Here is a 102,188-nt window from a genome sequence, read left to right as displayed (position 1 = left end):
TTTGGTCTCTGGGAGGGCCTTAAAGGCTGAAATTCATGCATTCTTTGATGGCCTTTTCTGCTTGATTTGTTCATCATATCATATGCATCTGCAGAGCTCATAACATTGATAAGATTAGCGAAAAAGAACGTAGGGATCGGTTATATTTCTCAATCTGGCGAGAGAATTTGTGAGCTCACCCTCAAGCTTAAGGTGATCATGCTGCTTCTTCCGAGGTGTGTAATCTCCGCTTTTAGGGTTGGAAGTGGTTTCACATGCAGAAGGAACAACTAGACAGAGAATAAAAAAGGACCATATTAGTAATTCTCTTCTCATCTTCTCTCATATATTAGGTTTTCTAATAACCTAATAATATTAGTAACTGATTTTTCAAAGGTGGTTGATTAGGAAGAGTGACACTTAAATAGAACTTTGTTGCTATCTGTTTAAGCGTAAAGATAATGAGAAATGCGAAGGAAAAAAAATTAGGGTTTTCATGGCTGGTGGATAAAGTAAAGATTCTTGTTAATCGTAGTAAAGATTATTGTCAAGTGTGTGTAATTAGACACCAATTGGGCGGGAGGATTTGTGATTCGATGGTGGCTGTGATCGATCAAGTTGTGTTTTTGACGTAACTAGCTCTTAATATAGTATAGCGGTACAAATCTCTCTTAATGTTGGAAGATGTTTAGTTCGAATCTACATCTTTGCTAATCAGAAAAGTTCGTGCTTCGAAAGTTTTAGAGGTTTGAGAATAAATTAGCTAGAGACCTTTTCTTAAAGGTCGAGCAAATCACGTTGACAAGGATAGAAGAGAATGTGATGCCTCTATTATGTTTTTCTTGGGGAGCCCTTGAAGACAAAGGAATTGATGGCTTGCTTCTGTTTCTATGTCAATGGGTGCTTATTCATCATGTTTCTAGCCAGTAAAAGTCAAGGTGATTCGATTTTTTTTCTTTCTTAAAAAGGGAGACAACTGGTGGTAAGCCACGGTTATCCAACCCTTTTGGGAGCCGGGAAGACTCCTAGAGTCATTTCAGCCTTCCCCTGATCACAAGTCTAGCTTCCACATCAGCAGCGGGTTATCAAGGTAGTATCTTAAGGGGAAAAATAACTACGTTTGGAAAATCATCTTTTGTTTCCTTTCTGCAAATCCTTTATGAATCTCAATAAATATACATGCCTCTTGCTTTTCTCATCCAAAATTTGGATCTTTTGAAATAATTTTTCATCCATTAATTCCAATCCAATATATCCGAAAATCAAATCCTCAACATAAATATACAATAATATTTCATATGTACGTACATCGTAAATGATCATCAAAATCAAGAACGTGAAGTTTCTATATTGGAGCACGTGTGGCCAATTGATTTTATGTGAAACTTAATTTTATTCATAGTATTATAACATGTTGTCCTATGTGTGAAACCGTTGGGTCACACGAGCTTTACGTCATCTTATTTGTGTTATCCAGGCATGTGCTAGGCTTAAAAATTAGTCACACATGAGGAGGTATGTTGAGAGTATCAATACCACATCGAAAAAATAAGAACCCTTACATATGCTTGTAAGTAGTTAAGCTACTACTTGCTAATTACTTTTAAGGTTCATTAGATATTGGTCCTGAAAAATCATGATTTCTAAATATAAACCCACATATAATTAAAAATCCAACAAAAACCCAAAAGTCAAATAAACTGCCACATAAGAATATAAGTAACCTACTAATACAAATTATTTACAATTTTTGCCACAACCCACACTTGAAAATTAGCTTCAATCAAGGGCCTTTAAATCTAATTAATCATCCTGACGTTTTTTCTATTTATTTATTTTTAATTTCTACAACAATCTAGTGCATTACTTTAAATAATGACTACATTATTATTCGGTGCAATTATTCTCCTTATATATAATAGTTAAACGTCCCTACTTTACCTATATAAATAATATCGCCCTATAGTCTGTCATTTACCTACAGTATATAAACAAAATATTCTCATATTTCTTTTGGCAATTTACCTATGATATATGCAAATAATATTCTCATGTTTTGTTGGCATTTTTCCTAAATTATGCAAGTAGGTAAATTAATATAATAGTAGGTAAATTATGCAAGTAGGTAAATTTCAATAATAGTAGGTAAATTATGCACACGTGATTTACCTACATTTTTTATGTGAATCAAATATCTAGACTGTATATGTAAATAATTTACCTATAGTTGGTTCTTTTCTTTTTCTTTGTCCTAAAATTACTTTACCTGCAATTTTTATCTCCTTTAACTTATATATTTTTACTTAAACAACAATTTTTTTTTATATATTTAAAGTACAATAATTTACCTATATATAATATGGACACGTTGTAATGGTAAATTGGAATTCGAGAGCCAAACTAACCAACAAATCCCTACATTTATATGCAAAATATTATTTTTGTAAAATCATTAATTCTCCTTTACAATTTACATAGAATTAATTGTGTACATTAAACATGCAATAAGGGTGTTTTAGGCATCGGAAAAATTTTAAATGGGTAAAGTCAAACATAATTAATGAATTTGCTTATGTGGAGTCTAGTCAATAGGTTTTATTTGAGCAAAAAATTTACCTCGGATTTTATGTGGAGAAAATTGAGTTTCAGGAGCTAAAGTCATATTTTCAGTTACTTTTTACCATGTAACCCCAACTTCCTTCAGAAACAAGATACAAACAAAAGTTCATATAATTTATGTGGGTGTGATGATATCAATAGCATATACATACATCACAATGGAAAGAACGAACAAAAATGAATAGTAACACAGCCGGTAGGACGGCGGTGCAGACATGGTGAGAAATTGAAGTTGCAGCAGCAGCAGCTGCTGACATCTTTGCGTGAGACGAATTAGAAATTCCCGGCATCATTTTTTCCGGATGGATGAAGAAACCACCCCCACCACCTCCGATTAACGTACGTCCATGCAACGGAAAGCTAGGGTCCTGATCGAGCAACTAGTAGTCCTATCTATCCACCTCTCCAGACACAATATCTTGAGTACCTATGATGGTGACCACATCTGCTGGCATATGATGTTTGGACATAGAATCGAGTCCTTGTAAATGGGCAGAGCCAGGTGCTCTTATTTTACGACGGTAGGGACGATTGCTTCTGGTCAGCGAAGCTCTATGCATATGATCATCACAAGTGGCAACGAAGAGGATCACAAACAAGAAAAAATTATGTCGAAACGACGTCATAGTTGTCAATGATAATTTGTATACCCTAATTCCATCCGGAGAAAATTAGGGTTTACACACCTGATCACAAGGTCAAGATAATAATTTGTATTTTAGAGACGACTTGGTATGAGGCGTAGGTCTTGTGTCGGATTTCTTCCTCGTCGCCGCTAGTTACGTATCATGTGCATACAAATGGTGGTGGTGGGAAATAGGAAAAGGGAGACTAACGAAATTAATTATCCAAACAAAATAGGTATTAGGCTCCTGAAATGTTTAAACTTTCTTAATTTGTCAATATATCGTTGCGCTTATGCGCCGTGAGTATGTATTAAATATATATTTGAAGAGATAAAATCCTTATTAATTCTGCATGACTTTGGGGCAGTGGTGGAGCCAGAAATTTACATCGATGGGGTCAGGAGTATACTGTCGTAGCTGACGTCAGAGCAAGCGGCGTCGCACAGTTCACAACCCGGAGTACTCTCCGTGCTTCCTGAACTCAAGTACGAGCTCCACACGACTGGGACCCCAGAGTTCCTCAGACTCGGCCAGACCACCGAGACAATACCCACCTCCTGGAATGGCATGTACAAATCTGGAACCAACTTCAACTCCTCCAATTGTAACCGCAAACTAATCGGCGCCAGGTACTTCGCCAAAGGCTACGAGGCCACGCTGGGACCCATCGAGGAGTCCAAAGAATCCAAATTCCTGCGCGCTGACGACGGAGTGCCGGCCGATTCGACGCCCTAGACAGGGCAGGCCGAAAACTCGGGTCTGACGATCTGGCGGTAGATTCACGGTGGTGGGTAAAGCAATAGGATTTGTGATATTAGAGGAAAGAATCAGCAAATAAACATGCACAAAGAATGAAGCCGCCAGCTTTAATGCAAAATGGAAAGAATTATATATCTAACAAACAGATGGCATGGGAAAATGGGATACAGATTTTTTATTTCTAAAGCCTTATAACCCTTATTTATACACAATCAGAACTTGAACTTTCAGCTAGCACATGCACTGACAGCTTGCACACACATTCATAAGCTTAACGGCTAGCACATGGAGGAAGCAAGCATGGAGTCAGCGACAAGGTTATTGGGGTCAAGAAATCCCATTGCCCCCACCTTGGCTCCGCTACTGCTTTGGGGTCGGAAATTTAATCACCTTTTCTTCGTCTTTTAAGGAATTAAAGGAGGACTTATTGGAAATGAAACATGAAATGGCCAATTGATTCTTTGCAATGCAAAGAATAATGATAAATTTGTACATTTGCCCATTTGCCCATTTGCCCATTTGCCAAACGAACATATATAAACCCCTTTTCCTTACAAGAGAAGGCATCCGAGTTGAAATTGAGGATGATGATGATTTGGCATGTGGCACTAAGGATGATGATGATTTGCAGCTGCTTCTGGTTCTTGCTGCTGCATCCGGATTTGCTGGCCGCCAAGAACCCTGGTAGGATTATTCAGGTGGGCAGTTGCACGGCGGAGCTTGAAAGAGATTGAGAGGATACTACTAGTACTAAAAGGAGAACGACGACGAGCTGTGAGAGAGAGACTGCAGATTTCATCTCACTTATCATCTCTGCGGGCCTGGTAAAGTTAATGCAATCTACACAGACAATTAAATATATATGGGGGACACGAAAGTTCAACGGACTGCATCGACTGTAGGTCCTTTGGTGAGTCATAGAGCAAAAGACGAATAGGTTAACCACACTCTTCATCTGAGTAATTAACATACTGTATTACTAAATATGGATAATCATACATAATATATGATTAATTAAAGGAGCAGGAGGACACCAAAGTTGAAGTATTTTGAAATATTGAAGCTTGCTTCTTTTATATATTGAAGATAATACGATACGTGATACTACTTTTGTGATATATTATTAAAAGGCAGTGGTCGCTCGGGGTGATGGCTTTGAATTTGACAAGACCAAATAAACCATGTATTAATGCTTTTCTCTTTGTATTTAGTATAATACTTTCATGGCATATACAAATCATGTTTCTGCTTTCGTTTAAACATCACCATGCTTATATTGTTTACACCTCGTCGACCATGGTGTTTTGCGTGGCATGACAGTAACCAGACAGCATATGCTTTGGCTAAGAACAGGGGTAGATGGGAAGAAATGTCAAATAATGCAACAAGTAGATATTCTAATTTACAATTACATAAGAAGGAGGTTTGAGAAACGGGTTTAACAGCGAAAGTTTGATCGCAAAACTTCCACATCCATCGAGTCCTAAATAACGTGTGCAAAATTACCTCAAGCGATTAATACAGAGCAAAGATGATCAATCCAACAGCAACATGCCTGAACACTCCGAAGAGGAAGAAATTGGGGGGTTTAGCTAGGACAGAGCTTGCTGCACCCTTGCTGGGACGGGTGCGACTAAGGTCGGAGGCACCACCGGGGGTTGGCTTTGCTTTCAGTTTCTGGGAAATCCTTAAATGCTGAACTTCATGCATTCTTTGATGGCCTTTTGTGCTTGATTTGTTCCTCGTATCATATACATCTGCGGAGCTTATAACATTGATAAAATTAGCGAAAAAGAACGTAGGGATCAGTAATATTTCTCGATCTGTCGAGAGAATTTGTGAGCTTACCCTTAAGCTTAAGGTAATCATGCTGCTTCTTCAGGGGTGTATAATCTCCGGTTTTAGGGTTGGAAGTGGTTTCACGTGCAGAATGAACAACCACAGAGAGAATAAAAAAGGACCACATTAGTAATTCTCTTCTCATCTTCTTTCAAATATTAGGTTTTCTAATAACCTAAGACTAGTAACTAATTTTTCAAAAGTGGTTGATGAAGAAGAGGGACACACTTAAATAGACTTATGTTGCTAAGTGTAATTAGCACTAATTAAGCATAAAGATAACGAGAAAAGTGAAAGCATTAAAAAAGTTGATTAGGGTTTTCATGGCTAGTGGATAAAGTAAAGATTCTTGTTAATCGTAGTAAAACGAACCTGCTGCAGGCACATGCATATGTGTATGCGTGTGGTTTTGCAGGGCAGTACTTGGTCAATTTGATGTAGGGTAGCGCGATTCACACCTTTCTTTTGACTTTTCACCCTATTGTTAAATTTTGGTCACTGATATATTCAATTTATTTTATTCGATGACTAGAAATTGAGAGAGAGGTATGTCAGAGATAAAAATGCATGTGTGTAGATAATACTATTGGGCAAAGGGATTTGCGGTTTGTCGGTGACTGTGATCAATCAAGTTGTGTTTTTTACGTAACTACCACTTAGTTAGCAGCACAAACCTCAATGTTAAAAGATATTTAAGATCGAATCTTCCTTCATGCTATGATTAGATGAAAAAGAATAAATTAGCTAGAGACCTTTGTCGACCAAATCTCTTTGAGAGGAAACAAAGAATAGAAGAGAATGTGATACCTCTGTTATCTTTTCCTTGGAGAGCTTATTCATAATGTTTTTGGCTACAACTTAGTAAATAGGAAGATGTTAGGGAGACTACTTTTTAGACCATATTTATAATCATACATAATATGGTAACGCATGATGCGGTGATTGATGGTTGAATTCCTTCTTTAGAAGGATTTATTCAATCACATAGTTTGAGCTCCTAGAACATGGTGCCCTTGGGAATTTCTATTGATTGTATCGAAACACTCAATGAAAAGAGGATTTCTCACTTCTTTCTGTCATTCAAAACTGTGCATGAGAATTTCATCTCGCACGGGTCTAAAATGATAAAAGAAAGAACTCATCTTCTTTCTTTTTTTGTTACCTTGTTCGCATATGTATAAGACGGAATCTATTCGATTTTTAAAAAAGAATTACTAATCATATAGTCTATAAAATTTGATCTCTTTAGCATCACCTGTGATAAAAGTTAAGGTGATTCGATGAAAAGAATAAAGCAAGTAACAAAAAGAGTTACTTTAGTATATTGTGGATTAATAGTATCTTAAGGGAAAAAAATAACTAGGTATTTATGGAAATTCATCTCTTGTTTCATGTCTGCAAATTATATATACTAAAATTCAGTTGAGTTTTAGCACTGTTCAACAATAGTAAAAGGACGGAAATGCCCCTGATTTTTTTGGTCCATTACCGTTTTGTTGCCTACTTCACACAATAAAATACCTGTATTGCTCATGATTGCCACGTGTTGATCATCCTTTGTCCTCCCAGGTTGCGTGTCTATGATCGTCGAGTTATGGCACAAAGAAAGATAAAATAATTAATTAAAAAACTGACAAAAAATTATTTAAAAAATATGACTTAAATCAAGCTACATGGTTTGTGGCGCACAATACAATAAAAAATTATAAAAACATTGAATGCATGAACAAAATAATTATTAAAAATTGTGAGAAACCCACCTATCCCCATTGCTTTGCCTTTTTATTCTTTTATTTTTTTATTTTGCTCGGCTTTTTGTCTTCCACGCCGAGTCTCCTGCAGTAGGTGGCATGGAACACAATAAAATATTATAAAAACATTTGAATGCAAAGTGTGGGCACAAAGAAAGATAAAATGATAATAAAAAAACTGGCAACAATTATTTTAAAAAATGAGTTAATCTAGGTTTGTGGCACATAACACAATAAAAAATTATAAAAAATTTTGACTGCATGGAGACCAAATATTAAAAATTGTGAGAAGCCCCGCTGTCTTCCACCTTGCCTTTGGTTATTTTATTTTTTGGTTTTGCTCTGCTTGTTGTCTTCGACGTGTTGATAATCAGGGGATTTTCTGCTGAGAGGGCTTCTCCCTTTATCTTTCATTTTTATCTCTTTCTTTCCTCAATTTTTCCTTTGCTTTTTATGCTTCTTTCTTTTGCGTTTTAGCAAACGGTGCTTCGTCTTTTTTTCGTTTGTGTGTCGTTATTGTTATTATGGGTGCATGATTTGGTTCTGTTTTGTATTTTCAGGAAACAGTGTTGTTCATTTTTCCCAAGTGTTGTGTTGCCATTTTCACGCTGGTTCTACTTCAGGTATGTCGTTCTTCTTTTCTTTTTCTTTTTTCTTTTTTCTTTTTTTTCCACTTACTTTTGCTTACTTTATGTTCTTGGGTAAATTTGGTGTTTAATTTAGAGCACAGAAAATAGGAAATAATTATTAAAAAATTCTGTTTTGGATGAATTTGATGTTTAAATTATAGTAGAGAAAATAGGAAATAATAAATAAAGAACGAAAAAGAAATTAAAAAATTTATGCTTTGTTTGACCAGGGTAAATGAAAAATATAGCTCCAACTCCTATCGATAAAATACAGCCGTATATAAAGCTAGCGAAGTTAAGAGTCCAAATTTGCAGGATATGAAAACCATCGATTCCCGGAGCTGCTCAAACATAAGCAAAGCAGGTGATTTATAATAAGTGACTTTTTCTTTGTTCTTTATTGTGCTACTGAACTGAATTTTAGTATATGTATAATTTATCATTGTACATTTTTTTTTAATTTTTCTGTGATAACAAACAATAAAAATTGTATATCTTCTTAACTTTTTAAACCCATGTTTATCTGATGGGAAGACAAAAAAATATTTAAAAAATGTGATTAAAACCGGGCCACATGATTTGTGGCACAACAAACAATAAAAATTGATACTCGCCCACGTGTCAATCATCGCCACAAGGTAGTATCTCTACTTTTGTTCTTCTTTCTTCTGTTTTCTTTTCAATTTTTCTTTGCTTCTCCCGCTTTTGGCAGTAGTTTGCTTTCTTCGTTGTTTTTGTTTGCTTCTCCTGCTCTTGTCAATCTTTTTCTTTTGTTTTTGAATGGTTCTTAACACCTGAACCAAGTGATCAATCTTATAAACGAAAAAGAGAATATGTGAGAAGAGCGCTTTTCATTCCAGGTGAACAAAGATTTGATATCTAATTTCATACTATTCTCAAATATGATGTTTATATTTTTACATCATGTTGTAAGAAATTTCCATGTGTTTACTTCAACTTTCTTAAAATTTACATATCAAACATTTTCAATACTATGAATTATAACTAGGAACCATCTTTTATTCTTTTTGTGAAAAACTATATTAATGTTGCATAATCATTCAACTTAGTGAAGCTGAAGAAATTTCAGAAATCCAAGAGAATGTGATGAGGTTCCGATCAAGTTATTAAAAAAAAAAAATCACCTCCTACTCAGGCAAAGCCACACAGCAGCACAGGAAACAATGATTTGGTTAGTATGCTTTCAAGTTGTTTTATGTTTTCCTCCATTACCATTTAAATGTGATACTAAATACTATCTAAATATGTTCTGTTCTATTCCTCTTTGTTCAGGTTGTTTTATCAATGACAACAAGGGGGCTGAATACACATTTCACTACTCTGATCAAGAATGTTTACCATGTTTTGTTTATCTATATTAAATCATGTTTAACATGTTTAAAAACCTCTACATATCTTTTTTGGCCCAAAACTGAACAATGTTTTTTGCATCCCCATGCAACAGCATCTCCTCATTTTATGTATGCAAAAGCTGGAACACAATATATTATATGAGGTTATTAGAAGAAATTCAGTTATTATATTTCTATTTTTTGTAACTGAATGTCATCCTCCTGGTCCAGAAATACATATAACTGCTACAATATAATGAATAATTATAATTTATATCTTTATATTATCTAAATTTAACCTTTTCCAATTAACGTTTTTCCAAATTCATTGTTGTTATCGTTGTTCCTATTTTGTAACCGAAAATTTTTCATTTTTAACATCTTATCTTAACTTTAAACCCGCGGTAACGCGCGGGTATTAAGCACTAGTCTATTCTGAATCTCAATAAATATACATGCCTTTTGCTTTTCTCATTCAATATTTATAATGTCTCTTGAGATTTTAAAATTTTTGAACATTTTTCATCCATTAATTCCGATCCAATATATCTGAAAACCAAATTATCCCTCAATATAAATATATCAACGACAGAAATGCTTGGGTACCATACAATGATTTTTCCTGGTACATACGTCGTACATGATAGTCAAAATCAGGAACATGAAGTTGTGTGATATCAAGAGCATATGCATAATATACATCACAATGGAAAGAATGAACAAAGAATGAAGATTAACACAGCCGGTAGGATGGCGGGGCAGACATGAAGAGAAATTGAGAATGCAGCAGCAGCAGCTGACATAGACGAAATAGAAATTCCCGGCACCGTATTTTCCTGATGGATGAAGCACCGCCACCAATTAACGTACGGCCATCAAACGAAACCGCCTCATTTGTTTGCCTTTTATGATGCTGCTCGCATACAATCTTCATTAATTTCTTTTCAATACGAGTGTATACATGTTTTACATAGCTAGGTAATGACAACACAATAATATTAGTAAATTCTATTTATTGGTTTGATGAGACGTAGGCAAATACAGACACAATATATATATATATATATATGTAACTATATCCATTACCTAGAACAGTAGAAAGAAGAAGAGGCAAAGGGATAAACCCAAAGCAAGAGAAGGCATCTGAGTTGAAATTGGGGATGATGATGATGATTTGACACGTGGAACTTTGGGAGTCGGCCTACGTATTATCTTCATGTGAATCCCAAGCTTCCGACTAGTCAAATCGTAATTATTTGAAGCTGCTTCTGGTTCCTGCTGCTGCATCCGGATTTGTTGGCCGCCAAGAACCCTGCTAGGATTATTCAGGTGGGCAGTTGCATGGGCGGAGCTTGGAAGAGGTTGAGAGGATATTAGCAGAAGGAGAACGACGACGAGCTGTGAGAGAGAGACTGCAGATTTCATCTCACTTATCATCTCTGCAGGCCTGCTAAAACTTAATGTGATCCACACACACAGTTACATTACATATATATATTTATATATAAATATAAACATTATATATATGGCTGTATGGGGCACGAAATTAAGTTCACCGACTGCATCGTTCATTTGCAGGTCCTTTGGTGAGTCATAGAGCAAAGACGAATTAGTGGACCACACTTTTCATCGAGTCAACAAAGCATCTGATAACACGACTAATATATGATTAATTAAAGGACACCAAATTTGAAATATTTTGAAATGTTGAAGCTTTCTTCTTTTATTGAATAGTAGAAGATGACCGCACATTTGCGTGTGAATAATTTTTTTTTATTTTTTATTTTTGATTAAGAAGTGTGATTAGTTTTTAAATTTTTTAAAAAAGTATGAGATAATGATGATGAAATCTCTTAATAAAGACATATTTTTTCTAATATTACATAATTATTATTTTACCCTTTTTATGTAAATATTGTACATAAAAAATGAGAATAAAATTAAAAAAATAAGAATATGACTATTATTTTATCAAAAGATACAAAATTATTATTTGATCCTTCTCATGTCAATATAATGGATTTAAAAATGAAACAAAATTAAAAAAAAAAAAAAAAAAAGAACAAAAAGCTGACAAGCCATCTTTTCTTCCCTTAATAGAATGGATAACAGATGATCCTAATTTCAGGGTATTAATTATTATAGGACGGTGGTGTCTTGCGGTGATGGTTTTGAAATTGACAAGACCAAGTAAAAGAACATAGGCCACAAAGAAACCAGTGATAGTTAAGGACTACACGTAGCACGGACTATTTCCATCCCTTATCCAATGCTAGTTTTATATTGTTAGTTACTTATACTCAAGAGATCTGCTATCCATATTTTTATTAATTTTTATCAGTTGATATTTTTCAATTCATTCAATTCGACAGTTAAAAACTAAAAAGATAAGAAAGAAGTAAAAAAATAATGTGTGAATATCACACCCCATACCCAACCGTATTATCAAAATCAAAACTCTCACACCACCACCAACCCATCAAGAGATTTTTCAGTATAACTGTCATATGAAGTGGTACACCACGTATCACTATATAAATAATGAGATATATGTGTTAAAAAGTTAATAATTTAAAAAATAAAATTTCCTATCACTTATATAAAAGCACGTAATGTACCATCTGTGTTCCTGTCACAACTAAAAATTCTCCAACCCATCAAGGCTATCAACTAAAAAGACTTCCGCTCACCACACCCTACGAAGTAGGAAGTCTCAAATTCGACTTACATGGACTCACATAAAAATTACATCATATGGTACTTTAAGGCAATTTGTCTTTGATTATATCCGAACCTTATTGGTTATTATCCTATTTGAGAGCCGGGCTAGTAAGACAGCCTTACCGACGTAAAACGATATTAAACGGAAGAAGAAATTCGGACAAGGCTGTACAAAAGGTCAGCCATAATCATATATCAAACTCGCAATATTTTTAAATCGGATATTGCCGACTTACAGATGTAAAGAAATACTACCAATTATGGTGTCAGCGACGTTATTCTCAACTTTGACAAAATCAAAAAAGATATTTTAGCACACGGTAATTTAAGCATGCCAAGTAGGTCGTGGCAAGAAAGAATGAGCACCTCGCTCTTATACTCTTCCTTGAATTTCTAAGCTCCAAAAGAAGAAAGGGTAATTGGGCTCAGTAGTCTTTTACAAACCCACCAATTAAAAATAGTCCTACTCGCAAAATGCAATCTTTTTTAATCTTCTTTGACAAAAATACGCTATTACCGTCCCAATTTTGATAAATAATTGACACAATATTGAGCGTACTTCGGTCAAAAAAGGCTGGTACTGATTGCAGTTTGAGAGCAGAGCTAATTTGGTTGGTGTATCTGTAAACCGAATTTCCCAAAGAAAAAGGGTTCTTAAAACATAATATGCAGAAATGAGTTAATTCATTAGGATAGACTATCAAGATGTTTGCGTTTGAGCCTCTGCAGGGAGATATGTTGGCCGACGAGTATTGCCAATTCGCCTATGACTCGATCCATGTACAAGACATATAGCCCGTTTCTGCTTTCCAAAACTTATAATCCTTTACGTAAAGGCTTGAAGAACCGACGCCACCCACTCTACAAACAGCACTGCAAATAACACACCATCGTTCGATTATTTCCCAGTTCAAGATATCAGCATTTGCTGCATTGTACACGCAGAGGAAAAACGTTAGCATTTCGAAAGCTTGTGAAATGAGTAGCAATTGCAACACGTACGGGTGTTGAAACCTTCGTCCTTCGACCATTTTGATGAATAATCGGATACCAAAAACTAAGTAAGCTGGATCCTCACATCCACATTTCAAGAAATCATATCAAAATCTCGCTTCATTGGAAACCAATGAAGAATGTAAAAAGTGACTACTCTGAAACGTAAGATGCTTACTACGGTGGATAAATTTGGGGAAGTGCTTTTGAAATTGTTGAATGCTCTTTTCGTGAAAATATTTTAGAACTCATCCTTGGTAAAAATGCAAGTAAATCTTCAGAAGTCCTTTAAATTTTTTCTTGCAAGAAATATACACGTGCTTTTGAAACTGAAAAACATTCTCCAAAAGCGTTTTAGTTATTTTAAAGCTCTTCCATACGAGTCATTCAGCTATTCTTGCTTTCAAATTTTTATTTCATGAATTCCCCAGTTTCTCCATTATTCATTTATCGTGGTTGTCTTGGTTTGAATAATCGCGTTCTGGTTCAGTACAGGTTGCCACTGGCTTGAGATCCGTTTATGGGTTGCCACTGGTTTGAGATCCGTTGTTCCTCTCCGGGGCTGGGAGGAAGGGATGAAGAACACCAATCCGCCATCCCCAGGACTCCGGGCAGAGGATGAAGAAAACCAATCGGCAATCCCCGGGACTCGGAGCAGAGGAGCAGTACAAAAATGTAACTTCGATTTTGTGAGAAGTGAAACACGTGAAAATTTGCACTCAAATTCAAGGAATAAGCTCAAAACCATATCGATTTCCTTTCACAGTGGGAGTACAAAGACAAGGCATTTTATGAGCTAGCCAGGTTCGACATTGAACTAAAATTAATCAGTCAAGAAGATAAATAAAATGACAAAAACAACTCATCGAGTACAAAAACAACGGGATCCTTCGAGGGGCCACTCTCGAGCAAATTTAGCACGCGATTAGCCATCCCACGTCTCGAGAGCAAAGTCCTTCGCGTTATGAATTCCTTCCTCCTTAAACCCACACTAACTATGACCTCGGAAAATATACAACTCAAATAAATAGTACCTGTCTTGTCCTTTGGCATCCCTACCTTATCACATCATGTAGTGTGTAATACAAATCACTCACCCGAAAAAGAGGGCGAACGTAGTACCACATGGTTACAGAAACTCGAGCGTGCTCGTGCGTGCAAAGATGTCCTAGGCCGCTTTGTAGAATAGGCTCCGGCAAGCGTCAACATCAGATGCTTGTGAATCCAACAGGCCTTGTCCTGACGGACTAGAGCTAACGATCTTCAGTGCAGCATCCGATATAGCTTTCTGGAAGTAGTCGTCGTCCACCACCTTCAGGACCTCCTTCACCACCTTGAAATCCAAACCTCCAACCAAGACTAATTTCCCTATAATTTGACCAAAGTTACTTGGTGCTTTTGGCAGGTCAATGCCAACATCGTTCAGAATAGATGCATAGAGTAAACATCCACTCCTTACGTCACTAGTCGTAAGCACCTTCTTAGAAAACAAATACTCAAGAAGCTTCACAAGTGGTTCAACACATGGTCGACTCTTCTCTAGTGCAAGGGCGATACCTTCCTTGACAACCTCGGCATGGTAAGCTGGAGATTGTAGCTCCTCCACGCACAGTAATGCTTCATCTAAGAGTCCGATATTGAAATATTCCTCAAAAAGGGAGATTGTTTTTCTCCGAAGTTCATCTAGTTTCAACTTTGGAGCCGCAGTTGGAGCTGGAGCTTGTGGCTTTCCAACAACTGGTGCCACGTAAGGAGCAGCAACAGGTCTAGCAGGCACTGGCACTTGAGCTACAGGCTCTGCACCGTAAGCATAGTTGGATGGACGAGCAGGAGGGGCACCACTACCCTGCAACAAGGCACTAGGCCTGCCACTGCCAAGGACACCACTACCCTGAGGTAACAGCCTTGTGTTCACTGATGTTGATTTTCCAACCAACAGCACCTGGCTATGCCCACCACCCGGCTGCACACCAAACCCATCAGCCCTTGGCATTGACCGTGTCCTCTGAACCTCCCAATTGTCATTATCCATTCCAGGCATCCCAGGCATCTTCCTTGTTCCTGGCATTCCGGGCATCATACCCCCTGAACCAGGTCGGTTGTTGGGATATCCTACAGGGCTGGTACTCCCTTGAGCACCAGAAACGTTGTTACGACCACTTCGGATGCTTGCAGTAGCACCCGGACGCAATCCAAGATTTTTTTCTGCCTCCGTATGTATTTCAGTGATGGTTTTGGCTTTTATCTGTAATCAAATTTCAAAATAAAATGACAATTAGTTTTAAAAAAAAAATATTAGCAATTTAATATACAAGTCAAGCACATATTACAATAGCCTACCTCTTCACGCCTGGGAACCCAGTTCTTGGAACGCAAATCAATTACATCACGAACCATGAACCTCAACCTTGGAGCCAATTGAGGGTTTGTTGTCAGTTCCTTCATTCGGCTGAAGTACATGTCGTTTATACTGCGTGATTTTGGCTTCTCATCAAGCTGCTTTCCAATAGTGCTAAAAAAATGACATATTGCTTCCACGTTTTCCTCAGCAGGACAAACTTTGTTATCAGATCCTAAGAGCTCCTGTTTCACGTAAAAAACAACCATGAACAACATATTGAAGAGTAATTGCTGAGCAAGTAAAGGGGTGAAGGAGGAAATCCACGACGTACCTTAACAATGTGATGTACAATCCTTTCAGGTACCATCTTCTGCTTCAGAAGCTCTCCAATTAAACGAATGTTTCCCAGCGTACGAATCTTTGCCGATCTTTCTTTATCCCTACGCTCCATCTCTTGTTCAGGGGCAGTCAACTGTCTCACTTCTTCCCTCAATTTGTCAGCGCCATCAAAAGCCTCCTGGCAGTTATTCAAGAGGACCCGCTTGAAAGTGATTTCTTTACCATCTGGTTCATCTGAGGGGAACTGGGGAAGCTTTTCACTAAGATCAAAACAGAGACGAGCATACATGGGGCAAAATGTAGGTTCTAGCACGGCCTTATCAAATATCAGTGAAATAACACCCTGGAATGCAAGGAAAAATGTGAGTACAGTTGCCAGAAGTAATAAAACAAAACCGAAAAGAACATTATAAATAAGGATTAAGGGTATATCAATACAAAAAACAAATTAAAAAAAAAAAAACCTTTAAGATATCAGCCGACGTAATGCCAGAGTCTATAAGTTGTCCTTTGAGGAGATCAAACTTCTCCGGAGTCAGCTTGTTTAGAATCCTGCATAGAAAACATAAAGCGAAAGCCATTAAGCACAATGTTCTCACAGAAAACTATATGGTAGACCAAAAGACTACCAAACAATGACAACTTGGGACAGAAAGGTAATCCCATGATTATACGTGTTGGGATATAGTGAGCAAATAATCAAGACGTAATAGAATATATTACCCCTTCACAGTCTTCAACACGCGATCCTTATCAGATAGAGTACCCCTTCTAACTGACCATGGCACCTCAGCTTTTATTAAAGTGGGAGCAGGCCCTCCCTGAAATGACGAGAAACCAATGATATCAGAAAAGAATCTGAGTCGATATTGTCCTCATGTACAAGCACAGAAGTTAAAAAGAACAGTAAAATACACCAGAACCAAACAAAGGTGCACATAACTGCATGAGAATAAACTCTAACCTATTCCCTCAGGCAAAACTCAATACAAAAGATAATCGGGAGACAAATACAAACCAAAACTACAGAGAGGAAAAACTATATAGGTCAAATTACACTGTTCTTAAAATATATTACCCCTTGGTTCTGTGTCCTTGAAAATTGAGACTGATTTGCTTCTTGCTGTCTGTAATCAAACCGATTACCAGACTCTTTATTCTCCCGAAGAGTATCCCAAGACCGTTCCTCTCCAGCGGTAGGAACTGGTGCAGAACGGCCACGCCAATCCCGGCTGTCCGGCTCAGAATAACGATTTTGAGCTGGAGCTGGAGTTGGAGATTGAGCTGGCAGCTGAAGAGGTAAATAAAAAAAACATAAGTCTTTTATAAAGCACACTTAATATCATAAATATGGAGATCAATAACTTCAAGGTTACATAACTAATCACACCAATAAAAAGAATATGAGCATTATAGAGTCGAATACAACCAAAAGATATTTGAAAATGATGATATCGAATAGACAGCTCCATCAACTTCAACACTTAAACATTGAAAATACATGTAATATTAGACGGACGAAAACTCACATTGGTTTCTGCACGACCCCAGCTCTGATCTTCACCGCCAAATAATTCAGCGTCAACTTCTTGTTTCACTTTTAGAATTTCATCAGGGACCTCAACAGCCTACAAAGAAGCGGTATAATATTATGCAGATCAGTAAAGTTTTTATGAGAATGTCTTATCATTTTTGTTCACAACTAATAATACTGTTCTGTTTAACATGAAATGTATTCCAAGATTGAATACCTCTCTAAGCTGTAAGATCTGGTCTCTGGTGTACTTCACTCGCTCACAACCCTCAAACCGTGCGTCTCCAGCCTGTCAAGAAAAAAGAGTTCAGAAAGTCTGGCCGCATTACAGTGCAAACACAAGCTTCAAAATGCAAAGTAGCCAACTCCCAATTATGCAGCATTGGATGAATCAGATGTTTGGTCCTTTATGGGCAGCCTACAACTCAATGCCTGCCCACCTAAAGCCTACATATAGCTGTTTGTCCATATTTACAGCAGTCACACAAACTAAGCGCCCCGCCAAGAATTAGGACATTGGCTTCTTAAAATTACTTGCAACAAAACCTGCTACGATATAAACAAAGATTTTCATCTACTCAAACGAGTCTCAAGGGTCGGTAGGGGGAGTTAAAATCATTAAAGGGTTGCTCAAATTACATTCAAAATCGATACAATATAGTCTAAACAACGCATTAAAACACCAATTATCTCAGAGAACCCATCTTTGTTTGGACACAATTCAATCCAAAGACGCAAACTTTACAGGCTTGTTATTACTAAATCAACAAATTCAAATCAAATCATACATCTAGATGCAAACCCAGATCCAGACAAAGTGGAGAGATTTGATAAGTAAACCTTGATAGAGAAATTGGGGTGAGCGCCGCCATGGGGACGGAGTAGAGGGACATCAGAAGAAAAGGAACCGAAAGCCAAAGAAGACGACGATGAAGACGACGGGCCGGAAGCGGCGGATGAGGAGTCGAAGCGAGGACCAAGGAGTCTACCGCGACCGCCACCAGGTCTCAAGTTCAACACCGGTTGATCACCCTGCTGCATACCTCGATCTTAATCTCCTGAAGAATCTCAGCCTTCCGATCAAAGAACAACAACAACAACAACAACGAAAGACTCAGCGAAAACAGACGCTGAATCCTGTTGAATTGGATTTAAATCCCTGAACGAAAAAACGGATCCAAATATTCGGATTCGGATTTCCTGGTCTGGTTTGGTTTTCTCTCTTCGGAGGGTAAGAGAGAGAAACTCAGAACAGAGAGAGAGAGAGAGAGATAAAAGTGTCCCGGGGGGCGGTGGACAGGCTAAAAACCCTTCCTTTCGTTGGTGAAGTGAGAGAGTGTGGGCGTCGGAGTTGGATTTCCCTTTTTTTTTTTTCTTTTTTTTTTCCTTTTTTGCAACCTCAGATTTTTTGTTCGAGTTTTTTTTTGGTTTGGTAATGTCGGGCGAGCGTGATTACGTTGTTGTCCACTTGTCGTGTCGTCGCTAGGATGTAGAGTTGCCTACACATTTCTTGAAATGACGGATGTGTCCTTTTGCCTAACTGCTTGCGTCGAATACTTTCTCGTGTACTTTTTCGGCTTTTGGGGTGCTTTGCTTCTTTTTGTATAACCACAAAATTACTAATCATGATTTATATAAAGGAAACTAATGAAAAAAAGTTTGAAAACTTTGAGTTTTAATGATAAGGGTAAAGTAAATAGTACTAAGATTGACTCTTTAGTGTAAAAATATGATTTTTCATTAAAGTGAACAATACTGTGAGATTTTAGATAAAACTCTCTTTATATAAAAGTCAAATCAAATTTATTTAACATACCTAAAACTAAAGGATATCCGACCAGATCCTTCGTGAATCGCGAGTGATTCTTATTTTGTGTAAAAATTGCGCTAGCCGAAGTGCCCAACTGAATATATTTTTTTTCACCAAATTACACATCATTTCATATGGTAGTTTAGAAGTGTTTTAAATTTGACTGAAAGCATTTTCGGTTAAATTGTTTTTGAATTTCAAAAACACTTGAAGTGTTTTTTTTTTTTTTTTTTTCAAGAGTCACTTGCATTAGGGATTGATTTTAAAAACACTTTCATAAAAAATGTTTCAATAATTTTAAAACCACTGAAAAACGAGCCCTATAACATTTACTACGATTGATTTATAAAATAAAATTTAAGAACAAAAAATATAATTAAACTCTTATTATTTTCTAACCTAATTCATCATCAATTGCATCTTTCTAATTGGAGTATTGATTTTATATTTATGCTTAAGCATAGAAGTTTGAGAATTTTTTAAAAATAAATCAGAAAATCCAAGAAATTGAGTAAATAAATTCACCCCCCAATACACCTTCTATCTAACAATAGGTTTTCTCCTAATTTTCAGGTCATTTGGAAAGTGATTTTAAATTATTGGAATCACTTTTAGATAAAAAAAAAATTTGGGATTTCAAAAGCATTTAAAGTGTTTTATGTAAAAAAACATATAACTGGTGGTTCTTGTAAAAATCACTTTAAGTACTTTTCGAGAATTAACTTAAATTTCTACTAAGAACTAGTTTTAAAATATTTTCTAAAAACATTTTCACTTTTTAAAAGTATTTTCTAAACGAGTCATTTACCAATTTATTTTCAAATTATTTTGAGCTAATAATAAACATTAGCCCATACTCACAAGGTCGGACCCGCACAAAATAACAAAACACAATCGACACAAATCTGGCCCAAGCAATACGCACAAAAAATCACCAACGCGACGTACACAGACACGGCAGCCAACCTGCCACCGCATCACCAGTTTGCCCCACTGTTTCGACCAAAACATCCTCAAATTCCCAAAATACCACCCACTCACCCGCCAATTTGACTCAACAAAAACGATGGCACCCAGGGAGAGATTTTTTTAGTACGATCGGCATATGTTATATTATTATTCAAATTATAAGATATTTATATTAAAAAATTAATAATTTTAAAATAAAATTTCTTATTATTTACATAAAAACACGTAATATATCATTTATGTTTCCGTCACAATTAAAATGAGATTCTACACAATTCAAGCCCACCTTCCCGAGCCAAACCTTCCCTCCTAAAATTCCAGAACACTCCCGAACCACCTGTAAGCTTTCCACCGCCTTCCCCTTACATTCTTCTCCATTTCTCTCGAATAATCTTTCAGTTCACTATAAATTGACAAACCTCTGCCTCTTTTCATAATCCAATCTCAGATTTGATCAGAAAAAATCTTAAAAAGCGTTCAAATTCTCAGAAATCTTTTACTTTTGTTCAACTTCTCAGAAATCTTATACTTTTGTCCAAATTTTGTCTGTAAATTTGGAGCTCTGTTTTATAGGCGGTCTTTGTTTAAGCAGTTTCAATGGCGGCCAAGACGGAAGGAAAAGCCATCGGCATCGACCTCGGCACAACTTACAGCTGCGTTGGGGTTTGGCAGAACGACCGTGTCGAGATCATCGCCAATGATCAGGGCAACCGGACAACCCCGTCCTATGTGGCGTTCACCGACACCGAGCGGCTTATCGGTGACGCTGCGAAGAACCAAGTGGCGATGAACCCGCATAACACCGTATTTGACGCGAAACGGCTCATCGGGAGGAAGTTCTCGGACCCGTCGGTGCAGAGCGACATGAAGCTCTGGCCTTTTAAGGTTATTCCGGGCCCTGGAGACAAGCCCTTGATCGTCGTGAACTATAAGGGAGAGGAGAAGAAGTTCTCGGCGGAGGAGATTTCGTCGATGGTGCTGACGAAGATGAGGGAGATCGCGGAGGCGTATCTGGGTCAGACGGTGAAGAACGCTGTCGTGACTGTCCCTGCCTACTTCAACGACTCTCAGCGGCAGGCCACCAAGGACGCTGGTGTGATTTCCGGGCTCAACGTCATGCGGATCATCAACGAGCCGACAGCCGCCGCCATCGCCTACGGGCTTGATAAGAAGGCGTCGAGAAAGGGGGAGCAGAACGTCCTGATTTTCGACCTTGGCGGAGGGACTTTCGATGTCTCGCTTCTGACGATCGAGGAGGGGATTTTCGAGGTGAAGGCCACCGCTGGAGACACCCATCTGGGTGGAGAGGACTTCGACAATAGGATGGTGAATCACTTCGTGTCGGAGTTCCGGCGGAAGCATAAGAAGGATATTAGCGGAAACGCCAGGGCGTTGCGGCGGCTGAGGACGGCGTGCGAGCGGGCGAAGAGGACTCTGTCTTCCACCTCCCAGACGACTATCGAAATTGATTCTCTGTACGAAGGGATCGACTTCTACGCGACGATTACCCGGGCGAGGTTCGAGGAACTGAACATGGATTTGTTCAGGAAGTGTATGGAGCCGGTAGAGAAATGTTTGAGGGACGCGAAGATCGATAAGTCGCTGGTTCATGAAGTTGTTCTCGTCGGCGGGTCGACGAGGATCCCGAAAGTCCAGCAGCTTTTGCAGGATTTTTTTAACGGGAAGGAGCTTTGTAAGAGTATAAACCCCGATGAGGCTGTCGCTTACGGTGCGGCGGTACAAGCTGCGATTTTAACCGGCGAAGGGGATGCGAAAGTGCAGGACTTGCTGCTGCTCGATGTCACACCGCTCAGTCTCGGGCTGGAGACTGCCGGTGGTGTTATGACGGTGCTGATTCCGAGGAACACGACTATTCCGACGAAGAAAGAGCAGATCTTCTCGACTTATTCGGATAATCAGCCGGGAGTTTTGATTCAGGTTTATGAAGGAGAGCGGGCGAGGACAAAGGATAATAATTTGTTGGGGAAATTCGAGCTCACCGGAATCCCTCCTGCTCCCAGAGGCGTGCCTCAGATCAATGTGTGTTTCGACATTGATGCGAACGGGATCTTGAACGTGTCGGCCGAGGATAAGACGGCCGGGGTGAAGAATAAGATCACGATTACGAATGACAAGGGGCGGCTGAGCAAGGAGGAGATAGACAAGATGGTACAGGATGCGGAGAAGTACAGGGCGGAGGACGAGGAGGTGAAGAAGAAAGTGGAAGCAAAGAATGCGTTGGAGAATTATGCGTACAACATGAGGAACACCGTGAGGGATGATAAATTTGCTGGGAAATTGGACCCGGCGGACAAGCAGAAGATCGAGAAGGCGGTGGACGATGCGATAAATTGGCTGGAGGGGAACCAGTTGGCGGAAGTTGATGAGTTGGAGGACAAGTTGAAGGAGCTGGAGGGGCTGTGCAATCCTATTATTGCAAAGATGTACCAGGGTGCCGGAGGCGCTGGAGGTGGCATGCCGATGGGTGATGACATGCCTGGTGGCGCTTCCACTGGCTCCGCCAATGGACCCGGTCCCAAGATTGAGGAGGTTGATTGAGTTGTTTGAGGATGGAGTAGGGTTGAGGTGCTCTGTTTTTGTTTGTGTGTTTAATGTTCTGTTTTTCGGAGTCCATCTTGTAAACATGTTTTTAGTTTTAGTTGTTTTAGACTAAAACCTCCGTGTAGTAGTATGTTTTTGTAAATTCAATAAGAAGTCAGCAATTTACTTTTGTTAGACCGTGTGCTGCAATAATTTTTTTTTAATTTTTTTATTTTTTGAAATGTGGTATTTACATACCTTATTTTATTTTTTTTATATATATATATTTTTTTAATTTCTGGCCGTCGGATCGGATGAATAAAAAAAGATCAACGGTCAAAGGGTGTAAGAAGTAAAATAGGATGTGTGGGTAACATATTCTATTTTTTTTTTTTTTTTTTTTTTTTTTTTTTTTTTTTTTTTTTTTGTTAATCCCATGGCAAGCAAGGGTAAGTCCGTAGAAGTCCTAACTCGGCTTGCACTTATAGGTGGTTGCCATGTTCGTGTTGTTAACATACTTAAAATTTTAATGAATCATTTCAAATAAGATAAGACCTTATGTTCACTAAAGTGATCATTTTGCAACACATGTCCACAGAACTCCCATTTCACTCGATCATTTAATTGTGTGTGCTAAACCTGTCATATAAGATTATGCCGGTCTGATCTTAGGTTCCGACTCACTTTCGTACCTTATGCGGATGAATCTTGTGGATGAATATTTAGGTTTTCAGGATATTAGATTTTCACCAATGTTTGCATTATTCAAGTCGACGTTCTCGCTTTTACTTCGTCCATCGCCGCTTGAGCGAGTGCTTTCCTATCTGTGGAACTTTCTTATCGTTGCGTCATTTTTACTTCTCACAACTTCGGCAAATTGGTTAGGCCCGTTCATCTTTAGCGCAAGAATGCTCGATCAGTGAGCTATTACGCACTTTTTTAAGGGTGGTTGCTTCTAAGCAAACCTTCAAAGAGAGATAGGACGTTCTGTCCGCTTACGTGACCATTTATCAACACACACAGTTTGATGACACAACAGAGGACGCTTAAGTTCATTTAGATATATATAATTATGGTTTTATATTCTCATAACATGTCAATACTTGATGATTAATTAATAGATTTATCGATCATTTTTTTCAAAGTCTAAGATATTTTACATAGAAAAAACAGGACTAATCGCACACGTTTATCAAAGCTTTCAATAAGGAAATCACTCGTATTTTTATTAGCGTCATGCTACAAATTCAAGACAAAAAAACAAATCAGACTCTATCACATTTGTGATTGATGTTGCAATTTGATTTATGTAATAGTGGCTTTTTTATTTATATAACCTTAGATTTATCAACTGTAGAGGAGTATGGTTTCGTATTTTGATTCCGATTATGGGTAGCAAACGCACTATCATGGTAGAAACTCGAAGTCTTGAACACACTCTGGGTCTTATTGTAGGAGTAATAGGCCCAAACAATTGTGGCCCAATAAGGTCCAAGGACTACGGAGTCCACTCTGATTCACTCGTCTTCAACCAAACATAGGATTATGGATAAGGAGAAGAAAAATCTCAGCAGCACACACGAGCTGTAGTTGCTTTTTGACTGTGTTGGATTAGCCATGGCTGGGATCACCACCAGCTTCGCATCGCAGCCCATGCTGTCATGCCGACCCACCACTTCCATAACGACGCCGTCTCCGCTCTCACTCTCCTCCGCCGACTCCAAACACTTCGGCGGCCTCCTCCGTTTCAACAGCTCCTGTTTCATAAATTCCAGCTCTTTCAGCTCCCTCTCATCCACCAGCAGCCGAATCACCGCCCGTTTCGGCGGCGGGCCCCGATACAACAACTCCAGCAATGACTCCCGGCGCTCACGGAAAGGCGACTCCTCTGACGAGGACGAGGCCCTCGATATCTCCAGTGTCAAGTTAATCGATTTATTAAGTGCTTAATGTGCGTTTTTATGTTTGTGATCACGTTAATCAAAATCGAATTTTGAGGTAGTTCCTTGTTGGATGTTTTTGAAACAGGTCGAATACTGTGCGGCTAATCGACGCCAAGCAGAACATGGTTTGTGTTTTTGTTCTGTTAAATTTTGCTAATATTATGTTCAAAATGTGCTCTTTTTGGTTTCTGATGAGTTGTGGGATTGTTTTTTGTTCTGCGTAGGTTGGAGTGGTGAGTAAAAGTGAGGCTATTCGACTGGCTGATGAAGCTGAACTCGATTTGGTATGCATTTTGCCACTAATTTTGGTTTTGTTTTACATACAATTTAAGATTATATGTATATGTACATACATACTAGCAGAACTTCATAAGAGGGACTCTGCTCCTCTGTTCATGGAGCGGAATAGGTTAGTGCCCTCGCATTAACTGCTTCGTGACCATGTTTTGGCCACATTGTGGGGCAGAAACACTGAACTTGAAAACACTGTCAAGAAACAGTTTATACGAGGACACTATCCCATCCCGCACTCTCTTAAGAAAGGGCTCCTCTATATATACTTATCTTAAATTTGCGTGCGTATACGTACTGCACATAATATTACATGGCATGTGTAGGGAGATTAGTATAGGAGGAAATCAGTTCCGGAAATCTCATCTGCCAACGGTGAATCCAACCTTCACCTATACAGTGCATGCATTGGATCATGTTGGCTGCCGTTGGTGGTGCCAATGAACTTGGTTCCATTCAGTTTATTGTTTTGAAACGATGTGTTTTGTATTAGTGGCAGTGAAGCACCTGCATTTAGTGTATCATGCTGTATGAAATCTCGTTTCTTTGAGAATCAAACATTATTTTTTAGTTTCTGATTTGAGTTAGGAAAATGCTTTTATAACATGGTTTGAAGACTAATATCTTCTGCATTGTTGCAGGTAATATTATCTGCAGAGGCCGATCCTCCAGTTCTCAGGATAATGGATTACAAGTATGTATCTTATATGATATTAGAAGAGTTCACAATTCTCTTCGTTTTTCTGGTTCCTGTTTCTTATTTGCGATAAATGCTCAAACTTTACAAATACATCCCCTCATAGTTTTATGTTAGTTTATTGAAGTAATTAATCATAGATAGCAAGAGCCTTAATTGCATATTCGGTGGCTTAGGATGACATTGTTAAATGCTTTGTGCATTAATGACAAACTGTGGTAGCACATTGACCGGTATGTTGAGTTTTAATGAAAAATTGGGATCTCAGTGTTTTTACCTATATATCCTGTTTTATACATATGTATGTACAGAAACCTTTCGCCCTAAATATTAAGTACTTTTTTTTTCTTGAATCCTATAACAAGTAGATCTAATTATCTGTACCTTTTCTCGTTGTCAGTAAATATAGGTACGAACAGCAAAAGAAGAAAAGAGACCAGCAGAAGAAAAGTGCAGGTGAGTTTTTTCTCTGTCTTGACTCTGCTGGCTTTTCCTCATGCATAATTCTCTGAGGAAAGACACTGAACTGATCATAGTCTTTTCTTGAATGCTAGCGAGCCGCATGGATTTGAAGGAGCTCAAAATGGGGTAAAACACTAATCTTCCCTTGTTTATTTGCATTTAGTCTTATTTCAAATCCCTATTATTAACGTGTTTGTTTGACATGTAAGTTAATTAATTGCTGAATTGCATAGATTAGATGCTTATGAAAAAAATGTTCGAAATACTCAAATAGATAGCTGCCAAATTTTTTTATATGCATAATTTTTTTTACCATTGTCATTGTGTGTACAGTTACAACATTGACCAACATGATTATGCTGTGCGTTTGAGAGCTGCCCAGAAGTTTTTGAAAGATGGTGATAAGGTTTGCTTACATTTCTCATTGCTGTCAGAGTTTGCCTTCCTATATTGTTCTTATGTTTTTCTGTATTGAGAGCTGCTACCAATTTGTGCAGGTCAAGGTTATAGTCAACTTGAAAGGCCGTGAAAAATGGTTCCGTAATATTGCTGTTGAGCTTATCCAAAAATTCCAGAGTGATGTCGGGGAGGTACTAATGTGTATTTGCACTTAGAATCATAAACAGAGTTACACGAATAATCCACCAGAAATTGTTGCCTGAGTTTAAGTCTATCTTCTTTATGTCTTGATTCACAAATGAATCCAAAGTTCTTGTTTTCCAAATTTCCAACGTTCTTCAGATTGGTCTGTAATTTTTTCTGGATGTAGAAAATAAACTGTTTGCAGTCTGCACCTCGTTTAAGTTCTGGTTATTTTCATTAGGGTTATTCGGCTGCTCTGGTTTTTGTTCTTCAATTATATGATTGTTCATGTGGGTTGCAGCTTGCAACAGAAGAATCTAGACACTTCAGCGAAAAGATGATGACTATGGTTTTAGTTCCCAACAAGGCTGTTCTGCAGAAACCTCAAGAACCACCAAAGAAAAAAGAAAGCCCGGCCGCGAATGAAATATCAGCTAGTGTCTGAGTGGACTCCAAGTTTCAACCGCAGGTTTTATATATAGGTAAATCATTTGTATTTTCATTTTGTTTTTTTTCAACTACGTTGGGAATCTCTGAGGTTGTGTACAGCACTAGTGTAATATGATTGTACGAGAAGAACACATGTAGATTAGATTTTTAATATCAATCAAGAAACTAGCAGAATTTCTTACAATTTCTTACAACGTACTCTTAATGTCAATTAAGAAACATTTCTGGTCCACAGATGAACATTTTATTTTTGTCAGGACCCAAACAGTCCCACAAAACAACTCATCTTGTGTGGACGTCTGATCAAACAATGTTGTAACTGTGTTTGATATAAATTTTCGTATTTCTAGCTGTTTTCTCGGTAGGAGGAAACGAATATGGCCAAAGGAAAGTGTAGGCGATTGCAATGCATCATCAAATAGTCTTAATCGATTATTTGGCCTGGTGCTGGGTGGTTGCTGTTGAAGCAGACGGAGTGGTCAAACCTGGTTACGCCTGCGTTATTCAACGAAGAAAAGCGTCCAGAGCATGTGCTCGGAATTTGGAATCTGGGTCATGTTCTGGTAAGATGGGGTATTTTGCTGGTCGATTTGTAGGGAGATTTTGCTGTAGTATATTTTGCTGGTCGATTTTATGTAGAAAATTCGGGTATTTTGTTGATTTCTGTGTGTGTGAGATGGGGAGGCTTCAACTCACCTACCTAACTGATTCAAAAGTTGGCTTAGAACCCAAGTATTCTCTTTGTCTCCCATATTTTTGTTTTCTTATATATTTCCTTGGTAAGTTGGGCAACTGCTGCAGTATTTTAAGTATTTTCTGTTGGCGGCTGTTTGCGTATTAGTGTTTCTTATCGAGAAAATTCTCAGTGTGTCGAAAACACAGGTCAGTTATTAAGTGTGATAATACAATTGGTTCGAATTTGTTTTTCAAGTTTTCAACCGATTGTATCATTACACATAATGCAGCGGGCTATGTTTTGGCACAATAAAAAATCTCTCTTATTGGATACGGGGCCCACTGTTTCTCAAGTATACGTAACACAAACCAACATTTTGTCAAAATGGAAGTGTGCCCTTGTCAAAGCTCAAAGAATCTATCTTGAATTCGTGATCAAAGTTGATAACAAGTTAACAACGTAACCAAAGAACATCTTTACCTAGAGAGAATTTTTGGTTGCGTGGCATATGTTCGTCCATTAAATATCGACCAGCATATTAATACGTCATTGATGATCATATATATATGATTATATATGTTTGTCAATGGATATTTAGGATATTCAAATGGCAATGATTTCTTCAACACATTATCAACCATCACACTTATCCTTACCAAAAATACGTCAAATTAAAAAAAAAAAAAAAAAAAAAATCGTGACTACATTTCGGATTTTCTAATTGCAACAAAAAGAGGAACTTTGGATTTCCACCACGTATCTCAAACAACACTCTTTGCCAAATGGAAGTGGAATTTCACTTTGTCGATAATTATCAACATCGCGTATCAATTATACAATAATACGTAAAGAAAAAATTGTATGTGGGGTTGTATGATTGACATATATTATAACTACATACTTTTTCGTGTATTGAGCACTAAAATTTGTAGCTAGAGACACCAACAATTTAATAGTTACAACGTACAACAACAACAAAAATATGAAGAGGCGACAGCGCAAAAACGAGAAGGAAGGTTGTGTAGTATATTTGAAGAATGGAAGGAAAGCTTAGCTTCAAGGCAACGGAGACCCTGCAACTAACAACCACCATCCGCCACCTCGATGATTACGTGGACTCTCTCTCTCTCTCTCTCTCTCTCTCTCTCTCTCTCTCTCTCTCTCTCTCATTAGGTAAGAGAAAGACCTCTCCCAAGCTACCCTCCCCACCTAGCTACGAACTACTTCTTCCGTCCTTCATCATAAAATAGAACCCTCACCGTATTTGACCTTCAGCATTATTGATCGCTATTGAACCTCGAATCGACACAGGCTGTGGCCATGGAAGCCAGCGCCGGACTTGTTGCCGGGTCTCACAACCGCAATGAACTCGTCGTCATTCATGGCCATGAAGAGGTAGCTAATACATTCATCACTATGTTTGTTTTGATGGTGTTGGATTTTCTTTGGTTGGTTCTCTTTCTCTGCGAGGTTTGGTTTAATACAAATAGGGGATGGTCGATGTTGATAAAGGCACCTTGTGCCTTTGACCAGTACCAAAGAGCTTACCTCGATTAATTTGAAAAAAAAAAACGACTAGTATGTTCTATGACTTTGCATGTTGGTATGTGTGACCATATGTACAATAGGTCAAAAACTTACTTCTAATCACGCCGATTTTATATTTTTTCCTCACACTTGCATCTTTATCTGCACAATATATCATGTATGAAGTAATTTTGTCACAAAATTCTCGTGTAATTATACAAGTGGATTCATTCAATATACGTTGTATTTACTATTGTCAAATTTTTTGACATGGGATTCTTGTATGCTTGAGCAACTACGCTTTGCTTTCAGTTTGCTATGTGAATTGGTTTGAAGTTTGTTTTTGATGGGTGCAGCACAAGCCATTAAGGAACTTGGACGGACAGGTCTGCGAGATATGTGGCGACGACGTGGGGTTGACGGTGGACGGAGACTTGTTCGTGGCGTGCAACGAGTGTGGCTTCCCAGTGTGCAGGCCATGCTACGAGTACGAGCGCCGGGAAGGCTCCCAGAACTGCCCTCAGTGCAAAACCCGATTCAAGCGTCTCAAAGGCAGCCCCCGTGTCGAAGGAGACGACGACGAAGAGGACATTGATGACATTGAACACGAATTCAACATGAATCACGTTCATCCGGAAGATGACCATGATCAAACTAACGGCAACGCCGCTGCCAGATCGCCGTATTACAAGCCTAATAATGAGCAGATGGCTGAAGCCATGCTCCATGGAAAGATGAGCTACGGAAGAGGCCCCGATGATCCTGATCAAGAATCACATTTCCCACCTGTAATCGCCGGAGGCAGATCCCGCCCTGTAAGACTGAGTGCAAAATGATTTTTTTGGAGTACCAATAGTAGCTCTCTCGATAAATTGTGATCCATGCATAAGGATCACTTTAGTACTATTTTTCATTCATGCACATATGTGCGCATTCTTAATTTCGTGCAGGTAAGCGGTGAGCTCACATACTCATCGCACGCTCACGGAGATCCGCAGATGTTATCATCTTCGTTGCATAAACGAGTGCATCCATATCCGGCTTCTGAGCCTGGTATACTTCGTTCATTCACTTGTTCTTCTATCTATCTATCCAAACTTTCTTTTACATATACACGCTCCTTGCATTCATACAGGAAGTGAAAGGTGGGACGGTGAGAAGAGAGAGGGAGGTGGATGGAAAGAAAGAATGGACGACTGGAAAATGCAGCAAGGCAACCTCGGTGGCAATGATCAACCCGATGATTTGAATGATGCCGACATGGCCATGTACGTATATGCCCTTTAAGCTAATTAACTCAATTTAACCCAATAATTAAGTCCTTAATTTCATTTACCAACATATATAATGTTGTGTATTTGTACTGCATAATGCAGGATAGATGAAGCTAGGCAGCCACTCTCAAGGAAAGTACCAATTGCTTCAAGCAAGATCAACCCTTATCGGATGATCATTGTGGCTCGGCTTTTCATTTTGGCCTTCTTCCTTCGATACAGGCTTTTGAATCCGGTCAATGACGCATTTGGTCTCTGGTTAGTGTCTGTCACATGTGAAATATGGTTTGCAATTTCATGGATCCTTGATCAGTTCCCAAAGTGGTACCCCATTGATCGGGAGACCTACCTCGATCGCCTTTCCCTCAGGTCTATATATACACACACACATTTGTGAAATATGAGTGCAGTAGCACCCGAGCGTTAACTAGTTAGTAAGTTAATATGATGCTATCAACTGATGCAGGTATGAGAGGGAGGGTGAACCGAACATGCTTTGTCCGGTAGATGTGTTTGTGAGTACTGTGGATCCCATGAAGGAACCTCCACTTAATACAGCCAACACAGTTCTTTCAATTTTGTCCATGGATTACCCTGTCGATAAGATCTCATGCTACATCTCTGATGATGGAGCTTCCATGCTGACCTTCGAAGCCTTGTCAGAAACTGCAGAGTTTGCGCGCAAATGGGTACCTTTCTGCAAGAAGTTTGCGATTGAGCCTCGAGCGCCCGAGTTTTACTTCTGCGAGAAGATTGATTATCTCAAGGACAAAGTGCAGCCAACATTTGTCAAGGAACGCCGAGCTATGAAGGTATGTCTGCGTATATAATCACATTCATATCCGTACTAGAACCTGCTTGATTAAGATGAAGGCTGACTGACTGTAATTTTTGTGTATGGATGACGAAATGCAGAGAGAGTATGAGGAATTCAAGGTTAGGATTAATGCGCTTGTTGCAAAAGCCACAAAGGTTCCGCCAGAAGGGTGGATTATGCAAGATGGGACACCGTGGCCCGGAAACAACACCAAGGATCACCCCGGCATGATTCAAGTCTTTCTTGGTCACAGTGGAGGTCTTGATACTGAAGGAAATGAGCTTCCCCGTCTTGTCTACGTGTCTCGTGAGAAGAGACCGGGATTTCAACATCACAAGAAGGCCGGTGCCATGAATGCCCTGGTACTAAACAAAACTTTCAATTCAAGCATATTCCTTTTCTTCTTTTTCTTGATTACCAAGTAACAAATTCTACTCATACATGTATATGATCAGGTTCGTGTCTCCGGAGTACTTACAAATGCTCCTTTCATGCTCAACTTGGATTGTGACCATTACGTAAACAACAGCAAGGCTGCAAGAGAGGCAATGTGTTTCTTGATGGACCCCCAAATTGGAAGGAAGGTTTGCTATGTCCAGTTCCCTCAAAGATTCGATGGCATTGACAGAAATGATCGTTATGCGAACAGAAATACAGTCTTCTTCGATGTAAGTGATCATCACAGGAAACACGGAGATCAGTTGTCTCTTAAGATGTGCTAATAAAATGAACTGAAATGACAATTTTTTTTCTCTTTGATTTTCAGATTAACATGAAAGGTCTGGATGGAATTCAAGGTCCTGTGTACGTGGGAACAGGATGTGTGTTCAGAAGGCAAGCTTTATATGGCTACGATCCTCCGAAGGCTCCTAAGCGCCCGAAGATGATAAGCTGTGACTGCTGCCCGTGTTTTGGACGCCGCAAGAAGCTTCCAAAGTACTCCAAGCATGATGCAAATGGAGATGGTACAAACCTACAAGGTAATTTATCAAAAGCGATTTCAATGATACTTTTTTTATTCTGGCTTAAGTATAACTTAAAGTTACATAATATTGAGCAGGAAGGGATGATGACAAAGAGCTACTGATGTCCCAAATGAATTTTGAAAAGAAATTCGGACAGTCTGCAATTTTCGTGACTTCAACTTTGATGGAACAAGGCGGTGTCCCTCCTTCCTCAAGCCCAGCAGCGATGCTTAAAGAAGCCATTCATGTGATCAGTTGCGGTTATGAAGACAAAACCGAATGGGGTTTAGAGGTAAAATTTTCAACAATTTTCTTCTATTATCCGCTGTTAAATTTGGGTACCTTACGAGTCAAGTTAGTGCAGATTTTGTTGATTCATTGTGGCATATGTTGCTACTTTTGGATATATGCAGCTAGGTTGGATTTACGGATCTATCACAGAGGATATCCTAACGGGATTCAAGATGCATTGCCGTGGTTGGAGATCAATTTACTGCATGCCGGATAGACCTGCATTCAAGGGTACAGCTCCAATCAACTTGTCAGATCGGCTCAACCAGGTTCTTCGTTGGGCACTTGGTTCGATTGAGATCTTTTTCAGTCGCCACAGTCCACTCTGGTATGGCTACAAGGGAGGGAAACTCAAGTGGCTCGAGCGTTTTGCTTATGTCAACACTACTGTCTACCCTTTCACCTCCCTCCCTCTTCTTGCCTATTGTATCCTCCCTGCCGTCTGCTTGCTCACCGATAAATTCATCATGCCACAGGTTTTCATTACATTGGATCATAGGAGTTGATAAATAACAAATGAAAGCGTCCATTTTTATCAAAGTTGTACTTTTTTGTGTTTTCTTTTTTAAATTGCAGATAAGCACTTTTGCAAGTCTCTTCTTCATTGCGCTGTTTCTCTCAATCTTTGGAACCGGCATTCTTGAGCTGAGGTGGAGTGGAGTGAGCATCGAAGAATGGTGGAGAAACGAGCAGTTCTGGGTGATTGGTGGTGTCTCATCTCACCTCTTCGCCGTTGTGCAAGGTCTTCTCAAGGTTTTAGCCGGCATTGACACCAACTTCACAGTCACAGCCAAGTCATCAGATGATGAGGATTTCGGGGAATTATATGCGTTTAAATGGACAACCCTCCTCATCCCTCCAACCACAATCTTAGTCATCAACCTTGTTGGAGTCGTTGCTGGGGTTTCGGATGCCATAAACAACGGGTACCAATCATGGGGGCCTCTGTTTGGGAAGCTCTTCTTTGCATTTTGGGTGATTGTCCATCTCTATCCCTTCCTTAAAGGTCTCATGGGGAGGCAGAACCGGACGCCGACCATTGTTGTCATTTGGTCGATTCTCCTGGCTTCCATCTTCTCTTTACTCTGGGTCCGAATCGACCCATTTGTGATGAAAACCAAGGGACCCAACACGAAGCAATGCGGAATCAACTGCTGAAAATACTTGCATTCTTTTCATCCTTTTCTGAAATGTGCATGCTGAAGATATATATGCAGCACAAGAACGAATAAAGGTAGAGTAAGAATTTTTGTGTAGCTATGAAGTGCAATCAATGTACCAAGTTTTGTAAGTGAATTGGAAAAGTGTGGTTTGTAATGCCTTTGGCACTAACTCACAAGGGAGCTGAATGGACTCTCAGTTTATTATTCTGTTCTTATGCTGTGCCATCGCGTCTACCTTATGTCTGATTTACGAGAAAAACTTACATGCAACATCTATCTCACGCTTATGGTTATGTGCTGCTCACATGATGTTGCAAATGTGAGGGATGTCGGATGCACCGGGTGCACCACTAGTTTTTCTCCTGATTTAGGGTTTTGGCATAGAGGAAAGAAAAAATTTCTCAAAATAATTATTGAAGAAGGGTGTATGAAACATAAGCATCGAAGAATCGAAGCAGTTTGACGTGCTTATTTGAACAATTTCTTCTATTTTGAGGTTAAAAATGTTATAACCAAATAAATTACAAAGATAATTTCCTACTGGAAAAAATTGTACTAGATTAGTAATGTAATATCTCGAAAATCATCGAGGCTTGTATTTGAATAGCCAGATGAATCAGAATACAATGCAAACAGGAAATATGCTACAAGTGCTTGCCGGGCGTACACCAGAAAGAGAGCGTTGAAACAATTGTCATTCCATGCCAGAGTACTGGACGGGGTTTAGCTTCATCTATTTCCGGTGAAATATGCTCAGTATTCTTGTTAAGATGTGAAAGTTACTGATGAAGTGACCGTCCACTTTTTACCATGGAAGCAATGTGAAACTGCAGAACTAGATACTGGTGCAGAAAACTTTTTGTCACCAATAGTCTCCACAAGAACAAATGCCGTCTTTGAAATGATGGAATCTATTAGCATCCCTAACTACGATAACTCTTTCTGTGATCTTGGATATAAATTTTGTTGCATTATGGCAATCCAAACAAACGCGGAGATTCTTAAAGATTCTAATTTCTGTCCCTGGTGCAGTTTCAATCAGGGCAAAAGCAATGGCCAGCTTCTCACTATGAACCTTCATCATTAACTCCTTCTCTTCCTCCTCAACGTCATGCAAAGCAGTCACAGTTTCAGTCTGAAATCCAGCCTCAGCCATTTTTCCCATTAACTTATCCAGCATCCTATAGATTGCCTTTGCTTGAGGATGAGATCGATCACCACATGTAAAAACATGTGGGGTCTCACCAATCTCAACGAGAGTGCATCCCGGAGTCTTTGCCAAATTTCTATTCTTAACTACCTGTCGCACTGAAGCAGCCTTCGGAAAGTTCCTGTCAGCTGAGTATACATTGGAGAGCAAGACATAATATCCTGTATTATCTGGGTCCAATTCAAATAGCCTTTCGGAAGCCACACGTGCCAGTTCGGTGTTCTTGTGAATCATGCAAGCACCAAGCAATGCGCCCCAAACGGGAGGACCTGGCTCAACTGGCAGTTCCTTTATAAAGTCCAACGCCTTCTCTAACCTTCCAGCTCTGCCAAGGATGTCAACCATGCAGGCATAATGCTCGGGCAAGGGCTCAAAACCATGGTTGTGAACCATATGATCGAAGATTTCTTCACCTTCTCTCACCAAGCCAGCATGGCTACATGCATACAAGACAGATAGAAAAGTAACCGCGCTTGGGGAAATCCCAGAATGCAACATCTCAGTAAAGAGTTTTAGTGCTTCGTGCCCATCACCATGAAGGCCATAAGCAGATATCATGGCATTCCAAGTGACCACATTTTTCTCTGTCATCGAGTTGAATAACTTCCGAGCTTCCACAATGCTCCCACACTTTGCATACATGTCAACTAGAGAAGTCAATACATAGATGTTAGACTCAAGATTTTTGCTCTTAATCAAACCATGGACCCATTTCCCAAGACTTATTGCTCCAAGCTGAGCACAGGCCGAAAGAATACTTGTAACTGTAACAGGGTTTGGACTGAATTCAGACATCATTTCACGGAAAAGAGATATTGCAGTCTCCGTCATCCCATTTTGGGTATACCCTGAGATCATGGCATTCCAAGATGCCAAGGTTTTCTCCTTAGACTGATCAAAAAGCTGTCTTGCCGATTCAATCTCATTCAGTCTACAATAAACAGTAACAAATGCAGTCGAAACTGAAGGATGAGAAACAATACCAGATTTCACACAGAAAGTTTGAAGAGAACCAGTGAGATGCAGGTGACCGAAAGGAGAAGACACAGGAATCAACCCAACAATTGTACTCGAATTGACTTTCTCCCCAGAAGCAAGCAAATCCTTGAAATGACTAACCGATGATTCAGTTTCATTGTTGCAAGTGTATCCGGCAATCATTGCATTATAACATATCAAATCGGGTCGACTAATGTGCCCAAATAACAACCTTGCCGTCTCTAGCTCCTTACATTTCGAATACAATGAAACCAATCCGGTAAGCACATGAACATCTGAATGATATCCAGCCTTCAGAGCCAAACAATGAACTCCCATCCCTGCTTTCAACTCCTGCAACTCTGCCACTGCAGGAAGCACGGCCGCTAACGTCGTCGAATCAAAACCCATCCCACCCACAACCATATCTCCAAAAATCCGTATCGAATCAGCGTAATAACAATTCCTCACCAACCCAGATATCATCGTATTCCACAAAACCGTGTCCTTCTCGGGCAATCCATCAAACACCTTCTGTGCTAACTCAACCCGGGAAAGCTTGAAGTAAAAGTCAACAACAATCGACCCAACATACAAATTCAATCCTAACCCATCAACAATCGAGTGCGCGTGCAGCAAAATCCCATATTTCTCGTCCTTAAAACCCGAAGCGGCCGACACGGCGAAGGCGTAAGTGAACTTGTCGGGTTTAAGATTAGTGTTCTTCCGCAAATGGGTGTAGAGAGAAATCGCAGACAAAGGTGCGGCGTTAGCGGCGAAGCCTCGGATGACGACGTTGAAGAGGAAAAGGTCGGGTCTTGGGATGGAGAGGAAGAGGTCACGTGCGTGGCGCATGGCCTTGAGGTCGGAGAACTTGTGGGTGAGCTTGGTGACGGTGGCGAGGTCGTTTTGGTAGCCATTGAGGATGATCTGCGCGTGGGTCTGGGTCAGGTGAGAGAGACAGGTCGCCTTGTTGAGGAGTCCGAGGAAGAAGTTCCTATCAAGTTGTGGCGCGCGGCAGCTGCTTATGTTCCTGCTAATCATGTGTTTGTGTTTTGTTTTGTGTCTCTTCGGAGCGTTTGATGATGTTTTTTTATTTTGGCGGGAATTCCTCTTTCTCTCTTGATAAACAAAATCAATTAGTATAAATTGGAAAAAACCTAATATTTTGTTACGTGTTGAAAATCTTCATAATGTCCCAAGTTAAATTTAACAAACATGCCTTGCGACGAAAATGGATTGAATTTTGACTTATATGTGTGTTGTAAAAATTTTCAAAATCGATATGAAAATGTGGGTTATAACTCATAGTTTTTGTGAAAAATTGAAATTTTTAGTTTTACGAAATATTTTGAGCAGGAGTTAAGGGAAATATTGCAAGATCTTTCGATGTGATCCAACCATTTATTAGCTCCCGAAACTATTATTTATTGATTTTTATATAAACTAATAGTGGTACGACGAGAATCTTTAGAATGTCTTAAATTAATTTTAAAAAACATGTGGTACGACGAAAATGACTCAAAATTTTGCTTATATTGTACATTGTAAAAATTCCTAAAATCCATTTGAAACGTGGGTTGTAGGAAATATCTTGCGTGGGTGCTAAGAAAATGTTGCAAGACTTTTGAATGTGATCATACTAGTTATTAGGTCCCAAATTTAAAGTTGAAAATATATATATATATATATAAACTAATAGTAGGCCCTCAAATAATTTTTTTTTTTTTTTGTTTTCCAAAAATATTCGAAATTTCCTAAATTAATTTTAAGAAGCATATGGTGCGACGAGAATGACTCGAATTTTGACTTATAATTAATCTTGTAAAAATTGCCGAAATCGATTGAAAACGGTGGTTATTACTCCCAGTTTTTGTGAATTTAATTTTTTTAGTTTTAGAAAATATTTTGCTTGAGAGCTAAGATAAACGTTACAAGACCCTTGAATATGACCCTACCATTTATTAGGTCTTATACTTATCAGCAATTCACACCTACTCTGAATGTGGTGTGTCGAATGGGTGACGAAGTCAAACAGTCAGCCTAACAGTCTTTCGGACTTGAGGTGAAACTCGACGGATCAATGGGCAGGTTGGGTCAGATTAACAGGTCCGGTATACACAGACCGGCTAGTTGAGGTCTAACGGTTGTTAGACCAATAACATACACTTGTTCAGCAGTAAAGACATAAAAAAATGGTGAAAGAGTCTAAAAACGCTTTCAGTCATTTTAAAAGCAGTTCCAAACGAGCCCTAAAACAAGTAAAACTCAAATCCAAGGCAGCATAAATAGAACATTGGTAATTACGACGATTTCCTATTTCATTTCCTTTGAAACTTTTGCTTCTACACTGAATTCCAATCCTTTGATTCCTTTGCATTTCCTTTTCATGGAGCCGACGGCCCTCTGCTCAGAAAGAAAAGGAAAAATTTTGGAAAAGAGCAAGATGACATTCCAAGGAAAACAGAAGAATCAATTTACATTCACGGAGAACCGACGGAGACATTTATCTCTGCCCCGGTATGTATTTATCCCTTCGGAATTGACAAAGCGAACTTATATTGTTGGCTTTGAAGCTAGTCAGGATCAAGAACAAGTCTTGGTTGCCAAAATTGGGCGCTCGCTTTTCCCATTTCTTGTTTCGTTTGCAAGAGATGGGTCCTCAGGCTGTATTCCTCTACCTGTTTTGAGCAGCCAGTAATCAAAAGTTAAGTACAGTATTTATAAGCAGATAATGTTGCAAAATGATTTATCAAACTGAAGACGCTTGGATGAACAGAAATCAGTGTTCATCAAACTGAAGAATATTCAATACTACGACAGAACAAATGCGACAGAAAGCCCCTGAGCTCCCCAAACATACATGAGGATTTGCTTTTCCTAATTACATTCTGTTCATTAAAAATAAATGGTCTCATTGTTTTACCTGCATAGCTGCTGCTGAAGCCAACAGCGCCTCGCACTCGTCAAGCATGGCTTTCTCCTGTGCTGCTACAACAGCAAGTTCAGAAACCAAACTGTGCACGCCCTCCACCTATATCACATGAATGTAAAGTTCTGTGTTATTAGGTCTGTCTTTTCTGAAAGATAAATCCTCCAAACACAAACTTTATGTGCACAATATAAGCAACCTCTACATCATTGATCGTTAGTGCTACCCGGTGTATGTCATAAAGAATGTAGTAAAAGGATGGAGGTTGAAAAGCTATCACAACATGGTCAACGTAAAACTATGGATACATGAATCTCACCCGTGAGAGCAAATAGCATATGGAGGATGCCATTGCCTGCATCACATCAACCGCTGAGCAGATAGCTACCTTCAAAGAATCCAAATCTGCCTGTAAAAGTGTAAGTTTATAGTGATGAGAAAAAGTCTCTTTCCATAAATCAAATTAATGATCTTTTACAACATACCCTTGCCCCTCCAGTCACTGGAAGACGTAGGGTGCTTGCCTCCAAATCTTCCATAGCCCCCGAGAATGCAGCAATATGCTCGGTTTCAAGTAAACCCCAGTCGTCAAGGTAGGCCATCTGACCAATCATTAGAAAGGGTACGAGTAAGATACTATATGGGACCAAAATTTAACAGGAAAGCCTCTGAGCTAAGACATGCCTAACATGATTTATTATTTCCAACAAATGTCACTCTTGGCACTAATTTGCTCGGCTTTTCAAACTGAATTTAATTACAAACAGAACATGATGAACGTTTGCCTTCATCATCAACTCTCTTCTATTATATAGTTCCTATTCCCTGATAACAAAGCTGGTTATAAGCTATTCCAAACATTTCCAAAGGTTCACACGGATGAAATCTTAGAATACATCCTAACTGCTCGGTGCAGAATAATCTGACGACCACACTAAAGTTTTATGTACTTTCTGCATCATAACCTAGTCTTTGACTTACAGGAATACTTAAAGGATTAATGCAATCACTGAAAACATTGCAGATAACATGACATCACTGTTGTGGAAAAGATGCATTACTTGATCATTCAATACTGACTTCAGCTTAAGTTCAAGCTTCAACTGCTGGAGATCGATTCGTTTCTTGATTACTGAATCCCACAAGCTTATTGTACTGTTCCAGACATTCAATAAAGTTCTCTGCAACATCAATTAGATTCCAATGTAAGTTGACATAATATTCGTCACTTACAATAAGTTTGCACAACCCTGACCATGCAACAAATCAATATCATTGATAAAACTATTCAGCACTGGGAAGTTAGTAAGACGGGACATGATAAATAATAGTAGGAAATAAATAAGAAACTAGTAGAGCAAAGAAATATGCCTAAAAGTTTTCTAGTTCAAAGAGAACAAACACCCACCTCTGCATTTACTTTCTGAACATAAAGTACGACCTCTGCCCTTGCATTAGCAAATCGCCATTGCAAACATCTATTGTAAAGTAAACGCAACTGATGAGCATCTTCAATGTAACTTGCACCCTTTTTCCCCTTAAAATCTGCAATGAAACTAAGCACAGATGTTGAACTGCTTGATTGACTGGACGTACTGGACGGCCTTGCCTTAGATGGACTAACTCCTCTAGAAGGAGGAGTAGATGGTCTTGATTGAGACGGGCTTAAACCTCTTGTAACAGAAGATGAAAACATTGAGCTCTTACTAGGTGAGGACGGTCGTGATTGTGATGGAGTACTAGGCAAAGATTGAGATTTCAGTGAATGAGATGTTAATGACAACCTGTCCGATAAACTTGTGGAGGCAAGCTTGTGAGGTCTGGATACCTGCAGGGAATTACCATCAACTGAATTTGCTCCTAGTCCTTCTTTACAGCTTTGATGAAGCGGTAATAATGCAGCAGTATCACTGGCGGATTTTTGTAAAGATTTGCCCGAAGGATCAGATGGTGGCGTTCTCCTAAGCGTAGACAACCCAACTCCGGGAGTTGGCGCAACAAGCCTGACAATTTTAGCACCAAGATCCACACTTCTATTTAATGAATTCGAAGATACTTTCCCACTTATTCTACTTGGCCATCGATGCTGATCTATCAATCGGGAATGCAAGCCATCAACCGGCTTAGAATTCTCTGATTGATCAGGAGCATTTTTGCCTTTAAGAGGGCTCCTTTTTCTCTCCGGTGTAAGCTTTCTTGGAGCAGCAGGTGTTTCGGCCTGCCTATGAGCCACATTCGAAGATGACCTCAAAGTGCGGTCAGACAGAGCACTCGACACTGGTTTTTCCTTCTTACTAACAGGAATTGAAATGCTATCAGACTGAAAGGAAACACTCAAACTTCTCATAGTGGAAGGCCATAAACCCTCTGGCATTCGACCGTTTAATGGTCTTCTGGACGAAAATTGCACACCTGCATCGCGGACCGGTGTTGATGGACTTGGCGGGGAAGTGGGCGTCGAAGGTCGCTTCCTGTCAACAGATTGGGATCTTTTGGACACCAATGGCGATGATGGACGTGAGGTGCTTGTAAGGGTTGGAGATGGGCAACGCCGAGCTCCAGAAGGTGATGAGGGAGTTGTTGAGGATGGAGAGGGAGACTTGTACCTAGAACTAACTTCCCTCGTTCGAGGGCGGCGGGTGGTGGCTGCATTGTTGTTCCTCTCCGCCGGAACCAACGGCGGTCTTGGGGTCTCCACGGTTGTTTTCTTCTTCAGCGCTGCTAGAGCTGATTCACGCACATCCATCCACACTATCCAAATCCAATTCAGACCACATTGATGGAATTTGATTGTTTCATTTCATCAAACCAAATTTACATACTTGACAGCCTTTGCATTTCACATAATCCCACCACATTCACATACCAACACTCAATGGAATAACACAACCTGTTGCTTGAAAAGAAGATACTTTTCTCTGCAATAAATCTGCCACAAAACGCACAAATCAAAAGTAAGAGACAGCAGCAGAGGGAGGGGCTAAGTAAAGCAAAGAATAAACAACCCATTAAAAAAAAAAAGAAAAAAAAAAAAAAGGAACATTGAAAACCCAAAAAAGCATACATCTTTAAAGAGACTCAGATCCAATTGAGAATCAATCTGAGAATTGCAGCAAATAATCTCAAAAGGGTAATTTGTTTTCAAAGAAACAACCGCAAATCCAATCAGATCAGGCCACGGCAGTGAAATTATGAAGGGGGTAAACAACATCTGGTGCCAAAGACGGTTATGGTTAGAGGTTGGTTTTGATAACCCACAAAACTGAATGCAAGGGCAGCCTGGTAGGGTACCCTAGGAACATTGGGGAGACTGGGAAGAGGGAGTGGACAGTGATGAGGGTGCGGGATAAGAGAAACTGAAGGGTTGTATTGTGTGTGCTGGATAAGCGCCCTGCCTTTAATTTTGCTCTGGTCCCTCTCACGGGAGTGCCATGGTCGGTTGGGCTGGACAATGGGTCAACTCTCACACAGAAAAACCACCCACTCTCTCTGTCTCTCTCTCTCTGTGCCCAGCTTTCCCTTCTCTCACAACTCTTTGTCTGAAAGGGAATTCAATGAAAGCGAACACAAAACTTGCAAAAATAATCCAAAGCTTTTAGCTTTCTCTCTCTACCCCCTCTCTCTAACTTTTTTCCAACTAAAATACAGACTAAACCTGGGATCAACTGCCAGAAATTTACTTAGTTTACTAAAACGATGCTTAAGGGTTTTCTCCTCTCTTCTTTTACTCCCACCGTCTCACACATAAACTTGCAAAAAACAATAAAAATCCGCTTTGCTTCTGCGGTGTTTTGTCTGTATCCACAATATTAAAATCTCCAATTATTCCAAGGTTGAAACTCGCAGGTGCTAATGTTCTTTAGGAAATGAGAAAAAGACATGGAGGTCCACGTGGACGAAGGATCATTGTCCATCGCCATGAATTTTTGGGACAGCAGTTAGAAGCATACACACATAAAATTAAGCAATGCAAACACATCGTTAACTGGAAAGTCGATAAAAATAAGGTGGTTCTTTTTGTGACCATCGTTGTTCATTTGTTTTTGTTTCACAGATTTGGGAACTGAAGTCGATAAAAACGCAGAAACATTTGTAAAAAATTCGGAAGAGAAAAATGAAGGATTCCAACGAGGGATCCATGACATATGTCTGCAGCCGACAGGGCCGTGTCCCTCAAATCCAAGACACGTTTACTGCTTCACTGCTCATGCAATTTCTCTCTCTAAACACCAAAGCTTCAGTCTTTCTAGAGAGAGAGAGAGTTCATTGAATCTCAATAGAACTCTCGAGAATTCCCCAAAAAAAAAAAAAAAAAAAAAATATGATAAATCAATTAATTTCCTGCAACTTAAAAGGAAAAATTTAAACGTTGGTAACTACGGTTTATCTCGAAAGTTAACAACAAATAATATAAAATTAGAAAAAAAAAAAAAAAAAAACGTTGCAAGAATTCCTCAAATCATCAAAACCCTAAACTTACATACCAAGAGATATTTGAGACTCACCGAAAACGGAAGGAAGTTGCTTTAATCTCTTTGAGAATTCGAATCAGGAGGTCACACGGCGGTGGCAGGGAGGCGTCGCCGGAAACGGAGGGGATTCGCCTCGCGGTGATCGGAGAGTCAAATATTCCCGGCGGGAAGTCAAAGATTTACGGCGGGAGGCGGAGTTTGAAGGAGAGATGCCGAGATGGAAGTGGAGAAAGGAAAAGGTGTATATTTGAGGAAATAATTTAATATTATTTTATGGGTATTTTAATTTTGAAAAATGGCTTTTCGAAATTTTTTAAAAATATATAAATTGCGAAGAAACGGTTACAATTTGGAGGGAGGGACTCCGAGATGACGTTGATTTCGCGCCACCTACTCTGATAAGCCTTTTGACAAAGTTAAATGTGGGCCCCTATCTCCTGCGTCCAGTTCCACGTAAGCACGCAGTAGAACCTCATGATCCAAATCAATGTATTAAATTGCATTACTAGGAAAAAATGTCAAACTTGTTTTTCATTGAAGCTTTTATAGTTTTATATATATACTAAGAAAAATGTCAAACTAGTTTACATTTTTTTCAAGACCAATATTTTAATTTAACCTAAATTACGAGAGTGTACTTCAGAGTATATTGCATTAATCAACTTCGTTTTCGCTCAAATATGCATACTAATTTGTTACGAAAAATAATATCCGTATATTACTTGTTTTTTGAGTCTATTGATTCTAACTTGATAGATACAATTCAAGTGTCAAATAAACAATAGTGTACGAGGATGAAAATTGATGCAATACCAACTTTGAGGTTTATCCTTTTTCTCTTGAAAAGGAAAGAATGTTAAACCAACAAAATAAGTGAAATATAAGATTAGTTGTAATTAGTTGAGATTAAGATGTTTCATCTATAAATTAAGCATTGATGCATGGTTGATTGCTCTCAAAGAAACATATATGCTTGAAACTGTAATTATTTAGGATTAATTTGGATCTTGACAATGTTCAAATCCACAGCCACTAAATTTTGTTGAATTTTTTATACTTCAAACCTAGATGCTAAATTTAACAATTAATGTACTCTAAAATTTTCGTCGAGCAATAAGACTTGACACGGGATAGCCGTTTGTAATACGTATTTCATACTATCACAATATATACATATATTCTGATCGTCACTCTTAAGAAGCAATTATGTTTGGTATGTTTCCTTGTTGTCCAAATAAATTTACATGGAAGTTTTTGGGAAGAAATATTTGGTTTATTGTAATCTGGACGAGTAGATGGTTAGTTTAATGGTAAAAATCACCATCATTCAGAAAGAGTTGTACTCTTTCATCACTTTAAAAATAGAATCGACAAGCCAAAATAGGCTTGTAGATAATCCAGACTGAAAGGGTCTTACAATTACTTTTATTCTATGAGTTTGTTTGCAAATGTTTTTAAAATAATTGAATATCCTTTTGATGAAAGTATTTTTGCTTTAAAAAACACTCAAAATGCTTTATGCAAAAAACACATACTTCATGCAGAAAGCACTTCAAGTATTTTTCCAAAATGCACTTGCATTTTTTATTAAATATTGATTCTAAAAATTCTTTCAATTATTTTAAAAGTACTTCTAAATGAAATATATATATATATATATATATTTGTTATTTTATTAATATGCATACAAAGAAAAATATTGTGTGTCTATGCGTGTGTGTGTATCACATGTAAGCAGACCAAAAGTAACATTTTTACCAAATTGCTAGCAATATAATCATCAGCAATGCATGTGTGAGTTCTAAGTTTTATTATACTATTAAAAAATGCATGAAGAAAAGAAAAAGGAAAGAAAAAAAAGAGATATGATTACAAGAACGACCCTCATCTTTATTTTCCCTCTCCCTCCACTTCAAAATTTTATATTAAATCTGCATAATTAATTAATGTTAAAGTTTATGGCTCAATTCATTACAAGCATTTATATCTGCACCTGAAGTTTTGAGTTTGAATCATCCTTCCCCGATATCACTTGTATAAAAACAATAACAAACTTGCATGGTAATCATCCCAAAGCGACTTCTCCTTGCTCTTCCTTTTTCCATATTTTTTACTTTATTGTTAATTAATCCTTTCTTTATTGCTAATTCTTCCCTAATTCCTCATGTTTGCCACCAATATTGTTCCGTCTTTGTTAGGCAACTACCAGTCTACAAGGGCCATGACAGCAGCAAGATCATTAATAATATAAACTGTCCTTATGATATTGTTTTAACCATAAGCTAAACACTAATTAACCACTTAAACAGCTTGCTAGTGTATTATATATATGGCATTGGCAGCATAAGCTGCTTTTAGCCGAAAGCTGGAAGGTCCATTTACAGCTCGGAAGAACCCAGGAAAAGTGAAAGTTGGTCACACATTAATCATTTCAAGCGTTAAAGAGGGACTTACCCATAACCGGGTACACCACAGTGACATTCTAGACTAAATAACGCGGTGCCATTTGTTTTTAGAGCAAAATGCCGAGGTGGCGTGGGTATAAGGTTAAGTCTCTCTCCAAAGCAGTGGGAGCCAGATTACCCTGAATGTAATCACCAGATCTTGAAAAAGACTAATCATTTAATCTGCAATTAGGTGCAATAATCCGAAAAAGAGAATTAAGATTCTTTTTGGATTTTTGTATCTGGAGTAGACGGACCCGAACATCTGGTCTACTTATTTTTAATTTTACAATCTTATTAGTCCATTTCACTGATCTACTTCACATAAACCATAAGTCTGAATCTCTCTCTCACTCTTCAATGGCATGGATCTCCGGCCTCCGAGTCCTTAAGTTTCGAACACAGAGATCCATATAAGTTCGTGATTCTTTAAAAAAAAAAAAAAAAAAAAAAAAAAAAACTTGGAAAATTATGAGGTTTGATGCAATCTTTTGCTTTTTCTTTGAAGAGTTTTCTTCTAATAGCTGCGACGTGAGAAGATGTGGACAGATAATATGATCTGAAATAACATGTCTGTTAAAAAGTTTGAAAACAACTAAACCTTTGTCCCATATCTTTCAGGGCCTACAATTTTCTTCCCTTGTTGTCTGTCTCGGTTCATATTGCTTTGGGTTTTCTGACTTTAATTAATATTATTCTCTTTTTTTTTTTCACCTCCAAATTGGAACAGTTGGTGAGAAACAATGCCTAGAGGATGCATACAAGACAATAATTTCTTATCATGCAGCTGCGGAGAATATGCAATCTTATTATTGTTTGTCATGAATTCAGAAGCAAAAATTAATTATCCTTTTGTTTTCATTGATGAAATTGATTTATTTTTTCAATTTAGTGATCATTATTTGTTAATCTGTATGCTTACACAACTAGTTATCAATGATTGATATTAATTCATGTGAGATCTTACAAAAATCAAGTTGGTTAAAGCAGTGTACTCGTTCTATCCACCTAAGTTAGATTATCCTTCCATAATTGGCTAGTAATAATGTGGTTTAAATTCGCCTTTGGCGAGATCGAACCTAAGACCTCTCATTTACAAATGAAAAAGAATATCACTAAATCGTAGTACTAAATGTCATACACAAATTTTATTCATGAATTAAAGCAGACAAAAGATCCAATGATGGGTGCTCATGTGATGGAATTATAAATTTATAATAGCAAAGTATAAAATCACGGAGAATCATCAAACCCATGATGCATATGCCAATGGCATGCTACTTTTTCCATGTCCTGGCTAGGAGTGCAATTCCAACACATCTTTTTTTATGTCCTCGCCACTTTCTTCTAACTAGATACTCCAGTTGAAAGGTAAGATAATGTGATAGATGCTCAACGCAAAAATGGTAGAGAGTTTAAAAAGAGATTCTAAAAAAAAAAATATGTAATACTTGAAACTAATATAAAATTTTACATAAAACCGTACACAATCGTGTTTTAAGATTCGTACCGTCAAGGCCACTTATTGGAAAAAGAAAAATCTTCTAAGTAGATAAACTTAATTGTCACTTATGTGTGCTCCCACGTGGGTAGTAGCATTTATTTTATTGGTTAGTTCAATAATTAATTAATACGAGAAACAAAGGTTTATTACTTTGTGAATATAAATAATTAAAATTTATGTTTGTGTAGTTTTCATATTATAATTTGATATGATATTCATCGAAATGCTCTCGAGTCTGAGTACATGGCATTTGTATTTTCGGCTCGTATTAATTAATATATTCATATGTTTTCCCTCCAGCATGTTCATGCCATAATTTCCTCTTTTGTAAATATATATATATGTATATATATATATATATATATATATGAGTCTGAGTACATGGTATTTGTATTTTCGGCTCGTATTAATTAATATATTCATATGTTTTCTATCCAGCATGTTCATGCAATAATTTTTTCTTTTGTAAATATATATATATATATATATATATATATATATCTATTCTATTAAGAGAAGAGGGTTTGTCAACCTTTTGCCCTCATTTCTTTCAATTTTGCCCTCACTTCTGAATACACAATGTTGACATGAGGAGGGCAATTTTGTATCTTTCGAACTTTTTCCTTTTTTCCTATTTTGCCCTCATTTTTGATATACAATATTTACATAAGAAGGGCAAAATAGTAATTTTATATTGAAATATTTACATAAGATAAAAAATATGCACTTCTTAAGAGAAATTGTCTCACCATCATTTTTTCATACACGTAAGTGAAATCATGATGTTTTTTGGATAGTTTGAATGAACTTAAGCGGTTGCGCTTGAGGAGAACGTGGAGGCGGTTGTTCACACACAGAGTGTGTGCTCATCTGCTGATATATATATATAATGGGGTCAAATTCTTACTGGCTAGCTTGTTTCATTTTAGGGTTTAGACTGACTTGTTCTATCCGTTTAGTTTTATTTAGTTTAGAACTCATTTAAAAGTATTTTTAAAATGATTAAAATCGTTTTTAGATAAAATATTTATGGGTTTCAAAAGCACTTTATGATTCACTTGCATTTTGATTAAAGATTAGTTTCAAAAACATTTTTACAAAAAGTGTTTTTAGTCATTTTAAAAACATTTGTAAACAAACCATTAATTAGGGATCGCAAATAATCTTTTAATCCGCAACCCTTAATTTCGACGGTCAACTGTAGTCCCTAACTCCCAGCGTCTTTGTAAATGGTCTTTGACCTCCCATTGCCGCAAGCTTGAGTCAACGCCCCCACCTCCGAAGATGGAGTCCATGTTTGGCCGCAAGCCTTTTGACTCTGCCGCCGCCACGGCCGCACCAGCCACCACCATAACCGTACGTCACCATGCAAACGAGCAGCTTAAGGAGCTGTAGCTGTATATATATACTAGCACGTACGTACTATACTTTGATGAGTGCGTAGATTATGCGAAGCTAGGTATGTATTTTATGTACATATATGTGTGCGTGCGTGCGTGCGTGTGTGTATATATAACGCTGTTTATATAGAATAAAGAGACCCCCCGCCCGCATGCTTATATATGTAAGTAATTAAGATGATTGGTTGAGCTTGTCCAATGTTTTAATTAATCCACTTAAGCAATTGTAGTATACTGCGCATGCCCATGCTTTAATTAATCCACTTGAAAAATGAGGATCCAAGGTTCGCTAGTAACGAAACTGGGTGAAAATTTGGCTGAATTCAGTGAATGTCGTTGAAGTTGGATTGAAGGGAGTCATTGCAAGCGCTGATGGAGGCGATCGGTGGTTCGTCAGAAACAGTTGGCCTCAGCGGCACCTGGATCCTTTTTGCTCGTAGGGTCGAGAGGCTTATGATACCAATTTGATAGGGCATGAATCGTACGTAAAAAGGAAATAACAGAAATATACAAATAAAAGTTACTTCATTCATGCTAATGCCTTTCTCACATTACAAGTTTAATACATGATCTCGAGCCTCTGCATTTAGTAGAACGAACTCTCGTAAGGTTCCGCTAGGAATCCTTCTAGAAACATTACAGTAGGTAAACGGAAAGATGCAAATATGACACGTAAGAGCCAAATCTACATTTTATTTTAGATTTTCAGGAGATGTATATTTTAGTTCTACCCAATAGGAGAGAAGCAAATTTGAGATTCCGTTTTTTCTCTCTTTTACCTAGCGGGTCCATCCTTAAAAGATGTAAAAGATGTAAAAGAATATGTAAATTTACATTTTTATTTACATCTCCCGGCCAAGATGTGTGTTTTACATCTCTCCCATTGGAGAGCTGTCCGCCCAACAAAATATGTAAAATGCCCCATTTCAAGGCATTTTGCATCTTCCATTGGAGATGCTCTTAAAGGTCAGTTCATACTGAAAGTTAAAAAACAAGAAAACAAACTCCACAGTCCACACTAAAACTTTGCTGGGGGTGTACAAACAATGTATAGCATGATAAACAACAAATAGTTAGCTTTCTGATCAAGTAATCTGATATACTCAGATCTACAAAATCTTACAGGAATCTTCCCGAGTTCATGTTGCTTAATTGAAATGTGCCTCGTGGCTAGAGATCGAGCTATGTTAATGTCATGTTAGCAATATATCCAAATTAAATCATATATAAACCAGTCTCTGATGGGATGCAAATGTCAAAACTGCGTTCTTCCAACAATCTTCATCCAAACCCATCAATTGGATTACTCTACTGAGGAGTTTGAATCATCGACGGAACAGGAAATCTTTTCGAGCTGCATAAGCATAAGAACAGGAGCAAATCTTAAAACTGATCGTCAATAACGTACTAATTATTTCATGGAAGTTTGAGTTGGTGGATGTGAAACCAATTGGTTATTATCTAACCTCAGCTCTCCAATGTAGATGATTGAGCTTGTGTTGTTGGGCACTCCGAACCAACTTTAAGAAACACCAACTATGCTTCTAGTACTCCAAAAATCCAGCACTCCGAGCCTTGCCCAAAATTGACTCGATGCCTTCATTACACAAACCAAAATTCTTTGCGACTGCAAAACCAGCGTACATGCCATCCACAGCTGCACTCACAATCCCTCCAGCATAACCTGCTCCTTCACCAACAGGGTAGAGACCTTTCAACGATGTGCTCTCATAAGTATCATTGTGGCGGGGAATCTGGATGGGCGAGCTAGTCCTAGTCTGGAAGCAATTTTACAACAATTGATAAGATACTGACATCAATAACATAAAGAACTTTGGTGGTTGTACGGATATATGATCAACCTATACCGAATTGAGATACAACCAGATTATTTGTTATGTAACACAATCAATACCAGTTAATATAAAAAGAAACTAAAAGTTAAAACAAATATTAAATACTGGGATTACCTCCACTCCATGAAGAAGGGCCTCCTTGGATATAAAACCTGGTAACTGAAAGCTCCAAAATCCAATATAAGTAATTGTGATCAGTAATTGTTTGTCATTAATCATAAATATAAAGGTAAGTTGCAACAAGAGAAGAAAAGTAACACCTCCTTGTCAAACACAGAGAGTGAGTGCTGCAACGTCTCTGTTATATGAATGGGGAAAATCTCATGGAGATTTGCTGCCTTCACTCCTAATCGATAACTTGATGGTGGCACAGAAGTCACTAGGGAAGAAACAATCAAAACCTTAGCTTGCCGAACATATGGTCGCAAAACTAATCCAGAAATGGCATAACAATCCTACCTGACAACTTATTGTCCATAAAATCCGTAACTGTCTGCACTGGCACCACAAAATTTCCCCCGCCCATTCTAGCTGCTCTTTGCTCAAATTCCCTCTAAAATATTATAACATCATAAGCTGAATTTTGGATTTTTTTGGTCCAACAATGCTTTAGTATTTTAGCTGAAAGAATCCTATTGCTGATCTTAAAGTTGTATTCAGTGGGTAGGTAAATAAAGAAATATGATACTGCAGAAAAAGGAACACTAGATATAATCAAAAGAATTTACCTGAAACTCAACCCCAGCAAGGGGTCCACGGAGATTCAATACATCAAAATCTTTCGCTGAGACTGTTACAACAAGTGCAGCATTTGCCCACTTCGACGCACGTTTAGAAAATGACATGCCATTGATACAGATTTCAGATGGATTTGTACTAGTGAGAACAACCTGAAAAATACCATTTTAGTGATTCCAAGTCTAATATAGACAATCATTTTTCACTAGGTGTTTAAAATTCAAACATGGTTCTGAAGTTTATATAATTCCCCACCTGGGAAGAAGCTAATTATTGGTTGGTAATAAACATACGAAACTTTGCACCGAAACTTTGCACCCTTGGTGCACTAAGAAGCTAAAACTTTCAGTCAGGTGAAATAAAAATCAAGAAATTTGAAAACAGAATACGTACCTGACCACCAGGACACATACAAAAGGAATAGCAACTACGACTTGTTGCCCCTGAAGGTTCTTCCCCATCCTTTCCACTAACATATTTGGCAACCTTGTAATCTGCCACTGGCACTTTACCACGTCCTCTGCGAACCTCAGTTGCCAATCCAGAATACTAAATTTTTGTAATAAGGAAAATAAAATAAAATAAATAGATATAAAGAGTGATAAAAAAATTTACTTCACCTAATAACAACACGTCCAATTTTTTTTTAAATGAAGCTAAGAAGTAACTAACCTGTAAGCTGTTTACTACTTCTTGAGGATGCTCAATACGCAAGCCAACCTGTTAGCCAAGTTAAGTTTTTATCAAGCTACCAAAGAACTGATTCTAGCACTACAACTAATACCAAGGAATGTGGCTTCACAGTAATTCATGCCATTTTATTCACCCAAAAAGACGACATACATAATTTTGAAAACAAATATGGAAAGATGTATATCATTCTTCTGGCAACAAGGAACGTAACTCCTCCAACTACACAATATTTAATGATATAAACTGTTTCTGTGCACATGCTTATCTCCTGTGATCTTTACATACAGTAATAGTGCCAGAAATCTGGAAGGTAAAGTATTGGAAATGATGTGGGTCAGAAAGCTACAGTGGCCTGTTGATGCGGAGGATTTATGCCTCCATAAATACGTACAGAGCTGGACAACAAAGTTCCATTGATCCATATGAAAGAGGAGGAAAGTAACTCACAGCAAAATCTTTCGGGATCAAGTCTATGTTATGAGATAGAAGTTTTTGATAAAAATCGCGTGCAGAATGCCCAACAGCTAGAACAACAGCATCATATTCCCATTTCTGACTATTAGACTGTCTGTCAGCTGAATCAGAAACTTTGACACCTACAACTTGTGCATTATCTACAAGGAGATCGTCTACCCTAGTCCCAAACTTTATGGTAACCTGAACATGCCAAAAAAAGAATTACTAAGAACATAGGAAATGGAAGTGGTAAGCAACATAAATGTAATAATATGCATTTGATTTAGCTAGAAAATAGATGTGTGACTCACACCCAGCTGTTGCAGATGTTGCCGAAAATTGCGAAGTAATGGAACCAATCTATCTGTTCCCAGATGAGGCTTTCCGTCAACCAAGATTCCTTCGGGAGCCCCAAAGTGAACTAACGTTTCCATAACCTGAAGAGTAAATAAATCTGAATCAACTCACATAAGGTCAGGTAATAGCTTAAATGATACTAATCACCTAGAAGAAAAGAAAAGAGAAATGCTACATAGTCTATCATTTATGCCTTGACAGCTCAGTATTTCATTGTCCAAATTACACAAAGAGAAGACAAACAAAAGGATAGAGAATGGTTCTGACCGCCAAAACACTGCCACTGTTTCTTCCAATCCTTGTCACCAGCTTTCCATCACTCCAGGTACCTGCACCACCCTGCCATGAATAAGTCCTCGATAAATGGTTCAATGGTAAAACACAGACGTATATATACAGAGGGAGGTGTGTGTGTGTGTACAACATAATGGCACATGCAGTTACCGAGCAGGAAAACAATGTGAATCAAGTTATAAGTATAACCTCCCCAAAGCAAAAATTGCTTTCTGTTTGTAACATCCGGCGGACAATCAGAGCGCCAATGTCGTGGCCCCTCTGTTCAACGGGCTGACCTCTTTCTAGTAACGTAACATCTGCACCAAATTCCGCAAGAACAAGGGCGGCAAACAGCCCTGATGGTCCACTACCCACCACCGCAATTTTCGGTTTTGTAGCTGTGGGATGCGCGTGTGATCCTTCAGACCCATTGCTCCTGTTATTGCCACTTCCTCTTGAAACTATACCTTGATGGACTTTCTTAAAGTCCTGTATTATATTGATCAAATCTCCAGATTTTCTAGCTTCAGGCATGTGTTCTACTAGCCCAACTTTCGGCTCCAACTCAGATATGAAGTCCCAAGCACGAGGCTCGAGACTCAGAAGTTTGTCGACATCCATTTCCACAATATATACGAATTTCGGTTCTTTCAGCCTCTGCACAAGAATTAATAAGGGGGAACATAAACAAAAAAAATCAGATTACTTGCTGGGCAACAAAATCGAAATCATCCCAACTCTTCCATAACCATTTGAAACAATTTCACAGATAGAACATACGTGATGCGAATTGCCATTTTTCCAAGACTCTAACCTTCAACAATAAACCAAAATTCAAAACAACATAACATACCTTCCTTGCATCAAAAGATTTCCGAACCACCGTGAACGCCTCCGTCGGCAGCATCGAAGGAACCTGAAACGAAAAACAAGAGACGAACATAAAAAAAATGTGAAAACGTGAACAAAAATGCTTGACATAAAGTGCCGCCGGATAGAATTACCGGAAATTCGAGCACTTTGGCAATCTGTTCGAGCAAGCCATCGGAGACGCCGAGAAAGTCCTTTCCCGGGTCCTTGTCGACGGAGACGCCGAGCTTGGACAGCCTCCAGATGCCCTCGTACTTGTTCTTGACGTCCCCTGCGATTTCCTTATGCTTCAGTTTCAGCTCCTTCTTCTCCGACGGGTACCTCCGCTTGCCGGCCCTCTTGGCGCCGAGGATTCGGAGTGTTTGGGGACGAGGATAAGAGAGTACGCGGGTAGGGATGGAGTTTGGTGGGTGGAAAGAGCAAAGCTTGGAGGTGTAGGGAAGGAGGGACATGGCTTTTCGACTCAGCAGTGGAGGCCGGAGTGTTTCGCGCTTCCTGACCAGTGAGCAAGCTTCTGGTTCGGGATAAGGAGGCAAATTTCCAGTGATGCGTCATGCCGTTTGGGTCGGAAATCTTTGTCTCGGGGCCCAATGGGGAAAAGGGCCAAGCCCAAAAAGGTCGTTGATGAACATTATCTGTTATTTGTAGAACAATCTTTTACTTAATTTTGAAATAAATATAAGGATTTATATAAATGTATGAAGATTAAATTTTTTTGACCTATTTTCATGGATGACAGCCAGATTAATTTGATTTATTTTCGTATATTCTACCTCCATCACAGGTTAGAATGTATTTATTCAACCTATGGTGTAAGTATCACATATGAAAGACGTAAAGACTTTCTTTAATTATTTTTTATAAAGCGGTTAAATCTTTTATATTTAAATATTCAAATTAAAAATGCGAATAGAGATGGATAAATCAAGATGTTTAATTAAAGTAGAAAAATAGAACACTGGACTAAATCCAATAACAAATCGAATTTTTGGACCTAGATCAAAGTACCCCTAAATATTATTGTCCTAAAGATCCGAGCACGAGCAGGAAACGATCGAAGCAGATGGACTTCGGCCTCCATTGATGTCGATAGCTAGACCTACACTCGAAATGTTGTTGGATTGCAGCTAGTTAGCTTTTCTGGAGCAATACTTCCGGCTTCACCAACTGCCTGCATCTGCATCACGAGACGGATAGAAGTCATCTGGCCGAACAATGTTGACCTCTTCAAACTCATTGTCATCTGGAGAAAATCGAAGAATTTTTTTTATCAGGCTGGCCCAAAGCGTAAGATAAATCCATATCAACCACTAACAACCCCGGGAACAAAATATACATGCCAAACATAAGCTTAAACGTAAGGTGAGAACCAAAAAAACAACAGGATCAGAGACTCGCCTTTTCTGAAAGCCAGTGCAACAACGGCGTCATCTTCAACCTGAACAGACATCAAAACATAATTGAAGATATCAACATAAGTGGAGCTCAACGGATCAGTATCTATCTGATGAAATTAGTTGTAGTAATCTCTATGTTCAAGTAAGAGGGAGAGAACTGCAATAATTTTTGTTTCATACCTTCTGATCTGCCAACGCCTTTGAATCCTCCAATACTTCCCCAGTACTGACTAAGATCAAGCGCTGGTCATTTACCGGTCGATCAATAAGATCATGCAATTTCTGCTTAACATCTAAACTTGTTTCAGTTGGTTCACACTGGATAAAGTAAGTTGTCTTACTACGCTTAACACGAATGTACATGGCCTGAAAGTGAAACACATAAACAAACAAACAGCGCATTTCTTAGTCTTGTATTCCATACAAATTTCTTAATACCAAACCTATGTAACGGCTAAAATGAACACCGTATACAGGCCACACACAATTTCAACAATCCCTTTTTTTCAAGTTCTAGATGCATGATCAAAGAAATCACAATTGATAGGTTGAATCTCCGTGCACAAATATGACCAAAATGCAACTTAGCATCAAACCCATATCTCAAAGGCTTCAAGGTTTCAGATATGCACACTTACAATTGTGGTAGTCATAATCCGATTTGTGATCTAAAACCTCAGATTATGTTCTCAATTTGGTCATTTATGAAACGGAAGTTTCAATATGCACCCAAGGCAGTTTCAAGAAGTTCATATGTGCAACGAGCACCTGAAATGGCTTTACACAAGAAACTACTTAAAGGAGGACACACTATATCCAACCTATATTGATATGATGATAACTAAATGAATTTCAACTAGATGATCAAAACGAACCCCTGAGTTTCCTTTAACCACGATCTCCTTACAATATAGCGATAATGTTTGCAGGATTCGTTCATTCCTTCGTTAACTTAATGTTCTCATCCATATATGCCAACAATTACAATCTAATGATAAAAAGAGACATAGTGGATCATGTATGTACACACCATTCTTCAACTCCGAACCGAATACACGCAGTAATCAGTATTTCTCTCGTTACCAATCTGCCCAAAAAATCCAGTTAAATATATGACATGTCCAAGTTATGCATCGGGAAAATTCTACTATGCTCCGGTGTACATGCTAGAAAATCCATAGCCTCAATCACAAAATTGAACAATTCAACAACAAAGGTAGCTACTTTATTTCATAATTCTTCGATTGCAATTGAATCCTACTTGTTTTCCACAAAATTCGAAACTGGGCAGCATTTAATTTTACCCAAGAGGCTACACAAACACCAAAGTTTTCTTTTTTATTTATCGAAAAATTAATCTGGGCATCTGCATTTACTATGAACATGAGAGTTAATCTATGAATTGTTTGCAGTTCAGATATAAGCAACCTGGGAGCGGTGAGTTGATTTGCCGGCCAAAATCTGCGCGCGGAAATTAACCTGAGCCTCTTTCTTCCGCCGTCCCTGCGCGCGAATCAGGTTCTGCTACGACGTCTGGCGACTGTTTTGTGTGTTCGGATGCTGGCTCAGACCTATCCGCCGGTCAGGGCAATTCTCGGGTTGAGAGCGGCTGCGTTATGAGGGAGTGGTAGCGGCAGGTGTTAGCTCACGCGCTGGAGAAAACAAAGTATTTCTTAACCGAAAAGGTTTCACCGTTCACCTACAATTTTTGTTAGATACTATTTATATTTAATTTTAAAATTAAAAATAATTTTTAATTATACGTATCATGAATGATTATGAACACGAAATTCTTAGAATCGTCGATGCCTTTCCATTCTTGACCACCGCACAAAAAATATTCCGCGATTTGCCGCCGAACTTGTAACCAATTGGCGATTTGGCCCCTAAAAACTTTATTTTAATCAATTTTTCCCTTAACTTTGATAACTTTTTAGTTTCTCCCGTGTCGTCAGATTTAACAACATCTTATTCAAACACGCTGCGTGCGAGCGAAGAGTTTACTCCAACAACCTTTGGAGCCTGTCCCTCCCTGCAAAGGCTGCGGCTTTACAGGCGCCTTGTTATCTCCGCTGCTCGTTAGGGCTTTCTTTCCTCAGCTTCCCCGTAGACTTCACCCCACCTGATCTCGCCTCGTCCTCGCCACCGCCGACATGGGCAACACATCCTCGATGCTCACGCAGTACGACATCGAAGAAGTCCAGGAGCACTGTAACAACACATGTAAACGTTTCTAAACTCTTTTATGTTTCTGAGCTGTTTGGTTTGATTTGATTCGTTTTGATTCGATTCGATTCGATTTGTGCGTCTGGTGTTTCAAGTTTCCCAGCAGGAGATAGTTTCTCTGTACCAGCGGTTCTGTCAGCTCGATCGCAGCGGCGGAGGTTTTATCTCCGCCGATGAGTTCTTGTCCGTTCCCGAATTCGCCGTCAATCCTCTCTCTCAGGTAATCTCTCTCTCTCTCAAAGATTGAAGCTTTCTTTTCACATTATTTAATATAAATTTATTAAAATTCATATTTCAGAGATTGCTGAAGATATTGGATGGATTGAACTTTAAGGAGTTCGTATTGTTCTTATCAGCATTCAGTTCTCGTGCAAGCTTGCAGCAAAAAATCGAGTGTAATAATTTCTTCACTAGTAATTTCGGTATTAGGAGTATGTTGGCTGCTATGAGCTTGCTTGATTTGTTGTCTTATTTCTGATTTGCAATTTGGCGTGTATATCTGTTTTGCAGTTATTTTTAAGGTATATGATTCAGACGGTCATGGGAAAGTCGCATTCAGCGACATGTTGGATGTTTTGCGGGATTTGACGGGGCAGTTCATATCTGAGCAACAGAGGGAGGTTGGTTCTCTCACAATCCATGTCAAAGTTAGAACCTTTGAATGGAAAATTACTAACTTTTCACTATTCATGTTAACTTTGAGTTCTCGGTAATTGCACGGGTGCCTAAGCACATTTCTCAAAAGTGCATTATGCAACATTATAAACCTTTCTTTGTAAACTCTGGAATGCTTTCCTTCGGGCTTTGGAATGAGGCTTGGGCCACTTTAGTTCATGTTCAAAAAATTATCTTTGTGAAGCGTCTCGAACAAGATTTTCCCATCGCAGATATGTTTATCTCGACTATGTTCAGTTAACTGGTATAGAGCTATTCACCATCTGTTTTAAAGTTACCAATTAAAATATAATCAGGGTTTTAATCTAGGATTTTTCATTTCAAACGGACGTGACACTTGGTTTGTAGGCAAAAAAAGGGGGAAAATGCTTATAATCATAAATCGGAATGTGCTCTTTGTATTACTTTCAAGAAAGTATGTTCTTTGAGACCTAGTTTTTCAAATGACTATGTATTGGTTTTCTTATTAAAAAAGAGGACTTTTGATTGAAAACTCGACTTTAGCTTTTCTTTATACAAGATTAATGGAATTATCTGTTCTGGAACTGTGAGTATTTGTGTGTTTGATGTTGTGCTTATTCGGTTTATTTTTCCACAGCAAGTATTGACACATGTCCTTGAGGAATCAGGCTATACAAAGGATTCATTGTTAAGCATATCGGACTTTGTGAAGGTACCACAACATAATGAGTTCTCTGTTGTAGTTGGTGCACATTATTATAGATATAAAACTGGTCTGGTTAGTATAATTTTGTTTGCCTTTTGGAAACAATACTACGATTTTCATGTAACCATAGCTTCATTTTCCTTATGGAGATGGATGCCCTCAGAATTTTTCCCAAGTTCTTAAGTTATCTTCGCTGAAAATCACACTTTTGTTGGGTCCGGCATACATGTGATAAAGGTAAGAGCTGTGATAGAATGGCTTGAAGGTTTAATATCTCAAGAAGTTGAGATGTTTTGTTTTCCTTCTGGTTTGCTTTTCTTTGAACATGTTGTATTCTTCTTGATACTCCTATACTCTGGGACATACTGAAGAGTGTTAAGTAAATTAATTGTCTATTCGTTCCTGGTTCTTCTCTAATCAGAATAGTTAATACTTTTGCAAACATTACGTGCATTGAAATTCAGTTTAAGCAATAAAATTTGTAGAAAGCATAATATGAATGCCGAAAATAAGAAAATGATGTCAAACTTTGTTCCTCATTGTGTACAGACTCTTGGCAACTCTGAATTGAAGATGGAGGTCGAGGTTCCTGTGGATTGAAATGACATTGATGAATCTCAGAGCTAGGTTTCTCGGGGCCAAAAGCGGAGGAACAACACGCTCTCAATTTCCTTGTAAGTAGTGTCTAAGCACTTATTGTGGGAGTGGCATTGCTAATTCTGCCAACTGGTTTATAGAACAGCAGCACAATGTATTTCTGACAAGTTTACATGGCTTTGAGCCTTCAAGCCATAAGAATTATGTAGTAGATCAGATGGAAACGATTTGTCGCCAGTTCTGCTTGTTGAATAACGTAATTTATAGACAGCTTCGCTTCATATACGAATGTTATCAGCTTCGTCATTGGAGTATTTGGTTCTTGTGAGTGTCCGAGAATACCAGTGCTAATGATCGTATATGTGTGTTATCTTTTTTCCAGATGCATCTTGCATGGCACCGGTATTCAAATCCATCATCCATGTCCACCATTCATTTTAACCAGCTAACCATGCTTATATTCTTCGTCTTCATTCATCAATTTTCATTGGCTTTTTATCCAAAAATGGTCATTAAGATCGGCATAACTCCTCACTTTGATCCTGACAATGACAATTGATGGAAGTTGGGCCATGAGTTTGACCACTTAAAATCACTTTGGTCATTTCGTGAAAAATATGTCAATGTCCTCGTTAAATGTCATGTGAACGATGAGTGACCACATTTTAAGGGTATTGTTGTCAAACAAATCCTTCCACTTAACGAGGATGTTGACAAATTTTTCATGAAATGACCAAAATAATTTTCAACGGACAACCACTTATATCGATTTTCATTGTCAGGGATCAAAGTGAGAAGTTATGCCAATCTCATGGACTATTTCGGCTAAAAAGCTATTTTCATTTGTGTTTGACATTAGTTCAAGTGTCCCTTCAGATGTTATTGTTCTTAATGATTTCCGTTCGTGCATCCCTTTCTCTCTTTATGATCCCATCCTGCCATCTTTAATAAGGAGATGATGTATCATGTGGATAACCAACAAATTCAAAATCACAAGCAAATAAACGGACCACCTGCTAGCTTTTTCTTATATCATTAATTTCCCCTTCAATGATTTAAAACCAAATGCAAGCCGGAAAAGAGACTTACATGCACTCAGCAGAAATTTTTGCACAATTTCATGCTATAAAGTTATTTTATTATATTTCGGATGTCATTGTGATCGATTGCATGTAAGCCATTTCTCTAAAATAAGACTGAAGATTTATTAAATGTAATGCGTACTAAAATTCCGGGATGTGTTCTAGGCTGGGTTTACTATCATCATGCCGATTGGATTCTTCATATATCATGATTTGCCAAAATAGTATATTAGTATGGTTGACCATATCCACAAGGATAAGGAATTAGCCAAAAGGGTAAAAGGTAAAAAATAGAGTTGACAAGCCAGCTTGGCTTGGATACCACTACCTGGACGTCCCAATTTCTCCAACAGGATTCTCTAGGGATCCTTTTGATGAGGATCCTAGGAATCCGTGAATTGTGTTCGTTTATTGTATATCGTGTGGTCATTTTTTGTCAAGTACTATTTGTGTTTAATTTTAAATAAAAATATTTAATATGATTTTTGATCGCACAATATACGATAAATGGACACGATTCATTGATTCTAGAATCCTCACAAAAAGGATCCGGATTCCCAATTCTCGAGTAGCTATATAAATATGTCAGGCGGTCGGTGTGTCTGGCAATATCTAGGACCCTGCTGCCATCTTGTATAATTTATAGCCGTTGAACCAGTGACTAACGACTTTTTGAAATATTAAAGGACCCTTTAATAACGGTAGCGGGAGAAAAGGAAGAGAAGCGGCCCCACTTCGTAATGATTAAGAAGAAATCAATTTGGATTAAGATTTTAGATTATTAGTCTTTTGAGACAGTGATCGAAATTGGTGGGAAGCTCTAATCGCCGGGAGAGAAGGTAAGACGACATCGTTTCTGTTTTGATGTATTTGGTTGGTAGGAAAGGATAGATTTTGTGTGTGCCGATGTTGTCGTACGTTTCACCCTTCGTGGAAACAAAGGTAACGACAGTTTTGTTTAACCTTAATCAATGCTTTCTGTTTCAGAACACGTCCAAATGAATGCTTCTGCTGCTGATGCTCCTGCTTTATAAGGAAGCAAAATACCAAAGATTCAATTTTTGGTAGGTTTTTTTTACGTTGGCCTCTTGTTGTACTTGCATTGAATCCTAAACGCGTACATGCTTCTAATCTGGACGAATGAAGAACCTAATAGAACTTGGGAAGCTTCGAATTAAGCACTCGCGGCGTTTTGTTGATGTTCCGCGTTTTCTCCTTGATTGCAGATTAAAAGGTGGATTTGTTTCTGCGCTTGTTCCTTAATGAAAGGCGCGGATAGGCTTCATGTCATTTTGTCAAACCATAGAGAATTCTTCGTTTCTGGCTTCGTTTTAATTCGTTGTTCTGCAGAAACAGGTTTCTTGTAATTTGATTTATTTATTTATTTTCCTTGTCTTCGCGTTTGTGTTTTTTTTATTTTCCTTTTTTCTTTTTCGATGTTGTAAAAGAACAAATTTTGACATGGTTGAATCTTTCCGCAGTGATTTTTCTCAACTGGGTTTTGTGAAGATCAAGTTTTCGCCTTTTACGCAGCATCAGGTAATCTTTCTTTGCTTCTCGGTTCCCTTGTGTATCAAGTGGAGTTTAAGTTTGTTATTGCCTATGTGAATTTGGAGTAAGTACTGATAATTTTGAATAGCTCTGTTCTTTTCTAGAAGTCCGATTTTTGCCATATAACCGAGATGGCGGAGGGTGGTGTGCCTTGTGGAATGCCTGAAACTGATATGACAACGCTAACTGAAGCGCTTAGAGCGCAACAACAACTACTGCAAAAGCTTTACTCTGATCTGGATCAGGAAAGAGAAGCATCATCTACTGCAGCTGATGAAGCTCTATCCATGATACTGCGTTTGCAAGGAGAAAAGTCCGCCATGAAGATGGAAGCAAATCAATACAAGAGATTGGCGGAGGAAAAGATCTGCCATGCCGAGGAAGCTCTTGCCATTTTCGAAGATCTCATTTATCAGAAGGAAATGGAAATTGCTTCGCTTGAGTTCCAACTTCAGGCTTATAGGTACAAGCTTTTAAGCATGGGCTGCAGCACGGAGCTAGGCGCTGGTGAAAATGTATATCCGGAGAATTTGTTGTTTCAAAGAAATGATTTCGGAAGTGCGGAAGAGGGTGTTAGTGGGACGATTAGAAGAATCAACTCTCGAGGTGATTTTGGCAATGGGGAAACGGGTGTTAGCGGGGCTATTAGAAGAATCAATTCTCTACCTCCACTTGAGCTCAAGGAATTGCTCAAAAGCACTGTGGAAAGAGAAAGAGATAAAGAAAGAGATAAAGAAAGAGAACGAGAAAGAGACAGACCAATGATCCCCAAACCCGAACCCGCAACAAAAAAACAGGAGAAGAAGGTGGATCAGGAAGTCAATGTCCAGGGCATAGATGTTGAGAAGAAATCACCAAATTATGCGTGCGGGAACATGAACACCATCTGGGAGCAGATTAAGAAGTTAGACGCACGAGTGAAGGAGATATCCGATTGTAAGGATTATGGCAAATCTGCACTCTGGAAGGGTCCTCCATCCAGGACTTGTTCATTGCCTCCAATTCCGAAGATAAGCATAAGCCCAAAAAATGAGCCAGCCAGTGAAGAAATTATTGCTAGTCTACAGGGAAGGGAAGCAATTGATAGCCCTTCATGCTACTCAAGTGTCCATGATGTTTTCGAAGTCCCACAAAGTTATGAGAATCATAAAGCCGGTGAAGGAGAGAAGAAAGAACTTAATACATTGACAGTGGAAGTCGAGAACAGGCTTGGTAAGCCGGATCTGGTGATGGATGAGAAGAGTGAAGCATATGTTAGAGATGAAACGGATAGGGTAAAGAAAATGTTGCATATCAAGAAGCAGGAGAACAAAATACCTAAACCAAGAGATGGGATAAGTAGTGTTGACTCGAATCTGAGAGAGAGAGGGGTGAGTGGTGGCGTTACTGAATCTCAGCAAGCAAAATTTCAACAGTTGTGGAGGAGGATAGAGCGGCTTGAGGGAGAGAGGAATAATATAAGGCAAGAAATTAGTCATGCGGGAGAACAGGAGTTGAAGCTGTTCCGGGAGATACACGAGCATCTTAATTTAATACAGTCTGACATGCGTAGTTGGAAGCCTAAGAAACCCTCTCCACAGGATGATGAGCCCTTGCACAATGTTATGGAGGTATGATTTTCTTGCATTGTCCTTTCGGCATGAATCTTGTTTCACCTTGATCGCAGAGATTGATGACTTGTTTCCATTTCTCTAATTCATTGAACAGGCAATGCTGCACTTTTGGCTTTGATCAAGCAATCCGGTGACGCTGATGAACTTGTTCCGTAAGGGTATCTTGACTCTCCAGTGGTTTGTGTGGATAGATTCTTAAATTTGATACAAGTACATATAACATACACAACGTAAAGTGTTCAATCTGTACATTAAGGTTAAGCTTGCCCCCCACCAAAAAAAACTGTCTTCTTAGTAGGATTCTAAGCGGAATGCTTTCGTGTACATTTATAATTTTGAAATTGAGATGCCGGTTGTAAGTCATATACATACGGAAGGAGTGCTTTCTAAACATACCATGTTTTACATTTTCCGTGCATATAGAAAAGTTTATGACATTTTAAAATTTTGAGTATAACTACATTAAACTTCTGTATTATGATAAACTATATGACATTTCCCATCCACAGCGGAAGGATATGACCGAAAGGTATTTAAATCTAGTATATTTGGAGAAATCCAATGCAGGAGTTGCTTTCTCATGAGGACCAAGAACTCAGGAAAAAGGGTTACTCCATAGTCTTCTGTTATCTTGTTCCTCCGTGAATCGTTAAGCATCTCAAAGAACGATTTGATTTAGAAGTTGAATTTCATGATTTTTGGGGTCCTTGAATTCTGTCTCTTGCTAATAATTGGGAGGGGCTTCCCTTAAATTATATCATGGTAAAGATTCGAAATAGTTCATCGCAGCATGGCATATTGTGTACACGATTCTTTGCTAATATAGTAGTTACTAGTTAGTACTCCGTAACCTCCTAATGTTTGAAGCAGTATATACATTAGGGAAGATGGATTCTGGAGCAGAGGTTTCGAGTTTGTGAGTAGTCAAAAGAAGAATAAGATGCATACTCTGGCATTATATTGATTCACAAGTTTTGCTAGTAAGTGCAGAATTTCATGTTCTTGTTTATTGAAAATTACATCATTTGATTAAATACTGATCATCTGAATTCCACATTCTTTTGCAACATCGATTCTTTCAGAGAACGATCGCTAAGTTCCAATGTTCTAGATTACGTATTGCATATTTAAGTCCAAAATGCATTTTTAACTTCTAATGTAACAGTGTTATAGCGACTGCAGAGTTAAGTTATGAAAAGATAGGAATTTCACTTGCAGATAGTAAGGGTGGGTATCTGTGGACGTCACACGAAAACAGATCGATACTTGAAGTAAGGTTTTGGCTATGGAAGTCATAATCTTGGAGCACCATGTTGAATAAGAAGAGTATCCAAGATAACTCTAATGATCCCAAGAAGAAGAAAATAGAGCACACTCTTAAAGAAAGCTCACAAAACAAACTAATTAGCAAAGCTTTTCTTATTTAGCTCTAGGCTTTGTTTTTCCTTGGATGATATACAATGCTTGAGTACTTGGGTATTTATAGCAAACCAAATGAAAGCTACACCACACACTTACTTCACCTACAACATCCACCTACTTCACCTACAACCTCCACTTACTTCACCAACCTCACACACTTACTTCACCAACCTCACACACTTACTTCACCTACAACATCCACCTACTTCACCTACAATTGACATTGATTCTCAACACACCATACCGAAGCCCTTCCTCTTTTAATTCTTTACTGCAAGTGGAATGAGCACTGTGTTTTATCATCCTTTGTCCCTACCCCCTAAAGCTTCTTTTGAATATATAGAGGTATTAATTAGTTAGCGAAAATCAACCAAAAGAGCAGCTAGCAAAAGGAAAGCGACTGAAGTTCTCGCTTTCTGCAACAGTATCTGTAATCAGGTGAAAAGTTAGTGCAGTTCTGATCGAAGGAAAGCGATTGAAGTCCTTACCTGGTACATTTTATGTAGAAACTGTGCCGCAGAGATAAGGTACATGATACAATTGAATAGAGCACAAATGAAGTGCATATCGACTCAGACTCAGCAAAGTTTTATATATGAAATATTTTGAAGAGATGATGAGAGTATGATGAAGGCTCTCTCATGGAATGTTACCTAAACTTTTCTCAGTTGGGACGGGGAAGATCATCGAAGGAAAACACAGAGTGGTCAATTCCTGGACAAGATGATGCTCGATGCAACGCTGTTAATCTTGAGTTTTCAATTAATAGCTGATCAGTTCATAGTTTTAGCAGTAACATTTCGAGGGACAAAATGCAGCAACGAAAATGCTACTGATAAATATAATTAATCATTCGGTTCTGTTTGGTCGATTAAATCATTTTTGTTCGGCGAGAAGTACCGAATGTAATATTACCATGTGGGCTGTGGTCAGTGGCGGAGCCATAATTTTAGGCTAGAAGAGACCCAAAAGTCTCAATTTGAAACACTCTTCTAATCTTACAAAAATTACTTTGCCGTGTGGTGAGTAACTGACCACCGTAGTTTGAGTTTACTTTGGTGTCGTCCTCATCATCCTCTTTCTTAAACCTAAACCCCAAGCCTCTCTGACTTTCTTCCTCGCTCCCTCCTCCTCAAAGCTCACAAGCAACGAATTGCTTGAACTCCATAGGAGCCACCAACCTCAAATCAAACCCGATGAAAGAAATTAAACTAAAAACATCAAATTGGAGCCTTGAGCATAAGAAAAAACCTTGAACATCATAAGAAAAAATGTCAGATGGGCCTGAAACCATTGTGGTCCCTTCGTGGCTCCATCTCTAAATGTGGTTCCCAAGTAATGGTGTAAACATAAATGAAATTCCGTGTTTAAATAGTAAAATTGTCACATCCCGGCCCGGGGCGGATCACTTCTCGGGCCCGCTCCACCACCGTAGCACGATATTGTCCGCTTTGGGCTTACCATTCCCTCACGGTTTTGTTTTTGGGAACTCACGAGCAGCTTCCCAATGGGTCACCCATCATGGGATTGCTCTAGCCCCCTTCTCGCTTAACTTCGGAGTTCCTACAGAACCCGAAGCCAGTGAGCTCCCAAAAGGCCTCGTGCTAGGTAGGGATGAGAATATACATTTAAGGATCACTCCCCTAGACGATGTGGGATGTTACAAAAACTCTTGTGTTAAGTGGGCAAATTGTACACGAAGGGTAGGCAGAAAGAGAAGGAAATGCCTTTTTGGACTCTGGATATCAAAATCTGTCAGCGTTGGTTGCCACAAGAAGAATATTATATGTTAAAAAAAACAGAATTATGATCCATGATACGCAATCATAATTATTGATTAGATGAACTAAACTCCATTAAAGTTATAAGCAACAAAGGCTGCCTTTGGTTGGTTCTCACTTCTGAGATTAGCCATCAATAAAAAGGTAGCTAGGACGCTCATCATTAATCTGTTCACTAGTGAAAAGTAGCTTTCCTTTAGCGGATTGTAACTTTTTGCTGACTCTCATGACATAGCTAAGAGCCGAATTCACATTGACAATATATTCAAAACAAAACAAAAATGTAAAAATATATTAACTATACTGTATAACCGTTGATATGTTGTTGATACATTGCTGACATATGAATTCCAATCCACTCTAACGAGAATGATATTGACAACTATAGCTGGAGCGCTTCAGTTAAAGGGATTCCGCCTAAACCCTATCTCTCATGACACCGCTTGGAGCGGGATTCATATCGACAATATATTCAGAACAAAATAAAAATATAAAAATATATCAACTATCGATATATCATTCATATAGCCGTTGATATGTTGTTGATACATTGCAAATATATGAATTCCACTCCACTCTAACGAGAATAATATCAAGAACTATAGCTGGAGCGTTTCAGTTAAAAGGGATTCCCCGTAAGAAGGGCTTGTTACATAATAAGGAAGTGATTTCTGCACACATCTTTTCCCGCCTGCCAAATGAATTCAATAATCACACATGATGAAAGATCAAAACTAGGGTGCTTCAACTTTAAGATCAATTTCTTCAATCAGAAACGATGAAGGATTGGAGATGTAATCCTTCAACCGACCGATTTCGTGAGCTACATCCTGCATATTAGGTCTCAATGAAGGAGTGTACTGAGTGCACATCAGACCAAGCTCAATCAGTTCAAAAACAACATCCCTCCAGACTTTGTTGTACTGTTTAGGCATCGAATCCGCAGCGCACCTATCGAGTGCTTGTTGAACTATTGGATCGAGCCTGTGCGGGTACTGCCTTTTCACCCATTCATGAAGAGTTGAACCTTCGTGAGCAAGGACATCCGTTGGTGGCCTTCCTGTAACGATTTCTAGCAAAAGGACCCCGAAGCTGAACACGTCTCCCTCAGTAGAAATGGTTTTTCCCAATGCATACTCTGCATTTCACCAAGTAAATGAAGGAAATTAGTATGTATTAAAAAAGGTGTGCGGAAATCACTTTCAAATTTGTACATATTAGAAAATACGTACCAGGAGCAATGTAGCCAATGGATCCGCATAACAAGCCATCTGCTGAACTGAAGGATGCTGAATCATTCGTTGGAGCATTCCCATCATCGCCTTTCCCCAATCTCGCAATTCCAAAATCAGTTACCAACGCCGTCATGTCCTCATCTAGTAGAATGTTGCTCGGTTTGAGATCACAGTGCACAACTCGAACAGGAGAATGGTGGTGTAAATAGGACACGCCTTCAGCTACATCACTGCAGATGCTCACCATCTGAATCAAATTCAACCGAACGCTCAGTCCATGGTTTGAGTATAGATGCCTCTCGAGGCTCCCATTTGACATCAATGGCAGAACAAGAGCCTTAAAGTCCGGCCTACTACACGCCGTGATAATTCTGATCAAATTTCTGTGCCTAGTCCTCTTCAGAACTCTGCATTCCCTTTTGAAGCTTCCTAAGATCTCTTCATCCGTTTTCAAATCCAATACCTTCACAGCAATTACTGAGTTGTCTTGGAGGACACCCTTATAGACATGCCCAAACTGGCCTGAACCAATCAGGCTAGAAGGGCTGAAACCGCCAGTGGCTTCAATGAGCTGCTCGTAAGAGATTCTCGGGTACTTGTGTTCTTTCTTCCCTTCTTCTCCATCATCCCCCAAATCCACTTGATCGAAAACTGCCTGGTGCCTTTGGAATTTCGACCTGTGCATGAGGGGGTACCCGAATACACAAAATATGGGGGTGATAAGTAATGACAAGATAATTGACAGAATAGCCAAATGATGAGTACGCTTCTTCCGGCAGTTTGACATGCCTTTTATTGATCCACAGAGACCAGCATTTCCGAGTAAAGAGTCTATAGTCAGCGAAGAAAAGGCCCCATTGCTTGATACATTCCCAGAGAACTTGTTGAAAGAGAAGTTGAGTTTCTTCAGAGTTAATGATTCCTGCAGAGACTCTGGTATTTCTCCATTTAGTTGGTTTGAGGATACATCAAGTTTTTGAAGATAAGGCAGCTTTCCTATTGAATCCGGTAGAGAGCCTTCTAAGGAATTCGCAGAAAGGTCCAGGTACTCGAGGGCAATGCAGCTCCCAAGTTGTGATGGGATTGTGCCGGAAAGATTGTTGGAAGATAGGTCAACTGCTAGTACCATGTCCATTTTGCTCAACTCCATCGGTAACAGTCCATGCAAGTGATTGTTAGACAGGTTCAAGTACAACTTCAAGCTCCTCAGCCCTGCAACTTCGCTCGGAATCACTCCAGAAATTTGGTTGTGAGAAAGGTCTAGAATCTCTAAATTGATGCACTTACCTAGGCTCGGTGGTAAAGTCCCCGAGAGTTGGTTTTCATCAAGCAAGAGCCTTCTTAACTGGAAAAGATTTGCAAAACTATCTGGAATGGAACCGGAAAGCTTATTTTTCGATAAATCTAGAAGGCCTAGATGGGGAATGTCACCAAAGGCGGATGGAATCTCACCAGAGAGTGAATTGTTTGACAAAAATACCCTCTCTAGCATTTTCATTCGGCACAGTTTGAACGGGATGGTTCCATTTAGAAGGTTACTAGACAAATTCAACAGGGTGAGGTTGACAAGATTTGAAATGTGAGGAGGAATTGAACCATAAATCCGATTAGCATCTAAGTGGAGCTGTACAAGATTGGTAGAAAGATTACCAATAATAGGAGGTAAATCTCCTCCAAGATTATTTCCAGCTAATTCAAGCTCTTGAAAGTTAGAGGCATTAACCAAAGAGGAGAAAAAAGGTTCAAGGTTAGTGTTACCGTCATGACTCATAAAGCGATTGTAGGACAAGTAGAGGTACTGCAGTTTTGGCAGTTTCTGTATAATCTCCGATGGCAACTCCCCACTCAGCATGTTAGACTCCAAATCAATCCATTCAAGTTTTGAGGAGTTCAACATGGCCGCAGGAACCTGTCCAACTAGACGGTTGGACCACAACAGAAGAAACCTCAGTTGTTTAAGCTCACATCCATCTTTCAAAGGAATTTCGCCGCTTAAAGAATTGTTAGAGAGGTCTATGTACTGCAGAGAGGACGAAGAATGATTGCAGAAAAGCGGCATTGGGATTTCACCAGTGAGCCGGTTGCTTCCCAAATCAAGATATACTATTTTGCGAAGAAAACCAAGTTCAGCAGCAATTCTTCCTTCGAGAAGATTAGAAGATAAGCTGAGTTGTTCAAGTAGAGAAAGAGAGCCTAACTCGGGTGGGATGCGACCTTCGAAAAAGTTGCTTGACAAATCAAGAATGTGTAAGGAAGAAAGATTAGCGAGAGACGGGGAAATGGTGCCTCCGAGTGCCTTTCCACTAAGATCAAGCTCCACGACGTGGTCTCTAGCTTTGTTACACTTGATGCCTGACCAATTACAAACATGAACACCAAAAGAATTCCAGTCCTCCAAAGCACGGTGGGGATCTGAAACAATCCCTTCCCTGAAAGAAAGCAAGGATGCCTTGTCCCTCATTGTTTGAGCATTTTCTTGGGATAAAACCGCTTCTAACAAAATGATCAAACAGGGAAGATTAAACACGGAAAATCTTTGAAAACATATCATGATCACGTCAATCTTCTTTGAGCTAAAAGTTTCGAAGAAATTGGTGAAAACAAAGTGATCAGAAAGTACAGAGAGAGCAAATCAAGAGAAGCATGCACAAGCTGCATGAACTTAAGAACAAGATAATGTAAAAGCTTGGACACGTCCAATGCCAATAAGTAAGCAATTTGCAAATGCCAGGAAATTTTGAAATACCTTGTGCCTAACTGCCGTTGAAGGCGTGGACGTACGTTTGGCGCCGTCGATCTTTGACTTTCGATCCCACCAATCGCGTTCATACAAATGCCGTGCGTGTAACATGACAAGTAAGCCTTAAAGCAGCGCTTAGAGCAGTAATGCAGTCCATGTCAGCAGCAGGAGGCCTAACCATATTAGTTTATGGTTAATGGTTAATTTGGTCAGGTAATTGTCTACTAATTATTTATTATGTTGTTGGATTAGAGATGTGAGCGTGGAGAGATTAGTGGATTGTGTGCTGTGGGGGGAAGATAATATCGGTTAATGAGCACGCTCAAGGGTATGTGATGTGGTAAGTACGTGTTTGGGTGATGCATTTATACAGCACATTTAACATGCAGGCAGCAGGATGCCGCCAACACAAATAAACAACTCAAAAGTTTCTACAAATATGAAACCAGCATGGTCACGAGGATAACAGACAAGAAGCCGTATACAAATTACAGTTTATTGTCGCCTGATTACCTGTTTAGGCATATTTTTTACTGAGTTCCACGACACCAAAAGGTATATGATATTAATACATGGATAGAATCATAGAACTTTAGTACAACAACATGTCAACAAGAAGCCTTTTTCCACTAACTGAGGTCGACTATAGGAAACCTAGAATGCTACTACGTTTGATTTTGCACCAGGTCTTCTGTTAGTTTCAAATACTTCATGTTTTTTTTCCTAATGTCTCTTTCCAAGTCTTCCTAGGTTTTTCTCCACCCATTTTGTCTTGACCTCTGTCTCATAATCACATTTTCTAATCGGAATATCTACAGGTCTTCGGTTTACGTATTCAAACAACATTAATCAATTTTCACTATAACGCCACTTAACGGCCAATAAAAACCTATATTAACGAGTGTCCTTGTGGTGGTGGTTTTTTTTTTTTTTTTTTTTTTTTTTGTGTTGAAAATTTATAAAAAGTTCTGTCGATATATATCTTTCTCTCCTCTGGTGTCAAAATATATACAAAGATATGTACTTATAAAATTCAACCACAAGAAGCCAAAACTTAATATCTAACTCAATGTATGTATTGTCCTCGCCTTTATGTGAGCCCAGTCTTGTACTTCAGACCGAGCGAAGACGAGTGTCGTTAGACCTATTGATTTTATGCGTGATCTAAGACGTTCTTTGAAGCATTTGTAGTATGAGGTTTTAGACAATTCTAATCATCTCACATATATCGGGAGGGAAATTTTGTTGCGGACAATTTTGCTAATATGGGCTTATCTTCTCCAACTTTAACTTGGCATGATTCTCCTCTGCCAACAGCTCGTGTTGCATTGTTTTCGGACTATGTTGGCTTGCCTGGTTACCGCTTGTCAAATTAATGTGCATCTTAGCATCCAGGTTTGTCTTAGTTTCTTTTTTTTTTCCCTAACTTTGTGGTGTTGCTCAACTTGTTTTGCAGGTTTAGACCTTTAGGTTTTGGTTTCAGGGTTAGGTTTCATATCCTCCTCTCTTTTCTTTGTATCTCTCTTATTTTTGTTTCTAGATTTCAGGGTTAGGTTTCATATCCTCCCCTCTTTTCTTTGTATCTCTCTTATTTTTGTTTCTAGAAGGGTACAATTTATGTCCCCCCTTCTTTTCATGTATTGTTTTTGTTATCTCTGTTTTATGAGGGGTAAGGTATATCCCCTTCTGACTATGAGTAACTTTTTTTTTTCGTTATCAATAAAATTTCCCTCATACCATCAAGGTTTCCAAAAAAAAAAAAAAGAAAAATGGTTTTAGACAAGCTTGTAACTCAAGTACCCCAAGTTCCAAATTTTACCTGATCGGAAAGTAGCAAAGACCATCAAATCTGTCTCGATGGTTGGCACACATCAAGTTGGTTAATGGAGTTAGGTCTGGTTTTGGACAAAGTAGTTAGGTCTGGTTTTGGATAAAGCCAGATTTGATTAAGACGTTAATTACTCAGCTAATCTTTATGCAGATGGTTAAGTAGGGTAATCATTAAATCGTGCGAAACTTCGAACTAATCTGCTTTAAGGAAAAAGTAACAAATGTATGAACTGCTTCCCAAACCCCATAAAACATAAATCAGAAACTACAGGAGGAGAACAAGATTAATTACATTAATCAAGAAAAAATCGAACTAGGAGGAGACATCGGCGACCAAAAGTCAGGTTGGCGTCGGAGGGAAATTTCATAAGTTTTTACCGAAATTTATGCTTTTTTTATTACATGTGACGTCATCTAATACAAGGAATTTCAGAATAAATTGGTCAAATATACGGGGCCAAATAGTGAAAATATATAATGTCGCTTTTACCCCTATCACACCACTAAAAAGCATAGGTACCCTTGGGACTGTTTTGTCAAAACACTTAAAAGTAATTTGGTTATAAATGTTTTAATTAGAATGCTTCTACACCAATCAGGTAGTGTGGCAGAAAACGCTTTTATCTTTTTTAAAGTAATTTCAATTCTTTGATTAAAAAAAAAAAAAGAAGGTAATTTCAATTCTCAAACACGTCCTCATTATTATGTTTGTTGACTTCAAGTCCGGGCCCAGTCCGCATGTATGGAATATGGGCCTTTTTAGCTTTCAAATTAGCGGCGTGTGGGCCTTTTGGGCTTCTAAACGTATCGGGCGGCCCTCTTGTTTTTTTTTTTTTTTTTTGCCACCAAAAATATTAACGTGGTTAATTTTTGTTGGGTAAAATATCTCGGAAATGGACAACAGAAAGGTTTAAGCGAGGTTTCATCTTCTTCCAGAGCAGCGTCTCGCTCTCACTCTCTCTCTCAAAAATGGCTTCCACAGCCTCCTTCTCTCCAAGCCCGCAAGCTCAAACGTACAGCTCCACATGGCGGAAACCGCCGAAGCTGAGCCACAAGTTTCTCTTCAGCTCAGCCTCCAACCGCCTCTTCTTCAAGCCCTCGCTCTCCACTCCTTTCCCACTCAGCCTCCAGCCCCCTCCCGAACCGGTGCTCTCCCACCTGGTCCGAGACTCCGTCCAAGACAATCTCGTAGAAAATTCGATGAATTTACAGCTACCCATCAGAGAATTTCACCTAATTACGCCCGAGGAATCGGCGCCCAGGATTTTTATCCAGGACCCGCCGTGGATTGCCGCACTCTTTCTGAAAGGCATGTACAAGAAGGCCAACCAGGAGTTGAAATTGGAGTCGAAGGAAATCGACCGGCGGAAGTATAATTTGCTTCGGCGGCGGCAGATAAAGGCGGAGACGGAGGCGTGGGAGAGAATGGTGGAGGAGTACAAGGATTTGGAGCGAGTAATGCGGGAGAAGAAGCTGGCTCCGAGCTTGCCGTACGTGAAGACCTTGTTTTTGGGGTGGTTTGAGCCGCTGAGGGAGGCGATTGCGAGGGAGCAGCAGGTGCAGCAAACGAAGAAGCACAAGGCGGCGTTTGCGCCGCACATTGATTTGCTCCCGCCGGATAAGATGGCGCTGATTGTTATGCATAAGATGATGGGCTTGGTTATGGTGGGGAATCAAGATGGGTGTGTGCAGGTTGTTCAAGCTGCTGTTCATATTGGGATGGCCATTGAGCAGGAGGTGAGTTCTAATTCCTAATCTTTTGTGTGCGTTTCGAATTTTCGATGATGATATGATATATATTGGCTTTCAAATGCTCCCTAAGTTAATGCGAGATGATGTGCATTATAAAAGCTAACGGTTTAGACTTTAAGGATATTACACTCATGAAATGTTGCCATGATAATCGGGATTTCTTGTTTATGTATGGACAAGTTTTGGACTTATGCATACTGATTAGCTCATTTATTGATTTGTTTTGAAAAGAAAATGACTTTGCTCGGCTGTTTTATTAAGACTTGTAATTGAGGAACTTCAGTTAAAGAGAAAGGAAACCTTTTGCAAATCTCATGCAATAGCTTTTCATCCAAATTTCCTTGTTTGTACTCAGTGTCAATGATATCACGGAATTAAAGTTGAAATATCATATATTGTTACCTTACAATTCAGGTTAGGATTCACAGTTTCTTGGAGAAAACCAAAAATTTCCAGAGAAAGAAGACTGCTGTTGCTGATGAAGACAGTCTGATTAAGGAGAAGGAGATACTGCGGAAACGTGTTAATGTTTTAATTAAAAGAAAAAGGCTGAGGGAGGTGCAAAAACTCTTGGTAAAAGAAGAATTTAAACCATGGGGTCGTGATACACAGGCTAAGGTTTGTTGCTTTCAGAAATTTTTTTTTCTCATTATGGCTGAGGAAGACAATATATTGTGGGTGCCCATTTTTATTTTTGGGTTTTTTTATGCAATGTGATTTTGCAGCTGGGAAGTCGTCTGATAGAATTATTAACAGAAACAGCTTATGTACAACCTCCACTTAACCAGTTGGCTGATGGTCCACCTGATGTTAGACCGGCCTTTAGACACAGATTTAAGGCTGCAGCAAAAACTCCAGGGTAAGACTTTATCATGGTATTTGCCTCTGCAACTAGTTGAAGTATCCGAATATGAAGAACTTTTGTGGTGATATGGATACCTATGTATTTTCGTAAAGGATAACCATTCATATCCCTTAAACTCTACCACTATTCCTTTGTTATAATATAACTTTTTTTGGTCCTTATAGGCAGAAACTTGTGAAGAATTATGGAGTTATAGAATGTGATCCCCTAGTTCTTACTGGGCTTGATAAAACTGTAAGTTGAGATATATTTCCTTTGTTTCTGTTTACTTCTTCAGTACACTTGAAATCAGTTTGCAACTTGTTTCTTTACATTTTTACATTGGACATGTCTGTACACCCCAGCTATTTACTGTTATTTTATGCCTTTGTTTCTTTACAGGCTAAACATATGTTGATTCCTTATGTGCCAATGTTGGTGCCTCCCAGAAAGTGGAAAGGGTATGAAATACAGTAAATGAAATTTATTTAGCATGTTCTCGTTTTGTTTCTTTAGCAGGAGTGCGGTTAAGAAATAATCGAAATCTTATTCAAGTTGACTTTTGGCTAGTAAAATGTCAAACAAATCAGAAGCCTGCACTCAGATGCCCATAAAATCTAAATCTTTGCAGGTATGATAAGGGTGGTCACTTGTTCCTACCTTCTTATGTCATGCGTACTCATGGATCTAGGAAGCAGGTAGATACAATGAGGAATATTTCTGGAAAGCAGATGCAGAAAGTATTCGAGGTACATAAATTAGAGTTCCATTCTATGTTTCCCTTGTATAATAGGTCAAGACCAAAGCTTTTGCTCAGTTATCTAGTTAAGACTTGGTGAGATGCTAAATTAGAGTTCCATTCTCATTGTTCCTGTCACTGCCCCTTTCTGATGGATTAGTGACCGAGAATAGTGGGTGCAACCATTAGTAGTTATCTGTGATGGAACAATAGATCATGAACTGAACTTTCCCTGTGCACAGAGGCAAACCTTGATCTATTCTAGTTCTTTAACATATACTTTCTCTGCACATGTGAAAATGATATTCACTTTTGATGGCATGTGCAATGATATTCACTTTTGATGGCATGTGCAGGCCCTAGATATGCTTGGAAGTACCAAATGGAGGGTGAATAAAAAAGTACTTAACGTGGTGGAGAGCATTTGGGCTAGAGGTGGCAACATTGCAGGCCTGGTTGATCGTGAAGATGTGAGCACATAATGATCTCTTGAATTTATTAAGAACTTGTTTGTATTCTACTTTGTGTTACTATTATGTCCAGAGATAAACCTATGAATCTAACGGCCATAGCATTAGTATAAAGTATGAGCTCCTATACGGTGCCAGGACCCCAATGTGGGATAGCTCTCGTTTCTCTTTTGTGAAAATTTTAGCGTAACTTACTTGGATGATGTATAACTTTCTGTCAAATAACAAATTAGTCCTGATATATCTGCCTCGAGCTACAATGATCCAAGAAAAAGAAAGAAACTAGAGTTAGAATAATGTAGTTACTTCCCTTGTCAGTAGAGTTTACTTGGTTTTGTTGGTAGATTTTCGTTACGGCAACATATTTTGGGTTTGTTGACATCTTTTTGTTTGGATTTTGCTTTTAAATTTCATCTGGCTTAAATATCCTTATGGGATTGTAGGTTCCAGTACCAGATAAACCACCGCTTGAGGGTTTAACAGAAATTCAGGAATGGAAATGGAGTGTAAGAAAAGCAAAGAAGATTAACCAAGAAAGGCATTCTCTGCGATGTGACACAGAACTTAAGCTCTCTGTAAGGTCCCCATCTGATTAGATAGTATTTTATTTATTGATAAAAAGTTTATGATATTTTATTGTGTTATTTTGCAATTTTATATGCTCACCACCTTTAGATTTCACTTTGTGAGAAATAATATGAGTAAACTGATTCTGAAATAGGTTGCTCGCAAGATGAAGGATGAGGAAGGCTTTTATTATCCCCATAATCTTGATTTTCGAGGCCGAGCTTACCCAATGCATCCACATTTAAATCATTTGAGTTCTGATCTCTGTCGAGGAGTACTTGAATTTGCCGAAGGACGACCATTAGGGAAGTCTGGTTTACGTTGGCTGAAGATTCATTTAGCAAACCTTTATGCGGGCGGTGTTGAAAAGCTTTCGTATGAGGAACGGCATGCATTTGTGGATCATCACATTGATGATATATTTGATTCAGCAACAAACCCTGTAAATGGAAACCGATGGTGGTTAACAGCTGAAGATCCTTTACAGTGCCTAGCGGCTTGTATCAATCTGTCAGAAGCGTTAAATAGCCCATCACCACATACTGTCATTTCTCATTTGCCCATCCATCAGGTAAATTTCTTTCTTAGTCGTTAGAGTGGCAAAAAGAGATACTGTAGTTTATGCAAGTTTGTTTAGGATTATCTAATACTCAAAACCATATATTTTCAAAAGTTTATGTAAATGCTAAGAATTTTTTAACTTATTTGTGCGGGTCAAATGAAAATTTATTTTTAATTTTTCCATTTATATTTCATTGATGAGCTTTCAATTTTCTAGGATGGTTCATGCAATGGCTTACAGCACTATGCAGCCTTGGGAAGAGATAGTGTAAGTTGGCTTTATCCTCTTTGATATAAGTTTTCTGTTTACACCTTCATGTTACTGCACTCTAATTTTCTTGTACTCCATTATTTGTTCTGCTTATTTATTCTACTTTTGTAGTAAATGAACTATAGTCGTCATTATCCAGAAAATTTGATTGTAAAGGGATTTTTACATGCAGATTTTCTTTAAGTTTTCCTCATTTACTATTTGTTCTGGGATCGAAATATTCAATGTTCTGTTATATATAATAAGGACTGTTATTAGCACTCCAAAAATTTCATGCTACACTCCTCACAAGTGTATTTTTCTTCTAATTAGTAATTATAGAAAGTCTGGAATGCCAAATGAGATTTTTGGGGTGCTAATAACAATTCCCTTATCCCTATATAATATAGGAACTTATTTTCTTACTTTTATGTAAAAGTTTTGCTTTGTTGTTGATTTGAATTGCTGTGATATTCTCAGTTGGAAGCAGCTGCAGTCAACTTAGTAGCTGGAGAGAAACCTGCCGATGTTTACTCAGAAATTGCTGCAAGGTATATTAAATTTCCACATTTTACTCATTAGGTTTTGCTTCCTTTTAGATGTGCGACAAGCATAAAAATACGAAAGAATAGTGCCATGAGGTGAAAAAATATTAGATGAAGAGGTAACATGACTAACGCTTATCTTCTATATCTATATGTTGCCAGGGTGCATGAGATTATGGAAAGAGACAGCAATAAGGATCCGACTACAAGCCCAAATGCTTTATTAGCCCGAGTCTTAGTTAATCAGGTTGATCTTCCTTGCTTCTTCTGGAGTTCAAAGTTGCAATATGCTCTCTAAATGAGTTTTTCTACTTATTAAATGTGGATTTCTTTAGTTCTGTAATTCTGCATGCGAGAATGTATATAGTGCTTATAGATTATAAAAGTCTGTGTGCATAATTGCATATTTATGAAATTAACAATCTATGGTTTTGGAATCTTTCAGATTGACCGGAAATTGGTGAAACAGACTGTCATGACTTCAGTGTATGGAGTTACTTACGTTGGGGCACGCGAACAAATAAAAAGAAGATTAGAGGAGAAGGGTTTTATTACAGACGATAGACTACTGTTCACTGCAGCTTGCTATGCTGCTAAAGTAAGCAAATAGCCACCTTAGTGTTCCTGCGACCAAATATTTGTGGATCAAGATTTAACCGTAGACGTTTCTTTGATTTCATCATTTGGATAATTAATTGACAATTAACATGCAAATGCAATGTATGGTTTGCTAGATTTAAGGATGATTACCTCATGTTATTCTCATTAGCTAGTGTAGTTTCTAAAGAAAAACATAAGCTGCTTTCTTATAAAGAAAAACATTAACTTTTGTATCCTGATCATACTTACTTCCGCAGGTTACTTTGGCTGCCCTTGGCGAGATATTCCAAGCTGCACGTGGTATAATGGGCTGGCTCGGTGATTGTGCCAAGGTGCGGTTACTTTTTTTCTTGGTCATGTTCTGGACACAAGTGATAGGCCTGGTAGATAAGTTGTGTTATCAAACTTTTGCAGGTGATTGCTTCAGAAAATCAACCTGTGCGTTGGACTACTCCTCTAGGTCTTCCTGTTGTGCAACCCTACTGTAAAAATGAACGACATCTTGTAAGTTTGGCAGCTTAGTTAATTATTAAATTTAAATCAACAGGCAACGCCGCAAACCATTATCTGGAAAAATTCCATTTCAGATGAAATTGTTTAGTACAGAATGTCAGGATACGTTGCATGATTGCATCTACTATTGCGTTCATGCATCATTTCTTCTTTCCATGTTGCTACTGATGGGGTTAAAGTTTTAATTTATTAATATTCTAGTGACAATTTAGTAACTAATCTCTCCTTGGAGTTGCAGATAAGAACATCCCTTCAGGTTTTAGCCTTGCAGCGGGAGAGTAACTCAGTAAGCGCTGCTTACTCAATGTTCTCTTTCCTTAAATGTTATATGAATTGTTGCAGAGTTAACATTTGTCCATTACAGATAGATGTTAGAAAACAAAGGACTGCATTTCCTCCAAATTTTGTTCACTCACTTGACGGTTCACACATGATGATGACTGCTCTTGCCTGCAGGGACGCGGGCCTGCGTTTTGCAGGTTTGTCTCTGTACTGGTTTACTTCTCACTCACATGCTGAAATATGTTTAAGTTCTCACATGCATGTTAAAAAATGTTTGTAGGGGTACATGACTCCTTCTGGACTCATGCATGTGACGTAGACCAAATGAATGAGATACTTCGGGAAAAGTTTATAGAGCTCTATAGCATGCCGATACTTGAAAATGTAAGTAGAAACTTTCCTCTCAGCAGCCCATCCTGAATTAAATTGGTTGTTTATCTCAATTGACTTCATGATAACTCTGCCTGTTCCCAGTTGCTAGAAAGCTTCCAAGCATCTTATCCAGCGTTGACGTTCCCTCCCCTCCCAGAAAGAGGTGACTTCGACTTGCAAGAGGTTCTGGAATCTCCGTACTTTTTCAACTGAAACTCGCTACGTGAGCAGCAAGCAGTGATAACGATGTTTGAAAAACATTGCCACACGTATCAGACGCCACTCCTGGAATGATCGAGAAGCTGTAGTAAGAGTTCCTTCGTGTATGCATTTAAACGCGAAGTGGGAAATGAAAACCTAAGGTAGCTTTTGTGAAAGACGAAGGGACAAACTTTGATTTCCCACGATCAGCGAGTCTACGCGATTCTCATGGGCATCGATCATCTGCAGTGTTAAAGATCCGGTTCATTTTACCCATGTACAGAAAGTGCGACTCATCTACAGAAATTCAAGGTTGTATTCTCTGATGTAGAAGTCAAGAGAAGCAGATACGAAGCAGCAGCCAGCGTAGGAGGTCATCTTAGTGGTGCTCAAGTCACGTAATTGCTTCTTTTCATTGTATTCCGACGTATAACATATTAACGTATGTCGTATCGGTATCAGAGTAGGAGGAGAAAAAGATCATTCTTTAAACATACATGATACATGTACACTTTGCCAATGGAAGTTCTTGCAAATTTGTGAGCAAGAGCTGTAAAGAAATGAAATAAATTTATCAAAAGTTCGGTTCATCGTGTTTGGAGTCGTATTTTGCGCATCACTTTGTATTACTGAGTACAAGCATGAGTTTCTCCAGCACTGGCAGTAGCGATACTTGACCGACTGTTGTTGAGCAAAGATTGTTCTGCACATACAGAACGGACCTCCAAGAGAGGACCGTTCACTTCACATTTGAGTTTCGACCAGAACCCTAAGGAGATAACGAAGAAAAAATATACTACCCCTTAAAACCACACTGCTCGTAAGGTTGTAAGAATGCTAAAGAAATATCTCGAATCAACAAAAGCGGATTTCCTTTATTTACAACCCCATCTGCTTCATCCACAGGGACCATTTTACAGCTTCCAAATATTCATCGTTTCTTCGCAGTGCAGCGATAAGATTGATATGGGTTATCTTATCAGGCTCTAAACCATTTTCTGTCATTTCCTTGACCAAATGGACAGCATCTTCGACCATTCCTGCAATTCCGTATGCCTTAATCAATGTGTTATAGCTGCACAGATCAGGTCCAAGTCCGCATTCTTTCAACTCAGTAAGCACACCGGCAACTTCATCAATCCATCCTTGCTCTCCATAGATATTGATCATAATGTTGTACGTGTAATGGTCAGAAACACAGCTTCTTTTCTTCATTCTCTGCAAAACGCCCCTAAATCTTTCCATTTGACATTCTTTCCCATAAGCATCCAACATGGTATTGTAGGCTTCCAGGGAAACCAAAAAGCCTTTGAACTGCATCTCTTGAAATGTTGAAGACATGCTTCTGAAATCTTTATTTTGCCCGTAAGCAGATATAATAGTATTGTAAGAGATCATGTCAACCAAACCCCACTTTTGGGCCATCCTGAACAACTCCCTAGCTTTCTTCAGAAGCTTTGCTATCCTGTAAACATCGAGCATGACATTGAAGGTTATGGTATCAGGAACAAAACCACGTTGAAGCATCTCATCAAAGATCTCTGAGATCTCATCGACTGGCAAAGCACGAGAACAGCAGTTTATGACACAGCTTTACATTTCCTGATCCCATGTTGCTCCATTCTTCAAGAGTTTGTAGTGCTCTTTCAACTTATCAAGCCTGCCACATCGTTGATAAATCCGGAGTATATCATGGAACATGTAAATGTCCGGAAGCATCTTCCAAAGAACCAGCTTTTACATACATTCTCACAGCAATGCTATAGGCAATCATGTCCAATACTATTTCAGAAGATTTTAACTCGACATAAAGTTTTTCCGCTTCTGTGAATTGGTCCATGATGCTATAGATGTCAATCATTGTGCACAAGATGTGCATATTTAGCTTGTCACGATGTCTTGGCATTTGCTTGTTAATTTTAACAGTATCTTCAAGACGACCCAACTCTTTACACGAGCAAATTAACAAATGATACAAGTTATCTTCAAAAGGCGGGTCCTTCCACAGTTTTGCCCTCAACACTTTCATAGTGTCATTGACCAACCAGTGTTTTACATAAGCCATGACAAGAATGGAACAAGAAGTCTGGCTGACAAGAATGTTTTGATAGAAAGAACCTCTCAAAAGGCGAGGCACCTTATCAATCCTTCCTGCCTTCTCGTGTGCTTGCAGAATAGTACCAAGAATCAAGGAATATTGGCACACCATTGTTAGCATATCGTCAAGAATCCTGATGGCCCCCTCTTCATCCTCATGCTTGGCTTGCAAGTTTATTAGCGTGTACAGGTTAGACGATATTTATAGTACCATTCTGCTTCGTTATAATTGTCAGCTCGACCCCAACCTTCAATCATTGAACGGTAAGTTGTTTCATCAGACTCTAATCCACCATTCTTTATGCTCAGAAATAGGTGATTGGCGGCATCCATTTTAGATGCCTTCCCATATCCAGTTATCAATGTATTGTATGCGATAATATTTGGAGAAAACCCTGCTTCTTGCATGGAGACCAGTACTGCTTCAGCATCATCTACTCTACCCTGCTGACAATAAGCATTAATCATTACCAACCAATTATCCAAATTCAGCCTCACTCTATCTTCTCTCATCAAGCCGATGATCTCTTCCACCTTGTCATATAAATTCAAGCGGGTGTAAATTGTGATCATCGCAGAGTTCGCTGATTGACATACAACTCCAAAGTTCCTCATTTGAGAAAAAGTAAACTCAGCCTCCTCAACATTACAGCCCTTCTGGTAAAGTCCCATTAGCATACCAAAAGTTGCAATGTTCGGCTGGATCCCATGTTCCAGCATCTTTCGAAACCACTTGGCTCCCAACTCGGCACGCCCCAACTTAGAGCATGCATAAATTAGGGTGTTGAAAACCTGACAATTCAGCTCACATCCCAAATCAACAATCAATTCCTGAACCAATTTTTCAGCTGTATCCCAATCTTCTCTCCTTCCCATCACTCGCAAAACCAAATTAAAAGCACTCACATTGCGCTCTAATTTACCGTTGCTTCCCATCCACTCGAAGAATCTAAGAGTTTTAGAATCACTAAACCTCTCTAAACGTCTCAAAATATCGTTACAATGCTCCAAGCTCAAGTGAGAGTTAATAACAGAATAATCAACATCAAATTCACTATCATTCAAATACTCCAATTTCCTTACCCACCTACTATTTCTTGAACTTAACTTGGAACCCTTTTCTCTTCTACTCTCTTTCTTTGGCCCCCCAAACCCCTTTTCACTTTCGCGTCGAGAATCCGGGTTTCCCTCAACCAAGCTCAAATTGGTTTCCTCACTCCTCTGATTCAGTTCCGAGATGCTGGACAATTCGAATGGGAACCCAGAAACCTTAATCGGATTTTCCCAATTCAGAGCATTAACTAAACAAGCTCTACCAACATTTACATGACTGTAGCAAAAAGAAGAAGTGAACTTGTTTGAAGAATCAAGCGCGTCCAAAGAGATTGAAAACCTCATTGAGGTCATGATATATAAGCCGATTCAATACATGAATTACTCACCGGAAACAACGAGGGGAAGAAGAAGAAGAAGACGACTTTGTCATCAACTTGTTCTGGAATCTGGGAGAATCAGAGCAGAAGCAGTGTGATTTCAGATGAACAAGTGCGGTGGGAGAGAGAAATGAGAAACCCAATTACCCAAACAGAGAAAATGGAGTTTGAAGCGGTGGAGGAAAGTTAGCGCCTTTCAGGATGGTACTGCCCTTGTTCTTGTGGTTATTGCATTGGACTGACTTTTGTCCTTGTCCTTTTTTATTTTACCCCCCAACGAAACCTTTTTTTTTTAATCACGATAAATGGCTTGGTAAAAATGTGCAGACAACAGCTCCCTAAAGAAAATAAAAGAAGTTAAAGGATTCGATACTTTGTAAGCAATGAATTTGGATTCGATATTTGATAAGTGAATCTGCTTGATTGTGGCCCCAAGTAGGGTACAATTTCCAACTTGCCTTCTCTCGGTCCTAAAAGAGGGGCAAATTCCCAACTACCCTCTTCATAAGTTATCCTTTATTATAAAAAGCAAAAAATAAAACGAAACATCTTTTCAATACCTCGTTGAGACATACCAATTTCCATAAGAAGAGTCCTAAACAATGATCATTGTACAAGTAATAACTAATCATGATTGTATAATTTTGTTTCCATGAAAAAGAAGGCATGTTTCTGCTCTTACAACTACAGAGCTAACAAATCCAAACGCTACTAAAGGCTTCTTCAAGTGCCCTCTTCCTGCTTTTCTCTCCACTCCACCCCCCTGCCCTACCACTTCTCTCTGCTCGCACCTTCATCATTTCTTCATCGTCAAAAGCGTATCCGTGCATATCATGCCCCCCTCCTCCAAGTGGTAGTGGACCCATGCCGCTGGTCGGTCGTGGTTACCCTGAAACTGTAGGGAGTATACTGCCCCTTGTGTGCCAGCACCAAGTCCTGCTTGAGAGCCTTGACTCACCCTATCAATAAACACATCAGATCAGTTAACAAAATCTCTTTGAAGTGTTTCAACATTTAAAATGTGCAAGGTCATCTAAAGAAAACATAAGAGAACGCATACATTTAACAATCCCACCCTTACCGCATCAGATCCATTTTGTAGAGGATGTCCCTTGCTTGCTGCTAGAGCTGCAGCAAGCTCTCCAGCCTATCCGATTGAAAACACCAGCATTAGAACCATGTCATAAACTAAGCAGAAAACATTTAAGAGTTCAAATATTGCCACTTTGCCGGCATTAGGATCCTCTTTTCCCATTATACAAAATCAGCAGGTACTAAGGAACAAAGAAAGAAAGGGTAAAAAACACGGCGATCTTATTTTGAAGTACCTTACGAGCTCTGTTAATCATTATTTGTTCAGCATTTCCTTCCTGGTACTTTGCAATTTTCGCTTCAATAGCATGAACATTTATTCCTTCCATCAAGTCAAATGCTAGAAAATGATTTTTCTGTCAGACTGACTTTTCATCAACATATAACCGTATAAGTAACAGTCAAGCTGAAAAACTATGCACATAGAGAGAGAGAGAGAGAGAGAGAGAGAGAGAGAGAGAGTTACATGCTTGCAATCCTCTTCCTGACGACAACCTCCCAGTTCTGGGGATTAGAAATGGTAACCACCATTTTTATTGCCCCTTCAGCCTTTTAACATCAGTGATATCTTAAGTTCCATTATATGTTTCAGCTACAGTAAGATGAAAGTGTGTAGTTGAATTCGGAAAGGAGATAAAAATGGTGATTTTTGGGTTTGTGTTCGAACGGGGAGTAAGAGTCGGGGAGGAGCAAGAGATACGGAAGAAGAAAATAAAAATCAATTGTATTTATATTTTCTGAGACTGGCAACAAAACCTTGGCAAGGCGGGAATCACACTGTTATTATGGACAGCTAAAACATAAATTTCTCAACATTGACAAAGACATCAATACAACAAGCTGGGAATTTAAGGAAGTCAGAAGGAATTAGAAGCATAAACCATAAATAAAAAGAAATGAGTAAGCATAAAATTCACATGTTTAAGGCAATAAGAAAGAAAAATAGGAGGAAGTGGAATAAGCCATGAAAAGCAGCAAGAAATGTTCATATAAATGGCATTAAGAAATAAAATTAGAAGAATATAGCAAACAATCCGTATTACCTCCTACGCTTGAGGAAAGCTCAAGCTAACATTAAACCTCACGAACAAGCCAAACACCATAATCAACAAGTCGGGGAAAAATGAACTAAATTTGGCTTCCAACATCATTTTCTTCTCCAGGAGTTGTTCTTTCATGCTAGAAGGGTCCTGCAAAATTTATTTTATTATTACTAATTTTATAACAGTAAGTTTTGCATGACATTCATGTAGAGATCGATAAAATAAATTAAGAAAAGGTTGGACATACACAAGTAGGGTTCTGATTCTTGTTTTCATAAAAGTGCATGACTACCGCCTGTGAGAAATTAAGCGCTCCCACCATACTATCTTCAAAGGGACCTTGGATCACTTTAAAATGTCCTCCATATAGATAATTTTACTGACTTGATAGCGGTCATCCTGTCTCAATGACTGTTTCCATTCTCTAAATATTTGATTGAATTAAGGAGTGGCAGAACTTCAGCGGGAAAGTAAAACCTCTCGCAGCTAGACGAGAGAAGTGGATGATACCACAAGTCCATGATATCACACCTATTAACAACGAAATAGATAATATGAAGTTGAATAGATAGAGGTTTTTATTCTTTATTAGATAGAAATAATTTCACTGAAGCATAAACAACCAGTGAACAATAAGTACACCAGAATGCATACACATAAAATAGAATTAACAGAGCCATTGGGTAGCCCCACTGGCACTAACACTTGAAATCATAACCTCTAATGCATGCAACCAAATTGACATTAGGCGGTTCATGACCAAAATTTTAAGCAACATCGCGCCAGTGGTATTAACAACAAAAAGGATAACATGAAGTTTAATAGATAGTGATTTTTCATTCTTTATTAAAAAGAAATAATTTTACTACCTGACAAGAAGGTTGAAGGAGAGAGGATTGGAGGCGGAGGTAGCATCGAAAACAAAGATATCAAGCTTTTTGTAGAAGTTTGTCAGCTCGGGTTGTCCAGCATCGTCCCCAAGTATGCCCTTCACACACGCCTTCAATTGCGTAACATATAGAGGGTGTGTAGCAGTAGATGATTTGTCGGCGGCTCGATAAGCAATGAGCCATTTATAACCTTAACTTTATTATCATTCAACAGATCGCGTTCGATTTTGTGTTCGGCCTTCAATCGACCCAATTCCTTGATAATATCCCTTAAAAAAACAAAATTTTATTCATTATACTAACTAAGACCAAAATTATCAAAACAAAATTTTCATTGATTTTGGTCTTAATTAATATGATGAATAAAATTTTATTTTTTTAAGGGACATTATCAAGGAATTGGGTAGATTGAAGGCCAAACACAAAATTGAGCATGGTCTGCTAAATGATGATACAGTTAATGTCATAAATGGCTCATTGCATATTGAGCCACCGCCGATATCATCTACTACTACACACCTTCTATATGTTACGCAATTGAAGGCATGTGTGAAAGGAATACTTGGGGACGATGCTGGTCAACCCGAGCTGACAGACTTTTACAAAAAGCTCGATATCTTTATTTCCAACGCTACCTCCGCCTCCAATCCTCTCTCCTTCAACCTTCTTGTCAGGTTGTAAAATTATTTCTTTTTAATAAAAAATGAAAAACTACTATCTATTAAACTTCATGTTATCTTTTTTTGTTGTTAATACAACCGGCACGATTTTGCTTAAGATTTTGGTTATGAACCGCCTAATATGACTTTGGTTGCATGCATTAGAGGTTATGACTTCAAGTGTTAGTGCCAGTGGGGCTACTGTAGGGCACTGTTAATTCTATTTTATGTGTATGCATTCTGGTGTACTTATTGTTCACTAGTTTTAACTTTGTGCTTCAGTGAAATTACTTCTATTTAATAAAGAACAAAAATCTACATCAAATAAACTTCATATTATCTATTTCATTGTTAATAGGCGTGATATCATGGACTTGTGGTATCATCCACTTATCTAGCTGCGAGAGGTTTTACTTCCCCGCTGAAGTTCTGCCACGCCTTAATTCAAACAGATATCTTAGAGAATGGAAACAACCCTTGAGACATAATGATCACTATCAAGTCAATAAAATCATCCATACGGAGGACATTTTAAAGTGATCCAAGGTCCCTTTGAAGATAGTATGGTGGGGGTGCTTAATTTCTTACGAACGGTAGTCACGCACTTTCATGAGAACAAGAATCAGAACCCTACTTGTGTATGTGCAACTCTTTCTTAATTTATTTTATCGATCTCTGGGGGGCAATGTTTGGACCTAAATTTACGCTATCGGCCCATACAATCAAGGCCGTTAGATGAGTAAAGTTCTAGACCGTTGGATGATAAAGTGGTTGAGATAATTTTCAATTATTATTAAGGAATAATATTGTGGTTTTAATCATAATATTATCTCTTAATATATATTAGATTATCTAAGCCTAATATTGGCTATATCCAGCGGATCGTTTAAAGATAAATGATATCTAAAAGATAGGTTGTTGCTTACCTTGAGAAGTCTTTGACCTAGACTCTAGCTGATGAGTTTGAATTAAAATCAAATTCTACACAAGTGAAGCCGCACCACACATCTGCTTCTATAAATACAAGGCTGCGAACACCATAGAGAGGACCTCCAATTCAACACCCAACTGCCCTGCGCAAAACCTCTCAAACATCTTGAGATTTTTTATTTTCTTTTTCCGCCGACACATCTTCAGTTTGGATAAACAGCACTGTGAAGGCAACCGGCGAACATCTTCAGTTTGGATAAACAGCACTGTTGCCGTAGAATCAGCCGTTCCCGAAGCACCTTCAGTTTGGATAAACAGCACTGCGTCGAGGCCGACTGGTTATCTATCCAAGTCTCAGTCGAGAAGGATTTTCAAATCCTTATTGGCAGAGGTCATCTCATTAGCCTTCTCGGCGAAGTGAGGTGTTACCAGGTTACTACATCCGGCACCATAAAAGCCGAATTTGATATTGAACTTCGTAGAACTAGCAGCCTTGTCTTCAGGCTCGAGAATCCAAAGGCCGAGATTTGTTCCTTCCTCGGCCGCAATCGCAAGATAAAGAAGTCACCGACGCGCTCAACGCAACATCAACAAATTTTACTCCTCGGCCGAGCTCGGCCGACGAGTTGGCACGCCCCGCATTCGACCGAAGGACGTAGTTAGCTTATTAATTACTCGGCCTGCGCGCCACGTAGGTTTTGTAATTTTTAGGGTCAACATTTTGGCACGCCCAGTGGGACCCAGTGCTAAAACTACGAAGTTTATATGATATATCAAGATTCCAATCCGGCTCCACGTAGCCGATTGTACGAGCGCCTAGAGGAATTGAAAAAACACAATGAAGAACGGAAAAGATCTTTGGAAGTGGAAAAAGTTCTTCGTGGCCATAAAGAGTTGCAAAAGTCATTCGCTTACATGTTGAGAATAAAAGCTCATGTTGCCCTGCAAGAGCAATGGGTAAATGAAGACAGGGCTCGATTTAATGCCTGGCTAGATGGAAAATATTTTCCTTACGTTTTCGACTACAAATCAATTCCATTTGAGGAATGGTTGGTTGAAAAGACTGGGGGGCAATTTTCCGCTTCGGCCGTAATCAGACATCGGCTTAAGAAAATTGTTAATTTGGTCGAGGAACAAAGGCCACCTATTTTTTCGGTCGAGACTGAAAGTGTGGTAGGCCTAGAAGAAAATGTTCAAGTTTCTGAGCCAAGAATTGACTCAGAAAATGTTTCTTTAGAGGAGTGTTCCAATGACGAACAATACCGATACACGACTTCGGACCATAAAACCACATCAATTGATATGGTAATTGGAGACATGGTTTTAGATGCCGAAACTACGCCAATCAATATGATTATTAGTGATAACACCGATATAGAGAAATCTCATTCGGCTAAGTTGTTTGAATTAAAAGCCGAAATTATGCGTGTGGGGCATAATAATTGTTCAACACATTCGGCGGCTGAAAATGAAAAAATTTTCACCAAGTTACAAATATTTGGAGAAAATTCTTTATTTGGCCTAGAGCGAAATCAATTTGAGAATTTTGATATTATAAGATCTCGGCTTGGAATAAAGCATCGTTGGCCTCCTCCTATTTATGGTTCGGCCACTTTTATTTCCATGTGCTAAATTACTTTCTTAACCATTCGGCCTCTTGGCCGATACTTAAGAAAATACAGGGGGGGCAATGAGCATTGAGCCCCCGGGGAAAAAAAAAAAAAAAAAAAAAAAAAGGGTGATAGAAATATGCATGCCCGACAACATCATTCCAAAGCCAATGGGCCAAGTTTTGATTTTGTTTTTTGTGGCTTTGGATTCATATATATGTGATGATGGTCTTCGGCCACTTTAAGACCTCGGCCGACAATGAAGTTCCTCGGCCACGAAACGTATCTAGCTAATGTTCCTCGGCCCACTTTACAAAACGATATGACCGAATAAAAGAAAATATGGCCGAATACAATTCTTTGGCCGAATAAAAGAAAGTTCGGCCGAATACAATGGGATATATATATATATAGGTTCTACACCCAATTCTTCTTGGCCTCGGCCTCGGCCCACTTTACAAAACTATTTGGTCGAATACAATTCTTCGGCCGAATAAAAGAAAGTTCGGCCGAACTATTGACCCCAAATTATTTTTCCTACCCCCTAATTATTCTCGACCTTGGTTCATGATTGCTTATCACTTCTCTTCAACCATAAGTTGTTCTTTGGTCAAAAGAAGCCAGGATCATGTTCTCTCGGCTCAACACAGCAACAGGTTTCTCTCGGCCTGATAAGTAGGTGGTCGAGGTACTCCTGACTGGCTGGAAAGACTTAATTTCCTTAACCATTCGGCTTATGGGCCGAAGCTCAAGGAAACTGGGGGGCAATGTTTGGACCTAAATTTACGCTATCGGCCCATACAATCAAGGCCGTTAGATGAGTAAAGTTCTAGACCGTTGGATGATAAAGTGGTTGAGATAATTTTCAATTATTATTAAGGAATAATATTGTGGTTTTAATCATAATATTATCTCTTAATATATATTGGATTATCTAAGCCTAATATTGGCTATATCCAGCGGATCGTTTAAAGATAAATGATATCTAAAAGATAGGTTGTTGCTTACCTTGAGAAGTCTTTGACCTAGACTCTAGCTGATGAGTTTGAATTAAAATCAAATTCTACACAAGTGAAGCCGCACCACACATCTGCTTCTATAAATACAAGGCTGCGAACACCATAGAGAGGACCTCCAATTCAACACCCAACTGCCCTGCGCAAAACCTCTCAAACATCTTGAGATTTTTTATTTTCTTTTTCCGCCGACACATCTTCAGTTTGGATAAACAGCACTGTGAAGGCAACCGGCGAACATCTTCAGTTTGGATAAACAGCACTGTTGCCGTAGAATCAGCCGTTCCCGAAGCACCTTCAGTTTGGATAAACAGCACTGCGTCGAGGCCGACTGGTTATCTATCCAAGTCTCGGTCGAGAAGGATTTTCAAATCCTTATTGGCAGAGGTCATCTCATTAGCCTTCTCGGCGAAGTGAGGTGTTACCAGGTTACTACATCCGGCACCATAAAAGCCGAATTTGATATTGAACTTCGTAGAACTAGCAGCCTTGTCTTCAGGCTCGAGAATCCAAAGGCCGAGATTTGTTCCTTCCTCGGCCGCAATCGCAAGATAAAGAAGTCACCGACGCGCTCAACGCAACATCAACAAATTTTACTCCTCGGCCGAGCTCGGCCGACGAGTTGGCACGCCCCGCATTCGACCGAAGGACGTAGTTAGCTTATTAATTACTCGGCCTGCGCGCCACGTAGGTTTTGTAATTTTTAGGGTCAACAGAATGTCATACAAAACTTACTGTTATAAAATTAGTAATAATAAAATAAATTTTGCACGACCCTTTTAACATGAAAGAACAACTCCTGGAGAAGAAAATGATGTTGGAAGCCAAATTTAGTTCATTTTTTACCGACTTGTTGATTATGGTGTTTGGCCTGTTCGTGAGGTTTAACGTTAGCTTGAGCTTCCTCAAGCATAGGAGGTAATACGGGTTGTTTGCTATATTCTTCTAATTTCTTAATGTCATTTATATGAACATTTCATACTGCTTTTCATGGTTTATTCCACTTCCTCCTAGTTTTCTTTCTTATTGCCTTAAACATGTGAATTTGATGCTACTCATTTCTTTTTATTGATTGTTCTATTTGTGGTTATGCTTCTAGTTCCTTGGAGAGGATCATGTAGTGGAACTTGGATTTCATAGATAACAGCGAGCAGGGTGATAGGTTTTTTCTTTCACCTCTACCATTTTAGAACTTAGATTAGTGATAAATTAATTGGAATCATTTGCTTTATTTTCTCATAACGAGTTACCGTAATTTATTTTCTCATTGTGTCTAGAAGTTATTTCAGTTGAAGTAGCAGACTTAGCATTTGTATCGAGAGTAACCTTAATGTGTTTTTTGGATTGGAAAATTTTACATGAGAAATGTTGAAGACCATAATTTAGAGATAATTTGGATTTCTATGTTTCTTGGGTATGATAGTTGCATTATTATGTGAGATAAAGTACATAACTATCATGCTAAATTCTACTGATAATACTTGCAGAACGTGGACACAAAATTGCCTGATCTTTTAAATTTTATTCTCAAGAGGCTGTTGGTCATAGTGTAGAGGATTAAGTTCCGAAAACAGTTTGGGGTTTGGTTTTTACCAAGATTCTTTTTTCTTTTTTTTTGTTTTTTTCCATTGTATTTTCAATTGGCTGGCTTTAAAAACCTCAGGTATCTAGAAATATGTGGAGGACCGACGGATGTTGGAATAAAGAATATTAAAGATCTTTCATCCGTTGCCTTCTTTCTCTTAAGTGAGCATAATGATCTGAGGTGAGAAATTATATACCAGATATATAATTACAAAGGACACGAGTTCCGCTGCAGGTCATACCGATGCTTTTAGGTTGTTTTTCAAGATTTTGGAATGAAATAACTTTTTAATCCTAAAGAATAATGAATGATCCAGTCAAGTTTAAGATTTATGTCAGTACCAGTAATCCGAATCCTCTTTGTCTTACATGATGATCAAGGGCACAAATGACAACAGTATTAAGTTTTACTTGTACTTCTTGTCGCCTGCCTACATATGTAGATGTAGGGTTATGTATATACTTGCTAAAACTCATCAAGGACTACCAGCCCGATAATAGCAGGTGTTTATTTAGTGGCCACACCTATGCACATCCAATACTCACAAATAAATCTTGCCACACAATCAATAACATTAGAAATTAGATCATACGGTAAATATGCATGCTCGAAGATACTGGAAAAGGTAAAGTAAGGGACTACTTACAGCACAAACCAGAAGCAACCCAGCACTGGAGCGTGAGTGGTCAATCATCATTCACGAGTCCATGGATGGCACTCGCTCTCTAAGGTTGGCTTGCCTATCAGAAAGCAACCAACCATTTCAGCAATGACAGTGCAGCAAGAGAAATCGTATTCAAAGATGTGAGACGCCAGGATGTCGACGGACATAGTATTGTTCCGCCTCGAAAAGGAAAAGTGAAATCTTATGACAAGAAAACGCATCGCGGAGCACAGCCCGTAAGTGTCATCGTCCCTTGGTGGACGGTCCCTTGGTGGGCCGTTGTCATCGTCCATTGGTGGGTTGTCGGAGCCTACGACAAGGCACACATTTCCACCCCCTAAATCCAGCAACTTATACCGCCAGAATACATTACAGCGAAATTGCAAAGGCAACTGATCAGATTAGAGCCAAGCAGCTCAACAGATTCACTTTTTTCCGTCATACACACACGGTAAGCGGCTAGGTTCCAAAGAGAATATTCTTCGGCGGTCTCTTGATACGTAAACATTAGCTTTTCATCGTCACTATCATCCAAGTCAAGGACTAAAGCCGTGCCCGCGAAGGGAAAGCCCATGCCATTGAAGAAGCACAGTTCCCTCCAGTGTGCCGTTTGGGTTCCTTCTCGGCCAGATCAAAGCAGAACACCAGAGCATTGAGGCTGGAGACCAATATCTTAGTGCCCACGACAGCATAAGAAAAATAAGGACATAGACAGTGGAAGAATGGAACATCCGGCAGAGTAACCCATTCCTTGGATGTCCCGTAAAGTACCTCAAAAGTGGGAGGGATACACAAATGAAAGGGATAACCGGAGAGAGCATAGAGATCCCTTTTCCCGTCGTCCCCGTTGAACTCAACCATAAACGGTTGGGTTTTGTTGCCAATGAATTCCTCGGGTATAATTCTGCGGCTGCTTTCGGGGCTTAATGGAAGGATTTGAATCGATACTAGAATCTGTCTCAAACACATAAATCTTCTTACTTGCGGTCCTTGAGGGTCCTGGGCGTCTTTCACCGGGCTCCAAGCCGCTGGCAAAAATGATTTGGGAGAAAGACGCCGCAGCCAGGCCAGTGGCAAAGATTCTTGTCATGTGTGGAAGCCAAATCCCGCAGCAAGGGCAATTGACCGGCACCGGAGGAACAAAGGTCGCATACTTTGGTTGTCACGAGCTCATCGCCGCTGTCAACAGTAGGAGGTTGAACGTGAATCTTACAGGAGCATGATAACAAATCTGCGAGATTGATGGCGTGGACAATGTAACGAAGGCCATCCTCCGCAACCTGTTCCGTGCAGAGATACAAAGACCTACACTCCTCAGACTCCACCCTCCGTCGTTTCACGTTCTGATTCTGCGGCTCCTCCATCTCTCTGCTCTCAAACCCTAATTTTCTTTGTTTCTCTTTTACAATTTTCCGTGGGTTTGGGGCTTTTGTGTGTTAAAGGGTACATACAGGAAAAACCCACAAACAAATAAATGGATTAAAGCGCAAAAAATGCATCAGCAGTAATTTTAAATAATGATCATTTCAAGAGTAATAAATTGTACAATTTTGTTTCCATGAACAAGAAGAATTACAGACTTGAAGAAAAGTTCCAAATGCTAGTAAAGGCTTCTTCAAGTGCTCTCTTCCTGCTCATCATCGTACCAGGCAGGCAAGCCAAGGTTTGACACTTGGAAGCTTAGGAGCATCAATATACTGTACTGTATCGGGTAGATGTAATCGGGATCACGGCTTCATTAATATCACCACTGCCACGGACGAAAATACAATACACAAAAAGATGATTACAGCAAGTTAACTATAAATAACGAAAATGCCTCCTATGAATGACGCAAGCTACTCTATACTGTACATATAACAACCAAGTACGGTTTCTGTCATTTAAACATCTCAAAAAAATTATGATGAACTTAAGATACATACCAGTTTCCATAAGAAAAGTCCTAATGTTATTTTTATTTAAAATATGAATCTTTATCTTGCATTATGTACTTGCCTTCAGCCCCAAGCTTTCTCAAGAATCTTGCGATGGTACCTTTGGAACGAGAGCCATCAGCATCCATAACTAGCCTATTTCTCACTCTCTCCACTCTTCTCTTTACAAATGAGTGTCTCAAATAAGAAAAATCCTAATGAATTTATTAATTAAAAGATGTATTATACACAACAAGCTATCTCAAGGATCTAGCGATACCTTAGGAACGAATGCCATCAGCATCCATAACTATGACCTTGGACCTGTCCTACACAGAGTACAAAACAATATATAGAACTATTACTATCGGGATCACGGCTTCATTAATAGTTATGGGAAAGTACGTTGGTTAGCATATTACTCACGGCATATATGCTAACCAACGCACTTTCCCATAGTTTTAGGCATAAGATCCTGCTGTTAGATGTGAAAGACTTGAAATTGAATGATTTTTATCCTCAGAATTTCCTCTCTCATACTGTGTTTTACTTTAGGCAATTAAAAGGATTCTTGGTCTTTACAGCCCCAGTTAGGCAAAATTCTGATAAATTATCAGCGCAACCAAAGCGGGGAGCTCTGTTGGCTTCGGATCCCCCTTTTTGGCCAAATATAAAGGTCTGGCCAAAAAGTAAGCAATATATTGCCTCAGGTCGGACATCAATGAGCACAGCATTCTCTTTCCTTGTCAAGAGCTCCAATGTCGACCGAGGAGATAAATCTCCAGCATAATCACTCTATGTCACACCCGATAAATGACCCTGCAGCATCTCTGATAAGAAATATAAATTTCTCACACAGTAGGATACGTCATCTCCAGAAAGCTTTCTGTTTCGAACAAAAAAGGAGAGACCTTTCTGTTTATGTGTTTTTTGTCCCCAAGCAAAATCTCTTAAGCTAAAATCTTTTAAATTTTGGGGGAAATATGTGTCAATTATCAGCTATCAATTGACGTGTGAAGACCATTGGTAGATGTATTCATCTCGTCACTGGAAGAGGTGTCACATTCGGCTCATGTTCGGCTCTGTCTAATTGGAGTAGGTCTCACTTTCAACTCACGTAAATGTGATGATGACGACATCGATAGCTAATTGAGCTTAAAATCACGTTGTTTGTATATTAAAATAAGGGGTGGAGAGTTGGCTTGTATAAGGAGGAAACTTGAGAGAGCCAACTCGTCAAAGTTGCCTGTTGAATTATTATGTTGGTTAATTGTCATTCTCCCTTGCTCGACAAGCATCCTTCATTCTTACACTATAAATATATAATAATAATAATAATAATAATTTTGCACAACCTTCATTCAGAGTGCACCTTGTTACAGAATTATCACTTAATTAGCTTAATTAACCTTCCTTGATCTGCTAATACAGCTCAGATCAACTTTTGAGCTAGAACACGAGTCAGGAGATGCCTACTGGAAGAAAATATCAGCCTTTATGCTTCTGATAGATCGACATTCTCCTTGATTGGAAGTGTTGAGTCAGGAGATGGATCTTGGATGCCTTCCTTATCAGACGGTTGAGATTGATGCTTTGCAGCAGCCTGCAATACTCGGTTTTTAACATCTGAGGATGAAGGAGATGTTGGCAGTCCAATGCCATTCGATTCCAATTTTCCAGCAGTCCATGAAAATGCCTGAGCGCCCAGTCTAACAGGAGCAAGCAGCAGCCTTTGTGGAACATAACATAGAGACGACAATAAAATGACTTCGAATCAGCACAATCTAAATAATGTGGTGTTTGGTTGTTTGATTCCAACAGCACGGTGAAAGACACAATCTACTGGGCCTAATGTAGTTAGCTTTACCTCACGTCTTGTTTAAAATCTTCTGTGGTGTCATAAGATGCCACCCGCCGATAAATGGTCTGGTGGAATCGAAGAAAAGAGCAATGAGAAAGGGGAAGAAGAAAAAAGTACAGCACTCATTCTAGGAAGATTATAATACCTGACCAACGCCAACAACACCAATCAGTTGTAACGTCTTCTCCCACTCTGTAATCCAATGAATCATGCTGATTAGAGATGGGGGAAGAAATCCGGCACAAGGGAAGGAATTTGATTTACAGTGAAACAAGATTGATTCACTAGCAAAATTTAGCTGTATATATGGTGAAATTAGAACTGTACGGACTTGAGTGGAAAACAATTAAGTAATCCGATTTCTTTTTAGAGAGAAATTTAAGGCACATATACACACACCTAGTAGTGCATACAATGCTGCAATCAATCCCTGCACAGAAGGTAGTTGCGTAAGTTAGCGAATGATGCACTTGAAATTGCATGGCAACAAAACATTTCTACAACACACAAATCAAAATCAAGTTTTCGTAATAACAAAAGACGGATCAATATAAAGTAGAAACTAATGCAGACAATTTGTCTTACCACACCAGACCCAAGAACTTGCACCGGAGAAGGACTGATATCCTCCAGAATTGCCCCAGCATCCTAAAATGATACAATTTTTGCAATTGTGCACAAGTGAAAAGCTCAAATCTAGTTTACAATTCTGTAAAAAAGTGGCAGAAAGGGGGAAAACAGCAATAATCTGTGTTGAATGCAGTCATGACTATTCTTCTGGTTGTCAAACATATTTATCTCATTCACCTTCTTCTTTTTCAACAAAGCTAAAAAAAACAGGTCCACGTTACATATACAAGAGAGCCTCAGCCACTGCAATCCAACAACGTTGTTGAAAAGAAAGTAATCGCATCGGTTATTATCAAGGGAATTAGGTGCCATTCGTAAAAATTCACCAACCAGCATATTATCATGTCTTGTATCTGTTATAACTTACAAGAACAAACAGCTTCAAAGAGATCAATACCTCATTGAGTATGGTAAATGTTGTCTCAGGTTTGAGTTCCTTGATACGGAGACCATATTTCACCCAAGATTGAAAGCCACCTTGAACCAAGTACGTTTTCTGTCATTTAAACATCTCAAGGTATTAGTATCTACGAAATTGCTCAGCAATTCCAGAAATACCAAAAATTTACGATGCATTGAGTGGTTTTCTTACGATACATACCAGTATCCATAAAAAAAGTCCTAATGAATTTTATTAATTAAAATATGAATCTTTAACTTGCATTACGTACTTGCCTTGAGCCCAAGCTTTCTCAAGGATCTTGCAATACCTTTGGAAAGAGTACCATCAGCATCCATAACTATGACCTTGGACCTGTCCTACAAAGAGTACAAAACAATATAGAACGCATTATTCATTACTCAAGCAGATGCTAATCATCGCACTTTCCCATAGTTTTACGACAGAAGATCCTGCTGTTAGATGTGAACAACTTTTTACGAGCATACAACCCCGTTCAAGTCCTTGGACAAATATAACAATATACCTAAGGTCACCAGGGCAGTGCTAAAAACTAGAATTTGAATGGTTTTTATCCTTAAGAATTTCCTTTCTCATATTTTTGCGGGCCAAAAAATTGTGAAAGTTCTTTAGGTGGAGACTGTAAGACACTTTCAGGCGTCCATGGTCACCAAATATGGTACTATCACTAAAGAACGGAGAATTGGTACATCCCAGTCCAAGATCTTCCTGTGATCTTTTAGTAAGCTTCAAATTGGTATAGTTTTAAGATATATAAAAGCCTGAAACTGCTTACCTGAACAATCTTCAAGTTCCGAATAACAGCAGCAGTTAAGGTGTCATTAAGATCCCTTCCACTCTTCACTAATTTCCATGTAGCGTCATCAACCTGAAGTTTTTTGTTCAACAAGTTCAGAACAAAGGCACAAAAAGTAGATGGAGAGAAAGGATATGACTACTTTCACCCTAACAAATCTGTAATACGATTACGTCATTCATATCTTCAAATTGAAATCTAATTATAAGCCAACCTCAGGTAGAGCCACACTTGCCTAGCGAAAGCGATCTGCTCGTCGAAGATCAGGAATACCCTCTCTTTCTCTCAGAACCTTCATAAAGGAAATTCCAGAACCAACCATTGGCAAATTTGAGAAGCAAACACTTAGCAATAGTATTTAAAGTCTTAAAAAAGGAGCATGAATTTGATCACTGGACATTGTGTTTTACTTTAGGCAATTAAAATAATTCTTGGTTTTTTCAGCCCTCGTTAGGCAAAGGTTTGATAATAGTATTAGCGCAACTAAATATAAAGGCCAAAAGTAAGCAATATCTTGCCTCAGGTCGGACATCAATGAGCACAGCATTCTCTTTCCCTGTCAAGAGCTCCAATGTCGACTGAGGAGATAAATCTCCGGCGTAACCACTATATGTCCACACCCGATAAATGACCCTGCAGCATATCTGATAAGAAATATAAATTTCTCACACAGCAGGACAATAGAAACGTAAAAACAGTCTTCATTAGAACAAAAGGATATCCATACCATAAAGTGGCTGAGGTGCCAAGAAATAGAACAAATGGAACGATTGGATCATTAGGGTCCAACCCAAGATTTTCCTCCAATCCCTCAATCGAAATATAAACCTGCTTTCACAGATTCAGATTCAGCTGACAATATTACTCAAAAAACTGTCATTACAACAGCGGCAAAACTCAGGATATAAATGATTGAATGTATAGTTTAAGCTTATAACGGAAAGTAGGAAACTATAACAAAGTGGGGCTGATGGTTTGGGAAAAAAAAAAGCATCCAACCAAAATCAACTAACCCGCCCCTTTTTTTTTTTTTTTTTTTTTTTTTTTTTTTTTCAGAGAACCAGTTTGAAACTTACAAATTATTTAGAATAACTTACAACTCTGCAAACCGCAATCTTTTTTCTTTTACTGCTCAACCAAAAAGCTCTATAGACTGGAAGCGTAATATTAATACCTGTTGAAAAGCAGTTTTGGCAGGCCCCAAGAGCTCTGCAACTCTCTTTTCAGACAAATTTAGCGCATCACTGATGTCAGGAGGAAGAAAGTCCTTGGCAGACTGGTAAGAACTAACAGCAAAGGAAGCCCCATTTGATAGAGAATCCTCCACCACAGCAATTGAACGTCTCAAGACATCAATAGCAAAAACAGCTCCTTTACTTGTGGCTTCCTTAAAGTCGCTTGAAAAATTTGTCATTTTACTACCACCATATTGTCCCGCTTGATCCACCGTTGAAAACAATCCGCCAACAGTATTATCCACTGCTTCGGTAGCACTTTTGACAACAGATGATATTGATGCAGTTATTGAATCTAGTGAGGTTTTAACAGTATCTTCTCCCTTATCTACTGAAGCACTGAAAGATTTGCTAACCCCGTCGAAGAAGCCCTCAACGCTAGTTTTCATACTGGATAATTTATCACTATCCATGTCTAAGGAGTCGGGTACAGAGGTGGAATTCCCTGGTGTTAAATCAGTAGCTGATATGCTTTCAGGTTCTATGGGTGCCGATAAGATACTTTCATTTTCAGTCGACGGATTAGTAAAGTCAACGAGTCCCTCATCAGGAGCCAATAGGCTAGAGGTGTATACAAATTTCAGTTCCACCCTTCCCCGCGGGTGCTGTTCATAAATGGTTCTAGTAGAGGAACTCCACATGTCTGAATACTTGCACTTAAGATGGTCTGATTCATTTGAACAGGAACTCCTGTTAACAAAATCCCCGGAGACGGATTGTTCTGCGCTTTTCACGAAGTTCGGATACAAAGACTTTGTAGCGTGTGCTTTAAAGGAACCTCTTTGAAAATGCATTGCATTTGACAAGCTTAGGGAGCCCCTACATTCCGCAATGCACCTGGCCTCAAAATCCTTCAGGAATTGGGAACTGGCATGCAACCCTCCGTGTACGTAAACCTGCGACATCCATTTGCATACATGTACATTTCAAATTCGGAATTTCATTAAAACTTTGACCAAAAATGTTACACAAATATGACATGATGCCAAACAAAATTACTTGTTTCAAATTCTCAGAAAATAATACAAGATGATCATAACATGCTTCATTACGTACAAACAACAAAAACACTTCAAATTCTCAGAAAAAAGCTCGTCTTTCTTTTGAAAATGCAATATTCAGGAGTACTCTAATTTGCATGGAAGCGGATTTGATTGAACAAGCCGGCCACACACCAACCGACTTAACTCACGTCGGCACGTCGGCACGTCAGTAAAAATTAAAGGACCCTTTAAAGCAGCTTGCTTTGCATGCCAATAAATTATAAGAAAAATCACAGTGAAGGGTCAGTCTTTGAGGAGCATGCAAGATCTTACCTGAGAAAGGGAAGACCAGCATGAGGTGGCTGAGCAAACAGGCAGCATGGCCATATCAACCCGCCGACCAAAACTCAATTATTCAGCAACAAACACAATCAAATTCCACCAACACTTTGCTAAAATAACCCAAAACTAACATTAAATTGCATCAAGCATCTGAAAAGTGGGTTTTCAATTTTGTGATAGAATCGTCGAATGAAAGAATATAGAGATATATATATGATGATATGACGAGGAAGATCGTCCAGTGAAAGAATATAGATAGCTTCTTCTTTGCCTCTCGTTTCTGCGGTGGGGACATGTGCTTGTTTCGGGCGTTCTTGCGGGGACTTTGGCGCAACGTCCCTCTACTT

General features: G+C 38.9%; 12 protein-coding genes, 1 non-coding gene and 2 pseudogenes across 16 annotated transcripts; 6 read left to right on the top strand and 9 right to left on the bottom strand.

Annotated features, from left to right (window-relative positions):
* Positions 1 to 13,974: 13,974 nt before the first annotated feature.
* LOC137747294 (eukaryotic translation initiation factor-like) lies at positions 13,975 to 18,833 on the bottom strand. The gene is made up of 9 exons (XM_068487382.1): positions 18,323 to 18,833; positions 17,700 to 17,771; positions 17,478 to 17,576; positions 17,027 to 17,239; positions 16,672 to 16,769; positions 16,413 to 16,500; positions 15,941 to 16,291; positions 15,609 to 15,851; positions 13,975 to 15,513 (listed from the first exon to the last, which is right to left on the bottom strand). The coding sequence occupies exons 1-9, from the start codon at positions 18,521 to 18,523 to the stop codon at positions 14,437 to 14,439; spliced, it is 2,442 nt and encodes an 813-aa protein (XP_068343483.1). The 5' UTR covers positions 18,524 to 18,833; the 3' UTR covers positions 13,975 to 14,436.
* On the bottom strand, positions 17,876 to 17,977 carry LOC137749116 (small nucleolar RNA snoR103). The gene has a single exon (XR_011070185.1). It is a non-coding gene; the product is annotated as a small nucleolar RNA snoR103 (small nucleolar RNA).
* A 1,704-nt stretch (positions 18,834 to 20,537) lies between the features above and the next one.
* On the top strand, positions 20,538 to 22,913 carry LOC137748161 (heat shock 70 kDa protein). The gene has a single exon (XM_068488259.1). It carries the CDS (start codon positions 20,859 to 20,861, stop codon positions 22,818 to 22,820), a length of 1,962 nt encoding a protein of 653 aa, XP_068344360.1. The 5' UTR covers positions 20,538 to 20,858; the 3' UTR covers positions 22,821 to 22,913.
* A 1,441-nt stretch (positions 22,914 to 24,354) lies between these two features.
* On the top strand, positions 24,355 to 28,016 carry LOC137748184 (translation initiation factor IF3-2, chloroplastic-like). Of its 2 annotated transcripts, XM_068488291.1 has the most exons (10): positions 24,355 to 24,727; positions 24,831 to 24,870; positions 24,970 to 25,029; positions 25,678 to 25,730; positions 26,134 to 26,189; positions 26,288 to 26,321; positions 26,529 to 26,601; positions 26,693 to 26,785; positions 27,079 to 27,259; positions 27,578 to 28,016. In XM_068488291.1, exons 1-9 carry the CDS (start codon positions 24,420 to 24,422, stop codon positions 27,220 to 27,222), a joined length of 861 nt encoding a protein of 286 aa, XP_068344392.1. In that variant the 5' UTR covers positions 24,355 to 24,419; the 3' UTR covers positions 27,223 to 27,259; positions 27,578 to 28,016. The 2 variants fall into 2 exon arrangements, with proteins under 2 accessions (XP_068344392.1, XP_068344391.1); XM_068488290.1 differs by lacking the exon at positions 27,578 to 28,016 and having other exon boundaries at positions 27,079 to 27,411.
* A 1,207-nt stretch (positions 28,017 to 29,223) lies between these two features.
* On the top strand, positions 29,224 to 34,131 carry LOC137748325 (cellulose synthase A catalytic subunit 7 [UDP-forming]). Its single transcript, XM_068488465.1, has 12 exons — positions 29,224 to 29,298; positions 29,787 to 30,245; positions 30,381 to 30,483; positions 30,566 to 30,698; positions 30,807 to 31,073; positions 31,171 to 31,516; positions 31,620 to 31,883; positions 31,977 to 32,189; positions 32,288 to 32,501; positions 32,582 to 32,778; positions 32,900 to 33,253; positions 33,354 to 34,131. Exons 1-12 carry the CDS (start codon positions 29,224 to 29,226, stop codon positions 33,933 to 33,935), a joined length of 3,207 nt encoding a protein of 1,068 aa, XP_068344566.1. The 3' UTR covers positions 33,936 to 34,131.
* Positions 34,132 to 34,412: 281 nt separating this feature from the next.
* LOC137748926 (pentatricopeptide repeat-containing protein At4g30700) lies at positions 34,413 to 37,175 on the bottom strand. Its single transcript, XM_068489117.1, has one exon. The coding sequence runs from the start codon at positions 37,170 to 37,172 to the stop codon at positions 34,803 to 34,805; it is 2,370 nt and encodes a 789-aa protein (XP_068345218.1). The 5' UTR covers positions 37,173 to 37,175; the 3' UTR covers positions 34,413 to 34,802.
* A 1,256-nt stretch (positions 37,176 to 38,431) lies between these two features.
* Positions 38,432 to 43,788, bottom strand: LOC137747349 (AUGMIN subunit 8). 2 transcript variants are annotated; one of them, XM_068487446.1, is made up of 7 exons: positions 43,566 to 43,788; positions 40,469 to 41,989; positions 40,122 to 40,241; positions 39,546 to 39,662; positions 39,380 to 39,469; positions 39,055 to 39,162; positions 38,432 to 38,809 (listed from the first exon to the last, which is right to left on the bottom strand). In XM_068487446.1, the coding sequence occupies exons 2-7, from the start codon at positions 41,804 to 41,806 to the stop codon at positions 38,705 to 38,707; spliced, it is 1,878 nt and encodes a 625-aa protein (XP_068343547.1). In that variant the 5' UTR covers positions 41,807 to 41,989; positions 43,566 to 43,788; the 3' UTR covers positions 38,432 to 38,704. The 2 variants fall into 2 exon arrangements, with proteins under 2 accessions (XP_068343547.1, XP_068343548.1); XM_068487447.1 differs by lacking the exon at positions 43,566 to 43,788 and adding an exon at positions 42,125 to 42,803.
* A 5,915-nt stretch (positions 43,789 to 49,703) lies between these two features.
* On the bottom strand, positions 49,704 to 54,594 carry LOC137748192 (uncharacterized). The gene is made up of 14 exons (XM_068488298.1): positions 54,261 to 54,594; positions 54,110 to 54,172; positions 53,464 to 53,913; positions 53,248 to 53,319; positions 52,935 to 53,060; positions 52,615 to 52,824; positions 52,147 to 52,194; positions 51,868 to 52,023; positions 51,465 to 51,626; positions 51,196 to 51,289; positions 50,997 to 51,115; positions 50,851 to 50,895; positions 50,347 to 50,658; positions 49,704 to 50,234 (listed from the first exon to the last, which is right to left on the bottom strand). The coding sequence occupies exons 1-13, from the start codon at positions 54,576 to 54,578 to the stop codon at positions 50,425 to 50,427; spliced, it is 2,097 nt and encodes a 698-aa protein (XP_068344399.1). The 5' UTR covers positions 54,579 to 54,594; the 3' UTR covers positions 49,704 to 50,234; positions 50,347 to 50,424.
* A 408-nt stretch (positions 54,595 to 55,002) lies between these two features.
* LOC137748421 (uncharacterized) lies at positions 55,003 to 57,094 on the bottom strand. 2 transcript variants are annotated; one of them, XM_068488568.1, is made up of 5 exons: positions 56,952 to 57,092; positions 56,554 to 56,610; positions 55,704 to 55,889; positions 55,525 to 55,564; positions 55,003 to 55,369 (listed from the first exon to the last, which is right to left on the bottom strand). In XM_068488568.1, the coding sequence occupies exons 2-5, from the start codon at positions 56,554 to 56,556 to the stop codon at positions 55,287 to 55,289; spliced, it is 312 nt and encodes a 103-aa protein (XP_068344669.1). In that variant the 5' UTR covers positions 56,557 to 56,610; positions 56,952 to 57,092; the 3' UTR covers positions 55,003 to 55,286. The 2 variants fall into 2 exon arrangements, with proteins under 2 accessions (XP_068344669.1, XP_068344670.1); XM_068488569.1 differs by lacking the exon at positions 56,554 to 56,610 and having other exon boundaries at positions 56,952 to 57,094.
* Positions 57,095 to 57,464: 370 nt separating this feature from the next.
* LOC137748530 (uncharacterized) lies at positions 57,465 to 59,994 on the top strand. Its single transcript, XM_068488697.1, has 6 exons — positions 57,465 to 57,746; positions 57,845 to 57,969; positions 58,048 to 58,144; positions 58,260 to 58,369; positions 59,023 to 59,097; positions 59,641 to 59,994. The coding sequence occupies exons 1-6, from the start codon at positions 57,677 to 57,679 to the stop codon at positions 59,689 to 59,691; spliced, it is 528 nt and encodes a 175-aa protein (XP_068344798.1). The 5' UTR covers positions 57,465 to 57,676; the 3' UTR covers positions 59,692 to 59,994.
* A 2,785-nt stretch (positions 59,995 to 62,779) lies between these two features.
* On the top strand, positions 62,780 to 64,227 carry LOC137746623 (uncharacterized). The gene is made up of 2 exons (XM_068486631.1): positions 62,780 to 63,931; positions 64,029 to 64,227. Exons 1-2 carry the CDS (start codon positions 62,801 to 62,803, stop codon positions 64,050 to 64,052), a joined length of 1,155 nt encoding a protein of 384 aa, XP_068342732.1. The 5' UTR covers positions 62,780 to 62,800; the 3' UTR covers positions 64,053 to 64,227.
* A 3,644-nt stretch (positions 64,228 to 67,871) lies between these two features.
* Positions 67,872 to 70,923, bottom strand: LOC137747436 (putative leucine-rich repeat receptor-like serine/threonine-protein kinase At2g24130). The gene is made up of 2 exons (XM_068487543.1): positions 68,370 to 70,923; positions 67,872 to 68,275 (listed from the first exon to the last, which is right to left on the bottom strand). The coding sequence occupies exons 1-2, from the start codon at positions 70,921 to 70,923 to the stop codon at positions 67,872 to 67,874; spliced, it is 2,958 nt and encodes a 985-aa protein (XP_068343644.1).
* Positions 70,924 to 73,856: 2,933 nt separating this feature from the next.
* On the top strand, positions 73,857 to 81,228 carry LOC137747437 (DNA-directed RNA polymerase 3, chloroplastic). The gene is made up of 19 exons (XM_068487544.1): positions 73,857 to 74,679; positions 75,109 to 75,312; positions 75,420 to 75,553; positions 75,724 to 75,793; positions 75,941 to 75,999; positions 76,170 to 76,287; positions 76,634 to 76,747; positions 77,191 to 77,322; positions 77,469 to 77,885; positions 78,093 to 78,143; positions 78,606 to 78,676; positions 78,833 to 78,917; positions 79,116 to 79,268; positions 79,528 to 79,602; positions 79,685 to 79,774; positions 80,022 to 80,069; positions 80,148 to 80,262; positions 80,346 to 80,449; positions 80,540 to 81,228. Exons 1-19 carry the CDS (start codon positions 73,912 to 73,914, stop codon positions 80,648 to 80,650), a joined length of 2,919 nt encoding a protein of 972 aa, XP_068343645.1. The 5' UTR covers positions 73,857 to 73,911; the 3' UTR covers positions 80,651 to 81,228.
* Positions 81,229 to 81,378: 150 nt separating this feature from the next.
* On the bottom strand, positions 81,379 to 84,362 carry LOC137747438 (pentatricopeptide repeat-containing protein At4g30825, chloroplastic-like; annotated as a pseudogene).
* Positions 84,363 to 96,992: 12,630 nt separating this feature from the next.
* On the bottom strand, positions 96,993 to 101,886 carry LOC137746843 (uncharacterized; annotated as a pseudogene).
* Positions 101,887 to 102,188: the final 302 nt, after the last annotated feature.

Source organism: Pyrus communis, chromosome 10, assembly GCF_963583255.1.
Source record: "Pyrus communis chromosome 10, drPyrComm1.1, whole genome shotgun sequence".
Lineage (NCBI taxonomy): Eukaryota > Viridiplantae > Streptophyta > Magnoliopsida > Rosales > Rosaceae > Pyrus > Pyrus communis.
Note: the sequence above shows the minus strand (reverse complement) of the source record. Positions and strands in the feature narration are given on the sequence as shown.

Coding starts and splice junctions, on each gene's coding strand:
- LOC137748325 (XM_068488465.1), top strand. CDS start 29,224: ATGGAAGCCAGCGCCGGACTTGTTGCCGGGTCTCACAACCGCAATGAA. Junction 31,074..31,170: donor CTCGATCGCCTTTCCCTCAG/GTCTATATATAC, acceptor CAACTGATGCAG/GTATGAGAGGGAGGGTGAAC. Junction 31,517..31,619: donor AGGAACGCCGAGCTATGAAG/GTATGTCTGCGT, acceptor GACGAAATGCAG/AGAGAGTATGAGGAATTCAA.
- LOC137746623 (XM_068486631.1), top strand. CDS start 62,801: ATGGGCTGCAGCACGGAGCTAGGCGCTGGTGAAAATGTATATCCGGAG. Junction 63,932..64,028: donor CCTTGCACAATGTTATGGAG/GTATGATTTTCT, acceptor TTCATTGAACAG/GCAATGCTGCACTTTTGGCT.
- LOC137748161 (XM_068488259.1), top strand. CDS start 20,859: ATGGCGGCCAAGACGGAAGGAAAAGCCATCGGCATCGACCTCGGCACA.
- LOC137748421 (XM_068488568.1), bottom strand. Junction 55,565..55,703: donor AGGCGTTGGCAGATCAGAAG/GTATGAAACAAA, acceptor ATGTCTGTTCAG/GTTGAAGATGACGCCGTTGT. Junction 55,370..55,524: donor TGCACTGGCTTTCAGAAAAG/GCGAGTCTCTGA, acceptor GATTTTCTCCAG/ATGACAATGAGTTTGAAGAG.
- LOC137748530 (XM_068488697.1), top strand. CDS start 57,677: ATGGGCAACACATCCTCGATGCTCACGCAGTACGACATCGAAGAAGTC. Junction 57,747..57,844: donor GGAGCACTGTAACAACACAT/GTAAACGTTTCT, acceptor TGGTGTTTCAAG/TTTCCCAGCAGGAGATAGTT. Junction 57,970..58,047: donor CCGTCAATCCTCTCTCTCAG/GTAATCTCTCTC, acceptor TTCATATTTCAG/AGATTGCTGAAGATATTGGA.
- LOC137748926 (XM_068489117.1), bottom strand. CDS start 37,172: ATGATTAGCAGGAACATAAGCAGCTGCCGCGCGCCACAACTTGATAGG.
- LOC137747349 (XM_068487446.1), bottom strand. CDS start 41,806: ATGGATGTGCGTGAATCAGCTCTAGCAGCGCTGAAGAAGAAAACAACC. Junction 39,663..40,121: donor AGTCAGTATTGAATGATCAA/GTAATGCATCTT, acceptor ATGATTGGTCAG/ATGGCCTACCTTGACGACTG. Junction 38,810..39,054: donor CTTCAGCAGCAGCTATGCAG/GTAAAACAATGA, acceptor TGCTCAAAACAG/GTAGAGGAATACAGCCTGAG.
- LOC137748192 (XM_068488298.1), bottom strand. CDS start 54,578: ATGTCCCTCCTTCCCTACACCTCCAAGCTTTGCTCTTTCCACCCACCA. Junction 52,195..52,614: donor TGATCCCGAAAGATTTTGCT/GTGAGTTACTTT, acceptor CTTGGCTAACAG/GTTGGCTTGCGTATTGAGCA. Junction 52,024..52,146: donor AAGTAGTAAACAGCTTACAG/GTTAGTTACTTC, acceptor ACAAAAATTTAG/TATTCTGGATTGGCAACTGA.
- LOC137748184 (XM_068488291.1), top strand. CDS start 24,420: ATGGCTGGGATCACCACCAGCTTCGCATCGCAGCCCATGCTGTCATGC. Junction 24,871..24,969: donor TCGACGCCAAGCAGAACATG/GTTTGTGTTTTT, acceptor TGTTCTGCGTAG/GTTGGAGTGGTGAGTAAAAG. Junction 26,786..27,078: donor TCCAGAGTGATGTCGGGGAG/GTACTAATGTGT, acceptor TGTGGGTTGCAG/CTTGCAACAGAAGAATCTAG.
- LOC137747294 (XM_068487382.1), bottom strand. CDS start 18,523: ATGCAGCAGGGTGATCAACCGGTGTTGAACTTGAGACCTGGTGGCGGT. Junction 16,770..17,026: donor CAAGGACACAGAACCAAGGG/GTAATATATTTT, acceptor TCGTCATTTCAG/GGAGGGCCTGCTCCCACTTT. Junction 15,852..15,940: donor TTGTACATCACATTGTTAAG/GTACGTCGTGGA, acceptor TACGTGAAACAG/GAGCTCTTAGGATCTGATAA.
- LOC137747437 (XM_068487544.1), top strand. CDS start 73,912: ATGGCTTCCACAGCCTCCTTCTCTCCAAGCCCGCAAGCTCAAACGTAC. Junction 77,886..78,092: donor CTCATTTGCCCATCCATCAG/GTAAATTTCTTT, acceptor TCAATTTTCTAG/GATGGTTCATGCAATGGCTT. Junction 78,918..79,115: donor CCCGAGTCTTAGTTAATCAG/GTTGATCTTCCT, acceptor GGAATCTTTCAG/ATTGACCGGAAATTGGTGAA.
- LOC137747436 (XM_068487543.1), bottom strand. CDS start 70,923: ATGATATGTTTTCAAAGATTTTCCGTGTTTAATCTTCCCTGTTTGATC. Junction 68,276..68,369: donor CATTGGCTACATTGCTCCTG/GTACGTATTTTC, acceptor GGTGAAATGCAG/AGTATGCATTGGGAAAAACC.